General features: G+C 35.1%; 1 protein-coding gene across 1 annotated transcript; it reads right to left on the bottom strand.

Moving 5' to 3' along the window:
• Positions 1-14,441: 14,441 nt before the first annotated feature.
• On the bottom strand, positions 14,442-96,102 carry LOC142338507 (gonadotropin-releasing hormone receptor-like). The gene is made up of 6 exons (XM_075388290.1): positions 94,866-96,102; positions 63,358-63,460; positions 62,922-63,030; positions 44,012-44,279; positions 26,551-26,852; positions 14,442-14,658 (listed from the first exon to the last, which is right to left on the bottom strand). The coding sequence occupies exons 1-6, from the start codon at positions 95,143-95,145 to the stop codon at positions 14,455-14,457; spliced, it is 1,266 nt and encodes a 421-aa protein (XP_075244405.1). The 5' UTR covers positions 95,146-96,102; the 3' UTR covers positions 14,442-14,454.
• Between the last annotated feature and the right edge of the window lie 17,423 nt (positions 96,103-113,525).

Genomic DNA, 113,525 nt, shown 5'->3' with positions numbered 1-113,525 from the left:
AAAGGCCTTGATCGCTTCCTAGGGAGGTTTATATGAGCCTATTTAATAATTCTACTTTATAGCAAACGGCTTTAGTGACCTTCAAAGAAAGTATTTTTTAGCTCCGAAATTGTTTTTAATGTCCTCATTGTCGTCAAAAAGTCACTTAGTCTCCTTATTGACAAACCTAATCAACGATTCTGTCAATTCGAACAATATTTTGGCCGTTGGTCATGTTGCGACTGATGTATATATTGCTTAGAAATTTGTTTTCGTTTGATTTTCAAGAGTTTTCAATAGTGAGCAATACCTGGGTTTTTTAGTCTTTTTCACAAAAAAAAAGTTCCTTTGCAAAAAACATTAGAATTTAGAGGAGCAAGGAATTCAAACTCTCTTTGTCAATTATTATTTTTTAACAGTTTCTAATGTCTTATAGTTTCAATGACTTCAAAAATATTCGTTGTTTTTTAACGCCATAGGATTCATTTTCACTAATAACAAGCAGAAATGTTTTCCCGAACGGTTGGAAAAATATCTGTTTTTATTTTTAAATAATTTTGAAATTGTTTGAGTTTTTGAAAGTAAACATTTTTAAAAAATCATGGATATTTGTGCTTTATCACTGTTATTTTGTCAATTCTGGCTTGGTCTTTGTACCGACAGGTCGTGTTTCCAGCGAACCAAATTTCTATTTTTGTAGCGGTTTATTTTCAATTAATGGTTTCTTGGTTTTGATACTACGTATTTTCACAATCAGAGATGTCTGATTTCTAAATAATTGCTATTGCCGATTTCCGATTTTTTAAACTTCCTTGTCACATTATCACATTGATGGGCTGGCCCGATTGGCCTAAAAACAACGCTATTCACAAAATGTAATGTTCTGCATGAATAGGTTGTGCATTGAACTGTTGCGACATCGTTTTCTTTATAAATTTACTTGATTGTATCGTTTTTGCCGTTCTTTTTGTAGTAGCCTTACATTTTATGGATAATGACAGGTCTTAACTGCTAATATGAGGTATAAATTAACCCTCTTAATGAGTTTAGTTGATACGTATTGTTTTTAATCAATTTGAAAATGGTTGTTTTCAAAAACAAAAACGTAACTTTTAACTTTGCCCCCTTTTTGCTCCTCTTTGTCGACCTTTTACTGATTCTCATTGCGGATAGGCTCATAGCTTATCTAATGTAATACAAGTTGAATTGTTTGTTTCAGGTTTTATCTGATTCCATTGTCTTGTCCAGTACTCACAATAATACAGGTCTGATTGGCCCTCTAATTCAACATTATTTCTTTGCTTAGTTGTTTGTTGAACGTTATTCGATTTTTCGAAAACTTTATATCTCTTCCTCATTTGGTAGACAAATAACTCAAAACGTGGAAGAGTGGGGTACGTTATGTGCAAACTGACGCATTACTGAGCCTCCTTGCTACACTATTTTTTTAAACATTTATTTTCTATTTGTCTGGATCTATAGTCTTCCCTCAGTTTAGGTATAAAACTTTAACCTCTTCCCCACCGTCATCTAGCGCATGCGCTATTTTCATGCTCTCACATCCTATATAACACAAACACACACGATATTTGTAACGGTTAGCATTTCCTTCAAGTAAAATGCTAATTTTAACTCAACAACTCAACAAAACAGACGTTGTAACTTGTGTCTAACCAATATTTTAGAAATATAATTACAATTTGTAATACTGCATAACGTAAAAATACCATGAAACTTGCCAAGAATTCGGGTCAGACGTCATTCATCGCGACATAGAAATCAGGTTTATGGGACTTCATGCAGGAATGACGGGATAAGTTTGCCTTTAATATGTGTTAATCCTGATAACAAACGAGGAGTGGCTCAAAACAAAACTCTTTTCTGAACATATGAGACGAAAGCGACAAAACGCAATGGTGAGGGGCACATTCCAAAAACATAATATTTTTGAGAAATATTTAAAAATGTGTACTGGTCAAATAAACGAAATAAGTAAATAAAATCATGCGTCCTTAAAAACCCACTCCGACTTGTATGTAACCATTCTAAGCGATAAGACAAAAAATACCAACCGAGAGGCTCAGTAATGTGCGTTCGCACATAATGAGCCAAACCCGCTCATCCACATTTTCAGCTTGATTGCCTAACAAATGAGGAAGGGAGAGAAAACTCAGTGGAATGTAAAGAATTCTGCTTTGGAGGGCCGTGGAGATTTGCCATTATTCAGAAAACAAGACAAGACAAACAACAAAATCAAGTAACAGCCACGAACATTAATAACATCCAAAACTCGACTACTATCTGTAGAAAAACCTAATAACATGAACTAAATAGCTTCAGATAAAACCCAAACTAAAAAGAAACTAGATCATTGTTTATCACATATGGAACCAGTCCTTAATGAGACTCGGTAACAAAAAGAGAAAAAAACAACAAATGTGGCTAAATTAAAAAATACGCGCGCTTGTAATTTTTGAAAACAATTGGATCCAAAGTAATTAAAATCATTATATATAAGCTGAAATCATTAAAAATGTTTTTAGTACGACCATTTATAACTCCATTAGCTATAGCATTGGGATCTGTCATTATTAGAAACTTGTTAAAACGACTAAAAAAACTAAAGACAGAAAAACAAAAACTCAAATAAATTGCGGAAACGGTGTAAAAGCCGTTATATCCATAATCCTCGATGGTTCATTGTGCGTTTTTGAACGCCAATAAAGTAATATGTGAAGTTTTTTTAATGACACTAACAAGCAGAAAATAAAAGAGCAAAGTTAAAAACAACGTTTGTATTTTTTGCAAAAAATTAATTTAAAATTCTTAAGTAAAATGTTTAAAATCCATTTAGCAAAAAATGAGTTGAAAAATTATTTTTATTCATATTTGTCTATGAGACCATTGAGACTTTATGCGATCAAAATTTGTCCTACATTTGCAAAAACAACGTCAAAAACAGACAAAATTATTTAAAAATCTTATGATTAGACAAAGCCCTTAAACCCATAATGAATTCACAAAAACCGTAAAATGTCATTTTTTTATTTTTGTCTATACCAGCAACCTGATATGCAACTTCTAAGTAATGAGATTAGGTAACAAATAGACAAGAAAAATGGAAGATGCAGAAATAAAATTTATTTTTTTTCGAATACAATTATTTTATAAGTCATTAAAACACTCAGCAAAAATGTTATATTATTTAACACGTTCCTCTAATTCTCCAAAAGATGCCATTGACAATTGTCATTAATAAAAAATGTAATACATTAACAAAAATAACGTCAATTATAGTTCAAAAACTAAAAAAAAAATTGAAAAACTGGTGTCATAGCTGTTTTTACCATAGTCAACTTACCATAAAACTTTAGATATGCTCAACTGAGCCTTTTTTTTGCCTTCGATATTATGATATTTAACTTGAAGTTAACGAGAATAGGCAATTAAAGAAAATAGACAAAAATGAAGAGAAAACACAAACTCAAGAAAAGTCAATTCTTTGAAAAAATTAGTCAAATTTTTCAAAGTCATGAAAACCACCAGCTATCAATTCCAATCATTAAATGGAATCAAATTGCTCCTCCAGAGAAAACTCTTGAGAATTACTTTTAACCAGCATATATCATAACATTACAAAAAGAACCAAACAAAAAGTCGACAAATTTAAAACAACTATATATTCACCAAAAACACAAATATCGCATTCCTTTGATGGCAACAACGCGATATCTGATTAGTAATTGAGAAGACAAGTGTAATAAGGAATCAAAATAAAACAAAAGATGCAATGGAAAAAATACCACTTTTAAAACAATTATTTTCAAATTCATGAAAAATTATTAAATGTAATTTGAAATATTTCAATAAATTTTTATTTTCCCCAAAGGAAGCCACTGAGACCTGCCACTAAGCAGAATTTTGATACGTTTAAAGAAAGACCTTAAAATAAAGACGAAATTCAAATAAATTTTCTTGCAAGAAACCGTTGTCGAATATGTTAAAACCATAATCATATCAGTAAAAAAAAGATATCTACAAATTCGCTTCATTCTGACGCTAAAATGTGATATGTGACTTGTGATTACAAAGACAAGGTAGCGATCAGACAAACGGAACAAAATATGAAACATTAAGGACAAATTCCCTTATGTTTCTTGAAAAAATCTTGAGAACCGTTAGTTGACAATTAAATTCGGTTAATAGTTTCATGTGTTCCTCCATTACAATCCAGTGAAACCTCCTATTATTCTGGAAATCTTATAAAACTACGAGAAAAAGGCAATCAAACGCAAAGTAAAAAAATCCATCATTTCTCGAAAATGAAGTCGAAGCCTTACAAACTCTAATCCAATCTTTAGGTAACTATGTGTTCAATTGAGCCTAATTTGAACACCAAAAAAAACAAAAAGCGGCATATAAACATTCAGATAACGTGACAACTTTAAAAAAATGAATCTGAAAAGCGAACGTCCAGAAATCAATTTTTTTGCGAAACTTACAGTATCGAAGTCAGGACAACATTTTCCTGAAGCGCAAAGCTGCATTAGAGATTAAAGGTTTAATTAGGTAAAAGATGTGTTCTATATATAATTAAACTAAGCTACAAATTGACCAAAAAAGGGAAAAATAGTGGAAAGCTCTATAATCCATTGTTTATATTGAAAAGAAAAGATTTTAAAAGCAAAATATCCGGAATCTTTTTGGATTTCGGAACTCACCGATCAAACCGAAACTAGCGCTGCCATTACAATTCGTTCACTAAGAACAAGCATTTATTCTAAGTGAATGATGCTGTTAATTATCGAGTTATATCAGCTAAAAACTGGCAAATTTTCAAAATCAGTAACCTTTCAAAGAAAGCGGAGAAGTAAATAATTAGCCCTCTCTTAAGATGAAGCAAATTATTTCAGCATTTTGTAGCCGTTTGCTTAAGGCAATTTTGACTAAAAGGGCTTATTACTTGCAATTTTGGATGAAAAAAGGCTGATTTTATGAATAAAATAGCAAAAATTTGAGCAGATAAATAAGACGATAATTTTCGTCAAAACTCTCGTATGTTCAGAAAACAAACCACTAACATTTTTGTAAACAATTTTATCCTAATTTAGCACAACTGATAAAAATATAGGCAACAATTTTGAAAAACGTGCATAAAAACAATGGAAATCTGTCTGTTATTCACAAAACTTTAAAACTCGTTTACTCATTGAAAAAACGAAAATCAACAGATGAAGCAAATTATTTCAGCATTTTGTAGCCGTTTGCTTAAGGCAAATTTGACTAAAAGGGCTTATTTCTTGCAATTTTGGATAAAAAAAGGCTGATTTTATGAATAAAATAGTAAAAATTTGAGCAGATAAATAAGACGATAATTTTCGTCAAAACTCTCGTATGTTCAGAAAACAAGCCACTAACATTTTTGTAAACAATTTTATCCTAGTTTAGCACAACTGATAAAAATATAGGCAACAATTTTGGAAAACTTGCATAAAAACAATGGAAATCTGTCTGTTATTCACAAAACTTTAAAACTCATTTACTCATTGAAAAAACGAAAATCAACAGATTTTTTTAAATTCCAAGTTCTACGCTGGACGGGCTTTTTAAAGATAACATTCACAAATCTCTCTGAAGAACACATCAATTAGCCAAAATTGACTGAACAAAAAACCTATCGGAGAACAAATACTATACTTATCGAAATATAAGCTCAAAAAAATTCTGCAATTTTACTTATTCAAATAAAGTCAATTACACACCAGCTATTAGCCATCGTTTTCAAAAATAGATTCCGACATGCGTCTGTGTTGTCTTGTATTTAAATAAAGAGATAAAGGCAAGGCTAGAAAAACAACAAAAACAGTCAGAACTCAACTTTGTTTTTACCAATTAATTAGTGTCACAGTTAAAGACCTGTTAGCTATTAACTCAAACAAAACAAAAAACTTTAGAAATCAAAAATTTTGGTTCTTTGTCTGTGACAAGATTGCAGAAAAAATTGATAGTTGTTGTCGAATCTGAAAAAATTATTAAATTTACGAAAACAAACCAATTTCGATATAAAAAAATTCCGGTCTAATATAAAAATCAGTAAAAAAACTTATTTGTATCTCGTTAGAACTTCTGACACTATGTCAGTTTTATGATTCAGTAGAAAAGGGCACAAAACGTTAATATTTGATTTGGTAATTACACTTTTCTAAATTGAGAACGCATAGTGTCAAAAAGAAAAAATCATTTCTCACTCACCAACTAATTCAAACAACAGTATTTATTCACTATTCAAATACAGATGCATTTTCTTTAGTTTAAACTTTGTCTGAAACTAACAATAAAAGTCAAATGACTGTACTTGAAAAAATCTCTCTTAAAACCTATATCTCTATATAAGAAAAACAAAAATCCCAACCCAAAGCTGTTTAAGTCTTAAAAAGACTTAGAGGCTAACAAATAACAGGCTATCAATTCAAATCTACTAAAAGACTGTCATTTGAAAAATAGTAAACTAATTGAAAAAAATTTCGCAAATTATTCTTTTCGCTAGAACAATACTGTCGTCCTAGTTTCTTGAATCAACAAGAATAATTGTTCCAACCGACTTTAGTAGGGGAGGATTTATGTGCTAAACTCGCATTTCTTTCTGCAGGCAATTTTTGCCGATCGAAATTTTTATCAAACAAAGTTGTAAGTGGTAGCATTAGAAAGTTTGTCAAACGCAAAATATCAGTATAAAAAGTCTTTTTGAGTCTCGCATTTTCTGGAGAATTTCATAGTCTTAGGATTTTTGAACCTCAGCCTCACTTCCGATGTTTTTGTAGTTTTTGCAGGAATCTAAAAAATATATTTTTAAAAAATATAATAGGATTGATAACCATAGTCTGATTGCTATTACATTTAAAGCTGAATACTTTGAACCAATTCGTTTCGTAAAAATTTTGGTGAAAAAGGTTCTTAGGCTCAGCAATACTGGTAATAGGGGACAAAGTGGGCTAAGGAAACATATTTGGTACCAATTTTCAATGAAAAATGAAAAAATTTTTAATTGAAAACTGGCAAAAATATGTTTCTTTAGCCCACTCTGTCCCCATTGACCGGTAGTGCAAACTTGAAAAATTCTGACAAAATCGTTGTTCACTCAGATTAACGCTATTGGTACCTCATAATTTGGCTGCCTGAGAATCGGTACCTCAGAATTTGGCTGCCTTTGGTTATTTAGTTCGATTGTTATCAAAAATGTATATTAAAATTTTCGATTGCCAAAATAAATACCCAATTTTTGAGAACAATTACATTTCTTTTGAAAACCACCATAGCAAGTCCAGCTTCGGTTCCTCCAGTAATTTTGCATGCAAAATTAATTTTTGGCATTGTCTTTATTGAAATGTTGAAATGTATTTTACGTTTTTTCATCCCAATTGCAATTAAGTCCCTTTTCGTGAAGATTTCTTATTAAAACATGATGTTCAAATAAATAATGTTTACAATTTTTAGTAAAGCTCATGATTTATATGGCTCTTAACAATTTTTATTGATTCCTTGAGTTCCGCCATTAATTTTTGTCGTTTTTCTAGAGTAATATTTGAGTCTGAACAACTGAAAGTCTGATTCGCTATCTATGGTGCCCTTAATGAAACCATCTAATGCGTTCTTTTTTCAGATACTTAATGGATCCTTGCTACTATAACCTAAAAATTGTCCAAACTGCTTCAATTGTTTTTGTCAACTTAGCTGTTTCTTAATTATTTGAAAAAAAAACTTTTCTGTTAATGGACGATCATCTAAAACATGAAGCGTTTTGGTTTAATGGAAGAATGCTGCCCTCCAGAAAATTTTTCAGATGCCAATGGAGCGTCTTCTTTTTTCTGTTGTTGATTGATTTCAAGGCAAAGTTCAATTACTGAGAGCTTCAGTTTAAGTGCCAATGAATACAAATCGAGATGCAATATATATTCAGTGGAAATCTTATGAGTTTTTCGCTTCAAAACTGCTTGGGTAGATTTGTTTGGGAAACTTTGAGTTCTCTCTGTTTTGTATTCTTCAGACATAGTCTCTCTATTAACAAGTTCAATTGTCTCTTTAAGCAGTTGCAGGTTAATGTTTTTAGTAATTTCCAGTTGACAATTGTTTTCAAAAACGTTCAAAAAGAATAGTTTTTCAATCTTTACCAATTTCTATCCTAATTTTGCTATCTTATTGGGTAGTATCAGCAAAAAAGTTGCTTGTTTTTCCAAGGGATATAGAGTAACGTCTTTTGTGCCATTTCATCTTTAAAGCAAGGCTCTTTGGCTTTGATTATTCGAGTTTTCATTACTTTTTTTCTAATTGCTGCCCTGCTCCATTACCACAATAATAACACATTAATGAAAGGACCCACATCACATTTCAGACGTAGAAAGTATTGATTGCATACAAATTTTTTCTGTGAATTATTTTTTTTATTCTAACGGCTGCGAAACGTTTTCTCGCAAAATTTTTTCTCGCAAAGTTTTTTTTTTTGATTTTTGCCTGCATTTGATCTTTTGATTGTCCTATGACGTTCTGCATAATTACATGCCAATGGCCTCCTGAAGCGGTATCAGGGAAGTTTTTAACGATTTCAAATGATAGTCAATGGTTTTCATTTTTCTGAATGTAATTGTTTTCAAAAAAAAACGTGCTTCTGAAGTTTGCTTTTTTTGTTTTTTCCCTACTTGAGAATGATTCTGATTGAAGAAAGGTTGCATATTTTTTCGGCTGAAATATAAGTTGTTTGTATAGTTTAGGTTTCATGTGATGCTATTTTGGCTTTGTTTTCAATTTTTTTAAATAAATAGATAGCCATTGAGTTTTGGGTGTTAATAATGCTTGTTGGTTTTATTGATTATTGTTTTTCACTGGATTTTTTTTCTCGTTAAACTGAGGTCGGTAATGTGAATTTATTTAGTTTGTTTAGTGGTTTGAGTTGAAATCGTTTTTTTTTAATGGGTCCACCGGTTTAACAATATATGAGTTTTTGAAAGTTTTCTATCTCTTCCTCAATTGGTGCGCATTGTGTACGAGCGCATATTACCAAGCCTGCTTGTTTTATATTATATTCTCCAATATGAAAAGTTCAAAAGTGAAAGAATTTTCTGCATCAAGCCTTTTATTGTTCTTTCCGAGAGTGTAGTTACCGGCAAGATGGACGGGGTGTCAAGAATTTTGAAAAAAATGATCTCTATTTGAATGACTAATAAATGCCCGTTACCTCAAAAATGATATAATGGAAATGGGAAAGATTGATAGGCGATTTTGATGCGTCTGTCATTTAAGAGATATATAGTAATTGTTATTCCCATATTTTTTCCCTAAATGATTTAGAGCCATAACCCGATCAAATTGAATGTTACTCCCTTCCACTATATATGTATGACAAACAGCAATTAGAATAAAATCAGTTTTAGTTTACGAAACAGCACTAAGCAACTTCTTCAAAATTCGAGCAGTGAGTGCGTGACGAACATATATGAGGTCTTTTTGTAGACCTCTAATGAAGAGTTAAAATTCAGTTTTTCACTCTCTTAAACTTCTTAAAGAACACCGAAAATAAAAGATAGCTAATTGTTGGTTTATTTTGAGAAAACAAATTCAGAGCTTTGCGTCACATAAGGCTTACATGCAATTTGATTAATTATGTCAAAATTTAGACCGTCAAAAGAATTTTCACGGGAACCAATCTGAATCGATCAATAGTCACGTGAATAAAAAAGCCGTCAACATTTTCGTATTAGGCAAAAATAGATAAATATGAAGAAAAGCAATGCAAAAGTGTAAATTGTGTGGTCAATTTTAAACTGCGTTTCCGATTCGTCGGTCTAGACATTAAGCAATTATTGCTAAAAGCAAAATAATTTAATTTGCAATTCTGACGCCCGTCTCACAACAAAGCAACAAGGCACTTTAAAAAGGTGCTCCAAAAAGGCTGAAGAGGGGCACGAACCCAGGAAATCTCTGGGCCTTGTTAAAATTCGTCATTTTGAAAATATCTCAAAGGCAAAGAATAAAATTCTTGTCAAAAAGAGCATTATCCCGGAGAAATTTTAGTGAAGTGACCTGTGCTGCGATAAGGGTTAATACGGTGTAAGTCTTAGATAATTTTCAAGGTTAAAAAATCAGACTATAGCTTTGAAAACTAAGTTAATTTCGCGACCATAATTGAGTGTTCATTACCGATTGGGTCAATTAACGCGTTTTCGATAAATAATTCTTAATTTATGTCAATACTTTGGTATTTCTGCCCGCTTTTGTTTTTCCTATTTGTGTCAAAGTTGGTAGCAATTACTGAGTTATATTTGGCTTTCAGGCCTTATTTGAGTGTGTTCTATTTTTAAAAGTACTGGTTTGCAGAAGTTGTATGGGTATATTTTGGACAAATATTGACAAAATGTGCAAAAAGCAAAATGACACCGACCATCTGGTTGTATTGCTTAGGGGAGGAGTCATTTCCTGCTTTTCTCTTCCTAAGGAAAGCTATTTAGAAATTGAGGAAGCAGAACATAAAAACCTAACTATCTCAAATTGACAGCAATTAAACCAAATGTTGTTATTTTTGCAAGTTAACACGTAACTGCAACTGCGAAATGTTGGAAGTATCGACTTAAAGATGGTGTTTGGTTTAAGTCTGTTTTACAGTAGAAAACTCAAGGTTGAAAAAAAGTTTTGCAATGACCTACAAATGAAAACGCTACACAATGAAAGTTACGAATTGCGGACATGAACAGATAAAAATGTTTAAGTTCAGCCTTTTGTTTGATTACTTTTACGGTAAGACGAGATAATTGGGGAGTTATATTTACCCACCTCATTTTGTAAGGGTTTCAATGCCTTGCCACCATAAGATGTAGATTTCGAAAAATTTTGACTGATTACTAAACAAGTAAGGCATTGTAGGAGAATCTAGTGGCACTCTACCCTCCCCTTCAAAAAACATCATATTTTAATGTGAAAAATGTACATAGCAGCACAAAGGTAAACATAAATTGCAATTACGAAATTTTGCTCTCACTGATTTTTTCTACGTTCAACTGCTAAAAGTAGGCTACATCATCTGTAGCTTCGTTTCCGAAAATGTGGCCCTTTTCAATTTGTCCCAAAGGCGCAACATTCAAAAATAGAATATCGCCACGGTTACCATTTTTGAGTTAGAATTAAGCAGCCGTTAAGTAACAATATTCCACAAAGTTTGAAACTAAATTCCGTAAACTATGCACTTGCATTAGTACTTAATTGAATAGTTATCAGATATAATTTACAACTGTGCCAAACTTTTCAAAGAAATTTTCAGAAAATATTCCCAGTCACCATGCTGGATTGAATATTTTTGAAAGATAAAAAAGCTGCAAGACTTGTACCTTATTTTCTTCAACTCTTAAAGAAGGGCTACTTCTATAAAAATTTGCAATCATTTTTGGGATCTTTTCAACAATTGCCCCCCCTTTTGCAAAAGGGGGGCTATTCTTGAATAGAATTTAAGCGAGCTATTTATTAACCAATCAGAGACGACTAATAACTTTCCACGCATGCACATACTATTAAATTGAATAGAATAAAATACACCGTGGTATAGCAATTAGCCGAACCGGAATACAAAGCGAAAAGAATTTCCGACTGGCGGGTCGGTGGGCGCGCTTCGCGCGCGTCGCGGCTTCGCCGCGATAACCGACCCGCGATTTCCGGATTACATCCCACAGCGCATGAGAGGCATGGCCATGAACAGCGGTCCGCAATTGCGCTTAAACTAATATTCGGCTATCTAAAGTGTAGGCCAAGTAATATTGTGGTAAAGTATAGCACACAAAAGGGGAGGCGATTCTCTAATAGGTACCAAAGGGGGAGCAATTGTTGAAAAGATCCCATTTTTGCTTTAAAAAGATCTAGTTTTTGAATTTACCACAATTACGTAAACTTATTGTAAGTTCAATGTATTATCATAGCGAAGCGTAATTTATTTGCTTGGCCAAACTTGATGGTCACAATTAAAGCATTCTCCAGGTGCCATGTTGCCCTAGCAACAGATTACATAGCCCAATGAGAAATTTTTGGATTACGATAAAAACATGTAATATTTTTACATGTTGTTCAGGTGTATAAGTTGGTGAAAAATAAAGTAGAAATCATGGCCAGACGTAATTTTTCTCTGAATAAAATTTATAAGTCAGAAAAAGCGAGATATTTTTTTTGTGAATTTTTTTGATAATGAGCGAGAAATTAAGGCATAGCGAGCAAAAAAAATTTAAACGCGTTTTGAACTGATTTATCCAGTTTTTACTTATTTATTCTAAAAAATTACGCTTTGTATTATCATAGCGAAGCGTAATTTATTTGCTTGGCCAAACTTGACGATCAGAAATGAAGCATTCTCCAGGTGCCATGTTGCCCTAGCAATAGATTACATGGCCCAATGAGAAATTTTTGGATTACGATAAAAACATGTAATATTATTACATGTTGTTCAGGTGTAAGTTGGTGAAAAATAAAGTAGAAATCAAGGCCAGACGTAATTTTTCTCTGAATAAAATTTATAAGTCAGAAAAAGCGAGATATTTTTTTGTGAATTTTTTTTGATAATGAGCGAGAAATTAGGGCATAGCGAACAAAAAAATTAAAACTGATTTATCCAGTTTTGACTTATTTTTTTTAAAAAAACAATTGGTTGCACCGCAAATTTTTATTTCAGTGATATCTTATTTTCGATTCATTTAAATGCGTCTTGAACCCTCCATTGCATTTCGACACCCAACTGTTTGTACTTTTAAGTTCTTCAGGCATTTTTAGGTCACTTTTTTGTTTTTTTCCATAGGTTTTCATTGAGACAAATGGGATTTACCGGGAAGAAAAACGTCCTGGGTTATCTTTTGTTTTCCAAATTTGATGTTTTGTACTAATATTTTTAAAAAGTACTTTTGCTTGTATTAATGGTTTTCGTATAAACTTTTTGACAATATGACCTTTTCCAGTCCTATACCGGCCCTTATTTTTGTCAGTAAAGAATAAGTACTTATCGATTTTATTCCGCCAATTCAGCTCAAACTATTGAAGATTAACTGAGCATTATGCACAAAAATGATATACTCGTCAAAATTTTCCAATCGTTTGAAACTTGTTGAAGTTCTTTAATTATTCTGCATTCTATGGATATTTACTACCTGCAATTATTGTTATTTGAGTTTCACTCTTTTTATCTCAGACAGTTGGATTTAGGTTTGAGTTGTTTACTTGCCAGATTTTGCCTACGTTTTTGCAATATATCGTTTGTTGTTTTTTCTTCATATTCTAAAAAATTTTCCAGATAACGATGTTCTCTCAGAAATTTTTCAGTCAGATTTCTTCGTCTATTTTTTTCGCTATATGATAATACCACTTCAGTTTGCCCTAATTATTTTTGTGCGTTTTGCTGCTATTGTAACATGAAATTGGCATAATTAATTTCTTAAAAACTTAACAATAGTTTTTGTACCCGTGTTGTCAGTTTTTTTGCAGGCACCACCTTTTCGTGAATAGCTGTGTAAAATAAATTCAAAGCATTTTATTCCAAAGCTTCTTTTTTCTTTTACTTAAGTTAAAACGAAAACTGAGGCAACGTGTGTTTCATTGCTATGTTTCAGATTCTTTAGGTGGCGAATAATAGATTTTCTATTCAGGATATTTCTTTTCACATAAAAGACTAAAGATAGCATAATGAATTTCCAATGGAGTTTCAGTGCTCATCCTCTGCTATTGTATGTTATTGGCTACAAGTTTGAAAGTGTCGAAGTATATCACTTAGGCTATATTTTAAAACAACTGCATAAATAAAGAAACCAAAAATTTAGAGTTTTGAATTTTATCAAATACATTTTATCTATAGTTATGACAAAAAACTGAAAAATTTTATATGAAAAATTTTATATGCTTGCTGTCATTTGAAGTCAATTGATTTGCAGCCGGGTTTCTTCTCATTGCCGTGAAATCATTTTTTTTTGGTTTCTTACATAAATTTTTCTCAGTTAAACAAAAATTTTATTTTTTTATTATCTCCCATCATCAAAGGAAACATTTATACACAGATCAGTTTATAATTGGTTTACTGTGAACAACTAATAGTTTAATGAATAATAAATTGCTAGAGAAAAATTATGAAGTAAAAAAATAATGAGGTGACAGAAAGAAGACACATCAGATTAACCTTTTTTTGAAAAGTCAAAATTCAGTACTTTTGCACCCTAGCAGTATTTCAATGCTCTAATAGCTAGCAATTCTATTGATTTAATCTTATATATATATATATATATATATATATATATATATAAAGTTTACGTAAAACAGCGTTTATTTAAATATATAAGCCTTCATTTAATTATTTCAGAAGTTTTCGATGAAATACGTTTGATTTGCAGAACATGACTTTAGAATCTGATAAGTAGAATTTTTCTATTGAAATACATTTATCGTTATTTTTAGTTTTATCTCCGGGAACTAAATCTTTTCCGTCACAGAAACTATCACAAAAAACTCTAACTTTTGTACGTACCTGTTGATTCTGTTTTGACTGGTTGTGTTGTTGGCATCTGCAGACGATCCGGGTCGTTTGAGGAGAGCAAAGAACCAATAGCAGAGGGGATCACACGCACAGTGAGAGTACTGCAACACTTGGAACAGCTCCAGGGCCCATTTCGCAATCTGAACAACGGAAAAGAAAAACAAATTAGTTCTCAGCAATGACAAAACTGTTTTCCGTGTCTTCCCGCTGGTTTGAAAGTGACGAAACTTTAAAGAACTGATGTTTTCACCCTATAATGCCCACCCGTCATGATGGTTGCTTGCCAACATTTGATTTGAAAAATAACCCGAAAGTCCATTTTCCTCGCACTCTCTTATCCATAACTTTCGTTAACATAGTCATATGAGGTGAAATTAGTGGTTATTTTCACGATGAATATGCTGAATAGTTGAAATAATTGCGGTTTTTAGCCTCAATGTGGTGAAAATGAAAGAGGTGAGCTACTAAAACTACTAAAACTACTAATTGACTTTTCAGTTATTTTCTTATATATTCAAATCAAATGCTATCATGACGGGTGGTGCATTATAGGGTGAAAATATCAGTTCCTTAAATTTTCTCCACTTTCAAACCAGCGGGAAAACTCCAAAAATTCAAATCATTCACCTCTAAAAAAGTTGGAGCCGCGTACTGGTGAAAAATAATTGTTTTCACGACTATTAAAAACAAATTTTACATTATCTCTGTGAAAATTGGGCCTTAGTTTTCTAATATAAACAAAATTTTATAACTCAAAACATATTACTGCAACTTTGACTTGTAATTGTTACTAGAGAGCCGTTATTTTTGCCTATATGCGCTTATTATTCGAATTGAAGCTGAATAATTTTTAACTTGAGCTTAAATAAAAGAAGAAAAAACAGAAGGCTCTCTTATATTATAGATAGCCCCACCTCATTAAGCTTTGCATCCACCCAAATAAAATCATTATTTTTTAAAATATTTTTTGCATTTAATGCAAATACATGAACGCTCTAAAAAGAACTGAATGCCCTTCGAGCATTAACTGTTTATCCTATTTTTGAGGACAAAATGTCAAATGAGTCATACGAAAAAGCAAAAGATCGCACAAGAAAAAACCACAGGACTAATATAATTGCTGCAAACTTCGTTTGAGAGCAAGTATATTGCACGATTTTCAAAACCATCAGTTTGATGTTAGTTCGACCTAGAACAAATTTGTCGTACAGGCGAAAGTATTCACATTTTCAAAACTACTTAAATATTTTAAAGCTTTTTCGCTATGTCAGGGCAACAATTAATTTATATTATTTGGTCCATTTCGTTGCCCAATTTTGATTTAGAGTTTAAATAAATTTGATCCTTTTCTTGTTTCAATCTTTTTGTTACCGAGTAAACTAAATGAACAATGCGCTATTTAAATAAAGCAGCGAGAAAACTGTGACGTAATCTCTTAACCATGTAAGCCTTACAAAAAGATTAAATGCACACAAAATACGTTCTATTTGGCGTAGAAAGCTCAGAAAAAGTTCGTTTAACATAATTTTCGTTGAGCCTACTAATATACTAAATCGATTGCGCTCTTTTTAGGCTTAATATTTTTATGTTTCGAAAACGTATCGGTGACCAATCTGAGCTCAGACAAAATACCTGCCAGTAAATACAGCTAGATTTGCCGGGCCATTTAGATGTGCTTTTGCCTTGATACGTTCTTACATACAGTTGACTTTGATCGTGGTTTATAAATTGAACAGATTACGATTGTGTGTTTTCTAGCACCTTTATTCTGGTGCCGCTGTACGTTTGCATGATACTCAGTACAGTCAACGTCAATTGTTATCAGATTGGATACCCCGGCCGAGAGTGATGTAGTTGCGAGTGATCTTGGATTGTCATCATTGGAACGGGGAACAGGAGGCTCTCCTCAGAATTACAAGGCCTAGTGGCAGAACCACAAACAGAACTCCATCTCAAGAAAGGAGGCATTTGAAGCATACAGTAACTACCTCAACAATTACCGAGGAACAGTCGTGTGAGCCTCAGTCGGCGACAGGAACTGAGGCGAGCAAACGACATCACTTCAGTTCTATTACCACAGCCACCAGTGTCGACGATTTGATCAAGGTCGCAAACAGCAAAACGATCTCTAGAGGGCGATCAAACACAACAAAACGCATCAAGAGTACACACAAAAAAACTGTAAGACTAATCCGGTTTAAACTTTTTCCATTCAGCAATTTCTATTTCACGTAGTAAATCTTTTTATTTTGCTGTAAAGTGATTTAGCCCGCAAATCTAGTAACCCCCCTTATATTTGGTTTCATTTCCTATAATCTGGTATTTTTGACATTACCCCTGGTCACCGATAACCCATCCCATACACATTTTTTTTTTGAAAAACAATAATTTTGACAAATTTTTGTCAAAATCCAGAAATAATCAAATTGCGGTGTTTTTTACAGTTCTTGACATAAACGCGAAGCAAAAAAAAGTTTGAAAAAATTGACCAAATTTGAAAAATTGGAAAAAGTCTATCCGATCATTCTAGCATACCCATATACTAGTTAGATGGATTAAAACGTTGTAAAAAAAAAAAGAAGTTTGGTCAAGTTTTTCAAACTTTACAAAAAAGAGATCAGGTAACTGATTTTTTTCCTCGATTGAGCGCTTATTCTTGGTAACTCGTGAAAATCGTGCACTTAACGTCAAGGTTCGGAGTTTGAGCAAAGCTCAAATCAATTATGTTGTAAAAACATTATATGGTTTTCATATTAGCTGCAAGTTCACTTCATCACGCCATAAAAACTTTGCCTCAAGCGTTACAAGACCATTAGAAAAAAGGAATTTACGCATTACCGGGTCTGAGTTTTAATCCTAACGCTTTGAAAGTCCGAAAAACCGCGCAATTTCAATTGAGTCACTTCTTCCGTGATAAAAAGAGGCTAGTTATATGGCATGATGTGGTGAACAATTCATTGTCCCGTCATCGCAGTAACAACAATAAGCCTTTAACACCCTCGCAGCTTATTGAAGTGCTTGAAAAGTATCAGGAGCGCATAGAAGCTATAGTGTATTGCCCCAGAGAGGGAACTCCTGATATTTACAACCAGCTCAAGCGTAGTACTCTAGTTACCATCCATTTAGTGAAAGACATTGTGTCTAAACGTAAACAGAAAGATCTTAGTTTACTTAAAGAGTACAGAGCATTACACCAAAGGCCTGCGCTTGAGCTGAAAACACTGACTATAGTCTTAGCTCATAAGAACAACCTCCGGTCCTTGATAACACGCTCCCGACCGAAGAAACTTTCAAAGCGCCGTCGTAAAACGCTTCGCACCCGTCATGCGTTCGAGGAGGCGGAACTCACACAAGCCTTTGATAACCTGAATGTCACTTAGTCTTGCGTTGTTGCGCGGGTTAGTTTGTGGTTGATTCCTTCCAATAGTGCTTTACTAAACGTTTTGCTCTCCCCATTCTTTGAGTTATTCACTACCATCCGTTTCCGCAGGTTATCTGGTTTCATTTTCAGTTTCCGTCCCTTTTGTTTCCGTGTCACCTTGTTTCTTTCTATCCCCCCTTTATTTGTTGTATGATGTAGTATGTTGAGTTTTGCTGTAGTAAAATTTCTTTTTGCTAGTATGCTGGTTTGTTGTTTAGTCTCGTTCCTTGCTAGGGTGTGACTTAAGTTCATTCTAGAGTTACGGCTGGTTTGTTTCGTGACTTTCACCACACTTGTTTGCTAGCAATTTGTTGTACCTTTATTAATTTTGTAGTATGCACTTTTGTTGTCTGGGTAGGGTGGTTTGCTAGGGTGTGACTTAAGTTTGTTCTGGAGTTACGGCTAGTAAAGTTCCTGACCTTTTCGACTTTTGGTTATACTACACTGTTGCCGTAAATTGTTTCATGTTTAATGTTTTAATGCCGTTGTTAAAGCCCCATAATGATTTGTGCTAGTGTACCTGGCAGTAGCTCGTCTCCTTCTTTCTAGGGTGTGACTTAAGTTTATTCTGGAGTTACGGCTAGCTTGTTTGGTTGAGTTGTTGCTGTGGTCTGTTAGCATCGATCTTCCCGCCTCCTCGCTTGTGGTTTCCGCCCCGCCCGTGCCAGTTTTCCCGTTTCTTCGCGCGCCATCCGCCCGACGTTTCCGCCTCGCCCGTGCCGTTTTCCCCTTTCGTCGCGCGCCATCCGCCCGACGTTTCCGCCCCGCCCGTGCCGTTTTCCCCTTTCGTCGCGCGCCATCCGCCCGACGTTTCCGCCCCGCCCGTGCCGTTTTCCCGTTTCGTCGCGCGCCATTCGCCCGACGCTCTCGTTTGTCCGTCCGGTTTCCCGTTGCGTCGTGCGTTATTCGTTCGGCGTCTCTTCCCGTCCGTCCCGTCCCCCGTCCTGTCCCGTTTCGCGCTTCCTGCGCACCGTTCTTTCTTTCTTTCGCCGGGTACTATTGTACTCGACGAACATCTTTAATCTTTGGCGGTTTGCTAGGCAAATCGTCACACTAGGGTTCGGTATAACCCATTTGTGTTGTGCTGTTGCATGTGTGTGTACTTTATATTAGTACCAAATTAAACTTGTGGTTCCTGTTTTTCTTAAGATCATGACAACTTTGCAGGACAAATTCAACAAACTTTATAGCGCAAGAGCAAAATTAGAGGCTGAACTTAATAACATCTATGGGGAAATTAACAATGCTGTTGATAAGCAAGACAGGAAAGTTAAGCTCGAACGTCTGATTGTGAAGTGCAAAGATGCTTTTACTAGAGTAGTTGATAAGAATGAAGAGCTCTTTGATCTGGCACAAAAGACTGAAAATCCAGATGCTGCTTGTAAGAACCTTGAAAAATGGTTAGAGACTGTAACAAAGAAAACTGATGAGTTCATTGCTGCTGCTCGAGAGTATATCAATTCGGTCCATGACAAAGAGACAGCAGAGCTGTATACCTCTAACCAATCAAGATCAGGTTCACATATGACTTCCTCAAAAAGATCAAGTCAGCGTCAACGAGACTTAGAACTATCTAGACTCAAAAGGGAGGAACTTGAGAAACAACATGAGGCAAAACTCCGCATTGCTAGACAACGTCTTGAAATTGAAAAACAAACGAAATTGCGGGAGTTAGAAATTGAACAGCTTGAGGAAGATCATCGCAAGGAAGTAGCTGCTGCAGCCCTTGAGGAAATTGAGTTGATGACAAAATCATCAGCGGACGGGTCTGGTACAGGCAAAATGAGTGGGCTCTTTACGGAAAGAACTTCAGTCAAGAGCAAGAAACTTGTTCAAGATTGGGTTAATTCGTCACCAGCCGGGAACATGGCAGATGTTGCAAACGAACCGAGTTTGCACTTTTCTGGTTCCATCGCCCAATCCAACCAAGCGATTGTCCGACCTTCTTCAGCTCAACTTCCAAACTCACACTTCAATCTCAATACACAGGGTCAAGTTGAGGCCAACATCAACCTCCCTGTCCATGAACCAAGTAGTAGAACCAATGTAACCAACGATGCACATGTTGCAAACAACATCATGCAAGAGCAGCGACATCCTCAATATACGCCTCCATCACCACCAATAAACCTCGGTATACCAACTCAACTAAACGCCCCAAACACAGCCCGACAACTGTCTCAAGCAACAATGCACTTCGATGGTATACAGTTAGATCATCAATTCCCTCGCAGGTCGAGCATGCCGGGACAGTTGAATTTAGTCAGCCCTTCGCGTTCACTACCTTTAAACACACTTGTTAATGCTCCGCTAGCACTTAATCCGCAACAGACACACATAAATGTACCAGCCCCTCCATCCCCCGTCCTAAACCCCGCACCACCGCATTTTCCGTTAATCCCACCAGCATTCCGCTTTCCTCCTTCGCCGCCACAAGCACTCCCACTACAAGCCACTAACCCCGTGGCAAATAATGTCAATCTGTTACCCCATTCTCCGCCTGCACCATTCATTTCCCCGGCAAACAGTTTCGTGCCTCAATTAATTCATCCACCACCTCCACAAAAGACTTTTCAGCCCCAAAACTTTGTACCCATAACCCATGCACCTCCTGCTCCTCCAGATCCAAATGTCTGGCGTTTTCCGGCAGCAGTCCCACCTAATGCAGTACCACTTGTACGTACATCTGCAAATTCATACACCGTACAACCGGCCCCGTTAATCAACCCTCAAATATCTACATCGCACCGCCCCCCTCATGTACAAGCAGCAGCAGGCGCTCAAAATTACGTAACATCAGACTTCATGCAAGCGAATCCATTTAGTTCTTCCGCAGGTACCGCCCCCACCTTTGTCACTCCGATCATTCCGCCAACGTATGGAGCTATCGTTCCGAACCCGTTGTGTTGGGGTGGCCCGCCGCATCCCACACCTTCGGCTCCTTCTTTGGACTCTGCGGATTTGATAAAGCAGTTGGCGGACGCAATTACTTGTAAGAAGAACGATCCACTGCCCGAGTGGAAGTTGGCACAATACAATGGTGATCCCCTGCAGTGGCACGAATGGTTCGGACAATTTAAAAGCGCCATAGACGCACAGTCCTTGACTGATGACGTCAAGTTAACATACTTAAAAACTCTTGTAACTGGAAAAGCTAAAACCGCCATCGCTGAGTTCGCATACTGCGGTGTAATGTCTAAGGATGCATTTAAGACACTCGAACGTAAATTTGGCCAACCACAGGCAGTAGTCAGTGCACACTTAGAAAAACTCAGCTCTTTTCCACCACTAAAGATGCACAATAGTGATAACATCATAAACTATTCTGCAACAATTTCAAGTCTTGTTGGGGTCTTTAAATCACTTTCATATGACGCAGACCTTAAGAGCGCCTCACTTCTCAATACGGCGGTGCAAAAATTGCCGCCCAATCTGAAAGAGTCTTGGTCACTCTTCACAGTGAAGAAACATTGGGTTAAGCCAACACTCCTTGACTTCAACGATTGGTTGAAGGAGAAGGCCGAGGCACATGATTTAATGAAACAAACTTCATCGAAGGCAAGAACTGAGGATAACACCAACTCAGTAGTAAAGACCAAAGTTGCCTCAAGAACTTTTGCTGCTAATACACAAACTAAGGGCACTCAGAGACCAGCCTCAACATCGGCAACGCCTGCAACCCCTCGCTGCATTGTGTGTAAAGGTATCCACCGCATCTGGGAGTGTAGGGTATTTAAAGAAAAGTCTCCCACTCAGCGAGCAAAGGTAGTGGCTGAAGCAAAACTGTGTTTCTCATGTTTGAGAGAAAAGCATATGTTCAGGCAATGCCCAAACCCCAGGAAATGCAGGAAGGACGGTTGCAACAGCTCCCATAACACACTTCTTCATGGAGCTGAGAGGGTGTATCCACCAAAATCCCCTTCAAACAACAACAACATTAATTCTAATGCTGGCGCAAATCAAAGTAAACTTCCTAGTGTCCAATCATCGAGTAAGACCACTACTTTGTCATCTGTGAGTAATGTGAAAGGCCTCCTTCAGGTGACTGAATTACAGTTGAAGAGCTCCTCCGGTAAAGATACCACGGCTTTAGTTTTGTGCGATACCGCTTGCAGTAACTCTTGGGTGTCCAATGATCTTGCAAATAGACTTGGTTTGCACGGTACAGCATTGAAATTAACAGTCAAGGGTATAAATACCGAGGAGGTTATAGACACTAAGTTAGTTGAACTAATTGTAACACCACGCGACAACCAAGCATTTGAACCATTTAAAGTAAGCCCTTACGTAAAGGAAGATTTAAATGTAGGCGCCGATATCATCAACATTAAAGCACTTCAGGAAACATACCCGCACCTAGCAGTCCTAGACCCAGTTACATATTGCTATGGAAACATCGAGATGATACTTGGACAGGATGTGTATCATGCCATCCGCCCGTTAGAGTACTTCGCTGCCGACGAGAAGTCCTCGCCCTTCGCTGTTCGCTTGCCCATAGGTTGGGTTCTAAGCGGCCCTCTTCCGTCGTCTTCAGGTTTAGTCTCGACTTGTTTCAAAGCTAATATGGAGCAGGATTTGAACTCGCTAGTCAGGTAAAATCTTGGTACGACATGGAGTCGTACGGCGCACTTAAGCAAGTAGACCCACGATCCGCCTCGGATGCACGTGCGCATGAAATTCTTGAAAACACCACCGTGCATAATGGAAAAAGGTACGATGTCGGAATGCTATGGGCTGAAGATAACATCGAACTGCCCAACAATTATTTCTCAGCGCTTGTTCAATTAAAGTCTTTGGAAAAGCGGCTAACGAAAGATCAGACATTAAGGGAAAAGTACTCGAATACCATCAAAGAGGACTTAGACAAAGGCTACGTAGTAAGGGTCAAAGATGCTCATAAGGTGGAAAGTCGCTCGGAACGAGAGTGGTACCTACCACACCATCCGGTTGTTAACCCGAACAAGCCGGGCAAGGTTCGTAGGGTACTAAACGGAGCAGCAAAATTCCATGGCGCATCTCTCAATAAGTCATTACTCACCGGACCTGTTCTACTGCAAAACCTAATCTATGTACTCCTACGGTTCAGACAACATCCATTTGCCGTATCCGCCGACATCGAGGGAATGTTCCTCCAAGTTGGAGTGTTACCATGTGATCAAACATCATTGCGCTTTTTGTGGCGGGAGGACCCCACATCAAATGTTGTGGTACACCAGTATACGCGCCACATCTTTGGGGCAAAAGATTCACCCACCTGCGCCAACTACGCACTTCAGCGCACGGCACGCGATAATGCTAAGGAGTACCCAGAAGCTGCGAAAGCCGTCCTTGAGAACTTCTACATGGACGATTACTTGGACTCAGTGGAATCCCCCGAGAGGGCCCTCATTAGGTCGAAGGAATTGGTACATCTTCTCCATCTAGGTGGGTTCAAGCTTACTAAGTTTGTAAGCAATGTACCAGATCTGGCTGACCGAATTGATGGGTCTGCTCAATCCACTGAACCGAAGGTCATCGCTTCATCCAAGGAGGAATCAATGCACGTGCTTGGGCTTAAGTGGGATCACAACAACGATACTCTGGTTGTGAGCAGGGGTACTAACAGCACCATCACGAAAAGTTTAACACAGCGCTTGGTCCTAAGTCTTGTGTCAAAGGTCTACGACCCAATTGGTCTTGTCGCACCGTTCACTGTTGGTGCTCGGTTAATCTTGAAAGACATTTGGCGTGTCAATGGACAAAGTTGGGATGACGAGTTACCTAAAGACACAGTTGACAGATTCCTTGCCTGGTGTGTTGAACTGCCGCGGTTAGCTGAGATCACTATACCGAGAAGTTACTTTTCAGGACCATTTCAACATCTTGAACTCCACATGTTTGGTGATAGCTCGCAAGACGTATTCAGTGCAGTAGGTTTTCTCAGGGCTCAAGTAACTTGCACCTCCGGGGAGATTAAAACAGAGCTGGCGTTTGTCTTGGGCAAGGCCCGTGTTGCACCTATGAAGGTAATGACAGTTCCTAAGTTGGAATTACAAGCCGCTCTCCTCGCTGCCCGTTTAAAAAGGGGAATCTGTCGAGCATTAACGGTTACTGTGGATAAAGTCTTTATGTGGACAGATAGTACCATCGTCTTGCAGTGGATAAACTCAACAAACAAACACCCCATCTTCATTGCAAATCGTGTTAGTGAAATCCTGGAGAACACCAGCGTTGACCAATGGAACCACGTCGCCACTTGTGATAATCCGGCAGATGCTGGCACGCGTGGCATGTCCGCTGAAGTTTTGCAATCAAGTAGCTGGGTGAGGGGTCCTGACTTCTTGAGAACCAAGCAATTCCCTTTTGTGCCAAATACTGACGTCGTTGATAACATCAAACTCGGCGTTGTAACCAAGGAACAAGATGATGACTCCATCTCATCTTTAGCCGCATCCGTAACCAAGCCCCCTAAGGAACAAAGTATCAATCTAATCCCGTTTGATAAGTTCAGTTCTTATCAAAAATTACTGCGTGTCACCGCCTATGTGCTCCGTCTTTTACCATCTCATGAAAGTTACCGTACCGTAGACGGCAGCATAGCCGATCCTGTTGAGCTTGACGAAGCCGAGCGTCATCTCCAGTACTTGGTTCAGGAAGAGTCCTTTAGTACTGAAAGAAAGGATCTTCTTGACAACAAATCTGTTAAGAAGAGCAGCCGCATTGCTCAGTTTACTCCGATTATTGGGCCTCATGGTCTCATCCGTTCTTCTGGTCGGCTCTGACGGCTAGTGGAAATTGACTTTGACACAAAGCATCCTATCGTGCTGGATGCACGTCATACTTTTGTTAAACTGTTTCTGCGGCATACTCATTTGAAGAACCATCATCAGGGCATTGATTACTTAAGGTCAAAGGTACAGGAACGTTATGCCATCCTAAAACTACGTTCCACACTGCGTTCCATCAAATCAAACTGCGTGTTGTGTAGAAAGTTCCGTGCAGCAACCATTCAACCTATCATGGCAGACCTCCCAAAGGAGAGACTGGCATACCAGTCTCCTCCCTTTACCAACACCGGGGTTGATTACTTCGGCCCATTCTACGTCACAGTTCGTCGGACTACCGAGAAGAGGTGGGGATTTCTCTTCACTTGTCTCACTACTCGTGCTGTCCATGTTGAAGTTGTCCCGTCCATGGACACTAGTTCTTGTGTAATGGGAGTGGAGCGGTTCGTCTCCCGTCGGGGTACTCCTGCTATGATTTGGTCGGATAATGGTACGAACTTCATTGGAGCGGAGAAAGAGCTCCGTGAATGTGTGGAAAAATGGAATACGCTTAACATCGCTGCCGAACTTGCACATAAGGGCATTAAGTGGAGGTTCAATCCACTCAGTGCGCCACACCAAGGTGGCATCTGGGAGAGGTTAGTTCGGAGTTTTAAAAGAGTACTGTACACTATCCTCGGTACGCGTCGCCTCACAGATGAGGTGTTGAACACTACTTTTTGTCTGGTCGAATACGCACTAAACTCACGTCCCTTAACGCCCGTAAGCGCCGACCCGTCTGACCTAGGCGCAATAACACCCAATCATTTTCTACTCGGTAACCAAGCAACCAGAATTCCGTCTATCGTTGGCGTCGACGAGTTCGATCATCGTAAGCGGTACGCCCGTGCACAGTCATACGCCAATGCAATTTGGGCACGTTGGCTCAAGGAGTATGTACCTGCGTTGAACCGTAGATCTAAGTGGCAGACGCCTGCCGAGCAGCACCTCAAGGTCGGTGATTTAGTTTGGATCGTTGAAGAAAGCAACCCTAGGGGTTACTATCCAACCGCTCGGATTGAGGAACTTCGGTACGGCTCCGACAGCGTCGCCCGCTCCGCCGCCTTACGCACGTCATCCGGATCGCTCGTCCGCCCACTCGTTAAGCTTGTGCCAATCCTCCCAACATTTTCTTCCGGGCCGGAGGATGTTACCGAGTAAACTAAATGAACAATGCGCTATTTAAATAAAGCAGCGAGAAAACTATGACGTAATCTCTTAACCATGTAAGCCTTACAAAAAGATTAAATGCACACAAAATACGTTCTATTTGGCGTAGAAAGCTCAGAAAAAGTTCGTTTAACATAATTTTCGTTGAGCCTACTAATATACTAAATCGATTGCGCTCTTTTTAGGCTTAATATTTTTATGTTTCGAAAACGTATCGGTGACCAATCTGAGCTCAGACAAAATACCTGCCAGTAAGTACAGCTAGATTTGCCGGGCCATTTAGATGTGCTTTTGCCTTGATACGTTCTTACATACAGTTGACTTTGATCGTGGTTTATAAATTGAACAGATTACGATTGTGTGTTTTCTAGCACCTTTACTTTTCACTGACATGAAAATGAAAGTTTTTTTGCAAATGCTTCCAAAATCAATTATTGTTGAGCAAGCCGTAACACAGAGGCAACCATATATGTTATCTTATTAGGATTCTGACCTAAAACAAAATTAATAATTTTTAATTTAAAAAATAATAAATGAATGGTTTGTTTGATTTATAATTAGTTGATATGAAATGTTAACAACGCGATTGCTTTAATTTGGGTTTTTCAAATAGCAAAACAGAATTTTGAAAATGTTACCTCGGCATCTTTGGCGAGAATGATGACGGTGATATAGTAGGGTGCGTTAGTCAGAATAAACAGAGCAGTAACTGCCACTGTCATCAGCAACATTCTATTCCGTGCGCGCATTATGACGTCACCACTCGGGTGGAAAACATGCCGGATGCCCGTGGACTCGTTTGCATTGCACGTTGTGTTGGAATTCGGCCTGGTGGCCGATCGGTTAAGTGGTTGATGCTCATTTGCTGCGGATGTAGTGTTGCGTCCAGTTGGCTGTGGTTCGCGAGTGGATCGGGATGATGTGACATGGTTAGAGATTCCTGGAATGAATTATGGCCATAGTTCAATTAGCTAAATCGACGGCAGACTTGCATTTCTGCATGTTAAATAGTTTCTGCAAAATATTGTGTAAATTAGGCACTTCTGTTTATGGAAACACACATGTGGTGCTAACTTTGCTGGATTTAGTTTTGTAGATATAGGTCAGGGAATATTTTTGTAATAGTGCAGGAGGAAGAGTGGAGATTATATACCATCTCGGATTAATTCATACAAAACTTAATTTACATAACCATGAACAGTACCTCATTACGTTAATATTAAAAGAAAATTATCATATTTGGCCCTTAAATGCCGTAATAACTTTTTATAATAGCCATGCTGTGCTAACTATAGCTAGATAAGTTAGATTATTCGGCTGATTGGATGGCAAGCAAGTTTCCGAAAAAATGTCTGCTTCGGTTTGAGGAGGTATCGATTTTCTACGCTTGTCAATCAGCTTAATACGCAGCTCTTAGAAATGCTGTTCGCATTTCGTTAGTTTCGTGGACAATTACGTTGAAAAAAGTTTCATCTGCTCGACGAAATTAACTTCAAGATCTGTCAGTTATTTGTGAACTTGTTTTACAAGGTTAGGGTTGTAATAGCGTGTGGACATTTGCGGCAGTCAGCAATAATAGTTCAATTTTGCATCAAGTTTAAAATTTTTACTCAATAATATCCACTATGCTTGTTTTTGAGCATGCGTGGACAGTTATTTTGTCACAGTGATCCAGACTTCCGTCACACTTGTCCACACTGCAACTGTTGTCCACGTTGACTAACTGCAATGTCAACGAGACCGAATTGAAATAAAATTAAATGGTGATTAATTACAGAAACAACCACCACAAAACTAATTGTGGAGTAGGAAAACAATTAGCAAATACTCATATCACGGCTCAGAAGAACAATTAAGTATTTGGATAGGGTCTCAAGTAGCTACTAAATAAATTCGGGCTGTAAAATAATACGTTATGTGGCTGCTCAAAATAATGGACAATGGCTCTGCTATCAAGAAAAACAAGTATGATATTTTGATGTTTTTCCATTATACGGTTAGTTTATAAATTTTATCCTTGTGAATAACAGGGACGCTTAATGAGATATGAGAACAAATGAGAATAAATTAAATTTTTGCATTGATTATTCGAAGAATGGCATCGCTGTGGTACGTTGTGCGGAAACGGCCAGCTCAATTATGCTCATTTTTTGTTTGAGTACTAACTCCTTCTTCCTATTCCAAGACTACCTCCAATCTCTTTGCATCATAATTTCTAATTGCAACCAACAAATTCAAAATCAAAATTTAATTCAAGAGTTCCAAGTTTTCACGAAACAACGCAATTGATTCGCTGAGATTTTCCTAATTAAATTTAATATGGGATTTTTGGGATAATTGGTTCAAACACCCATGACATGGGGCTAGGAACTTCATAGCAGGCGTACTTTTGAGCAGACAGTCTCTATAGTAGACCATCGATATCTTTTGTTGCACGATACATTTGAAAAGCTCCATTTACACTGAATAGATGGTTGAAGGAATATTTTCAGTTTTGTGATTTCTCAAGGAAATAATGACGCTGAAATTTTTCAAAAAAGTTTTGTTAGTTTTCCGCATCCTGACGTTTAAAAACGCAAATTAAATTTTGATAATAGACAAAGTATAGAATCAATTTGATTCGATAGGTCAGATCTCAAATAAATTGCAAAATTATTTCATAAAAACGCCAAAATAACAAAAAACAAGTTCAGTAATTAGCTCATATAGATTTGAAAAAATTGTACAAGAATTTATTTTTCTACGTTTTTACTACAAATTCTCTCTCCATATATCCTGAAATTCGCCTTGTGACTTTTCATGTATGGCTTCTAAGCTCTGCGAAAAACAATCCAGCTCCTTTAATTCACAATCCTAAAAATTGAGGCTGAATTAATTTTTTACAGGTGTTGGGATTGACATAATTTTGCTGTTGATGGAAAAATTAATTCAAATTTAAAAAAAATTGTTATCACTCAAAATTACAGTTATCATTACACATTCCAAATTACAGTTATCATTACTAGTTCTTGATACCAATTGAATGCTCTTACAAAATATTAAAATATTGTTTATTGAGTCAAAATTAAATTTAGGCTGAAATATCAAATAATTTCTCAAATTTTTTCGTAAAAATCATTCTTCAGAAAACCTACAAATCATATTATATTTTCTGTTATTTGATAGGTTTATGTGGCTCTTCCATTTTCCTCCTTCTTTGAAAACAAAAAAAAATTGATGGCATTTTTAGATGGCTGTTTTATTGATGGGCCGTGGTTTAAATTTTCTGTGAAAAAATTTCTTTGAAAGTCATCAAACTTTCAGCAGTCTCTTCTGTTGTTTTTTGTTTAAACACAAAAGAAAGAATTACTGTTAGCCGACAACTATATGCTGCACACTCTTATGAACAATGAAATCAAAATCATATAGAATCTAAAGATTTTTGTTTTTCCAATGTGAAAGACTATCGATAAATTTGAGGCAAAACTTTGGATTTTTTTAAAAAAATTTCAAATCGCACAATTTAGGGAAGGAAAGCTTCATACCAAACATTAGATTTAAAATCTGTAGGTGAGATTTCTGACATCAATTTGAAAGTGAACATAACTTACTGGCCAACTTGATTTTTTTCAATGAAATTTTTACCTAACATTTTTTGATCAATTTAATTTTAGTTCTCTTTAGTGTTCTTGTTCTATGAGACCAATAAAGGATGATTTAATATTGAAAAATTCCGAAAGCATTTCATTTTTGCTTGGTTCTTTTATTTCAGTTTCACAAGATCCTACCTATTTAGGAGAATACGAGCTTTCAATTCGCTAAAAACAATCAAAGACTCAAATTCTATGTCGAAGACTAAGTTTCAAATCTTATAAGTGATCTTCTTATAATATTTTGATGAGTAATGAGATGTAACTGATCTCAATTGAATATTATCCAGGTGTATGGTGATTTTCACCATCCCGGAGCTAAATCAAAAGCATCTCACGCGTTTAAAAGTACTCCATCCGAGGTTATGTTTGTTTTAAATTAAACTGTTTTTGAACTTCTTCCTTTGTTTGAAATATTCACTTAAAACAAAAAATTCTTTTTAAAAAATTATTCTTGGATACATTAATAATAATCTTTATCTCCGAATTAGTGTAGTTTTACAGGGTTGGGGTTGTAAGAACGTGTTCAAATTAGCGGCAGTAAGCAATAATGTTTCAAGTTTGCATCAAGTTTAAAATTTTTACTCAATAATATTCACTATGCTTGTTTTTGAGCATGCGTGGACAGTTATTATGTCACAATGATCAAGATTTCCGTCACACATGTCCACACTGTCATCGTTGTACACGTTGACTAATTGCAATGTCAACGAGACCGAATTGAAAAAAAAAATTAAGTGGTGATTAATTAGAGAAGTATCCCCACAAAACTAATTGTAAAGTAGGAGGACCTTAAGCAAATACCCACATCACGGCTCAGAAGAACAACTAAGTATCTGAAAAGGGTATCAAGTAGCTACTAAGTAAATTTGGGCCATAAAATAAAACGTTATGTGACTGCTCAAAATAATGGACAATGGCTCTGCTATCAAGAAAAACAAGTATGATGTTTTGATAATCTTCCATTATATAGTTAATGTATGATTTTATCCTTGTGGTTAACAGGGACGGTTAATAAGAATATAAGAACAAATGAAAATAATTTTTATTGTTGCAGCGGTGCATTGATTGTTCGAAGAATGGCATCGGTATGGCACGTTGTGCCAAAACAGCTTGCTCAGTTATGCTCAATTTTTTTGTTTGAGTATTTACTCCTTCTTCATTTTCCCAGACTACCTTCAATCTCATTGCATCATAATTTTTATTTGCAACCAAATACTTCAAAGTCAAAATTTAATTCAAGAGTTCCAAGTTTTCACGAAACAACCTGAATGATTCGCTGAGAATTTCCTAATTTTAAAATCTGTAGGTGAGATTTCTGACATCAATTTGAAAGTGAACATAACTTACTGGCCAACTTGATTTTTTTCAATGAAATTTTTACCTAACATTTTTTGATCAATTTAATTTTAGTTCTCTTTAGTGTTCTTGTTCTATGAGACCAATAAAGGATGATTTAATATTGAAAAATTCCGAAAGCATTTCATTTTTGCTTGGTTCTTTTATTTCAGTTTCACAAGATCCTACCTATTTAGGAGAATACGAGCTTTCAATTCGCTAAAAACAATCAAAGACTCAAATTCTATGTCGAAGACTAAGTTTCAAATCTTTTAAGTGATCTTCTTATAATATTTTGATGAGTAATGAGATGTAACTGATCTCAATTGAATATTATCCAGGTGTATGGTGATTTTCACCATCCCGGAGCTAAATCAAAAGCATCTCACGCGTTTAAAAGTACTCCATCCGAGGTTATGTTTGTTTTAAATTAAACTGTTTTTGAACTTCTTCCTTTGTTTGAAATATTCACTTAAAACAAAAAATTCTTTTTAAAAAATTATTCTTGGATACATTAATAATAATCTTTATCTCCGAATTAGTGTAGTTTTACAGGGTTGGGGTTGTAAGAACGTGTTCAAATTAGCGGCAGTAAGCAATAATGTTTCAAGTTTGCATCAAGTTTAAAATTTTTACTCAATAATATTCACTATGCTTGTTTTTGAGCATGCGTGGACAGTTATTATGTCACAATGATCAAGATTTCCGTCACACATGTCCACACTGTCATCGTTGTACACGTTGACTAATTGCAATGTCAACGAGACCGAATTGAAAAAAAAATTAAGTGGTGATTAATTAGAGAAGTATCCCCACAAAACTAATTGTAAAGTAGGAGGACCTTAAGCAAATACCCACATCACGGCTCAGAAGAACAACTAAGTATCTGAAAAGGGTATCAAGTAGCTACTAAGTAAATTTGGGCCATAAAATAAAACGTTATGTGACTGCTCAAAATAATGGACAATGGCTCTGCTATCAAGAAAAACAAGTATGATGTTTTGATAATCTTCCATTATATAGTTAATGTATGATTTTATCCTTGTGGTTAACAGGGACGGTTAATAAGAATATAAGAACAAATGAAAATAATTTTTATTGTTGCAGCGGTGCATTGATTGTTCGAAGAATGGCATCGGTATGGCACGTTGTGCCAAAACAGCTTGCTCAGTTATGCTCAATTTTTTTGTTTGAGTATTTACTCCTTCTTCATTTTCCCAGACTACCTTCAATCTCATTGCATCATAATTTTTATTTGCAACCAAATACTTCAAAGTCAAAATTTAATTCAAGAGTTCCAAGTTTTCACGAAACAACCTGAATGATTCGCTGAGAATTTCCTAATTAGTTTTAATATGGGATTCTTGGAAATATTGGTTCAAACACAAATGACAGGGGGCTAGTAAGTTCATAGCAGGCGTACTTTTGAGCAGACTTTCTCATTAGTAGACCACTGCAATCTTTTGTCACGAGATACATTTGAAAAGCGAATAGATTGTTGAAGGAAAATTTGCGGTTTTGTGATTTCTCACGTAAATAATGAAGTTTTGTTATTTTTCCGCATCCTGATTTTTGATAATTTAAATTAAGTATTGATAATAGACAAAGTATAGAATCAATTTACCTCGATAGGTGAGATCTCAAATAAATTGCAAAACTACTTCCTAAAAACGACAAAATAAAATGAATCGAGTTCAGTAATTGGATCAAATATATTTGAAAATTTGTAAAAGAAAAAGTATTTAGAAGTTTTTACTGCGATCTCTTTCTCCATATAACCTGTAATTCGTCTTGTGAATTATTAAGTATGGCTTCTAAACTCTGCAAAAGACGGTCCTGCTCCTTTAAATCACAATCCTAAAAATTGAGGCGAATTTAATTTTTTACAGGTGTTAGAATTCACACATTTTTTCTGTTGATTAAAAAGTTCATTCAAATCCGAAAAAACGTTTTCAATACTCTGCTTCCGATTTACAGTTGTCATTAATAGTTCTTGATATCAATTGAAGTATCGAGTCAAAATCAAATTTACGTTGAAATATTAAATTATTTCTCAAATTTTTTTTCTGGAAAATCCTTCTTTAGAAAATCCACAAATCCTGCTAAATTTTCTGTTTTTTGAAAAGTTTACGCTGCTCAACGATTCTCTTCCTTCTCTTCTTTCTTTGAAAACAAAAAAATGCTGTTTTGACGGCTGCTTTTTTATATTTAAACACACAAAAAGCTGAATTACTGTTAGCCGACAACTATAGGCTAAAACCTTTTGAGAACAATAAAACCAAACTGATATAGAAGCTAAAGCTTTTTGTATTTCCAATGTGACAAACTATCGATCAATTTGAGGCAAAACTTTGGATTTCTTTTTTAAACTTCTCATTTCACAACTTAGGGAACGATTGCAATCACACCAAACAATATGTGTGAAATCTTCAGGTTAGATTTCTGACATCAGATGAAAGGTGAACATATCTTATTGGCCAACCTGATTTTTTTCGTTAATATTTTTTACTCTACATTTTTTGATTAATTTAATCTTAGTTCTATTTAGTTTTCTTGATTAGAGCAAAAAAAGATTATTTAACATTGAAATATTCCAAAAGGAATCTTGGTCACTTCAAATTTGCTCCGCTCTTTTTTTCATTTTCACAAGTTGTTCCGTATTTAAGAGAACGGTTTTTAAATCGCCAAAAACGATCAAGGACCAAGTTTCAAAAAAATTACCGTCAAGCTATTTAGATCTAATCTCCTTATAATATTGTGCTGAGTAATGAGATTTAAGTGATCTCAATTGAAAGTTATCCTGGTATAAGGGCATGAAATGCCTGGGCACTCTTTTTCTCCCCAGTGATTTTCACCTCCCGAAGCATATAAATAGCTAAATCAAAAGCATCTTAGGCCAGGAGTTCAAATGCGGCTATGTTCGTGCTACGTTAAACATTAAATTAAACTATTTTTGAATTTCTTCCTTTGTTGTAGAAATTTACATAGAACAAAAAATTGTTTTGAGAAAATTATTCTTGAATACAATAATAACTAATTATTTCTGAACTAATGTAGATATACAACACATTATTCGAGAGGTCACCAAAGAGGATTCAATCTATCCATGGGGTGTTGCCGCTATTAACCTTGCAGAATAAATAAGTTACCTTTTGCTACTGATAAAATTATCAGAGCTGTCCCGTTAACACTTCGTTTCTTTTCATGTAATTGTAACTTAATTTTTTGTAGAATATAGTGCTTTAAAAATAAAATTTCTCCTACAATGTTTTTGCCTAGAGTAACCAATATATCGAGTAAATTGTTGTTGAGAGCATGAGAGTTTGTTGTTCGCATGTCATTAACCTAAAGGTTTTTACTATTTTCATTTTTTTGTGATCAGAATCAATTGTGTGGATTTCTTCATCGCTGAAGATATGATATCAAAAGCCACATTCATAACTCGGTCTTAACTCATACTCATCATTTTTAGCAACTCTTACAGATGCAATTCCATAATTTCCAGTAATTTATTATTCTGTTTGATCTCCCGGGGGCTATCGAAATTTTTTTAGTCAAAAAGCTATTCCGATTATATGTGGTTTTGTGATCAGTTAGGTTGCTAAGCTATGTTGTTTTTGCGCAATCATAAGTTAGTACACCGTACTGCACAATTGGTTTGACATACAGTTTGTATAACTTTATCAAAGTATCCCTTCTGAATCAAATTTTTTATTGGTAGAAACTATAGATTGTTTTTTTAAGCTTGATCTTCATTTCTCCTTTGTGTGTTTTAAAACTCAGTTGAACTGTTTGTTATTTGCCAAAATTAAAAACGTAAATGTTATTTCTTAACAACCGTGGATTTTGAAATGATGGTATATCTGCTGGTCAACTGTTTCCTGTAGTTGAAACGAGGTTATCTTCAAATAAGTATCTGAATGTATAAGCATCTTCAAATAAATAAAAGTTGAACAAATCTTGTCCCTTCAACTTTGTTCAACTTTATGTCATATAACGGTTAGGAGCGTTATGTACTATCACACAATTCTGTTCACAACGATATTAGAGAGGTTAAGTTTTTCCATTTAGTATGTCATCGTGTCCGAGCATTGATAATAATTTCTTTTTCAAATTTGTTTACTGAAAACGGTTCTCATAATTGTAAAATGAAAATATCTGCTATGAAACGTTCAATTGGAACTTCTCAAAACAAAACGTTTTTAGTTTTTTAAGAAATGAAAAATTGGGGAGCTTTTCTTGGGATCAAACGTTGCTACCAGCAATTCAGATCGAAACTTCAATTGTGTTAATTGCTGTCATCAAAATCTTTGTCAGGAAAAAAATCCCTGTCAAATAAAACAATTAGGTACCTGCGATAACAAATTAATTTGTCATTTTTAAAGCAAAACCTCCAAACATGGGTTAGTTTTTTTTCCTGTTTTTACCAAAATCATTAGCTACCTCTCGATGGAAATTTTTATCATCGCTGATTTGATTTCACATGACAGTGGGAAAGATAGTGGTTTCTAAAGCTCGCACAAGTTTCATGAATACGTTTTCTAAGCTCCTCAGCTGATGGACGTCAATTTATTCTGAAAACTTACTCCTCAGTTTTTTTGAAAGTTCTCTTTTCGGAAGCGTTTTTTGAATTCAGAAATACGAATTATTCAATCGCGAGTTCTGTTAAAAAACTGAAAACTGGTGATGAAAATATAATTTTGCATGAACTACATGACCTATAAATGGTTATATTAAGTTCTTTCAATGACCGTAAGCAATGGCTACCGGCTGCTTTTTGGCAATGTTCCTGATAAATCCAACATCAAAATTGGAAACTCAAATAGATTGATTAGATGAAAGAAATCTATTGTTCTTTAATGTTCAAACGAAAGTCAAATAGATTGTATAAATTATTTAATAAAAACGATGAAAGAACGCTCAGCCATTCTTTAGTTGGTTTCGCTAGAATAAAGCAGCAAAAATGAAATTTTGAACAAAACAAAAAGCATTTTGAGTTCAATTAAAAACTCAAACATTTAATTTTCATTCAGGAAATTTGCATCATAAGAACGTAATGAAATCTGCACCTGCGTGAAAACAAATAATTTACTCAAATTTTTTCAGTTCAGATCAGCATTTATTCAAAAAGTTGACCTTTTTATGAACTACGAAATTCAATTAATAATAAATGGACCATATGGTGAAAAATGTTAAAGAGCTGCCTTTTAAATGTGTCCCATTGTGTCAAAACCAATTACTCAATTATAGCATTAAAAACTATCAACTAATATTGTCAACCACACTTTTACACAGAAAGAAAGCAAAGATTGCAATTATTTCACACAGAATTAATAAAAATTTCAAGCAAATCTTTTGAAACCACTATATAAAAATAAAAAATAATACGTATCTTTATCAAAAGGAAGTATTATTTTCTATTGAAAGACAGAAACGATGCAAGATAGTTTAGGTAGTATTTATATTAAAATTCGAAGCAAAAATTTACAAAAATGTCATGTTGATCAACATTAATCTGTGTTTCAGGAGAGTTGTGCAAAAATCGAAACCATATCATTAAATTTTCAAAACTTTGATTTGCAAAGCACATTTAAAAAATTTCCGGCATCATTGAAATTAGAACTTTTAAGCTTCGATGAAACAATAGACTCCAAAAACTAATCACTGGTGCAGCTTGATAAACAAATTTTTGGTCTGTAATGGAAATCAAAAACAACGAACTGTAAGATTAGAGAATCTTCTGTTGTTGGGTTAAATTCCAATGCCCTTATCAGCATTTTAAAAAAGAATAACAAAGACATTTCTTATATATTGAAAAAAATGAAAGTACCAAACTGGAAATTTTGTCTGAGATTTTTGTTTTTTATCAGTATTTTTCAAAAACAAAACAACCAAAAGCTTTTTTGAATTATTCGCAAAAAATTACCAAACTGAAGCTTTAATCTGCTATAATTTTTATATATATATATATATATATATATATATATATATATATATATCAGCTACCTCAAGATGGAAATTTTTATTATTGCTGATTTGATTTCACATGACAGTAGGAAAAATAGTGGTTTCTAAAGCTCGCACGAGTTTCATGAATACGTTTTCTAAGCTCCTCAGCTGATGGACGTCAATTTATTCTGAAAACTTACTCCTCAGTTTTTTTGAAAGTTCTCTTTTCGGAAGCGTTTTTTGAATTCAGAAATACGAATTAGTCAATCGCGAGTTGTGTTTAAAAACTGAAAACTAGTGATGAAAGTATAATTTTCCATGATCTACATGACCTATAAATGGTTATATAAAGTTCTTTCAATGACCGTTCCAATGGCTACCGGCTGCTTTTTGGCAATGTTCTCGATATATCCAACATCAAAATTGGAAACTCAAATAGATTGATTAGATGAAAGAAATCTATTGTTCTTTAATGTTCAAACGAAAGTCAAATAGATTGTATAAATTATTTAATAAAAACAATGAAAGAACGCTCAGCCATTCTTTAGTTAGTTTCGCTAGAATAAAGCAGCAAAAATGAAATTTTGAACAAAACAAAAAGCATTTTGAAGTCAATTAAAAACTCAAACATTTAATTTTCATTCAGGAAATTTGCATCATAAGAACGTAATGAAATCTGCACCTGCGTGAAAACAAATAATTTATTCAAACTTTTTCAGTTCAGATCAGCATTTATTCAAAAAGTTGACCTTTTTATGAACTACGAAATTCAATTAATAATAAATGGACCATATGGTGAAAAATGTTAAAGAGCTGCCTTTTAAATGTGTCCCATTGTGTCAAAACCAATTACTCAATTATAGCATTAAAAACTATCAACTAATATTGTCAACCACACTTTTACACCGGAAGAAAGCAACGATTGCAATTATTTCACACAGAATTAATATAAATTTCAAGCAAATCTTTTGAAAGCACTATATAAAAATAAAAAATAATACGTATCTTTATCAAAAGGAAGTATTAATTTCTATTGAAAGACAGAAACGATGCAAGATAGTTTAGGTAGTATTTATATTAAAATTCGAAGCAAAAATTTACAAAAATGTCATGTTGATCAACATTAATCTGTGTTTCAGGAGAGTTGTGCAAAAATCGAAACCATATCATTAAATTCTCAAAACTTTGATCTGCAAAGCACATTTAAAAAATTTCCGGCATCATTGAAATTAGAACTTTTAAGCTTCGATGAAACAATAGACTCCAAAAACTAATCACTGGTGCAGCTTGATAAACAAATTTTTGGTCTGTAATGGAAATCAAAAACAACGAACTGTAAGATTAGAGAATCTTCTGTTGTTGGGTTAAATTCCAATGCCCTTATCAGCATTTTAAAAAAGAATAACAAAGACATTTCTTATATATTGAAAAAAATGAAAGTACCAAACTGAAAATTTTGTCTGAGATTTTTGTTTTTTATCAGTATTTTTCAAAAACAAAACAACCAAAAGCTTTTTTGAATTATTCGCAAAAAATTACCAAACTGAAGCTTTAATCTGCTATAAATTTATATATATATATATATATATATATATATATATATATATATATAATATATATATATATATATATATATATATATATATATATATATATATATATATATAAAGAGACTGGAAACTTGTTTAAATATCAGTTGTTGCCGTAAAATTTTCCACAGCTGTTTCCTTCCTTCACTTTGCTTCAATGCAGAATTTGACAATAATTTTCTTATAGGTTTAAAATTCTTATAGCAGCTGATTTTTAAACTGTCTGTACGAAAACGTAACAGAGTACCAGTTTCAATGATTTGCATCTAAAGTGATATCTCCACTTACACAGCGGGTCCCATTACATTTTAAATCGTTATGTAAGAATGTAGCACGAATGTGTGTGTGTGGGATGCAAATGATTTGCACCCAATAGGCTATAGGGCGAATGATGCAGATTCAAATTGAAAGGAAAACTGGATTGCGGAGCACGTGAGATTGAGTAACTGCCAAATTTGCTTTAATTTTCTTTGAAAATTGAATGACATTTTTTTTAACGCGCAAAAACTCTGAAGTCAAGCGTATGAGAATCAAGTAAACATTAACCTTACCAAAAAGTTCTTGAAAAAATTGCTTCTAAGCAAACATAAACATCTCCAAGACAATTGCTGAATATTTGTTTGAGAACAACTGAAAGATCGGGTTTTCGAAATGTCACTATCATGAGCAGCAGTCAATTGTTTCTTTTTTCAAATTCATGACTAAGAGCGCTCAAAGTTCTACAAAAATTAACAACTACTAAATTTATCTGAAACTTTTGCCAATAAACATAAACGCAGGTTGTTGGCGCCACTTTAATTCAGCAAAAAAGACATCAGACAGTAAGAAATAACCTTTGAAACTGAAAAACTTTGTCATAACTCAAAAATGGTCAAAACTGAAAATTTTTACAAGTTGGGACCGATATTTTGTACACCCACCGATTATTGGAAGGGCAAACCTGAGCAACCCGAGGTTATAGCACACGGTTAGAGTAAACTCTAAGCTACTCACGGACCCAGCGAACGTTATTGCATCGGACCCACAATTGTGGCTATTAGCACTTATATAGTGCAAATTTGGCATTTTTCGATGTTTTGTCATTTATTGTTAAATTTCTTAAGTTATTTTTTTTATGATATTTTAGGTGATCATTAAAGGTCAAATACCTTACATTCGAGGCATTTAGAGCCACGTAACAACCATTCGTGCTTATGTCAATAAAAGTAAATATTGCAGTGATTTTTGACTTTTACTATGAAACAATGAACTAAATCACTTTCTTGATTAACCAATTAAGACAAGTAGCAATGATGTTATAATTGATAAATAATTGATCATTTACTTTAACCTAATTGTTTGAATAATGAAACCATATTGTATTCAGAACCATTAGAAACTGTTACCAAGAGCAGTTGGCGCTCAGATTAGACTAAAGTTTGATTCCTTAACAACTTTATTCTTTTTGCTAAGTTTTAAGTTGGTTGAGCTTACTTGCGGAGAAGTTGGCAGCAATCATAGCTAATTGTTGAAGGCTTACACACTTCAGCACGAAATTGAACATAGATTATCACAAAGGATTTCCTTAACTTCAATCAGCAAAATTAAAGTTACAGTCCTTTCATTCGTCCGAGCGACTAATTGTTACGACGAGATGATTAGTCAATCAAACCTTGTGAAGAACCAGGCCGGCGTAAAACACGGGAACCAAGCTGTGATGCATGCGAGAACAATGTATGCCAAATTTGCTTCAGAGACTTTGCCTAAAAATATTAAGTAGAAATTATCAAACTCAAACAACAGATTATTAATTTTTGTTACTTATATCTCAAAACTCTAACAAATTTATAGAAAACTTTTTATTTTGGTTCATTAGGTTTCAAAGAGAGTGGAATTAGAAATCCAAGGTCAAGTTTTGGAAATAATTGTCGTGAATCTTTTTTTAGGTTTCAACAGTCTTAAATTTGGTTACAGTTTGGTGTCTTTTCACAAAATTCACAAAAATTCAGAGATCACTTGGAAGTAACCATAATAGTTTCATGCAGGTCTATGCTAGGTAGGTGGCTGGGGTAGGTAGATGAGGAGGGGCGTGGGTTTGCTGGGGGTAGTTAAGCGGGGAGTTAGGTAGGGGGTAGGTAGGCAGATGAGAGATGGGAGTTAGGTAGGGGGGTTAAGTAGTGTATAAAAGGGGCCATTCAGCCACCACTACCTATACATGGGAGAAATGTGACTGAATAGCCCTTTTATATACTACTATAAAAAATCAAAATAGCCGTTTTATTCCCATTATAATAACACATAAAAAACACTTAAAATGAACACTTTCAGAATACGCTATAAAGCACTAAAAATTGCATCATTTCATGCAAGCATGATCGTGATAACATGAACATCCAAGCATTGCTATAGTTCAGTAAAATTTCTGCCATGTATTGGCACTGGTGGCTGAATAGCCCCTTTATACATTACTTAGTTGTCTACGAAAACTACTATGTTACTACTTAGTTTAAAACGAAAACGATTCGTAATAAGTAGAAAATCACGTCATGAACAAAATTGCTTCAGATAAATCTGTAAACATACCAATATCCCTCTTCAAAGTTTAACCGAAAACATTGCTTGATATGGTTGATCTGTGTAAGAAAAACGATTGACAGTTTTTGACATTTTGGGAAAATTGATTTTTATTCCATTAATTAAAGCCAAAATTTTTTCGCTGATGTGATAAAACAGATAATTTTCGATAACTCGGGCGCTATAGTTATAATTTTTTTTCTGAATCTTATAATCATTGGTTGCGATATATCATGAATTTTTTTTTACATATTTATGATTTTGAAAGTTTTGAAAGTTTTTCAAATTGCATGAGTGTTAAATGAGTTGGAAAAACTCTATAAGGTCGTTTAAAAAGGGCGCCATTTTTCTCTTTGCACAGTACGCGAAATAGTTAGAACAATAAAGAAGTTGTGGATTGGCGTTAGTCAAATTTATTGTTGAATATGAATTGACAATTTAAACTGAAGTTGAGATGACAGTTTTGCACAAACTTGCTAAGTAAACTACTGAATAATTCACAGCAGGTGGTCTATTCTCAGTACCATAAAGCTGAAACGCTAAAGAGCTTCTCAGAGGTCAAAGCTCAAATTTGAAATAGGCAGATATCAGCATTTTAGTTTGCATCTGCATGTCTGTAGTTTCTGCAAACATTTAACTCAGTTTATAAATAGGTTTTACAATAAATTTGCTGTCCTGTCCACGCTGTTAGAAAAACACATTTTTTGTCATATTAACCTAAACCACGGATTGAAGATTTTCAAGTTTCACTGTAAGTCGCAATAAGATGCAACGCAAAGCAAACATTTTAAACTTCAAGGGGTTTACCATAGCAAATGACACGAAAAAATACTTTCTGCAAATAGCATAAAAAGATGTCTCGGGTTTTATGGACGTCTTTTCCATAAAGTTAAAACCGAAATGAACGATCGAAAAAAGACAAACATGGATCATTGCAACAACCACCAGCTGGTATATAAGCTCAACAAATTTGTCAAATTACTAGGCGAGTGATTCAAGTGGTTCTGGAGATATTTGGCTCATGTCTATAGTCCTAAATATATATTGGTACCGAAAACTACGTACACATGAAGAATTAATAAAACGCGCCACAAACGTCAATTAGAGCAAAGTTTTGAGTTCAAAGCGGTTGTCTAGTAACGAGTAATTACGCCTTTAGTCTCGTTTAACGGGTTCAGGAAAAAACCCAAAAAACCCACATAGTTTTAGATAGAAAATATACCCCCACGTAAATAAACCCCCAATTTAAATTTTAATTTTGGTTGTGATAACTTGATTGGTTGTGATAGTGTCATATCAAGACCCACGGGCATCTAAGGCATGGCTATGGCCATGGCCCGCGAGTTATGGCCAAACGCGCTAAATGGGCAGCTCATTAATAAGCAAGTGGGGTTTTATATCCATGGGGATTCATTTCCTATCTAAAACTAAGGGGAGTTTTCCGCAGGTTTTTTTCCGAAACCGTCGTTTAACATCTAGTACACATTTTGTATAGTTACAAACAAATTTCTTACCTCATCTTCTGTTTGGTTCAAAATTTCCGGCACTGTTTATTCAAAATTTTACCAGAAAGCTGTCTGTTTTCGTAACCACTGTTCGAAAGACGTTCAGAATTTTTAAAGTGGAATCAGATGCGGATTAAATGTCGGGCGTTCCGAAATCGCACACGCTTTATATATAAGAGGATAATAGGATAATACTGTTTTACAAACAGGGTCTTGAAATTTACAAATTTTGCCCTCAAAATTCCATGTAAATTGGAGCGCCTAAGCGTTTAGATTGTTTGGACTTTTATCATGCATTTTCTGTCCATCTGAATGTTTAGTGCCCCGGAACATAAATGATTGCTTTCCAAACTCAATTTTTTCTGTTTTTCTGATATTTTCCATTTATTTGAAAAACTCACTATTCCGTCGCTGGAGCTAACTTGAATATGTTTTTTGCCTGACGTTAGTAGGCACGCTGTGCTCTAGACCTTGATTTTAAGTTGAATTGCTGTCGTTTCTTGTCCATAAAAATCAAACATTTCAATTTGCAACAACTTGGCGAGCAGTAAGAGAAACTTTATGGCCTTCTCTATGTACAGGGACAAAATGAGAATAAATCTCGCTGAAAACCTCACAATTGTACGCATTTTGTCACGCCGTAGCACAAATCTTGCTCAGAAAAAATTATGCTTAAAGGGAACAAATTGGGCCCTACGTAGCTTTTTGATATCATGAATGTGTGCTAATTGCTGTCGACGAAAAAGTCGCGGTATGCTATTACAAGGACCAGTTTTAGCATATAGAACTCTAATACAGAACATATTAGCATATATACTCCTATAGTTGTTTGTTTGTAACTCCGCCGTAGCCGGTCCCCAGCCCGGTTGAGATAAGGAGGAGGGGAACACACCCAGAACATACTGGAAAAATCTCAACAAAGTCAGTTTTTATAAACAGACTGGAGATAATTTTCCGACAGAAGTTTGCTATTTTATTTAAAACCATGTTTTTTAGGTCCCCGGCGATTAAAAACGACTATCTTGCAAGAATCTTACAAGAGAAAACGCCTATCTTGTAAGATTCTTGTAGGAAAAACGCCTATCTTGTAAGACTCTTGCAAGAGAAAACACCTATCTTGCAAGAATCTTACAAGGGAAAACGCCTATCTTGTAAGATTCTTGCAAGAGAAATCGCTTATCTTGTAAGACTCTTACAAGATTACGTGCCTATCTTGCAAGAGTCTTGCATTTAACGCCTATCTTGTAAGATCTTGTAAGAATCTTGCAAGACTCTTGTAAGATTATACAATTTGGTACAAGACTCTTGCAAGATTCTTACAAGATCTTACAAGATAGGCGTGTAAGCTCGACTAGGGATCCCATCGCAGAAATGCAAAAAGAGAATTATCACAAATATTTAAGGCTAAGAGGGCTCAAACCTAGAATCACCCTTATTAACCCAACAGAAACCCTTACAAAAATAATTTGGTAACTGTGTTGGCCACACATAGGTGGGTTATTATAATAGCACACCAAAGGGATAGTTTGTACTTACTAGTCAATCTGATCTTAGTCCCTCTTTGAGATTGCTCCGAAGTGGTATTGTTTGAAGTGCTTCTCGATCGAATTCTGGCCTTCATTGACAGTTGTACCACGACACAAATATAGCACAGTGCTGTGACGATGAGGGGGATGAAGAAATGGAGAATTGCGTAGACTAAGTTGTAGAGATTCTTCTGGGAGAGAGTTGAGAAAAAGAACATTGATGTGCACTGGTATCTGCCGGCAAGAAATGGAATTTCAACTTGTTTGAAGATCACGATCTGAACAGAAATCAGCACAGGCTTAATAGGACATCTCGAAAAAAAACACAAATTAGCTGTCAGATCATTTCAAATTTACTTCGGCAACATTGAACATGGTGTGATTGTAATCAATGTTGATAACACACACCGATCAGTACGTGTGTTATGATCAACCCGGGTTGACCTTTCTTGGCAACCATATCCATGAACCATATATGGTTCCGTACAGGCCATACGAAAAGTTCCTTGCATGATGTTAAAAACTTCCTTGCATTAATGCGTATAATCAAACATCATGATTCGTTTTGCAAAAATTTTGTCGACTCAATGAATTTTGTCGACTCAATGCCCAATCATCGCTCATAAAAAATCTTCAACGATAGCACAAAAAAGATGCTGTTTTATGGCTACTGTTGAGATTTTATTTAAAAAAAAGAAGTGACTTACACTTGCCGTCTAATAAACATAACAGTGGAGCCAGTTGAAGAACCAATGTTGTCACAACAGGTGTTGATTAAAAATAAAATCACACGGTTGTTACCGTCGCCTGAGAGCTTAATGAACTATTGATGTAAAAAAACAACAGTATTGTTTTTACTCTAATTGATTGCTAAAAATAAAAGGTTTGAAATTCCAGCCGCTCCAAATCACATTATTGGGTGAAGAACTCAATGAGCACAAATGTTTTTTTTATTCAGTTAATTGTGTCCGAGTAATATTTTTAACGTAGAAAAATTTTATTAGAATCATTCAAAATCCCGTCAAATGTGAATTAACTTAAATTGTTTTGATTGGCAGTTGTTCCGAATTTTGCTTTTATCGAAAGTCAAAACTTTGTGAACAATTGAATAACGTTCTGTTTTTGTGTGCACGTTCAAAGATTTTGCACTCAAATGGAACTTATTTTGTCAAAAACGACAAAATTTAATAACAATAGTGATAAAAGTTTCTTTTTTGAGTGGTCATACAGATCTGATGAAGTGCTTTCTCCGATTGTTGCAACTAAAAAATCAGTTGATTTTTTGATAACTTAAAAGTTATCAATTTTTTTGTATAAATAAATAATAATAAAGTTTTAAATAAGGTAATAAATAATATAATAATAAGCAAGGTTTAATAGTGAACGAAAAATTCTATGAAAAACGGCCCAATCATCCAGCTTTAGATCTTTTGATAGAAATTTGTCATGAAAACAAAAAAATTGTATTTATTTGTCTGACTTTTAAGCCATTTTGTGACTCATTGTGGATTTTTTTCATGTTTCCATCTCTTTTAAAAATTAATTTGAAAAATATCATTTGTTTGCGCTCGCTTGAACAATTTATTTTTATCAATCTGTTCAAATTGCGTTAAATAATGTTATAATGAAAAAATTATATTGAAAAGTTATATTAATTGCCTTTTTACCTCTCTCATTCATATTATACACATCGCAACAACGTAATAGTCATTTTTTCATTTAGAGGAGTACATGAAAATAATATTAATTGAAAACTATAAAAAATTAACAGATGTTCAGAAAATTTACCAAATTCTGGTTTAGAGTTTCATATCAATCTCCTTACTAGTCAATATTATAGTAGTTACTACTACCACTCAGATCATCAGTATCTTTGCTATAATTAGCTACCCTAGTCGAGAACAAAAGTTAATCTTGCAAGATCTTGCAAGAATCTTGCAAAAAAAATTAATCTTGCAAGATCTTGCAAGACGGAGTTAATCTTGCAAGATCTTGCAAGAAAAAGTTAATCATGCAAGAATCCTGCAAGAATCTGGCAAGATTAACTTTTTTTGGCCTTAAAAAAGTTCCCGGTTTCAAATTCCGAAAAGAAAAAATAAATTCAACTGAAAGAGAACACATCGTTGGTACGCTTTTGAATCAGAAACCGCGATTATTTTTTACTTGTGTTTTGATGAATTACGATGAAGTTTAAAAAGGACTTTTCTAAGGACTCCTAATGCACATGGTCTCTTGATTTGTTGTTGTTGGTTTTGATCATTTTGACACTAATATTTTTCCATAATAAGCATTTGTAAGGACATTTTAATTAGGGTCAAATGCCTCAATTTTTCAAATTCATTTTTTCTTTCCGGTCATGTTTTTGTTTGTCTCTTACTGCTCATTTTCCACGCTCAGTAAAATTAAGTAAGTTGTTAATAAGAGCGAATTCTTATCGGCATTAACATTCAAATTAATCGCCTTTAGTTTAGAAATCAATTCCCATATTACAAAATAATTAACGTCGTAAAGAAATCAATGTAGAACTCTTTTTCACACATTGGTGGTCAATTTTTATATCCTTTTCTTCTTACTTGTTTCAACTATGACCATTCAGTGGTATATAAGTGGCAAGTACCGACTATATTTTCCTTTTTTTCGCAAACTTAATCTTTTTCGTGAAACTTTTTATTGTTCAAATCAAGTATCCAAATCTCCACAACTTTAGACGATGCAGGTCCGGAGAGCGACTCTGCTGAAAACTTTTACAGATTAACTATACTGATCGACTTCGTATGTTCTCAAATAATTATTCCTGTCTAATGACGACCACAGTCCCTGTCGCTTTTTCATGACGAAGAACATGTAACTTCATTTTATCAAAAAGAAATTTTTTTTACTTTACACATTGGATTGAAGCACACTTTATGTGCGATAACATATAAAGGTACTGCTGCTAAAGGATAACAGAATATAGCTAATAAAAGCAACTCATTATCTACCTACTTTAAGAACTGGCCTGATGCGATGCTATAAAGTTCATACCCATTAAGCTTCCAATAAAAATGGGAGGCGGGCAAAGCCTTCATTAAATGGTTCAGGGATTTCTATTGCCAGACTAAAAGACTGGCCCGATTGACCGCTATGAAGTCAATTGACAATATCGGCCAATAAACTCTGATCTTGGATGAAAATGGCGTTTTGAATCCAGAAAAAGGGAGGGGAATGAAGGGTGGGGGAATAAGGAACAAAACTTTTACGATGGAACTGTAATTCGATGCTAATGAAATTTACGTAAAAAGACTTTTCCTTCAAATACGCTTATTAAATTGAGATAGGTTAGGATAATTTGAACATTTCATTTGACACCATGGGATGTAATTAACATTTTTAGACGCCCAAAAACAGTCGGAACATTCACGCTATGACGTAACTTAAATGAAAAGTGGAAAGCCAGTGGAACTCCCAAAATTTTCCTAATATTCACAACACTGCTTTTTAATTCAATCGCTAAATTTCATTAGCTGTACTGACATTTTCATGAGCGCCAAGGAATTTGCGCAAACTAGAATCAAATAAAAATTCTTTCAAACAAAATAGCTACCAGACAGAGGAAAAAGTTTATATATATATATATATATATATATATATATATATATATATATATATATATATATCAAAATTTCACCGTTGTTGGAAGAGTCTATGACCAGCCAATTAAAAAGTTTATAAAAATATAGAAAGCATCAAACAAAAACATAGCCAACGCATTGTCGTGAAAATATCCACTGTTGACAAGCTTGATGCACATCGTATTGAAACAGAAAAGAAAAAAAGAAGAGATTACACCGATAGAATTGATTTCTAATTGTCAAAAGAGTTCTATTTTGGTGTGCAAGATCAATTAGATTCCAAAATTATACTTAATTAATCTTCTAAACTCAAAGCTATAAAGCTTTATGATTATACAAGCAAGCGATTGCGCTAATAAAATTTGATAACCTAATGCAATATGACCTAATGACTGTTTTTTATCGGTTTATCCCGCTTCGTTTGATTTTGCTGATTGTTCTGATTCAAACAGTGAGTGAGGTTTGCCAGGAGTAAAACGTTAAAGTTGTGACTCATGTAAAAAAATTGAACCAAAACGGCCTTCTTTTCTTTGTTAAAACACCTTTGATTGATCGATGTTTTTGCAAAAATTGCGAAACGAGTATCAATGAAAAACTCTTGAAAACTGTATCGGTTCACTGAGAGAATTTTAAAATTCTCATAACGAATCTTGAGATTTTTCAGATTTCTAAGCTTTCACGCTTTGTATACATTTGAATTACAATAAATTTACTATGAAATCCACCCTATCACAATGATGAGAAAATTCACCAAAGATAAAGGTGAAAAGATTTACAATGATATGCTAAGGCATTTACAAAAACATGGGTAAAATTATTCAATATTTTTAAAAGTTTTGGGATCTTTTCCGTTTGTGCCCCCCAGTACGTTATGCGCCCCCAGTTACAGAGCACGTGCCATTACATAGTAAATTACTATGTAAAAATATTGCACGTGCGTCTGGGGGGTGCAAATAATATGCGCCCACTAAGCTGGGGGGGCACAAACGGAAAAGATCCAAATTTTGTTATGATTTTTGTTAAGAGAATTTCAGCGGAGATAGCATTACAGTTTTTAGTTCTGTATCTTAAATTTTCCAATAAATGACAATTATTCTCGCTTCGTCTCCTCTCAACCAGTTTCCTATCATGTCCGTCTTGAAAAAAAATGGTTGTTTAATAATGGAAGACGTCATGTACGAAGCACAGCTGATTACAATCCCCTTTGTCTTTTTTAATTATCACAAGGTCAACAAGTAGTATGCTGTATATCAATAATAAAAAAAAATTAGGAGTAATATTCTGTTTCAAACATTTCTTACGCTTAGTGTGTCATTTTTCGTCACACGATTAAAATTCACTGTTTGATAACGATTTAAACATGACCTGCCAAATGAAAAAAAGGAAAGAGCAAATAAATTTTACATTTTTAATGGCGAACATTGAAGTTAGTGCCAGCTCTTTATTATGGCACATAAATTTACCAAAGTGCAAATATGTCTTAATCAAATAAAGCCGTTCTCTAATTGATTATCAAAAGAAATGACTTTTCGGTCCAAACAACCATTAACTCCCCCCTTTACTTACACTATAATTGAAAAGCAGGAAAGCCTCTTAAAAGACTCAAAATTGAAAGGGAGGGATATAGCCGACTTCCTAAAGTGAAATTTTCCAGTATTTCAGTCACTTCGATATTGTTTTAAATTATCTTGGGTTTATGTATATTTTTGGAACATTTTGAGAATATTAGGGTGCCGCGAAATTAATACGTAGGCTGGTATTTCGATTACTCAAGATATGGTAACATAAAATGTGTTGCCAGATTAGCAACCATCAATTTACAACATTTTTAATATTGTGGAGTATTGAAAATTGCATGAAGGTTAATTTACTGTTGAGTAATGGTTTCAAAATTGGAATGGCTCCCACATTCGCCTCCTTTTCAGTTCAACTGGGGAAAATGATGGATTTTTCCTCGCTATAAGCACCCCTTCAATCAAAGTGATCCCTCAGTTGACAGTTGTTTCTCATTCTATTTTATCTTGAAGCTATTTTTCAATACTGTGTTCAAATGATGGCTGAGTCTATAATATCGCAAACAGACGTGATGCCAATTTTTAGACTCTCTAAAAATAGAAATGTTTAAGATGCAAAGTCGAGTACTTTATAACACTAAATCATTGCAGCAAAAACAGATGACGTAGTTTGAAATTAGAGGACAGCTCATGTACATAACTCTAATCAAATTCAGTACTGAATGAAAAGTTTCTGGAAAAAGTTTTTTTTTTAATTTTAATGTTTTTTGAAGGCCAAGAAAAAATTTTAACTGAATTAAGAACCTTGATCAAAGACTGTTAAAATTCAACCCGAACAGCTAATTGAAATTGCAGACAATGTGAATACAATCTTAAAAGTATCAAGAGAAAATATTCAAACTTTAGGAGTTCCATATAGATTTTGTAGGCCAAAAAACAATTGCGATCCATCGCGGAACTTAGATTTTCTCGAAATAAGAACTTCTATAAAGAACAAGCTATCTTATCTGGTTATGATGAAGTAATATTGAACAACGGCGTCTTATTTGAACCTAATCATTGCTTCAATTTTGTTCATACCTGTCTACATAAACCATAAATTTAGGAGATAAATTTGATCTGGCCACCATTAGCCATGATCATACCCCAATTCACCAAACCTCCCAGTAAAAGTCAAAGGTACGTACTCAGGTTGATAGATCAATGTGTTAAACGCCATATTTGCATTACTATTAGCCGTATGAGTTAAAGAGAAAAAATTGTTCAACTCAAATTGTAAAAAATATTCCATATCAGCTAATAATCAACATCTAGTCAGTTAAGAAAACTTTCTAACTAATACGAACTATAAATACATGCAAATGTTTTTTCTTTTCGCCATTTTCAAATCAAATTTTAAAAACTTTTGTTTATCGTGCTCGCGATCACGATAAGGGTATCCAGATCAACGAATGGCCGACAAATCCAGTACTGCCGGGATCGTGGTTCAATATCATTTCGCGCAGACAAGAAAGAGGACAACGTTAACACCAAATGTGCCATTTTGGAACTACAGGAACAGAATCTGTTTTCTAGAATGTGCAGTCAAGTAGCCTTATGAGAACTAATAAGCTATTAGATACTCCTTTTATTGAGAATAGAGCAGCATTTCGAAATTACACCTCTCCGAAGGAGTAATCAATAACGACAGAAGGAGCTAAGCTTCTGCCCATTGCTCAACCGTTGCTCAATGTGTAGCACCATTTGATGAGAATTTTTTAGTAAGCCTCGGAGACGCAGCAAGCTACTGCCACTTGGTAACGCTTACAAGAGCGAACCATGAATTTAATAAAAGTCAGTAAAAACTTTTTTGTGAAATATGAGAGAATCAATAAGACCATATTAAGACTACCAGCCAGCATTTAAAATAAATAGAAATTTTCTCGTTTTCAAATTCCAGGCCCACCTATATCTCCGTTGATACGCAATGGTTTCTCGCAAGCTCTTGAACAGGCTATATACTGCATGTGATATGTAAAAAAAATCTGATGTAAGCTCAGATACCATTCGAAAATTGAGTGAAAAATTCAATGACATTAAAATACAGTCACTTATGTAGCAGACCTGACGGTGAGTCACACAGTAGCAAGCTGTTTTCGGCTTTGAACCAAAAACTTAAGACCTGATAAATCGTGTGGCGTTTTGCAAAAACTTTCAGATAAAAAAGCAGTCGAAATCAGATAAGTTTGAATGGCAGAAGAGTTTCTCTGAGGCAAACGAAGAGGTGCCATGCCAAAAAACTACCTGAAAGGTGATGGAAATCTACTATAAAAGAGAAAACGTTTTTTAATATGTCTACAAAATGTGAGTACATTTTAGTAATAAAACACAACAGAAAAAACACAAAGTGATAGAGGTGCGTGGTAAACATCAGTTAGATCTCATGGTCAGAATTTTTGTGCTCTATGATGGTAACCAACTGATGGTTTTTGGATTGCTAACATGTGATGCTGTGTGGATTGGAAGTAAGTATAGGCAACAACAAAAACAATTGTGCAGTCCGATAAGAAACTTGGGCAATTTGAAAAGGATCTATCAAGCAGCCCAGGTGATTTTTTTATTGCTATGAAACCCTCGAAGCAAAGTGAGCGATGAACGACTGTCTGCATGAAAGTTCAGTAAGTGCTACTGGCATCACAGCCATTGTTCTTCAAGGCCAGCGAGAAACATACATCTAACTCTACAAGACAGTTCAACCAAAACGTGAGTCAATTATAAAACAAGACCTCCTGGAGCCAATGCAGCCTGATGATATCACACAAATCGCACAAATAGCGCTTGAGCGGAAGAAAGATGGAGCTTTATTACTATGTGTGGGTCTGAAATTTCACATCAACCGCAAAGTTATGGACAAGGGTCACCCGATTCCAGACGTAAAGACAACCCTTCATAATCTCAATGGGACCATTTTCCATGGTAGAAAAGATATATCGGACAGATAGTATCCGCTTCATTTGGACAAATATGCAAGAGAAATTTGTACAGTCGGCAGATATCAAGGATTACTAAAGACGAGCAGCCTTTCTAAGGGTCGGATCAGTTCATCATCGATCTTCACAATTCCAGAGTCAACTCTCAAAACAATCAGTAGCATGGTTATCTTTCAAGAAAATGAACTGGTATATGGCACCACAAATGTGCAGTAAAAGAAGCAAAAGTTTGCAACCAAAATTCGTGTACGTGAAAAAAAACTTCATCCTTTTTGCAAATAATTCAAAATTGAATCTAGTCTAAAGCATTTATTTTTTGTGGTTACTACACCACTAAAGAAAAATTAACACTCAATCCAAAACAGACTCAGAAAATCAGTAAAGCGAAAATCATCATCAACTTTAAATTTCAGTGAGTCCTTTTCGGTTGAGCAAAGTTTTACAGGACGATTGTTTGCAGATTTTGCCGCAAGCATCTTTTTTATGCAGAAATACTTCCTAAAATTAACATAAAAAATATATTCGCTAAAATTTCTGCAATATTGCATAGACATAAGTGGTATTCTGAGGATATCAGAATTAAAGGCGAAATAATTCTCGACCTTCAACTTTTAACCACGGTTTTTGAAGTTTTTTCTCCTACAAAATAGCTCCCTCAGATACAAAGTTTTATATTCCTTAAAATTGGTTCCTCAAACCGATGAAAAAAATATTTGTCTATTAAAAATTGCGGTTTGTGGCTTAACTATTCAAACGCTCGTTATTTTCAAATTAAAATGTAAATTTTTTTGAAAACAATTGAAAAAAAATGTGCTGCTCAGAACAATAATTATTTGATAATTACTGCTTATTTGTATAGATGAAGCTCCGAATAATTTTATCTGACCAGCGTAAACGAAGTTTAACCAGCATTTCGAGGAATTTACTGCTTTTACGACAAAAGCTCTATGCGAGTGATGTTTTTTGATTACGCGCGGCTTTCTCAAAGCTGTTTTTTAGTTTTCATTTAAACCGTTTCAGCCAGAGGTTGTTTGCTCATCTATTTTGGTTAATAATAGTATGTTTGAAGTGTTGTTTAGCATCTGATGCAAATAATAGAGTTTTAGATTGTATTTTGAGCTATTTTTGCCATCTTACCCCGTGGAACTCTTTTTAAGCATTTTTCACAGGTTTTCTTCAATTTTTTAAAGCAATCGTGGTATTTTTATTGTTCAGGTTGCTTTAATTGGCAATCTTTTGATTTGATAGATATTGATTGTGAGTTGCGTTTGGGAAATAAAATGGAGTAATTTCAACGAAATTTTGGCTCACGTTCGTATGTTGTTTAAGATTTTTTTGCATATTTTGTCTGATTCCGAGCTTTTTGCTGGAAACTTACCGTTTGCTAAATGAACGACAGGCCTTTAAAAAGTTTTCTTACTAAGAGGTAAAAAAAGTGTTGTTAAATAGTGCAATTTATATAATTTGATAAGTGATACAATTTTGTAATTTTTCATGTTGTCCCTAAAGGCCTTGGGTCGGTCACTAATCGGGCAGCAAAATATTTTATAGGGTTTTCTCGGAGTAATCAATAGAAGGCAGCATTTTGCATATTGTAGCAAGTTTTGTAAACCAAATATTTGGTTTTCTCTGTCTTCTTTCTCTGTTTTCTCCGTATGTACTGTTTTGCACTTTTGTCAATTGGTATTTGTTATTTCAACAAAAATTATGTTTTCTGCAAGGGTTTTTCTCATTACTTCTTTTGGAGTCGCGTACTGTTCCGAAATGTAATAATATTTTTTATCAAATTTTAACAGTTTTGAGTTTTCCCTTGCTGCTCTTATTGTTTCTTTTTCTTTTATGTCATTTTTCTAAATAACCATAAATTAGTGGAGGCACATTTTGATTTATCAGTAGTTGGCTGGGCTCCAAGTGAATATCTACTTCGAGTCGGTTTCGGAGTCCTCCGGCTATGCTTTAAATTTATTTTTCGAAGTCGATGTGCTTCAAATATTTAATTCAATCCACACCCACGCAAAACAACTGACCGCATGAAAAAGGTTAGAGTCTATATATTTTTGTAGGGGAGAAAAAAATACAAACAAAGGCAGCATTCAAACAAATAAAGAAACCTGAAAGAAAATTTTGGTTGTTTACTTTGAAAGAAAGAATTTGGGGGAATCTATTTTGAGCTTTCCTTTTAGTCGCCAATTTCAAAGTTCTTTTCAAATTCATGAGGGGTTCAAATAAAGAGCCCAGACTAAACTTAACTTTGAACCTAGGATGAATTGATGATAATTGTAAGACCGTCGCATTTAACTTGACAGTCGACCTTTATAAAGTTGTGACGACTAATGCTTTTGATATTTTCACTACATTTCATTGAATTCTAAGTTATTGAATTCATATGACCCACAGATCGCTTATTGGACAGATGGAAGCGGAGGGTTAAGAAAACTTTTTTTAAACTTCTTCAAGAGATTGACGAGGCAGCAATTTGTGCTAATATTTTTCAAAGCTGCTTTAACATATTTGACCTTTGCTATGTACTACACATCCTTAAAAAAAATTCAAAAAGGAATTAAACTTTATAAACATTAATTTATAATTTATCGACAGACGTCTGGAATATCCAATTTCAACACTGATTTCTTACACTTTTATATAATGCATTTCCTCTCTTTAGAACAGATATCCGTTATAAGCTTTTACAGCTCTTACTTCTAGGGTTAATTGATAAAACCCTGTGAATTAAATACGCCGATTTCATAATTCCTCTATTTCCTACGAGGTTTTGCACTAAAAAAAACAAGGCGGCTCGGTAATGTGCGATGGCACATAAGGTTCCGACGCCATCCATCCACAATTTTGGCATAATTGTCTACCAAATGAGGAACAGATAGAAGAACCCAAAAATTATTTTTTGCGATTCCCAAAAAAGCCCAAGTCTTTTTCAAAAAATTCTGTATGAACGATAAGATAGCCTCCAAAGCAAATAACTCAGTGGAGTAAAAATTGATGCATTAGACTGCTGTAATATGTCAATATTAAGAAAGCGAGTCAAGACGAACAGCAAAATCAAACAACAACAACAACAAACATTAATTACACCAAAAAATTTGTCCCTCTTAAAAACTAAATTTAATAACAAAGTCAACATACCGTCAGATAAACCCAAAACTAAAAAAAATAACTTATAAATCACCAGAAAACCTATGCGACCAGTCCATAAAAAGGTTTGGTAACAATTATACAAAAAAGAACAAAAACAGTAAAGTAAAAAAATTAACTTTTTTTTTGAAACAGTTAACTTCAAAGTAATAAATACCATTAGGAATCAATTAATATTACCAAAAATTTACAATTACCACTGTTTCTATAGAAGGGCATTAGGACCTGTCCTTATTCATTTTTTAAAGCGGTAAAAAGAACACCAAAGAACAAACAAACTTTCGAATAAAAATTACATTTAATGTCATGAAAGGCATTAATTACAAAAAGAGCTATTTAAATAGGGTCGTTTATTCATAAAAAAGAAGCCCTCGAGACCTGTAATTATCCAGAATATTTCTTGCATCTAAAAAATGAACGTCAAATATGACAAAAATCACATTGATTTACTTTTGTTTTGTGAAAAACCGGTGTCGAAGCCAGTAAGGTCATAACAAATTCTTTAAAAGATTTTGGGACACCAATCCTTCTTATTCCCTTTACACCCATAATGTCATATTTGTCCTGTAATTAACTAACGAGATTAGGTAACAAAAAGAAACATAAAAAGAACAAAATTGCGAAGTTAAAAAGTTTTTTTTTAAAATTTTGGAAAACGATTGTTTTCAAAGTCATGAAAGCCATCAGCTATCTACTAATATCAGAATATCGGTTCTTCTATTCTTCCATGAAAAACCAATGAAAGCTATCACTATAAAGGAAATTTCATACGACCGAAACGACAAAGTATAAATGACAGTTAGAGACAAAATTAAAAAATTCAATTGATTTCTTCAAGAAAGAGGCGTCGAGGCCGTTAAAACGATGATGTATATGTTTCAGGATTTTATTATGTTCAATTGTGCTTTATTCTGTATGCTAATAAGGTGACATGAGAACCGTCAATAATGTGATAATGTGACAAAATTAGAAAACGTGAAAAACTGATAAATATCAAAACAAACAAAAATCTGAAATCTTGTGGTATCAAAGCCAGAAAACAATAACTTCAGGCTTAAAACCGCAACCGAGAATAAATGGTAAATCAGTAGAAAGAAGAAGCAGTCTTTTTTTGCTGACATTAAGCTGGAAGTTGAACAAATTAAGAAAAAAGTAGAGGAAAATTTAATTAAGCCATTATTTATTGAAAAGTCAATTATTTTTTAAAAAAGAAACGACCATAAACTTTCAATTAAAAAACTAAATGCATTAGTTTGGAGCTGCTTAACAAGCGAATTGTTTGGACCTATCACTCCTGAGCTTTGATTTGATATGTTCTGTTCTTTATTATTAAAAAAAATGTCTTTTTTTTTTTAAAAAAAAGACCGGCTGATTACAACCCGATTTTTTTTGGATTGTAACAGTCCAAGAATGGCCCAAAACTAGCCCTGATAATACTTATTGTCCGTTAAGTACAATTGATTTTTCAAATGTTGTAGATATAGATAATTTGTTAGTTGAAAACTCAAAATAAATTAAATAAATTCTGCATTTTTGATAATCAACGAATAAAGTTAGCAAAAAACGGCAAGGTTTTAACTACAGTGCACTCTCAGCGGACTCTGAAGTAGAAATAGCCCCCTCTGAGTCTACAAAGGTTGTATGAGTGTTGTTTGGGGGTTTCCTGTTGGCAAATTTAATCAAAGTGGAATAATTAGCTTATTTCGTGCTGTTTTTGATGAAAAAGGCTAAATTTTGAAATGTTTATCCAGATTTTTTGACCAAAAAAATTAAATCAAAACAATCAACAATGCTTGTTTGTCTTCAAAAATAAAATGAACGACACTATATTTAAAAATTATAACAAATTTCAGCAAAATTGACGAAAATTTAGGCAAAAATTCCGGAAAATGTGAATAAAAACAACGTGAATTCACTCTTCTTTTCTCAGAAGTTTAATCCTCGATAACTCCCTGTAGAAAACGAAAATTAAAAAAAATTTTAATTCCATATTCTACGCTGGACGAGCTTTCTAATGATACCAGTCTCAACTCTCTACGATGAATATATCGAGCGGCGAAAATTCACGGAACAAAAAAAAACCCAGTTGAGTATATAGTTCCTCCCCCCTCAAGAGGGTCGGAACAACAAGACCACATTTTAAAAAGACGATTCGTTTTAAGTTCGAGTCTGTACAGCATATCTTCTTGCAAGGAAATTGTCGGTATTGTTGATTTTTGATTAGTGGAAACTGAGAAATATATAATAACGAGATAAGTCAATGGTTTTTTACAGAACTTAGTTGAAGCCATAAATATCGGTAGTAAGAAAATTGCGGCAACATTTATTTGATATGGCGATGTTTCATAACATTCAAGAAGTTTTTACCCTCAGCAGAGGGTTTTTATTATAAGGTAGAGAATTAAGAGTATTTTTTTCTAGTTTTCAGCCTTAATTAATCATGAGTTACTGATTGCTAAAACCACCCCTATTCATCACTTTAAATATCATAAAGTTATTTTTTTTCACTCAGCCTGCTCATGTACGAATTCAACATCCGTTTCAATGATACTGAAGACCTTGTAAACGGACTGAAAACTATGTTAATTTAGAAGTAATTAAAGAATAAAGGGAATGAAGCATTAAGTATGCTCGAACTACAATTGCTGATTACAAATTTCCCAGGTTGAACCAATAATTTTACACACACACACACACACACAAAGATACAGACACACACACACACACACACACACACACACACACACACACGCACACACAAACACACACAAACACACACACACATACACATACACACACAGATACAGACACACACACACGCACACACAAACACACACACACACAAATATTTATATAAAATGTAAAGGCAAATGCCTTTTGACGCATGGAGAAATCACTCAGAATATTTTTTAAGAAAGAAGCGAAGTTAGCAAATTGAACTGTTTTGAATATTTCAAAACCATCAAAAGTTGCTCTAAAAGTCACGTTGTACAGAAAAATGCAAAAAAATGAGAAGTCAGATCTTTGTGTGATTAAGAATATAAGAAAAGTTGTGTCTGTAGAAATTCATTAACTGGTGGCGAGGAAAAATATTCCTGGCGTAACGGTTGTACAAAAATAAAAAATTTCGTACAAGATTAGCAAATCTGTGATTCAAAATACAATGGGTTTAAAAAAACAATCTGAGTTGTTAGCCTGTTGTTTCATTTATTCTTTTATAAAAAAAAACAATTTTTAAAAGATTTTAGTTGAGTATTCGTTTTCATTTTTCAGTGAAGGATTTTGGCTAAATTGTAATCTCTTTATAGGTAAAAGGAAACAACGCTGTAGTTTTTAAAAGCGATAAGACAGACATTCAGGTGAAAAAACGAATCATTTTAAAGGATCATTAAATCGGAAATTGTTGTCTCGCAAGTACAACAATTTTTTTTTAAAATTGAGAAGTTCATCTCCCTTCTGAGCCATTGAATTAAAATTTTGCAGATAAAAGTCATAAAAACTTTCTTTCAAGAATTATTCTAATGTGTGACCAGAAAAGAAAAACCAGAAAAAATAGGCTGCAAAAAGATTGACATCCGTTTTGATCAACACCCAGTTACAGTTAAGGTTCTTAGATCAAGTCTAGGTTTAGTTTTAAGATCTTGCGAAAGAGGATCAGCTGACAAGAACGTGCAAGAAGACTTTTATCTTGTAGGACTTTCCCGATAATTGTCTTTTTTAAGAAAACATCTACATCAAGACAGCAGTAAAAAGAATTCCTCGTTGAATTAAAGATTTGAGTATAAAGATTTGTAATTAAAATAATGTTTGTTTATAATAAATCTTTAGACACCCTATCAAGTTTAGATTTCTTGTAATTCACTTTTTTTCAAGGAGAGCATTTTTTGAGAAATAAAACAATATAAAGTACTATCCTGCAAAACTCTTGCATGAAATGAGGATCGAGGAAGCAATTTGTTTTATTTAATCTCTGTTCATAAAAAATGGCACTTCCAAAAAAGTCTTAAGATTTCAAAAGAAAAACACAAAAATAATTTTAATGCCTTCTCATCTTCAACTTTATTTAAAGAACATGTGAACAATCGGATACGAAAAACTGAATGATTATGTCAAGTACTGCACGTTTATAGCCAACGTTCTGATAATAATTAAAAAAAAACGATTAAGCTAGTAGTTTCATGTATGAAGCTCGAACAAAAAACGATGAGTTTTTGTTCAACGAAGTTGAAGCACGGTAAACTGAAATCATTAATACTGACAAATTATCATTTTAATGTTTTTGGAAACATGGCCAACACAAAAAGCAGGTTCTAGCTGCATAGCGGAATTGTTGACATAAGACAACATTAACAATGTCTGCGAAAACGAATGTCTGATCTTAATATGGAGTTAAACGTTATTTAAATAATTGGTTGATATAATTTTAAGATAGTTTGGTCGACAAAAATTTAAAGGATTTCAGAAATTTGCTCCCTTTTTTTTCTTCAAAAAATTAATTAGTACTCTAATTAAAAGGTGCTATCTGTCTTCTAGTGAACGACAACTGAATTGTTTAAGCGTATATATTATTTTCAGGTAATTGGAATTTTTCACTGAGCTTTGTTAAATAAATATTGAGTTTCTGCCGTACATAATGTTTTACGTTTGGTAATTTTCTTGTTTTTTTTGTTTTGAGGTCTGATTAATGGTAGGTAGTTCTTGTCGGCCATCTAACCCGGCAAAGTGTTCTTCAATTAATTTACCGTTCTCATCTCTTAAGCTTTATTGTACTCAGACACAAAAGTTTTTTGAAAAAAAAGAGAAAATTTTGAAAAAGTTTACTACCTCTTTTTCATTTGGTGGACAGTTAGGTAAAAAAAATGGATCAATAGGGCCGGAAGTTATGTTCAAACGCACTTTAAGCGCGTACCTGTTGTTTCAATTTTTTTTTGATCCCGATTTTTTTCACTATTTTGTTCTTACTTTCTCAGTATTCCACCAAAACCCAAAAAACCAACCCTCTAGGAGTTAATTGTATTTTAAGGCTCGATAGTTGGAAGATAGATCTCTTATTGAACAATTGCAGGTGTAGAGTTAAGAAAACTTTTTAAATTTTCTTCACGAAACCCACGCGGCGAAAATTACTGACTAAGTTTCTCTACAGTGGTTGTTAAAAAGTTGATTTCTCTGGTGTACTGCAGAGACTTCAAATTTTTAGAGCACAATTAAAATTTTATTGTTCATTTTAAAAACTTTAATTAATAATTTATCGAAAGACAATAACCTGCGAAATAATTACTGTCCGTACTGCGCTGTATATCTTTTTTTTCAAATAAACTGTCGGTCGGTATCAATGGTTTTTGATCAGCCAAAACTGAGAAATATGAAATAACGGAAAAAAACGGAAAAAGTGGTCGTTTTTTTGCAGAATTTAATTTAGGCCATAAAAATCGGCAGTGAAAAAAATTGCGGCAAAATTTTTTGGTATGGCGGTGTTTGACAAGTTTTTCATCTTTACTCCTAGCAAAATACCTTAGAGCTAATATATTACGGTATTAGGTTAATGTACCCTGCTTTCAGCTCGTATTTCATTCCCGAGTCTTTGGTTGCTAAGACCACCACCTATATGTTACATTTATGATCCTAAATTAATCTTTTTTCATTCGTCCTGCCTAAGTACGAATTCAACATCCTCTCCGATGATACTGAAGACCTTCTAGAGGATTGAAAACCATTTTTAAAGCTTTTGATCAATACAAAGAATGAACTATTAGATGTGCTCGAACTTTAATTTTAGACGTCCGAGGAGTTCAAAAATTTGCTAGCCAGTTGTTTTTATTTGTTTTCTTTTAACAGGTGATGTTTAAAAGATGAAAATTACGCTTTTTAAAATCATTCTTTAGTGAAACAATTTGCTTTTGGACAAAATCTAAACGCATAATTTTAGGCAATGAAGCAATGCTGCTGTTTTGTAAAGATTAAATTAATTCAAATGAAAAATAAACCAATTCAAAGAATTTCATGCTCTCGGCACAACACTTACATCACCATGGTTCAAAGCTGATAAGTTCGTCTCACATCGGAGCTATTGACTTAAGATCTATTTAGTGAGATGAAACTCATAACAAAAGTGTTTTATCTTTTTAGAATTATGATAATGTTCGACGATAAATTGAAACAACAGATAAAATTAAACTTTTTTGAATCCATTCTGATGAAGACTTAGGTCTCGTAAATTTCCTTAGTCCAACGCTGAGATCGTTCTCCAAGATCTTGCCAAAAACGATCAGCCTATTTGGTTTACAAGAAGGCTGTTCTCCGGAAACTTCTCCGATAACCAGCTTTCCCAATAAAACAGCGGTATCAAGACAGCTTAAAGGAATTTAAGAATGAATCCATCACTCATATATAAAGTCTCGTTATTCAAAATAAATTTGGTTTCATAATAAAAATCGAGTCACTCTGTCAACTTTAGATTTCCTGCACTCATGGTTTTTGTTATTGAGCAAATAATTTCTTGTGTATCTATTATTATCTTGCAAAACTTTTAAAAGAATAGGGAGGTTATGTTTGCCAGTAGTTGACAAGAAAGACGGTTTTGCAAGAGTTTGCAAAAGACCGTGATCTTGGGAGATCTTGTAAGAATCTCGCAAGACAAGTGTCCACTTCGAAATAAGCGGGCAACATGACGAAATCTGGAAACATCGTTTGTGAATCAAGGAAGCAATTTGCTTTACCCAATCTCTTGATATTTTTTTTAGAAAATAGACAATTTCAGAGAAAATCACAAATTTCAGGAAACTAAGATAAGTTCAATGCCTTAATTCTAAACTTTATATGGCGTGATAGACGAGAGGTAAGGTGTGTGATTCATACGAGTATGAGAGTTCAATCTCCTGCCTTCGTGAAGCTGTCTGTGTAAGGATGAGCTCTTACTTACCCATAGCTTCAGGTTGACCATAGCCTGACCAATGTTGGCTGCAATAATGGTAGCACGTGAAAGTCTCAGACGCAAAAAAACTGGCAATAGTCACCAAAAAAGAGCATTCATGCTCACCAAATGAACAGTCTGAGATGTGGGGAATAATTGAAAAAGGACAGCTGAGAACAGGCTACTGGTAATACACTGCAGACTGAAAGCCTAATGCTGCTCCGCTGCGATTACGCAGAAACACATTTATTTATTTATATAAGGAACATATAAACATTCAGATAAATACTATGTTTGCATCAAAGAAATAATGTTTTTGGACAATGCTGAAAAATTTACACGCGTAATGTTTTGGAGCATGAAAGTTTCAGTCGTACAAAAGTATATGATCTTTCGTTCTAAAATTGCACCTTAAATTGAAAGCAAAATGAACTAACAAATTATCAGCTTAATTATGGGAAACGAAGTCCATAAAAAAAGCAAAATATAATTTTAAGGTAGAAATGATGACCTATCACAACGTTATAATTGACTAAAAAAATGAATTGAAAAAACCAAAAAAGATTTTGCAAAAATTTTACAATTCCTCTAAAATTCAAAAAGAACATTTTTTGAAGCAAGCGGTGTGAGTATGGAGTGTGATTTATGTACTGTGGCGGGTTTTTTAAGGGGTGTCTTGACAACTTGGGTATTTGGTCAAATTTAGTACTGGACAGGGCTCCTTATGACTACTAACTAGGAGATAGTGTTATTTTATACTACTCACTTGAGGGAGAGATGCAATGAATGCGAGGGCTACACTTCCAATGATAAGGAACCGGAGCTTGAAGGGATTTGACAGTCTCTGTGTCAGGGGAAATGACAGATTCAGACATCTAAAATATCAACACAAAAACACATTATGTGATTCCGCAGTTATGAACCAGTGTTAACTTATTTCTTCTCCTTAAAAGTTTAACATATCTTTGTGATCTTTCACATAAAAGACCGTCTTGAAGTTATTCTTTAAAAGTGCAATTTGCACACATAAACACACTATATACCACGGTTCGAATCCCACACCGGTCGCTGATGTTTTAGCAATCTATGCCTAATAATAAAACATGTAATGCCCCTCCTCCCCTCATATTTAATGCATCACGTGTATGTCTGCTAGTAAGGAATTCATCAAACGAAATATTTGAAGTAGTATTGACTCTCACCTGTCAACTGAGAGGGATAAAATGAGGAATACAGACAAGAGATCCAAGAACATCTTGATTCCCATGCTCACTTTGCACCACAGCATTCCTGCCTTCCACTCAGCTGAAACAGACATGTCACACTTATTAAAATAATGTCACAGTCGACTATTCTGGTTTTTCCAACGTTTTTCATGCGAGTTACAAAAGTCTAAAAGTCACTCAGCTTCATCGTTGATTTCTGAGTTCTGTCGTGTTAGATCTGTTGTCTTGGTTGTCAAAAAGGTTATAGATTTCCCTCAAAGTGTAAGGTCTGAAATTGAAATCTTCAATTTTTTGCTGCAACTATATACATCAAATATTAGCCCCCTAGTCTTATCCTGATTATCGTTGTATCTATTCATTTATAAAGTTTAAGATTTAACCAAAGCACTACATTTTTCATTTAATTATTAATCATTGCATGTTATGTTGAAAATCCTATTTATTTCCTATGCATGAAAGCGAGTTGAGTTTTATGAGAATTGGGACATGTTTCTTCAATTTAAATTTTTGCTACAATAATGAACAAAAAATTACTCATTATCCTCTCGACCGGTTTTAAGTGGAACATTTTTTCCCATTGAAAGTTAACTTTAACAATTTTGTAATTAGCTCAATTTAAATTTACTTGGCAAATGCCAACGTTGACTCTTATGAAATGTAGTGCTAGGTGAGCAGTTTTTCCAGTTGGTGAGTTTGCATGGACATATATTTCAACGATAAAAAAATTGCCACAAAAGAACGGGTTTTAAAAGGTCAACACCAATCTCAATTTACTACAAAATCATTTTGTTTTCTTCTTTCGATTTATTTGCAATCAAAAGTTGTTCCTTTATTCTGTTTTATAATAATAAAAATAGAAGTAACTGTTTTCCAATTGGAAGAAACAAAAAAATTGCTTAGAGTTCTTTAATTTTTGGAATTAGTTATTAATGGAAAAAGCAAAAAAGACAAAAATCGCTGGAGCATAATTTCATTGTTAAACAAAGAGATTTTAATCAATTCTTGACGGCAAAATTCATGCAATTTTACGCAACATAGAAACGGTTTCAGGCCAATTTGTCCACTACCATTATACCCAATACCATCTTGCCCAACTTGCAATTTCACCCAATGCCACTTTACCCAATGCCAACTTACCCAGTTTACATGATTATAAAAATTATTAAAACAACTGTTTAGCTAACTATGTATTTAATTGGCCCATGCGACTTGATATGAAACTATCACAACCAAACATGCGATTAGTCGACTATATAATAAAATGCCCATGGGACTTGATACGAAACTATCACAACCAAACATGGGATTATATTGTCCACATAAACATTTTAAAACATCCTCGTAATGGCGGCTGCTAAACTGCAATTGGATAGTTAAACAAAAAGAGCAAAGAGCATTGAGTGAGGTGGTATTATGTATAATGACAGGTTGGGTATAACGGCATTGGGTATAATGGCATTGTGTAAAATGGAGTTGGGTAAAATGGCATGTAACCATAAAAAACATAAAGCCATCACTTGTCACTATTTGCCTGTAAAATGAAGTGTTTTTTGAAAGACATCTGCAATTTTACAGGATATTTACAAAATGGCTATAAATTTCAGGAAAATTGTTTAGGTCAAAAAGAAAAATTGATTAAAAACATAAAGCCTCCAACACGCCAAGAAATGAATTATGTATAATATTAGAGTGCATTAAATTTATCCTCCAAGATAACTTTAATTAGACATTGAATATTAAGCATTCTCCGGCCAAATGAGCAGTTTGACCGGCAACTATGCAGTAGTTACAAGGCATGATTGCTTCCAAAAGAATTGTAGAAATATTTGGATAAACGATCTTGTTAATTCTTAATGTCCCTTCTCATTTTTTGCCTCATTTTTCTCAAATTTTTTTTTTCACAATTTTCTCGCCTCAATTATTGCATCAACACTTAGTTGGAGATTTAAAATGGGAGCTCAATAAATTCTCGGGAAAATCAACTATAAACCCTGAAGTCATAGATATTTTTCATTGCTGTTGTTGATAAACTTTCCACATTATGTTAATTGGGGTACGTTGTCTTCAATAAATCATTTTTTTGTCAAATTTTTAAGAAAAAGATGGGGGGATTAAGAACTAGCCATAACAAATTCTTTGACGGAGAAAAAAACCAAATAGAATTCAAAAATAAACTCAATAAACGTTTTTCTCCTTTTCGTCATTTCTAATATTGGTTTTCAAACAAAGCTTAAAATTAGCGCACTTTCTTAATTATGACAAAATATGATATAACTAGACAAAATTTGCTCAAAAAAGTGTTATTGTCCAAATTGTGCCTATAAAGGAGGAAAACCTTATACTGATTTTAACAAGTTTTTTGTATTGTTCAATGGGTGCAACAAAAACGTCATTTTTGGCTTCAATTTTTCTCAATTTATTAATATGAAAAATATCATATCAAGTTTATGAAATACCGATTGCATACACTTTTTTCACATAAACGTATACTAAGCGTGAAAAAAATTTCTTTGAAAAAATTCATACCTTGCCAGATTTTTGTTCAAAAAGGCGGAAAATGAAAAGTTCGAATCACTTGTTCAATAGCATTTCATTGATACCCATAAAATCTTTTAAAAAATAAAAAAATAATTCACTCGTTTTAGTTTTGTGAAAGAATAATACTATAAGATTTTGTATCCGTTGCACGATTATCCAATCAGGTTCAAGTTTTCACTTTATTTGACAATTTTTGCTACATAGTGTTGCGTATAAATTTGAAAATCTTTTGTATCGGAAAGTTTTTGTAAAGGCAGCGATCGACCACTAAAGGGTCACATAATAGTCTGACTTCAATTTTCTTTAATTAAAGACTAGTATTGTATAGGAATGCCAGTTTTTTTGGTTTTTAATGGTTGATGATGTAGTCAGCAAAGCAAACAAAATGGCCTTTGTTTTATCTCTCTTTTACCCTTCCCCAAATTAACCTATTTATGAAGATTAATGCCTTAGGGTTTTCCCGTGAGAGATATCATTAACCCAAATTGCCGTGAGCAATGAACAGAAATTTGGAACAAAAACAAAGGAAATACGGAGGATAGATCGATTTGAGTATCCGTTTAACTGAGCGGTCACAGAGCCCATGTGGAACAAATGAGAATATGATTATAGAGGGTAAATTTATCTTTTGGTTTATGGTAATTTAATAGATAATGTGCCCATTTTTACAACCGAGTAATTAAATTCGCAAATTCAGGACACAATTTAGACCAAAAAATGTACGTAAACATTTTTGTTTAATTTCTCACATAAAAAACGTTTGGGACTTAAACACTTAATTCTCCTACACAATTTCCAAAAGCGCCCTCAAATGCTGTGATATTTTAATTATTTAATGTGAGAAAACCCCTTTTTGTTTTTTCTTTTGTTTCATACGGGAGATAAGCATAAAAATTGTCGCATTTACACTCCATAAATGCCTAAAAGTCGCGACAACGACTCTTACTTATCATTGCAGATTTCAAACGAAGCGGTAAAATGAAAGCGCGAAGACTAGATACATTAATAATTACAAAACATTTTTATTGTTCATTTGAAAACAATATTTTTCTAAATAAACAAAAACCGACCAACGATCTTGAATGAATTTTTGAGCTTTCTCTGCAGCACATAAGGAAATAGTTTGGTATTGAAAAAAAACTAGTTGTAACTTCAATTTTAGGTCACAAAAGTTAATACATATATATTTTCAAAAATCAAAAATTGCATTAAAAAGTGATGACAAACGTATATGTCAGACGCAAGTCCATTTCTGACAACTCAGAAAATAAGCCACTAGGTTCAAATATTTTAACTTGGTTGGCAGAATTATTATCTCGGCTGGATAAAGTCGGCTAATTTTGACATCGAACAGACAAAGCAACGCGGCTGTATTGTCCAATTATGGCGACCAAGGTTAAATTTTCCAAGTGTAGCTGTAATGTGTTGGAGTAAAGAAGTTCAAGCTAGTTATTGTTTTAATTTACTGATATGAAATATATTTTAACTTTTCCAAAAGTCTTATTTTTCCGATTTACATCAGCCTTGCTATTTTCCATTCCTGAATTTTCATAATTTTTCTTTTTTTTCTGGTGAAACTGAAGTTACTGCGTCGGAAACTGTACAAACATAAATGAATACTGATATAAATAGTGCTGAAAATCTGCAGCACAGGTACTTTGTCTAAATTGACAAAATTTAAGTGTGATTAAAAACGTATCTCACTCCAAGGAGTTTCAGAAATGCGCATTTGCACATAAAGTTCAAACCCCGCTGATTGATATTTTGATTTAATCGTCTAACAAATGAAAGAGAAATAAGAAAAATTCAAAAATGCACAAAATGTACAAAACCAATTGGTGCACGAATAACAAATTTAAAAAATTAAACCACTAAAGGAAATAAATAAAAATTTAGGGGACTGATGATACCCGCAATTAATGAGACAAGACAAACAGAAAACTAAAACAACAAAAACATATTTCGAATATATAAACACAATATTTATTCTAAATAAAAATGATCAGCAGAAATTAAAAATGTAGCAGAAAAACTCAATTAAACAAAATAAATAGCACTTCATTACACAGCAGTTGCGATCTGTCCTAAAGAGATGCAAAATACATAAATTAATTGGTTTTTTTAAAACAAAAAATGTAATTTGAAAAACTAGACTGATTCCTGTGTAAATTCCTGGTGAGACAATGGGACCTTGCGTTTGTGAAGCCAAATCATTGGGCTACAAAACAAAAAAAAACAAGCAAAAACCAAAAAATCACACTTGTATTACACAAATACTCAGAAAATAAGCCACTAGGTTCAAATATTTTAACTTGGTTGGCAGAACTTCCTTCAAGCAGTTTTAAAAAAACGCCATTGAAGGAAGAGATTGCATGTATTCACATGGGCCTAATCTGGACATCAGGTTCAGTTTGTAAAAGAGCATCGTGAAAAGACAACAAAAACGGTAATTATTGACCAGCATAAGAAACTCTCTCTCAACTCATTGCTCAATCTATTAAGGCATCGGTTAAAAACAAACAAAAATCAGTTGAAATGGCTGTTTGATTTGCCAAAAGTTTGTTTTGGGTTTTTTGAGACAAGGAATAAGCTACAAGCTGATAAAAATTAACAAGAAATAATGATTTTATGAATTTATTGACATTTTTGATAACAAACAAAATTGAATTCATTAAAATCATAAGCTAAAATCTAAAGATTTCAAAGAAATTCATATTTTCCATTAAATACCTTTTATACTTGTCAATATTCAGAATATGTCCTACAAACAGAAAGCGAATTTCAAATTTAGAGAAAAAATCAATTAAAATTTGAGAGAAAAATGTCCCAATTAGAATCGTAAAATGTTCACTGAAAGAGTTGAAATTGTTCAGTTATACCTGCTTTCAAAAACATAAAATTATGCTTTAGCGTAATAATTTGACAAAAGACCAAAAAAGAGTCACAAATATGGGCAAATACACAAAATCTTGAATAATTTACGAAATTTCGTAGTATAAAAGTCATAAAACCACATTAAAAAACGATAACCATATTAGCTTTAATTCCCTCAAAAGAAGATGCGACCTGTCATTAAGAAGACAAAGCAGCAGTTTGACAGAAAATAACAAAAATATTGCAAAATATCACTGATATTTTTTAGAGAATTGTTTTCAAAGCCATAAAAGCACTGGTTAAATAAAACCACCACAAAGATTAATAAACTAATAGATAAACAAAAAGTAGTCACAAATGAGGTTCAGTGTAAATTTCACCAAATAAGAAGAGGCAGATTTCAAAAAAGAAATATACTCAAAGACATAAGAAGCTCTAGTTATCACCTGATAGCAGTAGATATGGTCACTAATACTTCTTTAGATAACAAATTGGACCTCTAAACTATTAGGCTCAGTAATAAGACTACAATAAGAAAAGACAACAAATGCTGGCAAAACTCAAGATTTCTTTTGAGAAAACAAGAAAACATTTTGTAGGAGACAAACAAACCATACATTTTCTCTTAATACATATTACTTTTTCATGGGGCCGAAAATAAAAAATTTTGGCGTACTAGAAACCTAAATGGAAGGAGACGTGTCTGTAATTGGTATAAAATTAACTGCATATTTTCTGGCACATCAAAACAATCCAAACATTTTTTTTGAATCCATAAAAACCACGATGAGACCATAACTTTTGTTCAAGATCCCAGCGTAATAGATAAATTTGAAATTGATTTTTTATATGTATAAAGAGGCATTTTGGTTTAACATTGATATAATATAGTGCAAGGCCCGCAAAATTTCATTTTCCAGAGCACTTTTTAAGGGAAGCGTAAAAAAGTTCTCATCTGTTTGAAAAGTAATTTTTCAGCAGTTTTGAGGTCTGTACTTTCGGTAAACTTGAACAAATCTTGCTAAAGAATCTTAATTGTTAACACTGTTGAATTTTTTTAAAAAAATTAGCCAACAATTTAGCCAAAAAGGCCAACAGCACGGTTCAGCAACTGTCGTCGATCTGTAAAGGCAAATTCAATGACAGTATGGTAACAAAGTTGAGCATATTTTTAGCAAAAATAATCAATATTTCAGCAAAAGTTACGGAAAAAGTGAACAAGACAATAGAAATTAGGCGATTCTTCACAAAGTTTTAAACGTTGATATTCCTCGTTGAAATTCAATTTCTTTTTTGATAATCTTTGCGTGCCGGGCTTTCTGATGATACAACTTACAACTCTCTACGATGAAAAAGCTGACTGCGCCCCCCATTATGTTCAAATTTCAGTGCTTGAAATGTCACGCAATTGTACTTAAAAGGAATCATCCAGCTACTCCTAGGGCAGGCGGCAAAGTTTGTGTGCAGCAAACCGCAGAAAACCTACCAATGAAATATGATCATCTTGAGTCAAATTTTGGGATCTATTCTGTACCCCCCCCCCCCAGTTTCAAATTATATGTTGTTATATAGCACTTTCCTATGTAAGAAAATAGCACGTGTGCCTGGGGGGGGGGTTGGTTTCAAAACAGAATAGATTCAAATTTTGAATGCTCAAAACGGCGAAAATGACCACACAAAAATCATGTCCAATAATTTTTGAAAGTAAGCACACATAATTGACAAAAAGGGACAACACTTTCCTGATAAAGCAGAATGCTTTCAAACATTGACGAAAACAGCTGCAGTTTGATTAAGCCCGTTTCCACAGTGGGTTGCATTTTATCGCTTTTAAAATATAATTGTACAATAAGCTACGAATTCCTTGTTTTTCACGGTGCAGTCTTACATGCAGCTTAATTAGAGACTTCAACATGATTACTTCACCCGTATGCTTTTGTTGTGATATCAAACTGTTCCACTGGGTTTCGGAATCGAGTGTTTTTTGAATGAGTGGTTTTCCAGGCGCCAATTTTATAATGCTTATAATGAACTGTCCTTATGTTCTCATCGTTACATTGACATTGTCATCCTCGACATTGTCAACTTTCTTAACTTCATAAGGCAAGATGACAACATCGATCTATGTACGGAATTGTATTTTCTCAGCAGCTGAAGACACTATATTGTGGAAGTTTTGAACTTGTAGCTGTAAATAGGTCAAAACAGTCTACCGATAAGGCTTCAATTATATCTTTTTTCATATATAAAGCAACGTGTTCTGACAGCAACGTAAGTAAACAACGTACATAGCATTAGTACGATCAATGTAACCAGTGGAACTTAGACGGCAAGATTTTTTTGTTGTTCATTTAACAGGTTTTTTGTCTGATGTCATTGACGTCAAATCAGTTCGTATTCAATCGGCAATTGTCTAGAAAACCTAAAAATATTAAGCCGAAAACCAGCTTAATCGATACATATAGTGGTTATATTTACTTAAAATTAGGTTAAATGAACTTTTTCGGAACTTTCTACGTATATTAGAACGATTTATACGCATCTAAATTCGAATATAAATACTCAATTCTGATTGGCTAAAATTCGTTCTTTATTTACTGCGTAACATCCTCCGGCCCGGAAGAAGATGTTGGGAAAACTGGTACAAGTTTTACAAGCGGGCGGACAAGTGAACCGGTCGACGTACGTATAACGGCTGAGCGCGCGACGCTATCGGAGCCGTAACGGAGTTCCACAATCCGAGCGGTTGGGTAGTAACCCCTAGGGTTGGTTTCCTCAACTATCCAAACCAAATCACCGGTCTTAAGGTGTTGCTCGGCAGGCGTTTGCCACTTAGAGCGTCGGTTCAGCGTCGGTACGTACTCTCTGATCCAACGGGACCAGATTGCATTAGCGTACGACTGCGCACGGGCGTAGCGTTTACGGTGGTCAAGCTCATTATTGCCGACAACAGACGGAATACCGGTAGAGTATTCTCCTAAAAGAAAGTGGTTGGGCGTTAAAGCGTTCAAATCGCACGGATCGGCGCTTACGGGTGTTAAAGGACGCGAATTGAGGGCTTTCTCCACGAGACAAAAGGTAGTATGCAGTACCTCATCCGTGAGGCGACGCGTGCCAAGAATAGTATACAACACGCGCTTGAAGCTGCGTACCAACCTCTCCCAGATACCACCTTGATGTGGTGCGCTGGGTGGATTGAATCTCCATTTTATACCTTTGTGAGCAAGCTCAGCTGCAATGTTGACAACGTTCCACTTTTCAATACTTTCTCGGAGTTCTTTCTCCGCTCCAATAAAGTTAGTGCCATTGTCCGACCAAATCATGGCAGGTGTACCCCTACGTGACACAAACCGCTCAACTCCCATAACACAAGAACTGGTGTCCATGGATGTAACTATCTCGACATGGACAGCGCGAGTAGTGAGACAGGTGAAGAGGAAGCCCCACCTTTTCTCAGTAGTACGGCGGACAGTAACATAGAATGGCCCAAAGTAGTCAACGCCAGTGTTCGTGAAGGGAGGAGACTGGTAAGCAAGTCTCTCCTTAGGTAAGTCAGACATGATTGGTTGCATAGTTACAGCTTGGAATTCTCGGCATCTCAGGCAGTGTGCTTTGATGGAACGCAAGGATGATCTTAGTTTCAGTACTGTGTAGTGTTCCTGCACAATTGATCTTAGGTATTCAACGCCCTGATGGTAATGCTTTACGTGCGTGTGTTCAAGGAACAGTTTTACAAACGGATGACGTGCATCTAAGATGATTGGGTGCTTTACGTTAAACCCAACTTCAATTAACCGCTTGATGCGGCCCGAGGAACGGATTAGCCCATTTGGACTAATAAACGGTGAATGTGGAGCAATTCGGCTGCTCCGTTTAACAAATTTATTGTCAAGAAGATCTTTTCTTTCGGCTTCAAAAGACTCTCCTTGCACCAAGTAATGTAGATGACGCTCGGCTTCGTCAAGCTCAGTAGGGTCAGTAATGCTACCATCGGGGTTACGGTAGCCGGCATGTTTCGGCAAAAGCCGGAGAACGTATGCGGCAATGCGCAAGTACTTTTGATAAGAACTAAACTTATCAAATGGGAACAACGACGGAACGGGAGTTGTCTGTTTTTTAACAGATGTAGCGAGAGAGACAGTGTCTTCTATGATGACTGCTTGGTTGACGCCAAGTTTGATGTTATTAATGACGTCTTTATTCGGTACGAAAGGGAAATTTGAGTTAGATAAGAAATGTGGACCATTGACCCAACTGCTTAGTTGCAAAACCTCAGCGGACATTCCACGCGTGCCAGCGTCAGCTGGATTATCCTTAGCTGCGACGTGGTTCCATTGGTCAACGCTGGTATACTCCAAAATTTCACAAACGCGGTTTGCAACAAAGATTGGTTGCTTTTCATTAGAGTTTATCCACTGAAGAACGGTCGTGCTGTCTGTCCACATGAATACTTGGTTAACAGTTACAGTAAGTGCTTGAATAATTTCGTTCTTCAGCCGAGCGGCAAGTAGAGCTGCTTGCAATTCCAGTTTAGGGACAGTCATTACTTTCATTGGCGCCACGCGCGCTTTCCCCAAAACAAACGCAAGCTCTGTTTTTATCTTGCCCGTAGGGGTTGTTACTCGGGCTCGAAGAAATGCGACGGCACTAAAAATATCCTGGGAACTGTCACCGAACATATGCAACTCTGTATTATCAAAGGGTCCACTAAAGTAACTTCGAGGAATTTTGATGTTTTCAAGCTTTGGTAAGTCCGCACTCCAGACCAAAAATCTTTGAACCATGTCCTGTGGGAGCTCATCATCCCATTGCTGTCCTGTGACACGCCAGATGTCTTTTAAGAGCAATCGCGCACCGACGGTAAACGGTGCGACAAGACCAATGGGGTCAAAGACTTTCGAGACAAGACTTAGGACCAAGCGTTGCGTGAGGGACTTGGTGATAGCGCAGCTTGTACCCCTACTCACAACTAAAGTGTCATTAGTGTGATCCCACTTTAACCCTAGCACATGCGATGAATCCTCCTGACATGAAACAATAACCTTGGGCTCAGTAGATTGAGGCGAACCGTCAATTCGATCAGCCAGATTTTGCACATTGCTTACAAACTTTGTAAGCTTGAACCCACCGAGATGGAGAAGATGTACCAATTCCTTCGATCTATTGATGGCTTTCTCAGGAGACTCCACTGAGTCAAGGTAATCGTCCATGTAGAAGTTTTCAAGGACGGCTTTTGCAGCTTCGGGGTAAAACTTGGCATTGTCTCTCGCAGTGCGTTGTAATGCATAGTTGGCGCATGTGGGCGAGTCTTTAGCCCCGAATATATGGCGCGTATATTGATACACTACAACGATAGTTGTGGGGTCCTCCCGCCACAGAAAGCGAAGTGATGGTTGATCTGATGGAAATACACCAACCTGTAGAAACATTCCCTCGATGTCGGCAGAGACGGCATATGGATGTTGTCGGAAGCGAAGAAGTACGTAAATAAGGTTTTGGAGCAGATCAGGGCCAGTGAGCAAAGATTTATTCAGTGAGGCGCCATGAAATTTTGCTGCTCCATTGAGCACCCTACGCACCTTACCCGGTTTGTTCGGGTTTAAAACCGGATGGTGGGGTAGGTACCACTCTTTATCGGACCGGTTCTCAACCTTGTGAGCGTCCGGAACCTCAATTACATACCCCTTGCTTAGGTCTTCCTTGATGGTACTAGTATACTTCTCTCTAAGGTCTTCATCCTTAGCCAATCGTTTTTCGAGCGATTTTAGTTGCACAAGGGATGAGAAGTAATTATTTGGGAGCTTGGTGTTATCTGCTGCCCACAGCATTCCGACATCGTATCTCAGGCCATTGTGTATGGTGGTATTCTCAAGGATTTCGTGAGCCCTTGCGTCTGCTGCAGATCTTGAGTCAACCTGCTTGTTTGCCCCGAATGATTCAATGTCGTACCATGACATTACTTGACTTGCTAACTCATTGTCTTGTTCGATATTCACTTTAAAGCACGTTGAGGTTAAACACGAACTTGATGGTAACGGACCGCTTAAGACCCAACCTATGGGCAAGCGTACGGCAACGGGTGAACGCTTCTCATTGACAGAGAAGTATTCTAACGGGCGGATGGCATGATAGACATCTTGTCCGAGTATCATCTCAATGTCTTTATAGGAATATGTTACAGGATCAAGGACTGCTAAGTGTGGGTAAGTCTCTTGCAGGGCCTGTACTTTAATTATATCTGAGCCGACGTTCAGACTCTCTTTAACGAAAGGTTTGACGGTGAATGGTTCGAAATCTTGTTGTTCTCTTGGTTTCACAGTAACTTCAACAACCCTAGTATCAACTACTTCTTCGGTATTAATACCCTTGACAGTTAGCTTTAGTGCTTTACCGTGCAAAACGAGTCTATCTGCGAGACTACCGGCCACCCAAGAGTTACTGCAGGCGGTATCACACAAAACTAAAGCCTTGGTATCTAAACCGGACGAATTGACCAACTGCAATTCAGTCACCTGAAGGAGCCCCTTAACATCAGTAACAGATGACATTGTTGTGGTCTTATTAGGCTGGAGTTGACTAGAAGTTGCGTTACTTTGACCTGTGTTGCCAGAAGGTTGAATGGTATTGGAATTTATCGACTGTTTTGTTGGAAAAACCCTATCTGCTCCATGCAATAGTGTGTTATGCGAACTATTGCACCCTTCTACTCGGCACTTTCTTGGTTGAGGGCACTGGCGGAATGTATGTTTGTCCCGTAAGCACGAAAAGCAAAGTTTGTTATCCGCCACCAACTTAGCTCTCTGGGTTGGAGTCTTTTCCTTGAAAACTCGACACTCCCATAGCCGGTGGTTACCTTTGCATACAATGCATCGAAAGTAAGTATTTGTGGAAGCAGATGGCATTTGCTTCTTTGTTTCCCTTTGTTGCGAATTTGATGCAAACACTTTTGAGGCTGTTTTGGTCTTGGTTACTGAAGTCATGTTCTCTTCAGGTTTGGCCTTGGTTGCGCTTTGTTTCATAAGATCATGGGCCTCAGCCTTTTCTTTAAGCCAATCGTTAAAGTCTAGGAGGGTAGGCTTAACCCAGTGCTTCTTAACCGTAAAGAGTGACCATGACTCTTTCATGTTCGGTGGTAACTTCTGTACCGCTTGGTTAAGTAGGGAAGCGCTCTCCAAGTCAGCATCATATGATAGTGACTTGAAAACCCCAACGAGGCTCGATATGGCTGCAGAATAGTTAATGATGTTATCACTATTGTGCATTTTAAGAGGCGGAAAGTTGCTTAGTTTATCCAAGTGTGCACTTACGACTGTCTGTGGCTGGCCAAATTTACCTTCTAAAGTCCTCAGTGCATCCTTGTACATTAAACCACAGTAAGCAAATTCGGCGATTGCAATCTTTGCTTTACCGGTGACGAGGGTTTTGAGGTATGTCAATTTAACGTCCTCAGTTAGGGATTGCGAGTCAATCGCGCTTTTGAATTGACCATACCACTCGTGCCATTGTAATGGATCGCCATTATACTGAGCAAGTTTCCATTCTGGCAAGGGGTCATTTTTCTTGCTGGTTATTGCATCAGCTAATTCCCTAATCAATGACGCATTGTCCGGTATCGGAGGGGCAGGTGCAGACACCTGCGGACCACTCCAATTCAAAGGAGTGGGCCCAACATAAGGGTATGTTGGCTGGAAAACCGGAGTGGCCAGACCAGGTACAATATTACTTGTAGTTGCAATCGGGTTTTCCTGATGTGTGCCGGATGGTGATTGCATATCAATCAAAAGGGGTGAATTCGAATATATTTGTTGTGGAAAAGTAGTAACTGATGGTGCGATGTGTGCCTGTACATTTGGAGCAACATTATTTACGGTAGTAATGTCTTGGTTGACTAATGACGGTCTGTGCTGCGGAAAACGCCAATGACTCGTTTTTGGCACAAAACTTTGGCCGAGAGGGATATTGGGCATATTTGGGAAAGGAGGAGCAACAGAACGTACAACTTTGTGTACTCGGTTATTACTGTTCTGAAAATTGTTGTTGACGAGAGGCTGGTTAATTAAAGGGGCGTGTGGGATGGGAGCAGTGAGGTTAGGTGCGAAGACTGGGTTCGGAATGGGAAGGACGTTAGGATGAGCGGGTTCGGAGTTATGCTGTTGAATGTTTGGACTTGGTGGGGCGCTTGGGTGCAGGGGAACGTTGATTGCGGGGGCTGGATGATTTGTTGTCGGAAAAGGAGGAAGAGTGGCGTTTGGTGCTCGGGGGACAAAATTAATTTGTTGTCGGGAGCATATTTGCTGGGCTGAATTATTCTTGGGCAGACTTGATGTTTCAGGTCCCCTGGATTGTGAAATTTGAAGTTGTGCGTTTGGAAATAACTCTGTTGCATTATTCTGATTTTTTTGCGGTGCGAACGGCTGTGGTGGAATGGGCTGTTGAATGGGTGGTGAAGAAGCCTCTGGGGGCGTGTACAGAAAGCGGCTGACTATCCGCGGTTCCTTGATTAGTTATGCTTGGAAGCGCCATGCCTTGCTGGCCTGTTTGATCCATTTGCGCTCTTAGGTGCGCCTGGTACAACGCCTGTGTGTTAGCAGCAGCCAAAAAATTTTCAGGTGGGGTGTAATAAGGGTCGAGTTGCTGCAAGGTCTCATTGCTTAAAATGTAATTGCCTCGACAATTTTTTGGAATAGAATGCCTTGAAATTTCAGTGTTCTGATCTTCCACTGTTTTGCCGTTGTTGTGGCTAGGACATTCTGGAGGGTCAATCATAACCTGTGGTTCACTAGTTTTCTCCTCATTGTGAAAACTTAAAGCAAGTGAGGTGTTGATCCAGTCTTGGACAGCCTTTTCACTTCTCATTGAGCTCCTGGCACTTGCAGTTGTTCCAGATTGGCTACCTTTAGAAACGGCGTCCAGCAATTCAAATTCTTGCAGAGTTGCCTCTGCCAACCGTTTCCTGTTGTTTTCCTCCAGTTCATCTAATTCTATTTGCTTTTTCTGTTTAGCAAGACGAATGGCTGCCTCATTCTGTTTTTAAATTTCTTCGCGCTTCATTTTAGCAATTACGTAGTCATGTTTACGCTGACTAGATGTTTTTGACGAGGTCATAATTGAGGGAAGTCTAGAACGAATGGAGGCCCTCGGTTCCTGAAACTCACTCACTTTATCATCAGCAGAGTTGATGTAGTTTCGTGCTGAAGTGAGGATCTTGTCGTTCTTGGTTGTCATTGCCTCTAAGTAAGACTCTAGTGAAGGAACAAGTGCACTTGGATCCTCCGTTTTTCCAGCAAATGCCATCAGGTCCTCATTTTTGTCTACAACGGTCATAAATGCTTCGTTGCACTTTGTTACTAGGCGTTCAACTTTCACTCGCCTACTTTGATTAGTTATGCAATGAAGAATATCTTCATGTATAGCATGCAATTCAGCCTCACGCTTTGACCTGGCAGCGTACAACTTTTTGACTTTTTGATCAAGACTATTAGACATCACGATGTTATTATTTCCAAAGACCAGCAAACCTACCTTTGCACAGGGTTAATTATTATATGCACACTCCAAATAAATCGAACCCACGCAAAACGAACCCAACGAAAAAGACACCAAACACAGCACACTGTAGACAGTCTGTAAAACAAACCGCCCAAAGAGCAAAGAAGGTAGTCGAGCACACTGTGCCCGACAAAACAGAAGTGGAGCGCTGAACGCTATGCGCTCAACGCGAAGGGAGGCAAAGGACACACGGGAAGTCGAGCGAGCAACGCGCGACGAAACGGAGACGTTACGGACGGAAAGTCGAGCGAGCAACGCGCAACGCGACGGAAACGGGACAGACGAGAAGTCGAGCGAGCAATGCGCAACAGAACGGAAACGGGACGTGCGGGAAAACGAACGAAACGGGACGGTGGGAAAGAACGGGCGGGAAATGAGTTCGGAAACAACTATGTTAGCAGACCACAGCAAAAACTCAAGCAAACAACCTAGCCGTAACTCCAGAACAAACTTAAGTCACACCCTAGGAAGAAGGAGAGAAGCTACTGCAAGACAATCTAATATAGTTCATAATGGGTCTATAACGACAAATTTAACGACAAACTATTTTACGGCAATGCAGTAGTACACTAAAAGGATGAAACGGTCGAGAAATTTACTAGCCGTAACTCCAGAATAAACTTAAGTCACATCCTATCAAAACCCAAACCAAAACAAACAATCAGCATACTAACGGTATTAAACAAACTACAGCAAAATTGAATGAACTACAATAGTGTATTTGTAGACTAAGACAGTTGGAAAAGTCAAGAAACGATCCAGCCGTAACTCGAGAATAAACTTAAGTCACACCCTAGAAGGTAACAAGACCAAACCAACTAGCAATCATACAGGTACACACAAACATAAAGCAGCAAAATGAATATACTACAACAGGAAGGCTAGTTAATTAGTAAAGTTGAAAAGTCAAAGGACAATCCAGCCGTAACTCGAGAATAAACTTAAGTCACATCCTAGAAAGCTGTAAGACCTAAACAACAAACCGGCATACTAGCATACTCAATATACTACAGCAAAACAACAACATACTTCATCACATATGACATACTACATCGAAATCCGGAAAAAGCGGAAGAAAACGAAAAGCGAAGTTTTGGGAGAGCGACGTTATTGAGAAAAAAAATCGTAACACGGAAAACTAAAAAGCGAAAGGACGAAAAGGACGCGGGCAAAACGGTTCATAAACGATCGACGAGAAAAATTATGGGAATTCGATATATTTTTTTTGTAGGCCGGAGGTTGTGAAAATTTTCACAACTTTTTTGTGTTTACGAACCTTCTTGCAGGAAAATTGATTTTTTTTTGACAAATTTGTCCAAATTTTATGCTTTTGTTCAATTTTTTCTATTTTTGGTCAACATTTCTGCAATTTTTTGAATACGGAACGGTAATCCAGTAAATTGGACGGTTTTATGCCTGAAAAAATGGTTTTTCAATATTCTATATTGATATTCTATGTTTTTTGATTTGCATCAAAATTGACCAAAAAATTTCAAAATTGGACAAATTAGCAAAATTTTCTTTCATTTTTCTCTTTATCAGAGGTTATTTTCGATAAACGAACCAACTGTATCAATTTTTTCGTTAAATCTACCAAAAATTTTCAAAATCGGTGTTTTTTCGTCTCAAATTTTGTTTGTGTGGGGGACCCTACCAATATTTTCTACAAACAGTTAAATTTTATTACCCCATGTGATATGAAAATCAGGGATTGGATTTCTTGCCGTCTAATTTCAACAAACTATTTTACTGCGAAAGGTCAGTGAAACATTTTTTTGTTCTGTCTTACAGTTTTTTTTTCTCATCTCGAATGTCGTCTGTCGTTGGAGGAGATCATTGAAAGATGACATCAAAGGCATCGTTATCTACACTGCATGTTCATCATCAATTTCTTTTCAAAAGGATAATCGCCACCAATTCCTCCCGACTCCCAATCAGAGAGAACTTGATTCGTTTTTAGATGCCAAAGTGAGTTGAGAAGCAATCCGGTGTGAAATAATGAACAATTTTCTTGTTCTCAAATATAAACTGAGAAATCAAATTGTTCTTTTCACGGATGATAATGCTAAACACGTTTGAATTTCCAAATTATCAAAAGTTCTCGTTTGTATGTTCAAATCGTTTATTTAATAAGAGATCGCTTATTAATTTCACTGAACAACATGAAAACGTAGTAGTTAAATATCACCCTCGTATAAGGGTAGCGGCACCAAAATGTAGCTGTAAATAGGTCAAAACAGTCTACCGATAAGGCTTCAATTATATCTTTTTTCATATATAAAGCAACGTGTTCTGACAGCAACGTAAGTAAACAACGTACATAGCATTAGTACGATCAATGTAACCAGTGGAACTTAGACGGCAAGATTTTTTTGTTGTTCATTTAACAGGTTTTTTGTCTGATGTCATTGACGTCAAATCAGTTCGTATTCAATCGGCAATTGTCTAGAAAACCTAAAAATATTAAGCCGAAAACCAGCTTAATCGATACATATAGTGGTTATATTTACTTAAAATTAGGTTAAATGAACTTTTTCGGAACTTTCTACGTATATTAGAACGATTTATACGCATCTAAATTCGAATATAAATACTCAATTCTGATTGGCTAAAATTCGTTCTTTATTTACTGCGTAACAGAACTCACGTGATAGTAGTCTACGCATAAACTTGAAAACCGCTCAAATATGTGATTGACAATATAACTAACTCTCCTATCATTGGGGGTTTATATCTAAACATATCTGCATGTTATCATTTAGTGGTGACTCCGGCTCCAACAAAACCCTCAGAGCCAGCATTCAACCTGAGCTCTCCCTCCTGCTAATGCCTCAACAGAGGTTTGCCCTTCTTTGTAATGTACTATGCAGAGGATGAAAGCCCACGGCGGCAAATATCTGATGACCAAAAGATCACGTTTCGTGAGAATGAGTTCGTCTCTGAATCGTTTGTTTTTGTGCGCCCCAGGGTTAGACCTCGACTTATGAAAAGACCATGCTCGACCAAAAAGTGGTACAAAAAGACCGCGCGACCCAAATATCTTATTATATGACTTTAGATCAAGTTTAACAAACAGTTGTACTTTAGCTCCACTCAAATTTTCATGCTCAACTTTTGCTAGAGTCAAATTGATCACGCTGGACTTTAGCTTTACTCAAATGTTCTACTCGCTCGACTTTTACTTAACTCAAAAAATTAATCTTAAAACTGGATTGAGGTAGTTTTCAATCATGAGTCGAGCAAAAGTCTTTTCTTGAGTATGCATTTTTGCCGCCAAAATTTTACAATTTTATTGCTCACTATTGCTTATAATGTGAGCAGCATATGTGCTCTTTCATCTTTGAAACTCTGAAAAACCACCAATCTATCAAAATTAGCATTGTTTATTAAAAGTGGTAATTCATTGCAGTGAAGAACATCTCAAAAGCACGTCACGGCTAATGGGGAAAAGACCCTTACAATTAAGCTATCCATTTTATTCAATCAGGTAATGTGATAATAGGGTCCAGCCGTGATAACTGCTTTATCTGAAGAAATGAGTTCTTAAATCTTTTTTAGCAGTTAGTTATCATGTCGAACTGGTACAACGGTGTTTAGCGTTGCTCCAATCCTGCTTCAGTATACACAAAAGCATAAAAAATTGAAATGTTTAAACTTGCTCGACCTTTGAAAAACCATACTGGACACAAATGACTATGCAATGATTTTTCAGGTTACATGACAATTTACTCAATGCCAATTTACCCAATGCCATTATACCCAAGGCCAAAATACCCAATTCCATTATACCCAATTCACATTTATAATTTCGTTCCATAATCCGAGTACTAATTAGCAGAAAATAGCTCTTACACGTATGATTTAACCAGCGGATAATTTAATCCCATGTTCGGCTTTGATAGTTTGATATCAATTCCCACGGGCCGCTGAGGCATGGCCATGGTCATTAAATATGTTAAAACATAGGGTAATATTGACTGCTATTAGAGCAACTCTTCGCTCGTTTTGTTGATTCTATGTAAACACCATTATAATGAGAGTAAAGTTTGGGACCTATGTGGGTTGCAACCCCACAATCTCTCAATTAATTGCAATCATGTGCTCTCTAGCGAGCCAACTGTTCCACATTGCGAGAGTCTTACTATGCTCTCTTATATTGAGCTATCATTTCAAGCTATATCTTATGATCACAACTTATTTACTAGAGTGTATACTCTAATAACTGCTGATTTTTTGTCGGATTATTGAAAGAAAGTATCAAAGTACATTGGGTATAATGGCATTGGGTATATTGGCATTGAGTATAATGGCATTGGGTTTTTTGGCGTTGGGTATAATGGCATTGGGTAAATTGTCCTGACGCCGATTTTTCATTTCTTAAGTAGAAAAGAAGTTCCGATTTTTAAGTAGGAAACCGCACCGGCATTTTTCATTTGTTTCAAAAGTCGAGGCCTAAAAATGCCCCCCCCCCACACAAAAACACGCACACACACACACACACACACACACACACACACACACACACACACACACACACACACACACACACACACACACACACACACACACACACACACACACACACACACACACACACACACACACACACACACACACACTCATACTGAACGTTACGTCTCCTTGCCCACAGTTATAGAAAACATTCCATTATATTCTGTAAATCAGTATAGGGTAATATAGCATGTGAAACTGTGGATACAAATAACAACTAATAACCACTAAGCTGAGGAGGGGGTTGAACAAAAGGAAAAGATAAAAGTTTCTTAGCGTAGTTATTCTTTTTTAAATTGAGAGATTATTCAATCCGTTTTTGGTGGTTTTTTTTTGCCAAGCTCCACTACAAGATTATCTTTATATTGTGGTCAATTAGTAAATCTATTTTAACCCGGGGTGAGCTGTTTGTATGTACGCATCAAGTTACGAATTTGTGATCCACCCTTGACCTCCAAGGTATTCGATGTAGACAACCCAGTACCCAGTGGAATAAAAATATCCTCAAGAGCTTTGCCTTAAATCTTAATACTGTGAAATTCAGAAGTCAATTTAAATATGCAGAATGTTTGCCGCAAAAGGACAAAATGTTCTTTAGGAGAACCATAACAAAACACAACACTTGACCTAGAGTTTATCGATATAACAACAATGGATTCATTTTCTGTGAAGAGACCACGAGACAGTTATCGGGGCAAGAAAAGGAAAATTTTTTTGTTGCTTACATTCAAAACGGCCCCGCCTTTTAAAGAACAAGGAAAATTTTACTACCCTATGAGCATGAGGGGGCACTGTACTATGACGCTGTAGAAATGAGCGATATTTTAACTGCGAAATAGCGCTTCAATAGAGGTCGTTAATTCAATTTCGAAAACGCAAGTGTAAAATTTCAGTACTTGAGCTCTACACGCTAATATTAATTCTGTCGTTTTAATTTCAACGACTGAAGTTGACAACAACATAAAAGAAAAAAGGCTGAGACATTACTTTGACAGCCGCTATGACCGCTTTAATCTTCGCTCAATTAACCTCACCTTTGCGCCCACATTTTCTCTCATGCGCCCACAGAATGCGCACTTTTTAAAAAAATGTTATTTTGCATACTTATTTTTCCATTTTGCATGGTAGGTGTAAGAAAACGTATCTGAAACTCAATTGAAAAAAACTATCGTTTATTAATTAGTAAGCTTCAATTTTTCCTGACCCGCGCTAGTGATTTGGGTAATTTTATAGTGTAAGATAAAACAACTTTTTCCGCAAAACTGTATAATATACCTGTAAATAATGCATCTTTTTATCACATCTATATAGGGCAATAATCAGATTTCCACAAAAGAAACCTTACATTATTGGACGTAGAGATAAAAACTTGTAACCTTCGAATTGTAAAACTTAAGTTTTTTTCACAAAATCGTCCACTTTTTATAATATTCTGAATTGATTATAATGAGCATCAACCGATTTAGTCAGCGCTGATTGAATACCGCCTAAAAAGATGCGTGAACGCATGGTAAGCATTTACACCAGGCATAAATGAAGAACATATTTGAACAGCCATTGTAGGACTGTTATAGCTGGGGGCTCAGCAGCAAATTAGCCAGACAACCATTATGAGGGAAAGAATGAAAAGAGGAAGCTAGAGGCTCTTTTTCCAAACTGGAAAGCATAAAAATGACCGCTATTTACTTAATGATAGGGAATGTTGAACGCATCATGTTTGACTGTAGAGAACGCTGCAACAGATTATGCAACTTTATAATTTCGATGGTATTCAGCAAGAACGTAAGATTAGCATAAACAAAAGTTCGCTCTGAAACAAATCCCGTTAATTGTATTCTTGCGAAACTGCTGAAAAAACTAAGATTCCAAGAGAGCTGATTCACAAAGAGCCGAATTTCTAGAAAAAATTATGTGACAATTCCTTATATTGAAATTCGACATCCAGTAACTTTTCAACAGCCAGTAACTTTTTTTTTGAAAAAAAACGAGAATTATATTAACTAAAGAGTAGTTTAAACAAATTTAATCTTGGTTTTGATCATCTACCATAAGAAATTAAATCAATCCTTCAAGGTTCGATGATAACAATTGCTAAACGCAACTTTACTGGGCAACGCCAATTTTACACTTTTCTGCATGAAAAACGTAGAGGTTAAATTGAATTCTTCCATTTGGATATTTTGTAGCTCCCTGCCGATGGATGAGTACAAAAACTAGTAAAATTAACTGAAGTCCCCGCTCATTGGGTGACATTTAAACAAGGAAGGGCTCCCCTCTCATAAAGTGAGTCCGATATCACTTGAGGTTAGTGAGTTCTTGAACCGGACTTTCTTTAACTTCTCATTTGGCATTGCGGCGTAATTGGATGCGACAGTCCCCATCATTTCATGTAGCTGAGCCAAGCATGGAATTTATTGATACCGCTTGAGTGAGGCGACTGAAGGCTACCGACAGGCCTGGAGGCTGGAAGCCGCTGTTATCAGATAAAAGGGCTATTCTTTTCAATATTTTCCGCGTTGTTTCGGATAGTCCGCCAAAAGTTTATAACGCCAATGGTATGAAGTTGATGCTCATATCGCTGCACTTCCGGTAATAAAGCCCAATTTTTCTGTCTTCTGCTAGGGTTAGAGCAAAACAACATGTCCTCGCTGCAACTGAGATAAGACTGGCTTGCAGTGGGGACGTAATGGTGACGTCTAAAGCTGCGGATTGTACTGCTATAAAACTGGGCAAATACACGTCGCCTGGTCTTAAATTGTTTTTTGCTCACATAAAAGGCAAAAATTAGTCAACGAACAAGCTGTCAATATTGTGTCTCGTACTCTGTCATGACGAGAGATAATATCGTCACGCCCGTGATCTCCAATTACGTCCAAATTAGCTGACTTACAGTATGAACATCTCCTTTCCCAAGCATAGAGTGGAATTGCTAAATTGTATTTCAGAACTGCTCCTTAAGTTGAAGGTGTAAGCCAAGAGCAGGGATGCGTGCTGCCGTCAACCAAGCTCCTGATTGAGGTAGGGAAAGAGATAGCAGTCTAGCTTCTTCGCTGGTGGAGGTTTGACCTTTATGAAGGTTGCTTTGAGCCGTTTTGTCTTGAATTTTGTTTTGATTTTTTTTACTTTAATTGAGGAATCCCTAAAGTGCTAAACTCCTCCACTAAATCTGTGAAACTACTTTCATAAGTTGGGTTCACTCCAATAAGTTGTTCTACTATGTTTGCTGACTGAAATAAGGAACCAACATAAGCAGCTTTCATTTGGCTCAAAGAACGCCGAACCCTAGCTCCTGTTTTGCTTACTGGCAGGCATGCTTGGTCCCATGAATTATTGCTGATTAAATTATTTTCAAAAGTTGTTCGTTGGAGATGATCAAATTTTTCAAGTGTTTTTGTTACTCTCAGTGGAAGGAGTGTTGCATCTCAAAGAATACCCTAATTTAGGTGCACCCAGACAGCTACGCAAAATTCCAAAAAAGCGCACTGCGGGTCCTCTAAATAGCCTAGATTGTCTAAAAGTGGTCTCGAGTTTTTTAACCAATTTTTCTAAACAAGATGCAACAAAAGTGGGTGTTCCGATTGCTGCGCCCAAGATTTCGATTCCTGATTGGCTGTTTTTCTTTATTCTGCTATCAGCAGCACTAAAACACGTGGTGGACCACAACTCGCAATTGTCTCCTCTGAGTTCAAGGCCACACTTATCAACATGAGTTTAAAAATCTTCTAAGCATTCACAGAGCTCCTCTTCCGTTCTTGCTACAATTCCGACATCAAGTTACCAAGAAATTTGCATAAGATGTGGTAACTTATTGTCGAGTTGTTTGATAAAAGATCAAAGTGCTAAAGAGAGCAATAAGGGCCCAGCGGGTCTCCTTGTTGGACTCCTGATTGATTTTGAATGTGAATTGCATTAAAGAAGAACTTGATATCCTGAGAATAGCAAAAAGAAACAAAATGGGCTAAAGCGGGAATGGATTTTAGCGCTGCATCTAACACACTGCTTCTCGTAATGTAATTGAAAACATTTCTGAAGTCGATTTGAAGTAGGCCCATTTTTCGTTGCTCGATAACTTTTGAAAGGTTTGTTTTGTTGCATGTACAATGCTTGCAGCACCGCATTTAAACTAAGTTGTCTAGATGAAAAAATTCAAGAGTCTCAGAAATGGTCTCTTGCGCCATACCTTTGGCTATGAGGCGTCAAAATTCTTCTCTCACGGCGATTGGCAGTACACCTCTTTTTGTCTTCTTCAGCGCTGTAAACGAAGCAGCGAAAAATGTTGGAGCAACGAAACTGAGGAGCTGCCCTCTGCTAGCCAAAATCACCAGTTTGCTGATGATTGAAATTGATTTTTTTGACTGATCGGAGACCGCGCACATTACGGCATGTAGAAGTTGCACAGGGTACATTTTGTATGGACCGGCTGCTGTGAAGTTGAGAAAGACTGCAATTGTGTAAACACAGACGCTTCGTCAAATTGATAAGCATAACTACTGTAATTATCAATTTCACTCGGTGGCGCTTCTTTTGCTGGATGCAAGTTCATCAACTCTTTCAGCGTTTCCTTGTTATCAGGGGCCACTTCATCCACAAACAAGATTTTTGAAGCACGTCCAAATTGGCCTTGAAGGCAGAGAAATTTTGCACGTGCTACATCCCATTCCATTGAGTCATGATTTATCCTCTTGCCATGGTTTCAATCAGGCTGCTTCAAACCAAAGCCCAGCATAGTTGCCATTCTCCAGAAGCTCAAATCTATTTAACATGAGCCGTTCTTGCTGCTGCTGTTTGTGTCTCTTCCCCTCTGTTGCTAGCGCGCAAACGCACTTGCTTATTGCAAAGAGCTTTTCCAATTTTCTGGGGAATTTGGTTGAAAAACACAGTCCTCAAAGATAGCAATCAGCAATTCAGACCATTTTAGCCGGAACTTGACAGGTATAAGGGGAGTGTAGGTATTTTTTTCTTGCAAATCGTTTCAATGTCTGGGAAGGCGATTGGATTCAAATTTGCTGTGTTCTTAGAAGTGTTACCTTTGACACATTTTTCGCTGTTTGTGGCTGAGACTAGCTCGTCAATGCTGGCTGCAATATCATGGTATTTGTGTGTTGCTGATTGATGATCGAATACAACTACTTTTAATAAATTGTCTTTTTTTATCAGGGTAGAAGAGTCTTGTTTGTGTACAAACAAGAAAACGCAAATCAAAATCATCGATAGTTAGATTTTAAAATTGTTGTGTCAGAACTGAAGAATTGGTCTCATTCAAAAATACTGAGTTTTGTTTTTCCTGTCTAGTTTAGGCAGCTTTTATTTCCCGCAGATTGAAGGCATGTTAACAATATGCGAAATCAGGGAATTTTTATTGCTTTTAGCCGTCATTTTCTTTTTTTTGGCTTCTTGTCATGTTTTTTAAAGATGATTTGTTTGAGATTGAAGGAGAAAATTATCAAACATTTGCCTTGGAACTGCTTGTAAATGCCCAAGTGATACCGATATGCGGCACCGTATTGAGCTGAAAAGATCTTGTATTACGTGAAACCAATCTGTGGCTTCGTAGCAAATACAAGAACTTTTCGGTTCGAGGCGTATTTAGTATAGTTTCTTACAGAATTTGAACTTTGCTGTTTCTTTTTGTTAATGTAGTTTTTGCCTGAGACCATGGAATTGCTGTGTGAAATTGATAAAGCAGGAAAAAAAGGTATTTTGGTCAACCACCGAAAAAAAGGAGAGGGGAGAAATTGGTTTGATCTCACCAGCTGATTGTGTCCGTTCACACCCCAATGAAAATTCTATTCATCGAATCCAAACGTGACACTCCATCTTAAAATATTTTTGCTGCTGTCCAGTTTCAAAAAAAACTTAAAGGGGGGTTATGTTCGGGTCTAAAAGATGTAGTCAATGTTCAAAATATATTTTCTGCCAATTTTGTTCTCTTCGGGTAAAAGAGAATAACACAACGCACGTGTCAACTCGAAGCGACATTTTTTAGCACGCGATTGTTTTGGCATGCGAATCATTGCGAATGTTTTGACATGTTTGCCTACATTTGCTTGAAAGATATCTATTCAAATCGGATTCATTAAAAACAGAAAAAATCTTGGAATCATATTCAACAGGACATTAGTGGACACCAAAAATAATCGAGAGTTCTTCTTGCAGTTGGAAAGCGAGGCGAAATTTCTTTTACTATACATCTTTAACGATACTTATGAAAAAAATCTTCGTTTTGAAAAAAAATCTCTTCTGCTGAAGAATTGGTCTCATTCAAAAATACTGAGTTTTGTTTTTCCTGTCTAGTTTGCGCAGCTTTTATTTCCCGCAGATTGAAGGCATGTTAACAATATGTGAAATCAGGGAATTTTTATTGCTTTTAGCCGTCATTTTCTTTTTTTTGGCTTCTTGTCATGTTTTTTAAAGATGATTTGTTTGAGATTGGAGGAAAAAATTATCAAACATTTGCCTTGGAACTGCTTGTAAATGCCCAAGTGATACCGATATGCGGCGCCGTATTGAGCTGAAAATAACTTGTAATACGTGAAACCAATCTGTGGCTTCGTAGAAAATACAAGAACTTTTCGGTTCGAGGCGTATTTAATATGTTTCTTACAAAATTTGAACTTTGCTGTTTCTTTTTGTTAATGTAGTTTTTGCCTGAGACCATGGAACTGCTGTGTAAAATTGATAAAGCAGGAAAAAAATTTTTTTGGTCAACCACCGAAAAAAAAAGAGGAGAGGGGAGAAATTGATTTGATCTCACCAGCTGATTTCGTCCGTTCACACCCCAATGAAAATTCTATTCATCGAATCCAAATGTAACACTCCATCTTAGAATGTTTTTGCTGCTGTCCAGTTTCAAAAAAAATCTTAAAGGGGGGTTATGTTTGGGTCTAAAAGATGTAGTCAATGTTCAAAATATGTTTTCTGCCAATTTTGTTCTCTTCGGGTAAAAGAGAATGACACAACGCACGTGTCAATTCGAAGCAACATTTTTTAGCATGCAAATGTTTTGGCATGCGAATCATTGCTAATCTTTTGACATGTTTGCCTACATTTGCTTGAAAGATATCTATTCAAACAGGATTCATTAAAAACAGAAAAAAATCTTGGAATCATAATCAACAGGACATTAGAGAATAACGCAACGCACGTGTCAATCCGATGCAACATTTTTTGGCATGCAAATGTTTTGGCATGCGAATCATTGCGAATGTTTTGACATGTTTGCCTACATTGGCTTGAAAGATATCTACTCAAATCGGATTCATTAAAAACAGAAAAAAATCTTGAAATCATAATCAACGGGACGTTAGAGAAAAGCACAACGCACGTGTCATTTCGAAGCGACATTTTTTGGCATGCAAATGTTTTGCCATGCGAATCATTGCGAATGTTTTGACATGTTTGCCTACATTTGCTTGAAAGATATCTATTCAAATCGGATTCATTAAAAACAGAAAAAATCTTGGAATCATATTCAACAGGACATTAGTGGCCACCAAAAATAATCGAGAGTTCTTCTTGCAGTTGGAAAGCGAGGCGAAATTTCTTGTTTTATACGTCTTTAACGATATTTATGAAAAAAAATCTTCGTTTTGAAAAAAAATCTCTTCTGCTTGTCGCAATTTTTGCCCTTATCAGATAACCTGTTGCCCTGTTAAATCAACGCTACTGCTACTGTTTTTAATGAGAGTTCGGCTACTAAACTAACTCCACTAAGCGTTTACGCTACTAAACTTCCATGCAAGTTCCGGTACCAAAACATACAATCGGGATAAAATTTTTTTTGGATAATGATTATTTTCAAGAATTACTTAAACGGATTGGAAAAAAAACGCGATACTTGTATCTAGTTTCACCTGTTCACAAAATATTGTTTTTCTCAGAAGATTGTGATGCCTTTGTTTTTAAAATTAGCAAAATTAATATTACAAAATGGTTGTTTTTTTTCAAAAATTTTGCAAACTTTGAGATTTTTTAACCGTTGTAAGTTTGTTCTCGTCAAATTTTATTCCTATTAGTCAATATTGTTTTGTCATTGCTTTATTAGGCTGCTTATTTATCATAAACTGCAGAAATGTTTTACTTAAAAGATGGTCGAAAACCTTTTCTTGTATGTGATATTCGTTAACCTCTTTTTATTTTGTTCCAATTTTTCTTATTTTAAAAGACAAAAGGTTTAACTAAAAAAGTGAAATGATTACGCAAAACAGATTGCATATAAGTTCGTTCTCGTCAAATTTTATTCCTGTTAGTCAATATTGTTTCGTCATTGCTTTATTGTGCTGCTTATTTATCATAAACCGCAGAAATGTTTTGCTTAAAAGATGGTCGAAAACTTTTTTTTGTGTGTGATATTCGTTAACCTTTTTTTATTTTGTTCCTATTTTTCTTATTTTAAAAGACAAAAGTTTTAACTGAAAAAGTGAAATGATTACGCAAAACAGATTGCATATAAGTTTGTTCTCGTCAAATTTTATTCCTGTTAGTCAATATTGTTTCGTCATTGCTTTATTGTGCTGCTTATTTATCATAAACCGCAGAAATGTTTTGCTTAAAAGACGGTCGAAAACTTTTTTTTGTATGTGATATTCGTTAACCTCTTTTTTTTGTTCCAATTTTTCTTATTTTAAAAGACAAAAGGTTTAACTAAAAAAGTGAAATGATTACGCAAAAACAGATTGCATATAAGTTTGTTCTCGTCAAATTTTATTCCTGTTAGTCAATATTGTTTCGTCATTGCTTTTTTGTGCTGCTTATTTATCATAAACCGCAGAAACTTTTTGCTTAAAAGATGGTCGAAAACGTTTTCTTGCATGTGACATTTGTTAACCTCTTTTTATTTTGTTCCAATTTTTCGTATTGTAAAAGAAAAAAGGTTGAACTAAAAAAGTGATTTGATTACGCAAAACAGATTGCATATTGAAAAACATTTGTGTTGTAATATCTAGCAAAAAACAATGCCTGACCATTCAAATTATTTCACAATTCGGCTACTTCATGAAAGATACATTTTTGCTCTGCTAAGGCAAAATTTTTTCTCAACTAAGGTACGTATCTAATTTGCTACTGATTCTTATTGCGTACGTTTTAAGAATATTTTAAGAATGAGCCATGCACAATTGTGCAAATGTTCATTTTTCTAGATCTGCCTAACGTTTAAATAAGTTCTTGCAAATTAAAACAATCCAGACTTGGATGGGATTGCCGTCGAAAAAAAACTAAGGCTAAATGAAAAACTCAATTACAATTTATGAGGATTTCTATCTTTTTTTATTTACATGGGATCTGAGAATCAGCGAAATTAAGGATGGGTAAAATTGGTTTCAAAAACTACAGACAAAAATCATGTATCTGACCAACACCTGGCGTTTGCAAAGGCATTTTTTTCAAATATACCAATCTCACTTAACTGATTGAGTAGATCACAGGAAAAAATTTTTACAATTTTGCCAAGAAAAATTACTCTTTTAAAAATTATTATAAGTCAGTTTATCGTTTTATTTTCTAAAAATAGTTGCTAATCCTTTTCGATAAATGTGATCTATATTGTTATTATTTTTTCTTTGAAATACCCTCTGATTGGACAGATCCTGACTGAAAAAAATTGTACAAGCGAGTTACAGACCTTTATAAAGACTTTCATGATAACAAATTGTTTTCTTGACTATTTAATTTAAATTAGAAGGCTTCCATTTGCACTCGACTTTAATCTGATCAAAATGCTCATCAGTATGAGAGCTAAAACTAGGAATTATTGCTTCAATGAAAGTTATTTTGCGTTTTTAATTGAGAAAAGTGTTGACATTTTAATAACCATCTCAAGTTAACAGCCTTGACCTTAGATACCTGATGATAGGAGATCGGAAAACCTTTGAGTGAAATTGATCACTTTAATGGTTTGATTATTTCCTGACAATGTGCACAAGAGCATATCACTTGAGCGGTATAGCAGAAAATTTTCGATGTAAAATGACACTGAGTTAAGTTGAGGTCAAAAATATTCGGAAATACAGATTAACTATAAATGATTTCTTATTTCCTTTGAAAAAAATGGGTTCCTAATAGAGAAAAAAACCAAATAAATTATGATTAAGTGACCAGGAGTGCGAAATGGATATGTCCTTAAACTATTGTAACCAATATCTCCAAACTTTAAATACTGTTTTCTAGTCATCATTAAAAACTGAATTTTTGAGTTTACTCCTCCTTAACTAAAAGAATGCAAAGGGGGAATCATTTGGTGCAAAACAACTCATTACTCATTAAATATTAGAGCTACTCTTTGCTCGTTATGTTGATTCTATGTCAACACCATTATGGTGAGAGTAAAGTTTGGGACTTTCGTGGGTTGAAACCCCACAATTGTTCAATTGATTGCGATCCTGTGCTTTCCACTGAGCCAACTGGTCCACATTGCGAGAGTCTTGCTATGCTCTCTTATATTGAACTATCATTTCAAACTATATCTTATGATCACAACTTACTTACTAGAGTGTAAACTCTAACATTAAAGCAAGCGAAGCTTTTGTAAAATGCAGATATTTAATTGAGGCAAAATTTATTGACCACAAAGAAACTTAATTACTTTTCTATTCATTTGGGTAGCAAAACGTCAGAATCATAAATTGGAAAAAAACGCATCAGTCAAATATCACACCCTCAGTTATCATTATTCTAAAGTTCTTGGTTTAGTCGGAAAAACGTTTTGGGAGAAGTGTTTGTTCAAAATCAGAAAATTTATCTCCTAAAATCTAAAACTTTTATAATCAAGACTAATTAACAAATGCCAGTCAATTTCTAACCAGCAGGGCCCTTGAAAATCAGCACAATTTTGTTCAAAAATATCGGTTGCTATGTCCTAATCAGGTTAGACCAAAAGCAAATTGTAGATTAGAATTTAGCGTAAAGGAACTACCGATCTTTTGTTAAAAACGTAGCCATTAAAAAACGTATAATGTTAAAAAACGTGTTTTAAACATTATTCATAAATCAAAACAAAACAAATAAAAGTCATTGTTCTTTCCCACAATTAATAGGACTCCACAAAAAATAAATTAGAACAAAAAATCAGTCGTTTTGTAGACCAATGCCCGTTTATCAATGAAAGTTTTATAAAAAATTTTATTGTTAACGAATATTGGCGATGCAATCGGTTGCCAAATTAGTTCAGAAAATATAACATATAAAATTAGCTCATTTAAGACTAGGGAGGGATATGCACATTGACTGGAGAAAATCATCCAAAATTCTCGTAAATTCGTATCAATAACATCCATGAAAAAATATCACGCCATCAAGATTCAATTATACTAAGTAAATATAAGTTCCATAATCGGATTCCATAAATGCCAGTACTATATAATACGCCCCTATGCAATCACCCCCTGTTAGCAAGATTACGAACACTGTAGCGCAACAACCCCGATGAGGCGGAACGAGTTTTTGCGAATTTGATATTGAAGCTGTTTAAGCTCAGAAGATATTTGATAGAATAGGAATTAATTTTAGGAGATTCAAAAAAGAAGAAAAAAGTGAAGATTTTAACAAAAATCAGTCGTATGTATATAGTCTAAAATATAAATATAACATTTAAAGTATACATTTGTTAAAAGGTTAATGTATCAAAAATCAGGCGATTTTGGGGCGTATGAGTGGGCGTCATTTCATTATTACATGCAACAATTTAGTTCACTTGAGATCGTTCACAAAGTTGCATTTCCCATTCAATATTGGCAGATAATTATCATTATTTGACAAACATACAGTTCTAAACTGATTTACTTTCATTTTCTAAAATCTTAGCTGCAGTTGCCGTTATTAATCTGGTAAGTTTGTTTTTTTTCTGAGTTTATTAACATAAGTTAAGTTTCTAAGCTCTGAGATATTTTCTGTGCTCCAATACCCCCTCACAAAAACACGCATGCTCGCACAGTCAGCTTGGTAGGCTATAATGGAAAAAATTCATGATAGGCAAATTTTACTGATCAGTTCATCAAGTCAAATTAAAGACTAACCTGTTATATGCCACAAAATATCCTGGGGAATCTGTGTCACAACAATAAGAAAATTAGTTAAAGTCAAAACCAAAACCAAAGCCTGCAGCCTTGTTAACTTATAACTAGGCTGTTTATAAAGTTTATAAAGATGGTGTAATATATAAGCATTTTCGGCGAAAGCAACGTTACCGAGAAAAAACATGGCAACAATTCGAACCAAATAATGGGGACGGAATTCGTCTGGATCGTAGGGTAATTTTGCAGGTCGGCCGGGACTTTCTGTTAAATTGATAGTCATTTTGAAATTAATCAATTCAAAAACCCTTGAAGAGTTTTCAATAGACAAAATATAGTTGCTTTTTTGGTTTTTCAAGAATGCGTGGCAATCACTTTTTTTGTAAAGTTAATTGACTCGTTATAAGTAGCGTTTATACCCAGAACTATCTGGAGTTCTGTGATCAAACCAAATTGATAAAGAATTCTGGTGGATTGCCCTATTTTAGCAGTAAGAGGGCGCTTTATAAAGTTTTGATTAAGCTAATCACCGAGGTCTGTAATTAATTCAAAACAAATGTTGAGAAATTTAATCTTCAGCTTTTATTAAATTTAAAGTCATAAAAACAAATTTTGTAACTTTTCAAATAACTCAAATTTTGAGGTCAATAGCCTGTTAGGGGAAATTAATAGCTAGTAAATCAGGTTTAGGTGTAATAAATTATGATTAAAGTTAACCAGGTATAAATTTGATCCTTGCTTTTGACAGTTTGTGGCAACTTTTGTCAAATTAAGGGTACAATTTGAGCATTCCGTTACCTAGACAACTTAAGTAGAGAAAATATTTTCGTAAAACTCTGCTAACAAGAAAAATGTAGCAGCAAAATAAACAACAATGAACTTTAAAGTGTAAATATTGGTTTCTTAATATAGGAAACATTGCTTTGTTTTGCTTCTAATCTGAGCAAAAAAAATCCTGTGAAGTTTCAGCATTTCTGAGGACGAAAAAGGAAACAGCTCTGCGAAAATGGTTTTGATAAATAAATAATACGGAAGCTTCAGGTGTGAAATGTGTGAAAAATTAATGTGCGAGGGCGATTAATCAATTATGCTTCAAAAAATCTCGTGAAATATTTAACCTAAGGTTGTTAAGAATTTGAGTTTGAAACTGACGAAAAAGAAAATATGTCACTTTTTGATGGAAAAATGAGACAAAGTTTATATGAAATGCATCAATGTTTAAACTTAGAATTGTGGATTGAATAAGCAGACGGAAAAAAATTCAACCAATGACAAGCAAATAAAATGAAGGAAATTTATTCTTCAATCAATAAACATTTTTACTCCAATGGAAAAATATCCCAGTGGAATAGAATGGGCGCCGTATCGATGGAAAAAGCTGGGAAAATATTTTGACTAGCCCAACCATAAGATGAAGTGAAAGTAACTGGAAAAGAACACGACAGGAGGAGGAGAGAGGAGGGAGGGGGAGTAGAGTTAACGTAAAAGACGGTATTTTTAGTCCGTTTTCCTTCAAAACTTGGAAAATAAATCTTCAAAAAAAGCAGCTCTAGAAACGCGTGAAGGTGACAGTCTTCAAAATCAATATTTACGCATTTTTGAATGAATTTTAGCTCGCGATAATTCAAATTTATGCACGATTAGACAGGTCTGGCTTTGTTTTGAAACTTTGAATATAAGAATAGATTCATAGTTCCTCCACAATTTCAACTTTTAGGTAAAACCAGCCTTTTGAAATTGAAGAAGGACGGTATTTTCTCTGGTCAATGCTAATACTGTTGTTGCACAGCGAAATGCTTATGCATATTTGATCAAAAGAGAACTGCTGCGTTAGGAAATAGCCTTGAAGATTTGGAATATAAAATTTAATTATTTAGAGTTTCCGACAAAGAAGTTTATTTTATCTTCTTGCAAAGTTTATAAGGTACATTTTTTAAAAAGCTTTCGTTTGGGAATTCGGTGCGTGTAATATTCAAACTAAATGGTGGAATGGAAGTTAAATATTGCTTTGTAAGTAAAATTTGAAAATTTCAGCTGTCTAAGAATTGCATCAACGTCCAGTCAAAGACAAAATAATTTGAACGGGGAATTTGATCAAATATGCATAAATTTGAAACCAAAACATCAAAGAATGAAAACCATGCGATTGTCATGGACGATTGGTGTTAGCGTACTCGCTCATAAGAACAAACCGTAGATTTGTTGCTTCTGCAAAGCAAAAGTTTTTTTTCGCACCTAACGGGTTCTTAAAATCTTAGGAACAAATCAAAAAATCTTGGTGCCTCTAAATTATGTGGTTAAATTAAGAATTACCTAAATAATATATCACCTCTTAAATCTCACCTTTGTTTTCTACTAGTCAAATTTTTAAAAGGTATCTTCTAAAATTGAATTTTTATTTTTTTTACTCGACACAAATTTGGTGAGATATTCAACTAAAACAATATTTTGATTGTGTAGAATTTTGCAATTTGGCCGTTAGAAGGCTTCTAGCTGGGGACTGGCTAGCGCCCAGATACTCTATCGAAAGTTCGAGAGGTCGGGAGTGTCGGGAGTGTCGGGAGTGTTCTGTTCTGTCCCCCAAAACGTTGCACTCTTGACTGTTTAAAAATGCACTCGGGATAATTGTGATCAAAATAATCAACAATTGTAATACGAGCAACCAGTAAAACTAATGCCAAAAACATATAATTGAACAACTTCAACAATCCAAGAGTAAGTTTTATATCAAAACTAATTAATGGTTTACTCAAACTCAACCCAATTCAATTAATCTATTGGCAAGTATCGCCAATTCTTTCAATCAACTTCCTAACCTATTTAACTGTAAGAAGTTTTGCTTCCCCGTAACTATTAACTGGCCAGACACCTATTACACTCTACTGAGAAATTCTTCACTCGAACGTTCTTTCTTTCTCACTCCATCTCCCTCTCTCTCTCTCCATCTCTTCTGCTCCTGCTTCTTCTCGTGCTCCATGGCGTTTTTCTAATGGTCTTTCCTGTGCTGAATGGTACTCAATTTATAAGTTTTTATTATGGATAAGTAACCTAGCCTTTAATTTAGAACCTTTTGAACTAAAATATACATTCAACTATAGGCATAGAACTTCCGCCACAAAAAGCAATTGATCTTGTGTAAATGTTTGCTGGAGTTGATCGGAGTGCCGCAGTATATTTAGTATAGTAGTTTCAAGATTCAAAAAAAACTCAAGTTTCATGCTGAAACACTTTTATACAAAAAACTGCATGCTGGTTCTCATCCGTTCTTAATTTTTGGAAACGTGTCCAATTTATCTCATGAGTAACTTTGTTTTTTCTTAGAAGGTCGCAACCTTTTTTTTTTAAAAAAAACTTTTGACAATTCTCCTTGTGATATAATTATTTAATAATCAAGGAAGAATTAGGTCTTCATTTTTTTTGATCGTTATTTGTTGCCGATAATACTTTGAAACTGAAAAAAAATCGATTTAAAAACCAAATGTTTTAGTTTTGTTTCTTTACTCGACACAAATTTGGTGAGATATTCAACTAAAACGATATTTTGACTGTGTAGAATTATGTAACTTTGCCGTTAGATGGCTTTTGGCTGGGAAGTGGCTAGCATTCAGAAAATATATCAAAGTTTCAAGAGGTTTATTTGAGAGGTTTGGTTACTTGTTGAACGTGTTTTGTCCTGTCACCAAAAAAATGGACTCGCGACTGTTTGAAATTCCACTCGAGGTAAACGAATCAATAATCCATATATGTAACACCAGCAACCAGCAATGCTAAAGCCAAAAACGTACAATTGAACAAGTTCAAGGATCCAAGAGTAAGCTTTATATCAAAATTAACTAATTTTTCAATCAAAATTAAAACAAACAATTTAACCCATTGGCAGAAAACAACAATTCGATAATCGAAGTCCTAACCCATTTAATTGTAATAAATTTGGCCTCCCAGTAGCTATGTTACTGAACATGAACTCACAATACTGTGCAACAAAAATCAAATAAATTTTCACCGAAACTACGCAACTGAGTTCTTACACAAAGAAATCAATAATGATTTCGGATTTTCTCTTACTGAAAAGCAACTGCTTCACTCTAATGCTCTCTCCCTATCTCGATCTTTCTCTCTCTCCTATCGCTCTTTCTCTCCCTCTCTCTTTCTCTCTCATTTCTGTTCATGCTTCTTCTCGCACTCCTTCGCGTTTGATGATGGTTTTTCTTATGCTTAAGGGTACTCAAATTTGTCAGTTTTGATAATGGATAAGGAACGTGTTGTTCAATTTAGAATAATTTGACCTAAATTTTTAATGGGCATAGAGCTTCAGGCACAAAAAGCATTTTATCTTGTGTAAATGCTTGCTTGAATTGAACGGAGTGCCGCAGTCCATTCAGTATGGTTATTTCAAGATTCAACAAATTCCATTATACATGCTTAATCACTCTTATACAAGTACATACATCCTGGTTTTTATTCGTTCTTGATTTTTGACACGTGTCTTTTTTATCTCATAAGGGCCTTTAATTTGGCTAAGGAGGTGGCATTCTTTGTTTTTATTTAAATTTTGACAATTCCCCTTCGATATCGATATCAATAAATTAAAAATCAGGGCAAATTTAGGTCTTCTTAAATTTTTTGTGGTACGATAATTGTTGCTGATAATATTGTGAAATCGAAAAAAGGCCTATATAGAAACATCGCTATTTAGTTTTGTTTTTTTAGGATCTTTGTAATTCTTTCATATCAGCACAAAAAGTTTTTAGTAATAAATTCTTTTCATTTTTTTTATAAAAATAAAAATAAACAGCTTCTGATTGCCGGAAGAAGCGCGCTGTGTTGGGTTTAAGAATTAAGGTTTAAGTGATTTGAGGGTGGGTCTTAAAAATTCAAACGCTTGACTTTGTAATATTTGAGATTTTCTCCGACGAAATTTTTTTTCAAGCAGCCGCTTTTTTCTTCTCTGCGCTTAAATTAAGTCTTAGTTGGAGTTCTAACCAGTGATTTGTGCTTTCTATCAGTTGCAATTGTCAAACCTAAATCAAAACTAAATGTTTCCAATGAAAAGTCCTCTTTCAAGCTTTTGATTTATTGTTGTTGCTACGCTTTTAGTGCTGCATTTTGTTGACATTTGTTACTCTATAGACTTTATAGTTACCAAAAATTAGTGTATTATCGCTTTTTCCTGGCTCAGTTTTCAAATGTTTACAATGATACTAATTTTTCATTGTTTCACAATCCGGCATCTAAGAAACAAATGAAACCGTTTTACCCATTCCAGAATAATACCTAACCTATTTAACTGTAATAAGTTTTGCTTCCCGTAACTATTAACTATTATAAATTTTTATCATGGATATGTAATTTAGCATTTAATTTAGAACCTTTTGAACTAAACTATACATTCAATTATACGCAGAGAACTTCAGCCACAAAAAGCAATTGATCTTGTGTAAATGTTTGCTGGAGTTGATCGGAGTGCCGCAGTCTATTTAGTATAGTAGTTTCAAGATTCAAAAAACTCAAGTTTCTTGCTGAAACACTTTTATACAAAAAATTGCCTGCTGGTTGTCATCTGTTTTTAGTTTTTGGATACGTGTCCAATTTATCTCATGAGTAACTTTGCTTTGTCTGAGGAGGTCGCTGAAAAAGAATCAATTTAAGAACCGCATGTTTTAGTTTTGTTTTTTTACTTGACACAAATTTGGTGAGATATTCAACTAAAACGATATTTTGACTGTGTAGAATTTTGTAACTTGGCCGTTAGATGGCTTCTGGCTGGGAAGTGGCTAGCATCCAAAAATTATATCAAAGTTTCAAGAGGTTGATTTGAGAGGTTTGGTTACTTGTTGAACGTGTTCTGTCGTGTCACCAAAAAAAATGGACTCTCGACTGTTTGAAATTCCACTCGAGGTAATCGAATCAATAATCAATAAATGTAATACCAGCAACCAGCAATGCTAAAGCCAAAAACATACAATTGAACAAATTCAAGAATCCAAGAGTAAGCTTTATATCAAAATTAACTAATGTTTCAATCAAAATTAAAACAAATAATTTAACCCATTGGCAAAAATCAAGTATTCATTAATCGAAGTCCTAACCCATTTAATTGTAATAAATTTGCAACTTCTTCACTCTAATACTCTCTCCCTATCTCGAATTTTCTCTCTCTCCTCTCTCTCTTTCTCTCCCTCTCTCTCTTTCTCTCTCTCATTTCTGTTCATGCTTCCTTTTGCGCTCTTTCAAGTTTTATGATGGTTTTTCTTAAGCTTAAGAGTACTCAAATTTGTCAGGTTTGATAATGGATAAGGAACGTGTTGTTCAATTTAGAATAATTTGACCTAAAATTTTAATGGGCATAGAGCTTCAGGCACAAAAAGCAATGTATCTTGTGTAAATGTTAGCTTGAATTGAACGGAGTGCCGCAGTCCATTCAGTATGGTTATTTCAAGATTCAACAAATTCCATTTTACATGCTTAATCACTCTTATACAAATACATACATCCTGGTTCTTATTCGTTCTTGATTTTTGACACGTGTCCTTTTTATCTCATAAGGGCCTTTAATTTGGCTAAGGAGGTGGCATTCTTTGTTTTTATTTAAATTTTGACAATTCCCCTTCGATATCGATATCAATAAATTAAAAATCAGGGCAAATTTAGGTCTTCTTAATTTTTTGTGGTACGATAATTGTTGCTGATAATATTGTGAAATCGAAAAAAGGCCTATATAGAAACATCGCTATTTAGTTTTGTTTTTTAGGATCTTTGTAATTCTTTCATATTAGCACAAAAAGCTTTTAGTAATAAACTCTTTTCATTTTTTTATAAAAACAAAAATAAGCAGCTTCTGATTGCCGGAAGAAGCGCGCTGTTTTTCCTCGTTACGTTTGCATTTGTCCAAGGGGTCATTATTTAAACATTTAGGCCAATTGGGATTGAAGATTTAAGGTTTTAGTGATTTGAGGGTGGGGGTCTTAAAAATTCAGACGCTTGACTTTGTAATATTTGAGATTTTCTCCGACGAAATTGTTTTTCAAGCAGCCGCTTTTTTCTTCTCTGCGCTTAAGTTTAATCTTAGTTGGAGCTCTAACCAGTGATTTGTGCTTTCTATCAATTGCAATTGTCAAACCTAATTCAAAACTAAATGTTTCCACTGAAATGTTCTCTTTCAAATTTTTTGATTTTTTGTTGTTGCTACGCTTTCAGTGCTGCATTTTGTTGACATTTGTTACTCTATAGACTTAATAATTACCAAAATTTAGCGTAATATTGCTTTTTCCTGGCTCAGTTTTCAAATGTTTACTCTGATACTATTTTTTTATTGTTTCCCAATCCGACACCTAAGAAACAAATGAAAGCGTTTTTTCCATTCCAGAATAATACCGATTTCAAAAAATCAACGATGTTGATCAATGACTTTTGCGTTAGCCCATAAACCACAGCAATTCTTACATATGACTATTTTTCTGTGTGCTTGTAGAGTGTTTAAAAGCCGCATTAGATAGTTGTGATGATCTTAAGAAGGAAAAATTGCATATATGCCATCATTTTTTTTTTCATTTTGGTTCACATCAATAAATTTATCATGAACGACAATTGCCCGCTTTTTTTAGTTTAGTGTACCAGTGTCGGTAAAAAACACTAAACACAAAATTTTTAAGATTGGCTTCTCCGATTGCAAAAAATGAAATCGGTTTTTATACGGGCGGATTATAATAAGTAATATATCGAAAAAAATGGTGAACCAATATTATAATCTTTATCAATTTATTCACAGAAACCTATTACATTAGATATTTGCGAAAACAAGGTCATAGTGAACAATTTAATGGGTAACTTCTGCTGTCTGTCTCCTCAAAAAAAGAACACTGAATTCATTCCATTATTGCTGTGCAAAAACGAATGAGTAGATTGCGCAAAACAAAATGGCAGTGCAAAGTATCAATAATAATAGAAATGTCATTACTGAAAAATTTTATTTATTCAAACTGGAACCCAAGAAAAATTGATTTTTAAACCTTACATGTTTCCATGATAAACAATCCGATAACTGCATACAAGGGTCCCTTTTAAATTCCTCAAAAATACGATTAAATATTTGTTTTTTGATTTTTTTTAATTTCGTTTTTTCTTAAGAGACAAGGCTTAGCGCAGTCCTGTAAATCTTTTCTAACGAATGAAGTTTCTAGTTTTGAGCTTTTGAATTTATAGCCCCAGTACTCGAGTCCAGTTCTTTCACTTTTATTGATTTTCCAGGTTTTAAGTTCACGGCTCCTGCTTTCATCAGATGCCGGCAGTTGGTTGGTTTTAATCTTTCAGATGACATTTATTCACTTTAATTTCAAAAAATAATGCAAAATAGGAGTTTATGCTTTAGTTTCAGAACTCTAGATGAATCGAACTTTTTTCTAAAAAACTAGCTTTAACTGCCCAATTAAGTTGTCTGTCCAGTGTTAGAGTAAGATTTTGGTTGATAGACTGAATGATAGTTGCTGAATAATGTATGTGACTCAAAACTAATGCGTTGTGAATGAGTTTTTTCATATTGTGTGGAATTGTTCTTCTTTTTGTATAAATAGTCTTAATACCTGCTGCCGTTTTTTTAAAATGTGTTTTGTGTCTTCTTGGAAAGTTAATAATCTATCAATGTGGACGCCTAAGTATTTGATTGCCTCTTTTTCATCAATAACTACATTGTCAACAAACATATGTGTATTGGTAGTTCATCTTGTTTTGCTAAAGACTATAAATTCTGTTTTAGAGGCATTGGGAATTAATCCATTTGATTGTTTTTCCATTTCCAAAATTTTTTTGCCATCTTTGATTGAGTTATTAGATGTGAGAACGATTGTGTCATCTGCATATTGAATAGGTTCTGTTTCGTTGTCAAGTTATTTATGTCATTTATGTATAAATTGAACAGCAATGGACCAAAGACCTTTCGTTGAGGAACTCCTCTTTTGAGTTTGACTGGATCCGATAGAATTTTTTGTATTCTTAGTTGCTGCTCGCGATGAGACAGACAATTTTTGATAAATAGCCTAGACGATGTATTAAAACCTATGATATCTATTTTTTCTTCAAAAATTTTGTCGTTTATTGAGTCAAAAGTCTTGGATAAATCCAGTAGGGCAGCAGATACATATTTAATTTTATCAATTGCTGAGCGTGTAAACTCCGTACAGTACGTGATTGCATCTGTGGTTAAAAATTTTTTTCTGAACCCATATTGCGTTTTGGTGATGAGCTTTTCACTCCATAAGTAATCTACATTTTGGTCTCTGAGAATAGTTTCAAAAATTTTCGATATACATGGTGTGAGTGAAATTGGTCTATAGTTGTCTGGATCCTCTGTGTCTCAATGACACCAATAAACCAAAAAGTCTGGTTCCTCTTCTAATTCAGTGACACCAATAAAACAAAAACGCCAGATGAACGAAACACATCATAGCGTTTGTCCGTGTTTATTTAATGTGTCCAAATTTATGATTCTTTCGCATCGGGCAATGTTGATGATATTCACAGTATTACAACATAGACTGATGACCAAATTTGAGTCAAATGGCATACTAAGTATTTATAGTGATCACGTTATCTAACTATATGATTCTTTGTTGACAACTAATCGTGATTGGTTAACTCTGTAGCTGAAAGACTATCCTAACGAACTGCCCATTCCCAGACGCGTTACGATTGAAAATTACAGTTCTCCTTCGAATTATTCTATAACCGCTTTCTTCCTTGTTTGTTTCGTTTTTGCTTAATGTGAAATAAGGGATGATGTTGTTCATTTTCAACCATCAACATAATGATTGCTCCTCTACTTTTTCTATAGAACCCAGATTAACCGACAAAAAAAAATTTTTTGGATAACTCTTCTTTTTGGTTTTTTTTGTTTCATAAAATCATCTAATCTACAAATCAATTTAAAGAAAACTGAGTAAATTGTTTTAAATGTTGGGTAAATCATGCAAAAGTTAACTAATTTTTATGGCAGTGTTTTGATCTCAATTTTTCTAAATGTTTAGGGGTGATAAATTTCATACGCTTTATATAGGAGAAACATATGGAAAGTAGTACAAAATTTCTGATCTCTTCTTCTGGTGATCAATTGCATAGCTAAGAAATGAGCATAATTTTCAGATAATTGCGCAGGAAACTATTTTTCTTTCGCAGGCAGTGTGTTTTCTGTAACTAGTTTTAATTCGTTGTAAAACTTTGACAGACCTTGATTTTTGTTCGTTGCTTAAAATTTTGTTATTTCTTATTTGAGAATAGAAGACGCATGCGCGTTTCCACAAAAATTGTGAGGACGTCAATGTATAAAGTAATGAGAACTTAAGTAAAAATTTAATAGTAAAAAATAAATTGATCTGCTATATGAACACAAAACCATCTCAGAAGAAAATTGAATCGAGAGAGGGAATTGTAAGAATGATTTCAGTAGCTTACGTTTTGAATTTAAGTTTCACCGACAAAAATTGACATCTTCTTTGAAAACAAAATAACAAAAGCCTAATTCAGAAAGCTGTCTCCAGTTCAACAAAAGAATGCCAAGTAGTTTTTTTGAAAAGAAAAACGAAGTCAAGACTCGCTAAGTTTCCCATCATGACATTGATGATATTTTATCTCTTTACTGAGATGATCCGCTGGGTTCCATGTATCAATTGGGAACAATATGTAATTTTTAGATACTGTGCGTTGAATTGAAACTCATTTAGTTTGATATACTGTTTCTTAAATCATACTTTTATAATACTCTATTTTGTCGAGTTTGGCACTATTTTTTTTGTTTGGGTAATTCTTCTTTAATGGGCAAAAATTTTTACTCAATTTACTTTTTTTTGTTTGAAGATTTGATTTTGAAATTCTTGCATCCTCTTTCCGTCAATTTGGAGTTATTGTTTTGACAAAAAAATGGGTTTGCTTTCTTCCAGCTTTCTAATGCAAAATTGTGCCATTTTTTGCATTTCCACTTTGCTCCAGAGTTGATAAGGTTTTTCATTGTTTTCTCGAGCAAAACTATTTGTAGATATTAATGGTAGCAGGTTCCTTTGAACTTTTTGGCCTTCATGCACTCAAACACAATATTAAATTGAATTACTTTTTTTGCGTTTAAGTTCTGTCATTAGGTTCTCGTTTACAGAAATTGAGAGTTAAAAGACGTGGATTATCTATTTAGCAAAACAGATATTCTAAAAACTGTGTCGACGCCTTCTGGAATCCTCTATTCGGTTTTTATTGTCCGTACATGAAAATTTTGTGGCATGGCTTTTGATTTGAGTCTTTGGGCTGTACGTTTTCTACCGCTAATCCCAGCCAGAGTGAAGATAATGCCAAGCGTTGTCAATGTTAAAATAATCAGCAAACACGTGTTTCACCTGAAGGTAAAAAAACATCGATTTTGAATGCTTTTAAAAACAGCAAAACCATCAGTTAAGTTCTTCAAGAATTCCTCGTAAATTTTGCGGGACTTAAAACTGTTCGTTTTTTACGTTCGGCAAATAGCTCATAATCCAACCGCCTATTGATTAAAAAATTTTCGTACAACAATTACAGCAAAAACTTTCTGCTTGACCGTATTTTGTAGATGTAGAGTTAAGTTTTTCGAGTTTTTGAGCTTGCAGATGAGAGGATTGTGTAGAAATGGAATTTCTAACTTAGGGCTATCTTAGTAGATTTGAGAAAACTTAAGAGAAAATAGGAAAAGTAATAACCTTGTGTTATTTCTCAGAAGTTTCAACATGAATTAGAATCAAATTTTGATGGCTAACTAAGTTAGGACTTTATAGGTGCTTTATTCAGCAAATATTGATCTTGATAAGTGTTTGCAGTTATGACTTGGTCTCATATGAACAGATTTAGAAAGTTTTATGAAACTTGCATTTCTAGAACCAAAATAGAGGTCATATTCGAAAAAGTGTATGAAATGGTTTTAATCATGTGAATTTTTGGGTCTTTTTCGCATCAGATTAGTTTAAAAAAAGAAATCGGACTTAATTATATATCTATTATTTACTTTTCCGGAGTATATATACCGCTTGATTTTTGTACATTTTCAGAGCTTCTTTTCAATTGAATTTTGTAAGTGAAGTCTCTCCTTTCTGTTGGTAAGACAGAGAATTCGTAGTTAGATTTCGGCTATTTTTTGATATAACTTTCTCAGTAGCCATAAGTACTAGAAGTTAGCTGGTGTCAGTTATTTTTTTCTAATTATAGGGTTGTGCCCCTTTCTTTTTTATAAGTTATTCTTTCAGAGATTTAAAGTCGCCTAGAGGGCTAACTTAGAGAAAAACAGTACATGAATTAGAAGCTAAGGCCCCAGAACCACCTCACCTGAATTTTAAATTCTACATTGGCGACAGAGATGGGATTCAAGAATTTTTCATTGGGATTTACGGTTGTTAATTTTTTGCTGATGAAGTTCCGAATCATTTTGATCAGCTCGCGAGGTGTTAAAATAATGTTTGAAAAGTTTTTTGACTACTTGAGATCTCTCCTGACTGAGCTTTAAGTTGTTAATTCTTTTTTTAAATTATTACCAGTTGAATAATAGAGTGCTTCATAATAGCAAAAACCTAGACTCCATGTTTATATCAGTCCTAAATTGATATAATTGGTTAACTGTCCAAAAAACGATAGATGTCCGGGCACGGTTATCCAAAGGGCGAATTGTTGACCGCTTTTGTTATGAACGTTTTCTGTGGAACAGTTTCTATCGACTCGATTCCTTCCGAAAATCACCTGCTTGTTATATGATCTTCGTTTTTTTTGGGATAAGTTTGTTTCAAATAAAATTTCACAATATTCATCTTTGATTTTTTTAAAAAAAAGTGGGGACCGCAGAAAATTTCATCTGTTGTGGAGATAGCTATGAATATGTGTTTTAAACTAAAGAGGAAGATTCAAGACTTTCTTTTCTCCGTACTCTTGGACGAAGTCTTCTGTTGGACAAGCTATTAAACCCCTTAAATGTTATAGACAAAAATCCTAAACCATATCAATCTCCATGCAAAACATCAGGCAGCATCAGATAGAAACACTCATGAACTGGCAGACAGAGCGTATCAGACTTGTGTACGTGACAACCCCATGGCCCCAGCGGCAGGGTTGGATAGATTGGCTAAATGGATTTTTACAGAAGGACTGCTCGATGGGGAGATCAACACAGAGTAAAGGCGACAAACATACGTGGGTCTTGCTGTTACTGTGAGCAAGGCATTAGACTTGAGGTTGAACATCCCCGCAATCAACGAAGACAATAATGATGATCGGTCGATTACCAGAGCAACAGTGGGTGTGCGCGCGACCAGAGAAATGGCAACGCAAACCGAGATGGAGGAAGTACACTTGAACGCAGAATTTCACTTCCATCTTCTGGATTAGCTTCCTTCTGGGCAGCAAAATTTGCGGCGGGCAACAGAGCATCTGATCTGGGGACAGGAGGTAGTAATCGGTGACCAGCAGTTCCAGTCAAGAGCCCGGTTGATCTGCAACTGATGTGGCCAGGAAAGACACTACAGCCGGGGTTGTGCGATATAAAAGAATTCTGCAGAGATCGATCGACGAGTTTGTATGCAACAAACAAAGATAATGAGACCAAAGACTCGCTAGAACTTTATAACAGTTCTACTTGTAATTATAATGTACTCTCACTTTGTTAATGTCATTTTTTTTAGTTTTTTACTAATAAGTATTCAGGGGAATAGTTAGGTCCGAGAGAGTGGTGTAGAAATGGAATCTTAGAAGATAAAAGAAAACTTAAGAAAATCTAGCAAAAGTACTAACCTTGTGTTATTTCTCAGAAGTTTCGACTTGAATTATAATCAAATTTTAATGGCTAACTAAGTTAGGACTCTATAGGTGGTTTATTCAGCAAATATTGATCTTGATAAGTGTTGGCAGTTATGAATTGGTCTCATATGAATAGATTTAGAAAGTTCATGAAACTTAGATTTCTAGAACCGAAATAGAGGTCATATTCGAAAAATTGTATGAATTGGTTTTAATCAAGTAAATTTTTGGGTCTTTTTCGCATCAGATTAGTTTATAAAAAGCAATCGGACTTGATTATATCTCTTTTATTTACTTTTGCGGAGTATTTATACCGCTTGATTTTTGTATTTTTTCAGAGCTTCGTTTCAATTTATTTTTGGAAGTGAAGTCTCTCCTTTCTATTGGTAAGACAGAGAGTTCCTAGTTAGATTTCGGCTAGTTTTTATAACTTTCTCAGTAGGCATGTGTACTAGAAGTTAGCTGGTGTAAGTTAACTTTTTCTAAGTATAGGATTTTGCCCGTTTTTTTATAAGTTATTTAGGGCAGAAGGTCTTTAAGAAAATTAAAGTCGCCTAGAGGGCTAACTTAGATAAAATCAATACTTAAGATTTATGTTCAAAACTTAATTTAGGAATTTAGAGGCCCCCGAACCACCTTAGCTGAATTTTAAATTCTACACATAGTCCTTAAACACAAACCTAATCATTGCTAGAGGCTTGCAATTTTTTTATCGCTTCAAACATTTTATCTTTTGCTTATTGTTTGAAAAAAATTCTAAAACAACAATTAATTTCTGAAACAGAGTAGCATAACATGTGTTTTGCATCATTTTCAACGTACGTAACTAGTTTAAATTCTCATATGTTTACTGTTCATCGATAGGTGTTTTTTGTAGATCCTGGAGCAACAATTTTCGAAACTTTTGCCAAAATTCATCATTTTTCAAGATATGAGAAAAATTGTTAACACTTTTTTCCGAGGCGTTCAAAAATTGCTTTCCAACTGTCAGAAAATTTCTTTCCATTTTATCATCAACTTTAAAAATTTTTTAGCAGGCGTTTTACTTCTCAAAATAACTCATCGCCCATAGCTTTTAACGAATCTGCGAATTTGTCTGATTGCATTATAAATTCATTTCCAGCGGCTAAAATTCTCAAAATTGTTTCATCTTCACGGAAACAATTTTGAGAATTTTAGCCGCTGGCTTGCTAACTAATGGTCAACCATTAATCAAGGTTCAAATCAAGACTTGTTAAGATACGCAATTTAATTGACAGGCGCCGGCCGATATAGTCACTGCTGTTGATATAACAAGATACTTTTGGTGCTTTGAACGTTTGTCACTGAAGATCAGCGCATCTTAAATGTTTTCCATTCGTACTCGTATTTCATCATATCCCTGTCATGACCCTTTTTGGACAAATTTTGTTCATAAATTAAGGTTGAAAAGCGTTGTTCAACATTCTCTGCTTATAATTAAGAGTTCAATTCAGTTCACGCTGCTTTTCAAGTATTTCATTCATTTTCATGGCTTAGATTCAATTCTCGGTGAAGCTGAACAAAGCGAGTTATCAAAAATGTATTGTTCACTTTCAAAAGACGGAACAATAAATGGCTCAATTCAACGGAGGGACAAGAAACAGTATCCAAATTGAAAGAATACGATTTGTTTAATCAAATTTAGTTCATCAAATTTATATTGGAGAAAAAAGAACAAATAACAGTATACATTTCATTCAACCTCCCCTCAAGCTAGTTACCCCCACCCCCTCCCCCCTTCTTCACCGACTTCTGAGGTCAGAGGAAATATTTGAAGCTGATTTAAACAAGCATCTGCTTGATTGTAGTTTTGTAATAAAGAGAATAATTAGTTCTTTTTTCGTATCCAAAATTCTAAAAACTATTTTATGTAGGGGGAAAGACATTTTTCCTTGTTCACAAGAATACGAACAGATTAAAATGTAAATTGAATTCCAAAAATGGATGTCTGGTTCATCAGAGCTGATTAAAAGGTTCTCCCCCAGTAGACATTTGGACAAAATAATCTCCACAATGAATTCGCCCTACTTAGGGGAGATAACATTTTGAAGAGTGTGAAATAAGTAGCCAATGAAAATGTTCGCAGGAGATATAGTATGACAACCATCTTTACATATTTCAGTACGCTGTATTAAGTGGAATTACTCGGAGAAAACTAAAAGGTCGCAACTATTATTACCTTCAGACGAATTCTCTGATCGTGCTAAAAATATTTTGCTTGCTTGAAAGCTGCATAAAGAACTAAAATTTTTGTGCGTCATTAAAATAGAAAATTTGTTCTTTTTAAGTGAATCAATAATGGAAGCTGTCTAAAAACGAAAACAAGGAAATTTTCAAAGGTTGTGAGTTATTTATGTGATAAAATCTAGTGCGCGAGGCGCGCCTACAATACCAGTCCGTTTTTTTATAAAGTGAAATATAATTCGGCTACAAAAAAAACCGAACTGCGGTAAACAATCGTTACACAATGTAAAAATCTGGAAATCATAAATTTTGTCGGAACTCATCGACGCACAGCTATAGTCTGTCAAGCAGAGTGGACAAAGCCGAAGTTCGAAAAACCAAAATTTGCATTTGCACAGCATTGTCATTGTTTGAATGTCAAAACTTTCTGCATTTTTAACACCATTTAATCTGTTTTTTTTTCCTGAATTTTAACCTTGAAAATTTGATCTTGGATGTCCGTTCAGAGTTTTTTGAAAAGTTCGTTTGTTTCGACTTTATGTGACCTGCTATAATTTTTTGAAAATCGGTGATAGATACAAGACGATCATGTAGAAACACTATGCACATCAGTAACAGTGTCATCAAAGTTCTAAGATTATTTTCTCTGGTTTTCTGACCAGTTACACAATGGTTAAAATAGGCAAAACATTAAATTTCCCATGATGTTAAGTTGGCCTTCGCTGAAATGATAAACGAAATTTCATTTTGCGAGAAGAATTCTCATGTGTGTTTACAAATTTCAAACGAACATTAAATACAAACTAATTGAACAAAAAAGGACAGTGGCCAATTCAAAATTTGAGTTTTCGGATGGGAGAGTAGCCCCTGCTAGTTTGCCGTTGTCAGGAAAACAAACGGTTGAAGATACAGTTTCCGATGTAAATTTGAAATTTGTAAACACACATGAGCACTCTTCTCATAAAATGTAATTTCGTTTATGAATTCAGCAAAGGTCAATTTAACATCATCGGAAGTCAGATTTAATGTTTTGCCTATTTTAACCATTGTGTAACTGGTCAGAAAACCGGAGAAATTAATCTTAGAACTTTGAAGACACCATTACTGAAGAACACAGTATTTCTACATGATCGTCTCGAATCTATCACCGATTTTCAAAAAATTATAGCATGTCACATAAAGTCGAAGCAAACGAAATTTTCAGAAAATTCTGAACAGACTTTCAAGGTGAAATTTTCAAGGTTAAATGCAGAAAGTTTTGACATTCAAACAATCACAATGCTGTGCAAATGCAAGTTTTACAGCTGTGCGTCGTTGAGTTCTGACAAAATGCAGGATTTCCAGATTTCGGTTGTTTACCAGTTTGGTTTGTTTGTAGCCGAATTATGTTTCACTTAATAAAAAACGGACTGGTATTGTAGGCGCTTTTTACAGCCCAAAGACCAGCGAAATTCTGTAGTTGCTGAATAGACACAAATTCGGAAGTGCCTGATGCCAGGAGTAGGGAGTTACTGGCCGTGAATTAACACTTTTTTAGATGGCCGTTGAGAACGCGGTTAGTTGCCAACTACAATACAACTATTTGTTGTCACTATTCGTTGAAAAAATTATGTTGCCGTACTGTGCTAGATTTAAGTCAAATAAAAAGTGAAGAACTTCTAACAAAATTGCAATGAATTCATCCAGTTCCCAATTAGTCTTCCTCTGGCTTCGTTTTCCTGCCGATTATAATGAAATAAATTTAGTAGTTTTTAGCAGCTCTTGTAGACAATCAATCATTCTGCCTTTTATTAGAAGGTCAAATTTAGAGGCGCATCTAGTTCATTTTTGGCGCATTGGTAGGCTGTTTTGGCGCCAGAATGCTTATTTCCGCTAAAGTACTGCTTTATTTCTACAAACTGTGTAAAAGGGGGACCATTGACTGATACTAACATCCAAACCGATTCCGCCTCTACTCCATTAGGATATTACATTGGGACCTAACACAACCCCAGTCCATATGGAGTCTTGGAAAGTCCATATAGAGTTTGGTTCTGGCCAATTAGATACAGTTTCCCCAGGCTAGAACTGTTTTCTGGCTTTCAATACTCTTTCTGATATATCGAAGAACATGTTGACTGATGATGGGCCAACAGGTCATCAATCGGACTGCTGTTTTCATGGCATTGTCTCATGAGTGCGTATCATGAGCTTTATTCATCGCCACAGGTGTTAGTTTGGGTGGAAAGAAAGGTACAACACCACGAAAGGTGATTCAGTTGTGGATGTTCAGTGCATCTTCCCGTTATTAAACTCAATATTATGCTTCAAAGCGTTGTTTCCGGTTGTTTTTCATTGTTCTTTTGATGAGAGCTTGGAACAGAAGATTCGATTCCAACTCAGTTCTCATGTCTGATAGGGTTACCAACTGCGATTATAGGAATAAATATTGATCAAGACAAGGCAGGCTTAATCAGTGTCATCGTCAATGTCGAAGTCTGTTCTGCTCAAAGCATCAGTATGGGAAACCTGTTCTCCTGTTATTTCAATTCCAAGTCGAATCTCATCAGCGCTACATACAGCCCAACTAGTGATTGCTGCTGATGTTGTTTCGGGAAGTTCTTCGTCTCGTCCGAACAGATATTAGAGATATTTGTGCTCACTCTTTAGAGCGAAATTCCTTCTGAGCAGAAA

This window comes from Convolutriloba macropyga, chromosome 4 (assembly GCF_964194025.1).
Source record: "Convolutriloba macropyga chromosome 4, txConMacr16.3, whole genome shotgun sequence".
NCBI classification, from domain to species: Eukaryota; Metazoa; Xenacoelomorpha; order Acoela; family Convolutidae; genus Convolutriloba; species Convolutriloba macropyga.
The sequence above is the reverse complement of the archived record's forward strand: the minus strand, read 5'-3'. Positions and strand labels throughout refer to the sequence as shown.

Excerpts from the sequence above, each read along its gene's own strand:
- LOC142338507 (XM_075388290.1), bottom strand. The coding sequence starts at position 95,145 with ATGACTATCAATTTAACAGAAAGTCCCGGCCGACCTGCAAAATTACCC. Across the intron at positions 63,461-94,865 it reads TATTTTGTGGCATATAACAG|CTGAGTGGAAGGCAGGAATG; the intron begins GTTAGTCTTTAA and ends TGTCTGTTTCAG. Across the intron at positions 26,853-44,011 it reads GACTAAGATCAGATTGACTA|GAATCTCTAACCATGTCACA; the intron begins GTAAGTACAAAC and ends AATTCATTCCAG.